At 39.7% G+C, this 133130-nt stretch overlaps 1 long non-coding RNA gene across 1 annotated transcript; it reads left to right on the plus strand.

Moving 5' to 3' along the window:
* The first annotated feature begins 10983 nt into the window (after window positions 1-10983).
* LOC139363802 (uncharacterized) lies at window positions 10984-110708 on the plus strand. Its single transcript, XR_011624796.1, has 3 exons — window positions 10984-11147; window positions 36184-36302; window positions 104580-110708. It is a non-coding gene; the product is annotated as an uncharacterized lncRNA (long non-coding RNA).
* Window positions 110709-133130: the final 22422 nt, after the last annotated feature.

Here is a 133130-nt window from a genome sequence, read left to right on the forward strand (position 1 = left end):
ACTAAAATTGAGTTCCATCAGTTTTGTGTGCGAGTACATTATTTATCCACCGAAAAACTCCAAACTGGGGCCACAAGCAGAGTTTCTCAGAAGTTCCTTGTAGAGAAGTGTAAGGGCTAAGCCATTGCTACACCTTTGCCAGGTGATGTTCAAGGATAAACCAGGGATGTTCAAGGATAAATGCTATTAGGGTTGGGGGGTTATGCTAGTGGCAACAATAGAGACACCCTTAAACTGCAGGGGCTCAATAACTGCAAAATTTTGTTTCTTGCTCATGTGAAGTCATGTGGGTCAGCAGAGCTCTCTACTATCCAGTGACTCAGGGGTCAAGGCTCTCTCCATCTTGTCTGCCAGCACCTCAACATGTGACTTCAAGTTCTTCTGATCAGGAGGAAGAAGGATAAGGGAGACACAACAACAGTTAGGAACCTAGGACCAGAAGTGCCATATCACTTCTGCTCTCATTCCTATCTGCCAGAACTCTGTCACATGGTCCCAACCCAGCTGAAAGGACCTGGAAAATGCAGGAAAGCACATGTCTATTCAGTGGGCATGAGTTGTCTCTGGATGAACTGATGCAATCAGGGACATAAAGCCACCAAGTGAGAGCAATTCTCTACCTTGTGTGTTTGGAATAAATGACCAAAAGCCTTGGTTTTTAATCTGTGGCTTCTTTAAACTCTTTTCATTCTAAAAAACATTTAGTTTTGAAAAACTGAGGGAACTTTGCTAGGAAATGGGTCTTCTAAACTCTTCTTCATCACATCTGGAGAGGGGGTTGCCTTTAAATGGCTGCATCACACTGTTGATTCATCATAAACTTTAAGCCAACAAAAATCCTGATTTAATTGTTGGGAGAAATTCCTGCCAAGCCAGGCCTTCAGATCCTGTAACTGCACCATTCATTTTGTTTTAAACCTAAATGCAAGACTTTATATTTATTCTAAGTGTCATACTGTTATTTTCAGACAATTGCTTCAGCCTTCTGAATTTTTAATTCTGTCATCTATTGTAATATTTGTTTCTTCAATATTTGCATCATACACCAATTTGATGAGCATATCTTCTGTGTCTACATCCAAGTTCTTGAAAAAATAGGCCAAGGGCAGAGCCCTCCAGTAGAACCCAGAGACCTCCCTTGAGAGGCATCACAATCCATTAATAAACACAGTGGGTTTATTTGTTCCACCATCTTCAAATCCTCCTTACCTTATTATCAACCAGTTCACATTTCTCCAATTTCTCAAGGACTTTTAAGGTTTCATAGCACATCTAGACGAAAACCGAACTCGTTATCTCCCTTCCTAAGCCCCCTCCTTCTCCTGAATTATCTACCCGTTAATGGCACCACCATTCAGTCTACTGTGCCAGCAATCTGGGAGCAATCCCACAATCTCTCTCCTTTCTCTCCCTGAGAAGTGAACTTGAGTCAGTCCTGACACTTCTCAAGTGGGGCTGCCATCCCCTCAAGTCTGTACCACTGCTTCCAAGCTTTTCTATGGGTCTCTGGGCATTCCTCCTCCAGTCTATCCTCTTAATCTTCACTCAGTGATCTTTCAAAACACAAGTCACATCATATTACACCCCCTGATGAAAACCCATCGAAACTCTACAGTGTAAGGAAAACGTTAAAAATATTAACAGTTTGGCATAGGCAATGACCAAACAGAAGGCCAGCAGGGCTACTCCAGATGGAAAGCAGGGCACCTTCTATTCTCAGATCCTAAATGTTTCTAGGTGGCACCCTTCCATCTCCTCAGCTTCCACGCAGAGGTTTCAGCAGACCCCACATTTGCATCTCAACACTTTAGCTCTGCTTTCTCAACTTTCTCAAAGCTCCTCCCTCAATGCAGAAAGGCTCTTTCTCCTCTGAGGCAGGAAAGCATTTTATACGTTCAACCTCATGCCCTGGTTTTTGGTAGAAACTGGTCAGTCTTTCGGGGTTTATTCTGTTGAGGCAGAGCCAAGGTTTTAGAATTTGAAAATAAATGAAATAAATAAAATAAATGAAATGAAGTAAAATAAATAAAACAAAAGATAAGCTCCACTCCCTCTCCCCCAAAGGCCAGGCGCTTAGAAAGTAAAGCTTTCCAGGCTTTCTTTTTATAGTCTCAGCCAGTAATTTGACTCTGTTCTGGCTGGATTCTTTCGTGTCTTTTCTTCTCTGAGGCAATCAGCCTAAGTTTCTCTGCCTGGTTAAATGGTGAAAAGACCACAAAGTAAAAAGATTTTTCGAGAAAGAAGGGGACTTCTCATAGTATTTCAAAATATCATCTCAATTCTTTGTTATTCCATGCACCTACACTACAAAATTCAGCTCATGTAGGCAGGGACCACTATTTAATCTCTGTGTTTCCAGTGCCTGGGACATATTAGATGCTCATGAAATAATTCTGACCGAATGACTAAACCAATGAACAAGGATAGACTGTATCGACAGCAGGTTGCCAATCTACCAGTATGCTAATATCATAAAAAAGGGAATGGAGTGATTGGGCTTAGTTCATCTGTTGATGGTTGGCTCACATTGCAGGAATAGAAAAATATATTGCTTCTTTTGAACGCTGCGGAGATTTTAAGACCACATCTGTGACAGTTTTTGTAAGAAAAAAAGGGTGGATGCACAAAAAGAAAATTTAGTAACGTATTTGCAGATAATGGATAATCCCTGTGTACTAAGGATACTTAATTCTTCAAATAGAAAAGATTCACTTTGCTGCCTTCTAACCTTATACATGTTTTCTCTCATTATAATGGTAATTAATACAATTTTATAAAACTGAATCAGTGGTTTTGTCTGGATTCGTCTTTTCAAAGCCTGTTCAACTTATTGGACTTCCCAGGGCATAACTGGCTTTAATAATGAGTATATTAACATAACAAATATAAACTCATATTTTCCAGGTGCTAAGTATTAGCCCTTCTTAATTATTTCTAAAAGGACCTTTTTTTTTTTTCCTCCTTCACATGATTCCTTCTTCCTTTATGTGACACTTCAAAATAAATTATCATTGACCTTGCATGGTCCTTAACAGATTTCAGTGGCTTTGTGACATTGATCTCTTCCCACAGCTGGTGCCCCCTCTGTGGAATGCAGGTGAAAGCCAATATTGCTGTGCTCTTAGAAGCAGCATTATAAAGAGGAAGTAAGTGTGTGGGTTCTGAACCCAGAGAACCTGGTTTGAATTACTCTACTAGTCACTCTGGGAAATTGCTTATTGCTCAGAATATGTACAATGAGCCTAACATGCGTGATTATAATAGTTAAATAAGACACATTACATAAGGGGACTGGTATAATTTATAACAACAATTAATATTACACCAAATCTATGGATTAAGCAAGTGACTTGCTACCTGGATCCCGCTGATCTCACTGGAAATGAGAGAGTCAGGTCAGAAAGTGGGTGTGAAAATGGCCTACCACACTAGCTGTCCAGATTGCCAAGGCTGACTCAGCTAACCTGGCCAGCTGGGACAGTGTCCTTCTCCCTTCTCTGCTCTGAGTGCTTTGCTCAATAAGTAACAGCGTGGCCGGGCGCGGGGGCTCATGCCTGTAATCCCAGCACTTTGGGAGGCCGAGGCCGGCGGGTCACAAGATCAGGAGATCGAGACCATCCTGGCTAACACAGTGAAACCTTGTCTCTACTAAAAATACAAAAAAATTAGCCGGGCGTGGTGACATGCGCCTGTAGTTCCAGCTACTCGGGCGGCTGAGGCAGGAGAATGGCATGAACCCGGAAGGCGGAGCTTGCAGTGAGCCGAGATGCGGCCACTGCACTCCAGCCTGGGAGACAGAGCGCGAGACCCAGAATCAAAAAAAAAAAAAAAAAAAAAAGTCACAGCGTTTGCAGACAGAAGAGGCCACACTGCCTACCCCAACCCCCAGCAGTTTTGCTTTCCAGTAAAATGGGTCCACAGGCTCTTAAGTTCTTATAGCGGGTCGGGAAGCCTCTTGCTCCCCCCACCTCCAAGCACTGGGTCATCACACGACCAGACAACTTATTAAAAGTACAGGAGGACAAGATTTTCTTAATGTATTGCATGGCTACTGTATCAGCGTGCACAGTCTCCCTCTCTCTCTCTCTCTCTCTCTCTGTGTGTGTGTGTGTGTGTGTGAACAACTAAATATAGTGAGTTTTCTTTATCTCTTGGTTTCATTTTTATATCCAGTTCTTGAAAAGGCACTTTACTCATTTTTAGTTCAAAAAAATTAGGCCCACTTTTCCAAGCTGTTTTCAATTATGTTACTCCACCCACTCTCCATGTTTTTTCCTGGGCCCTCATTTACCCCCTGAAGGATTTACAGGGCAGCCCTCTGCTCTTTCTAAGCCACTGTGGTCATGCTGCCACCACACACCTGATCTCATCTCCAGGGAGCCTGCTGGTTCAGATTCAGAGACTGTGCCAATTAGAATAGGAAAGTTCCTCTTCCTTCCCAGCCCTTATTCCCAAATATTTGTTGATATATGAATATCAGCCAACAGATGCTATTTTTCAAGAATCACTATGTTTCTTCATAGATTTAAATCAATTGAAATCTGCCCTGGCTCCTCCTCCATCAAGACTGGTGGAAAATATAATTTCAGTCCTCACTGGGACTCCACACCTCCAAGAACTGTGCAAAAAACTTATGTATTGTCAGAACATCAGGTTGGTTCCTCTGGTCATGCGTTATGGTCCTACTGATATGCCTCTTGCTATCGTCCAGTCGGGGCCATCAGCCCCAGCAGCCAACCTGAGGGCACTGGATTCTAGGACCAGCCTTAGGTGCCCTCTGCAACCATCCTTAGGGTCTCTTCCCTTTGTCAGGGTTGGCCACGGAGCAGTATGTGGATCCCTAATATTAGAGAAACGCTCTCACGTTCATCTCCTTACACGGTCTCTGGAAATCTCTGCCTTCTTTTTCTGCTGGACTTGAAAGTCATTATCTTTTCTCCCTTTCCACTCTGGGGTACCTGACACAATTTCTTTAAAGGGTTTACACCTTGGCAAAAGATAAAAAAGGTCATTGATATCGAGTTTTCCGTCAGGTATTAGGATGTTTGAAATAGGAAGGAAAAAGACAAAGAGTAATTATTTGCTCAAATATTTTCCTGTTTGCTCTTTCTAGAATGAGTAAACTCTACTTAGGAGAAGCACCCCAGGGGATCCCTGGCAGCAGGGAGAAATGTAGTGTGGCACAAAGACATCTGTGGAGCAGCTGGGGGTGGCGGGGGCTGCAACGGACCTGAGGATGGTGAGAGTCTTTGCTATAGCATGTGTGTGATTTCCCAGGTCTCCCAGGGTGGTGCGCCAGTGAGGCATTTGGATTCTAATTTTACATTGCTACACTAGTATTTCTTCATTTGTACCTTTCTTGTTTCGTGCCTCTTTTTCACTTATTGTACTTTTCTTCTTTGTCTTTTCCCAACATAATTTCAGGTTGTGCTCGTGGAAAGTATAGCTACTGTAAAGTTAGATATTGTTTGTCAAGGTACCAGATGCTATGAAGGCCTGATTACTGGGTGATTAGTCACTGGGCTAACTTAATAAGGAGAGTAGCCCACAGCTCAGTCATTGTAATATTCAGATGACTATATCAGATCAAATGTGATTTGAAGTTTGAGCAATCGCTCTGCAAGTCTCTGAGCTGGTGTAATGCATGTCTCTTTAATTATGGAGTCAGAAGGAACATTAGCTCTTTGCTACAACTTCAGTTTCTCATGCTTTTTGCATGATTTCCACCTTCCTGTCTTCTTTCAACTTGTAGCAAATATGAATTTATGGGCTACTCTTTTCCATTTCACTTATTTTATATATTTATGCCCATGTTTATAAACATGTAAGCTTATGAATGCTGTTTATTGTATTTCTATTATCCACTTTCGTTGTAGAGCATCTGCTTTCTTTCACATGCTCAATATAAAAAAAGTTTTGGGGCTAAACAAATACGTTATAAGCTTATACAATTTTACAGTACATGACTTGCTGTGTCCTTTTTCCATTACAAATTGCATCTCACTTATTTTCTCCACTTTTTAAAATTCCATACAACAAAGGTCAGCACATCACCGCCCATGGGTCAACTCTCAGCCTCGGCCTAGTTTTGTAAATAATGTTTTGATGCAATACAGCCATGCCCATTCTTTCAAGTACTGTCTGTGGCTGCTTTCACACTACAATATCAGAATTGAGTAGTAATGCCAGAGACTGTAGATCTTTACAGAAAAAGTTTGCTGACTCCTACTATGGAACAATCATAAAAAATTATTTTCATCACAGAATCCTAGAGCTTTAGAGCTTAAAAAAAAAAATTAAAAAAAAAAAAAAAAAAAAAAAGGATAGTAGTCCAAGAACTTCATTTTAGAGAAAACAGGCCCATACAAGCATCAGACTTTACCAGGTGTTCACTATGTGCCAAGCACTGTACCTTAGCAAATATTATCCCATTTACTACCCACAACCAATATTTTTTTTCTATCATACAGATAAATAAATCAGGATACATGAGCTTGAATAACACTCCCTGGTCATGTAGTTACTATAATCAATGGAGATGGTGGGATTGGACCCACAGCATGGGGCTTCACAGTTCAAAAACAAAACCCTTGCACCATTCAGCCTCTAGGTGAAAGAATTTCCTCTACGTTCCACAGAAGGTATCAGAACAAGGACTAGTGCCCGGTTTCCTCTTCTCCCATGCCATTTATTTAAAGTAAAGATTTTTATACACTTCTGTGTTCTGTGACCAAGAAAAGAGGAGGACCTTTTTTTGTGTGATTTCCCTGAGTCTTGACCAAAAGTATACTGACTGTACGCTCTGGGGTAGGACATCTGTCCCAGCATGCCTGGAACTAGTGCTTTCCCAAGTGAGTCACATAGCTATGGCTGTTTCCTAGACATTCACTTGAGGGCTGACTTAATCCCTTAAGGTCTGTCTAAAGGGGCAGTGAACCATCTATTAGAGGCCCTTCAGTTCCCTGGAGGAAATGGGACTCTTCCTCCTCAAGTCAACCTGTTATGCTTAGCCTTCCCTGTGCTCAAAAAGTAGAAATCACTATTTGGATCATAAAATTTAAGACTAATATTTACACTTGGAACAAGCTTAGGGTTACATGCTGCAAAAATTATGGACTCGGCATAAAATTAAACAGCCTTTTTATGCTGTACAGCTTTTGTCAGTTACATTAATGACTGCAGCTTCATGACTGTTGCATTTCCACATGGTCAGCACTCCAGGGGCCTTGACACCTATGCCCCACTGCCTTAGAATTGTCTACATGACTCTTTAATCAGCCTATCGCTAGGGTTTGGATGTCTGTGTCCCTTCAAAATTCATGTTGAAACTTAATCCCCGTTGTGGTGGTATTAAGAGGTGGGCTTTTAAGGAAATGATTAAGTCGTGAGGGCCACTCATGAATGGAACGAATGCCCTCATAAAAGAGGCTTCGGGGCCAGGTGCAGTGGCTCATGCCTATAATCCCAGCACTTTGGGAGGCCGAGGCAGGTGAATCATGAGGTCAGGAGACGAGATCAACCTAACCAACATGGTGAAATCCCTTCTCTACTAAAAATACAAAAAATTAGCTGGGCGTGGTGGCAGGTGCCTGTAATCCCAGCTACTCATGAGGCTGAGGCAGGTGAATCGATGGAATCCAGGAGGTAGAGGTTGCAACGAGCACTCCAGCCCAGGCAACAGTGAGACTAGTTCTCAAAAAAAAAAAAAAAAAAGGCTTCAGAAGGTGAACTGGCCCTTTGACCCTTTTGCCATGTGAGGATGCAGTAAGAAGGTGTCATCTTGGAAGCACAGAGCAAGGCCTTACCAGACACTGAATCTGCTGGCACCTTGATCTTAGACTTCCCAGGCTTCAGAACAGTGAGAAATAAAATTTCTACTATTTATAAGTTACTCAATTTAAGGTAGTTTGTTATAACAGCAGGAATAAACTAAGACATTTACCTTCATGTCTTAACTCCTTAGTCTTTTGGAATTTGGTTCTCTCCTCAGGCTTCTGATATTGTCCTTCCTGAAATGAAGAGCTCCTCTACCTTAACCCAGGCTGCTAAGACTGCTACAGCAAGACTGACAGCTGGTCAGATTGCTGTCCTCATAAAAGCATGGTCATCACCTTCAGCTGGGCTCTCAAATGGAACAGCCTGGCAATCTTTGTTTCCCTGGTCAGTTTGTCTTCCCATTTCCATGTCAACGTTCCTGTCAGACAACTTCCGATTCTCTCACCTATCTCAGCAAATGGGAACTCTCCACATCTCTACACCTACCTGTTCTCATGCTCCTGTCCTGCTTCGCTCCTCACATTTGACGAGGAGCTCCTCCTCCTATGAAAGGCCACTTGTCCCACAGCTTTCCTCCATCCCATCGTGTCTCAGCATCTCAGGGATCTTGCACTGATCATTTTCCCATCTTCAGAGCTGGTCCAAGAGGCAGATCACCTGAGCAGCAGCCTGGCATGCCGATTTGTAAGAAGTGAAGAGCATCCTTGAAATAAATTATTAGAGAAAAACATTAACAGTTAATTTAGGTTTTCTTATGTAAGCAAAGCATAATTTGGCCTGTTTCTTACTGAATAGAGATGTAAACCAAACAAAATGAAACAAAGAAGCATATTCCTCTGACTCTGGTCCATCACAAATGAGTTTTTGTGATCTTTCCCATTGCACGATGCAAGGATATATAAGTAGAATCACAGTGTTGCCACCAACAATGAAGTTGGCCAGCTGACAACTGTTTGGAGGTAAATGAAATCCTCAAGCCTAACACAGTGGAGAAACATCAAACGTGTATTTGATTATATAAAATCAATTATATATGAACCACTAAAGAGAGAGTAAGAATAAAAGTGAGAGCTGAGCAAAATAACAATTTAAATATTATGAGCAATTCTGCCTGCGGGTCCCCTCACTGCTCATATGACCCAAAATAGTGCTGTCAGGGAGGAGAAAAACTAATCCCTGGAGTGTGTACAAGGCCCATCTTCATTATCTCATTCCTCATCATACAGACACTGGAGTAATCATTACTGTCAGCATCAGTCACTGTGGTGAATCACCATTATTATCCTCAGAGTCACACAAAGATATTCAGAATGTATAGGGTTTATTTAGCATTATTGTTTTTCTTTTTAAAAAATGATTTCATTCTCTTTATCTTGTTACTCCATAATTAAAAATACTCTAGAATTATATTTTGCATATATAGGCTATTATATCCTTGACATTACTGTCTAGTTTACACATGTATACATGCATATTATGATAGAGCAGTGTATATACCAAACCATGGACATTTCACTTTATATTTAATGTAAGGGATATCCAAGGATTAATTTGAGAAAACATTATTATCACTAAGAACTTTGACTTTACAACTATCCCCTACATAAGCTGCCATCCTTATAATGCAGAGTACATTGTAACATAAAGAATAATACTGTTTTCCAGGAGAGAGTGACTTATCTAATAAATGCGCCCAAAATATTACCTGATTTTGAAAATTATAATAGTAAGAATTACAGAAAAACTGGAAAACTTCTTGCCAACATGAATCTAGGAAAAAAGGACTTTAAAATATTTCGAATAAAACCTGTAGCTAACATGCTTAAGTTACTTCTATCCATAGAGATTTGGAATGAGTAAATATCCAGGTTTGAGTAAAAAATATCTCTGAAATATAAGACAATTCCAAATAAATTAAATGTTGTATAATGTTTAGTGCTTAAAGAGATCTCTTATTTGAATCAGAATTTTAAATAAGGTATGCCATTTCTTTTACATTAAAAGTCAGTTTCCCATTCCCATTATTAGCCAAATATTTTTTAAAAATCACCTTGTTGAGGATTCAAATTAATAGCCTGCATCAATTTTCGTTTGCTATATTATTTCATATATCTTCAGACATTTATTCTGAACTAGCTCTTTCCTGTGTTAAAACCGAACTAAAACTCCAACAAAAAAACTCCTTTGACCGAATGTCCTCTTCAGCCACTGTTATATTATCTCACCTTCCCAGCCAAACTTTGTTTGAGACAAGATGTCACTCTGTTGCTCAGGTTGGAGTGGCAGTGGTGCAAACACAGCTCACTGCAACTTCGACCTCCCAGCTCAAGTGACCCTCCCACCTCAGCCTCCCGGGTAGCTGGGACTACAGGCGTGGGCCACCATGCCTGCCTAATTTTTTGTATTTTTTGTAGAGAAAGGGTTTCACCATGTTACCCAGACTTGTCTTGAACTCCTGGGCGCAAGGATCCTCCCACCTCGGCCTCCCCAAGTCTTAGGATTACAAGCATGAGCCATCGCACCTGGCCCTAGTCAAACTTTTTAAATTAGCTAAGGTTGTTTGCAATTCTGAAACTTGACTTATTCAGTCTTTTAAGTGGTCTCCTCAATTTAATTTCTGTTTCAATTTGTTCTCCAAACCATAAGTTGAGTAACTTCTAAAACACAGATTTCATCATGACACTCTCAATCTTGAAATCATTCTATTGCTCTCTATTCCTATAAGGATACAGTATTAATTCCATTACATCATTTATGAGGTTCTCCACCACCTGGTGCCTACTACTTCACCAGCTCAGCTCTTGCTGCTCACATATACTTGGAGTTCTAGCCCATCAATCTTTCCCTGTTCAGTTTCTCAACTGTGTCATGCTCACTCTCACCTAGAAAGTTACCCAGACTGTTTCCTCTGTCTGGGACTTCTTTTGACAGATTTTCAGGGCTGACTCTTACCCTTCACCCCTCAGCTTAAATGTGTCTTCTCCATCATGGTCTTTGTTAGGGTTCCCTGCCACATGTTGTCCTTGTGAGACAGTCAGGTGGGAGGGGGTCCCTGGAGAAACTCCAACGAGCCTGCCCACTGAGTAGGAGCCTGGGAAGTTCACTGTGTTTGCAGCAGGGAGGAACCTGGCCCCTCCTCTTCCTGTGTGGAACCCTGGATTCTTCAAATTGCCAGGCTGGAAGTGCTCCAGCAGAGGGAGTTTCCCCCGTTTTTCCTTTCTCACTCAATGAAACCCTGCTTTACTCACCCTTTAAGCCATCAGCCAGCCTAAATTTTCATGGCCGTGGAAGGGACAAGAACCCCATCTTTAGCTGAAATAAGGAAAAGTCCTGCAACATTTTTGACATGCAACGAGGAGGCTTGAGAAGCGGTGAGTGAAATGGGGACTCAAAACTTCTCACTGTTGCTCCTAAGCATTTTCATCCTCCAACTTCTGAGGGTGGGGGAAACGTGCCCCCAAACCTGGTGGCTCCCGGGGGCAGGGGTTGGGAGAAAGGCCCTTTCCTTCCTTTTTTGGGAAGGACAGGTTAGCAGGGAGTCCTCTCTCCCCTTCCCCTTTCTGCAGGGGCTGGGACTCATGGCCCAAGGGTTCTGCACAGCTGGCTGGCTAGAAGGGGTTCAGCTTTGAACTTCAGTTTTGAGTAAGATAGGAAAAGCTGAAGAAGTGGCAGAAGAATTGTGGAAATTAATCTTGCAGAAGAGGTTCTCTGTGTGAACATACTAACTAAATTTAAAGGAGTTATAAAAGGTTCTTGCTCCTTTAAATTTCTAAGTCATCATTTTGGCAAAATCACTTATGATAATCTGGAACTCTCTTTCATAATACCAAGTGTTTTAAACCTCGAACATTTAACAGCCTTCCCAAAATCAAACTTCAGTTTCAAAATTGTCTTCCCTGGCACCTGGCTTTTCGAATACTTAAGAGGGCCCCTGAAGTGTCCAGAAAAGAGAGGTAAACAGGATTATTTGGCATATTTAGGTACATGGGATTGCCAAAATGATGCTCAGTCTTCTTTAGGTTATATCTTGGTGAATAATGCTAATACATGTTCCAAAATTGTATGGGGTTTCTAAAATTCTAATGTCTGAGTGTATGCTCTCAATCATAATTAAGGTTTTTGTGTCAAGTTATTGTAAACCACGGGGATAACCAAACTTCTTTGTCAATTGTATTTCTAATTTTAACTACCCTGGACATTTTGCTATTCACAGACAATTGTTGTCTTTGTTTTAATCCTTTTCAAAAGATGGTTTATAATAGGCTATTAAGACTCTGACAGGTGCTCTCAGATCCAATTTCTGATTGTATTTAAGACAATCAGGTTTCTGATAACTTTGGAGATTGTGACATTGGAATAAAGGAAAATGTCTAAGACTCATGAAGAGCTGAAATGTTCACGAATATCAAGCAAAACCAGAGTTAACTAAATGGACCGAACTCAAAGCTGAAGAAACCTTTTTACTTTTGCTTGGATTATTGGTGATCCTTGTTTAGTTTTTCAGAGCCAAGGAAACTTATTTTGAGCTATTTATGGCCTTTAATAATTAAGTAAGGTATACACTCCTGTGATCAAGATTTGGAGCATGTTTGTTTCTCTCTGCCTGGTTTCTCTAGAATTTGGAAACTATCTGTGAGTATTCTTATGGCAATATAGTTGTTTGCATCAGCGCAGTAAGAATCTATTTTTCTTTTGCAATAGGACACACTTGGAAAAACTGGTAATTTTACCAAGGCTTTGACTGGAAGGGTATGCTTCCCTTTCAGGAGTCAATCTAGACTTGCAGAGTCAATAAAAGCCCAGTGGGGAAACTAGCCTCATACTGTGGTCTACACAGTCCCTGTACAGAATGTCATTTTCTTACAAGTCTAGGAGCTCCAAGTTTATCTTGGGACCTTAAAAGGAGAGGATCACCCAACTCATAGGTATTTTAGGATACAAACCCATGGTTGGGCTTGGCTTTAAAAGGTCTTATCTGAGATTCCTTGTGGAACAGAATTCCATTGAAGCCAATCCAACAGGCCTATGTAGAAACAACTATTCTTGCTGCACTTTATGCAAATAATCAGGCCAAGTATAAAGCTAAAGTCTGTTTTGCAAACCACTCAGTCCTATGACGATTTGTTTTTTAATAAATATGAGGACCGGAGAGAGAGAAATCATGTTTCAAAACTTACACATTTGTCATTAAATTCTATACTCACTAGTTGTTTTTAAGTCTTTGCCTACATTTTAGGCTTGCTCCTGTGAATCAACTGGCAATCCCTGGCTGCAGCTCAGAAAGAACAAAAGGGATGGGTAATGTAGAAATTCGGATCAATATTCTAGTTCTGAGCAATTATCCTGCAAATACTGCCAGGTGATGCCCATCAGGCGAAGGTTTCCTTTTTGGGAAAGTAAGACCGAGGGAACTAACCAAAGCTAAGCACCATGTAGTCAAATACTAGCAAGTATATCTATAGCCACCAGTTATCTGGATGTGTCACAAGACATCCTTTCCTCCCCCTTGTTGGAGGACTCAGTTCCACAGTTTCACCTTAGCATTTGGCTTATGATAAGGAATCCATACAAACACCTCCCCCAACCCCCCAACTTCCCAGACACATTTTTGTCCCAGACTCAATTCCAAGCTTCAGGTCAAAGCCCCAGGAAAGAAAACTGGATCTAAGGGATCCAGAGGCAAATGGCAACAGAGGTTAAAAGGCACAGCGCAGGTGAGCATGGCTGATTCCTGCCCATTAAGCCAACCCCAAGCTTCATATTTCATGGATAAAGGCCATGTTAGTATCCATGGCATAAATGAGGCCTAGGGAATCCAAGGCCACTGACAGCAGGGGAAATAGGGCATATGTGGGTAACAGCAGATGATTCCCACCCCTAGGCCCCCCTGCTTCATGGGTGAAAGCTGCTTTGGCACTCATGGCGGGACCGCACAAGGTCACCGGGACTCGGGGATGCAAGGATGGAAGAGGGAAAGAGGATGCTCTTCCTTCTTTCCCTCATGTACCCTGGGTATCTGCTAGGAAGAGAAGGGAACCAAGGATGCCTGCTCCCCTCTTTCTAGATGGGTAGGCATTCATCTTCAGTCTGTACCCCTTTGGAATGCATCCTGAATCCCTGGGACTTCTTTGAAAAATACACCTTATTTTCATTCCTTTCTCCTGCTTTGTTCTCTCTTCACTACTAAGTAATCATGTCTCCATATTACAAGACACTCCCCTCAGATGCATCCTCCAAACTGGAAAGAGTTCCTTAAACTGGTTGACTTAGGACTGGGGCCCAGGGGAAGGGAACCCAGAAGACTGACATGTAGCAAAAGGGTAAAGGTTTTTTTTGCCAGTTGGGCTTTTGGCCTCCCTCTCCCTGAGCAAACTGTTAAAAGGCCTCAGAATTTTTTAGCTGTCTTTACCCCTCCCCTTGTTTTGTTTTGATACGTGCTTTCTAATAAGCTGGTTTGTCGGTTCTTGCCTTCAGGCCATCAAACTCCAAACAGTCATGCAACTGGAGCCTCTGACAATGGCCCCTTCTGCTGGGGTCCCTTAGATCAGCCTCTGAGAGAGCTCTGACTGCTGTTTCCCCAAAACAACACCCCCTGTCAGCAGGAAGCGTTTAAGATCGGTCTTTGTCCTTATCCTTAATCCAATGGCAGTTAGATGTACTTCTTTAGAGGGGAGAATGAGACAGCCAGGTGGGAGGGAGTCCCTGGAGAAACTCCAAACAGCCTGCCCACTGAGGTGGAGCCTCAGGAAGTTCACAAAGTTTGCAGCAGGAGAGGGGTTGGGAAGGAACCTGGTCCCTTCCCTTCCTGTGTGGAACCTGGGATTCAAACTGCCAGGAGGGAAGCACTCTAGAAGAGGGACTCTGGCCTTGCAAGAGTCCCTGTTTCCTCAAGTCCCTTTTAACCCAATAAAACCCTGCTTTACTCATCCTTTAAGCCATCTGCCAGCCCAAATTTTCCTGGCCATGGGACAGACAAGAACTCCGTCTTTAGCTGAACTAAAGAAAAGTCCTGCAACACTTGTCTACCCCCCCATATTATTCACCACACTTGCAATACTTGGTTTAATGCCCGTACAAAGATCCCATGAAGGTGTCTGTGTTCTTTAGCCTTTTACACTTCAGAACCTAGTATGGTCCTTGGCAGATAGAATGCCTCTAATAAATATTCGTGAAATATAATCTAATCTAAGCATTCCCTTCTGGAGTCTTATAGATAAACATTTTAATTTATCACTGCTTTGCTCCGGAATTACTTCAATTATCCTTATTTTTTTCTAGAAAAAAAAGTTTTATAATCTGAGAATATGGAATGCTTAACAAAATTGGATTGTACCTTGAGTAGATAATGTACTTCAAAAATGTACTCAATGGTCAGTCAACCAAAAGAAATCAATGTTACTTCTAATTTGAAAAATGGAGATACAGAAAAAGAAGATCTGAGAATCATTCTCTTATGTATTTTCCCCAATAATATTCAGTCAAAAAGTAATATTAAGTAAAAAATAAAGTACTAAGAATCTTAGAAAAACATTTAAGAGATTTTAGATATTACATAGGTCCTGGAGACACACTTATACTCTATTAAATCTAAAAGCCATAAAAGAAAAAAACAGACATATTTGATTATGTAAAAATTTTAAATTCTGTATGGGAAAAGATGTTGATATGATTTGGCTATGGCCCCACCCAAATCTCAACTTGATTTGTGGCTCACATAATCCCCACAAGTCATGGGAGGGACCCAGTGGGAGGTAATTGAATCATCAGGACAGGTTTTTGCATGCTGTTCTCATGATAGTGAATAAATCTCATGAGATCTGATGGTGTTATAAAGGGCAGTTCCCCTGCACATGCTCTCTTGTCTGCCACTATGTAAGATGTGCCTTTGCTTTTCCTTTGTCTTCCACCATGATTGTGAGGCCTCCCCAGCCACGTGGAACTATGAGTCCATTAAACCTCTTTTTCTTTATAAATTACCCAGTCTTGGGTATTTCTTGGTAGCAGTATGAAAATAGACTAATACAGTAAATTGGTACTGGTAGAGTGGGGTACAGTTATTAAGATACCCAAAAATGTGGAAGTGACTTTGGAACTGGGTAAAAAGCAGAGGTTGGAACAGTTTGCAGGGCTCAGAAGAAGACAGGAAAATGTGGGAAAGTTTGAAACTTCCCAGAGACTTGTTGAAGGGCTTTGACCAAAATGCTGATAGTGATATGGACAATAAAGTCCAGGCTAGGTGGTCTCAGATAGAAATGAGGAACTCATTGGAAACAGGAATGAAGATGACTCTTGTTATGTTTTAGCAAAGAGATTGGTGACATTTTTCTCCTGCCTCAGAGATCTGTGGAACTCTGAACTTGAGAGGAAGATTTAGGGTATCTGGCAGAAGACATTTCTAAGCATCAAAGCATTGAAGAGGAAGCAGAGCATAAAAATTTGGAAAATTTGGAAAATTTGGAAAATTTGTAGCCTGACAATGCAATGGAAAAGTAAAACCCATTTTCTGAGGAGAAATTCAAGTCAGCTACAGAAATTTCTGTAAGTAACGAGGAGCCTAATGTTAATCACCAAGACAATAGGGAAAATGTCTCCAGGACATGTCAGAAACCTTCACAGCAGCCCCTCCCATCACAGGCGCAGAGGCGTAGGAGGGAAAAATGGTTTTCTGGGCCAGGTCCAGGACCCCCTGCTGTATGCAGCCTAGGGACTTGGTGCCCTGCATCCCAGTACATCCAGCCATGGCTAAAAGGGGCCAAGGTGCTTCAGAGGGTTCAAGCCCAAAGCCTTGGCAGCTTCCATGTGGTGTAGGTCCTGCAGGTGCACAGAAGACAATAATTGAGATTTGGGAACCTCCACCTAGATTTCAGAGGATGTATGGAAATACCTGAATGTACAGGCAGAATTTTGCTGCCAAAGTGGAGCCCTCATGGAGAACCTCTGCTAGGGCAATGTGGAAGGGAAATGTGGGGTTGAAGCCTCCCTCACACAGAGTCCCCATTGGGACACTGCCTAGTGGAACTGTGAGAAGAGGGCCACTATCCTCCAGACCCCAGAATGGTAGAACCAACAACAGCTTGAACTGCATGCCTGGAAAGGCAGCAGACATTTGGTGCCAGCCTGTGGAAGCAGCTTAGAGGGGGACTGTACCCTGCAAAGCCACAGGGGTAGAGCTGCCCAGGGCCATGGGAACCCACCTCTTGCATCAGCATGAGCTGGATTTGAGACACAGAGTCAAAGGAGATCATTTTGGAACTTTAAGGTTTAATGACTGCCCTATTGAATTTCCAGCTTGCATGGGGCCTGTGGCCCCTTTGTTTTGGTCAATTTATTCCCTTTGGAGTGTATATATTTGTGCAATACCTGTACCCCCATTGTATCCAGGAAATAACTAACTTGCTTTTGATTTTACAGGCTCCTAGGCAGAAGGGACTTGCCCTGTCTCAGATGAGACTTTGGACTTGTACTTTTGAGTTAACATTGGACTAAGACTTTAGGGGACTGTTGGGAATGCACGATTGTGTTTTGAAATGTGAGGACATGAGATCTGCGAGGGCCAGGGGTGGAATGATATGGTTTGGCTGTGTCTGTACCCATATTTCACATTTTTTTTTTTTTTTGAGAAATAATGCTCTGTCACCCAGACTGAAGTACAGTGGTGTGATCTGAGCTCACTGCAGCCTTTGCCTCCTTGGTTCAAGTGATTCTCTTGTCTTAGCCTCCCCAGTAGCTGGGATCACAGATGCCCACTACCATGCTTGGCTAATCTTTTTGTATTTTTAGTGGAGAAGGGGTTTCACCATGTTTGCCAGGCTGGTTTTGAACTCCTGACCTCAAATAATCTGCCCACCTCGGCCTCCCAAAGTGTTAGGATTACATGAGGCACCATGCCCTGTCCAAATTTCATCTTGAATTGAAGTTCCCGTAGTCCCCACATGTCACGGGAGGGACTTGGTGGGAGGTAACTGAATCATGGGGCCAGGTTTTCTCATACTATTCTCATGATAGTGAATAAGTCTCATGAGATCTGATGGTTTCATAAAGGGCAGTTCCCCTGCACATGCTCCCTTGCCTGCCACCATCTAAGATATGCCTGTGCTTCTCCTTCACCTTCCACCATGATTGTGAGGCCTGGCCAGCTTGTGGAACTGAGTCCATTAAACCTCTTTTTCATCATAAATTACCTAGTCTCAGGTGTTTCTTCCTAGCAGTATGAAAATGGACTAATACAGGTGTCATAAACAAAGCTGAACAAATGAAAGATCAGGGAAAATATTTGCAATGTATTTTCCAGATAAAAATCTAACACATGTAATTTTATTGATTATCTAATGCTATAAAATAAATAACCCCAAAGTTAGCAGCTTAAAACCACATACATTTTTATCTCAAAGTTTCTGTGGGTCAAAAATCCAGGCCACATTATTGAATTTTCTGCTTCAGAGTCTTTCATAATGCAGCAATCAAGATGCCAACTAGGCTATAGTCTCATGTAATGGCTTGACTGAGGAAGAATCTGCTTCCAAGCTCATGTGGATGATCAAAGGATTCATTTCCTTGAGGATTGTTGGGATAAGGGCCTAAGTTTCTTACAGGCTATTGGCTAGGGGTCATCTCACTTCCTCACCAAGTGGCCCTCTCCGTCAGACAAGCATAAAAAAGAGCCACAGAGAGAAAACTGACAAATGGAAGTCATAGTCTTTTGTAACCTAATCACAGAAGTGATATCCCACCACTTTTGCCGTATACTAATCTTCAGAAGCAAACTACATCCAGCCCACACTCATAGGAGGGGGTTATAAAACAGCATGAATATCAGGATGTGGGGTCATAGAGAACCATTTTAGAAGACTGTCTACCACAGAAGTATACAAATTGCTTTGACTGGAAAAAGACAACCCTACCTGAATGTGAGGATAAGAATAGGCAATTTATACAAAAAGATAGGAACAAGTAATTCACACAAGAGCAAATCTAAATGATCATTTTACATATGAAGAGACTTTCCTCTTTTCCAGTAGTCATGGAAATGCAAATGAACAGGTCAATGAGAGGATCATATTAACTCTCAGATAAGACTCAGATTAATTTATAAAGATGAGATAGCATTCCCATACATGCATTGTTAATGGAAATATGAATACTACAGCCTTTTTGGAAAGCAGTTTAATATCAATTAAAAATAGAACTATACATTCCTTTTGACTTAAACATATAATCCAAAAAATTAAATCAAGAGCATACACATACACACACACACACACACACACACACACACACACTGTGAAAAACTATGAAACAATACTAGAGTTTTGGTATAAAAAACTAGAAACAAAATGGATAGCCATCAACAGGGAAATAATAAAGTGTGGTATGTGAATATGTAATATTATGTAGCCATTAAAAGGAATCTATTAGAGGAAGAGGATGCCATGCAGAGAGACAGAGACAGAGATAGAGATGTGGACAGAGACATAAGAAAAAAGAAAAAGATGGCAACAAATACAACTATGAGACAAGAATGCATTTTTATAAATTTTGCATTTATTTGTGGTGATATATACAAATAAATAGATTTTTAAAATTTTAATGAATTAACTCTATATTAAGTAAATTGGAGGAGTTTCCATATTTACGGGTCTCATATTTAGATTTTGAGTCTACTCTGAAAGTCAACCAGTAACATAGAGTACATCTGATTGTAAGTGCATAAAGAAGGGTATGAGAAAAGAAGCAGCAACTTTTTAATATTGCTTACTTGTGGCGAGTTTGTCAGAGGGAATGGTATTTGAACAGCATGAGAAAGGAGCTATGCAGTAAACAAAACCCCAAATTTTATTTTTATATAAAACTGAATGTGATTTAAAAAGATAGGTATGATTTTATACCACTTATGTAACAGGATAAATATATATCTTTATGTATTTATACATAAAGAAATACAAGAAAGGAGAGTCACAAAAATGTTCATGGTGATTATCTGAAGTTGGAATTCCAAGTAATTTTTATTTTCTTCTTTATAGTTTTATGTATTAATTTTTTAAAAGAGCCTGTATTATTTATATAATTGAATGAAATTACACATGCATATACATACACATACATGCATATTTGATATACATATGTACCTATATCATAAACTACTATATACTATGGATATGAAATGAACCTGGAAATGGTAGGCAAGATTTCTATAATCAAGAGGGTAAGAAGAGGGTATTTTGTGTAAAAGGCATAGCATAAAGGGAGACGCCATCTATCTGAGATGCTAACTCACAAAAGCCAGAAGTCACGTGGAAAGAAAACAAGAGGTGTGATTTGATTGGACCATAGGGAGTGGGAAAGAGAAGAGTAAGATTCTAAATGTAGGCTGCAGCCAGACTGTGAAGGGCTTCAAAGGCAGTTCAGACTTTATCCAGTAAGCAGTGAGGAGCAACACTGGAATGTGAAATGACATAAGAATCTGATCCTGCGGCTGGGTGTGGTGGCTCATGCCTATAATCTCAGCACTTTGAGAGGCCGGGGTGGGCTGATCACTTGAGGCCAGAAGTTCAAGACCAGCCTGGCCAACATGGTGAAAACCTGTCTCTATTAAAAATACAAAAAACTAGCCAGGTGTGGTGGTGCACACCTGTAACCCAGTTACTCAGGAGTCTGATGCAGGAGAATCGCTTGAACCCAGGAGATGGAGGTTGCCATGAGCTGAGATCGTGCCACTGTACTTTAGCCTGGGTGACAGAGCAAGACTCTGTCTCAAAAAAAAAAAAAAAAAAAAAAAAAAGAATCTGATCCTAGTGTTTGGGATAGAATGGTCAAGAGGGTCCTGGGGACAGAGAGTGCGTTAATGAGGTTAATTATACAGGCCAGACATGAGGCAGCCAGAGTCTGAAGTGGGTTGTGTTGGGGGATGAGAGGGACACAGTGATGGGGTACCTGGTCTGGAGATTTTGAGGAACAAAGCATCTACAGACAGCAGTCACACGGGCACACTGTCTCTCCCCCTATGCTTGTGTAATAGAAGATGTGCTGACATTTCTAAAACAACTAAGAACAGTAATTTGTGTATATATAAACATTTACCATTCAGAAGGAGTATGTAAGTTTATTGTCTAACTCTTATCTTTACAGCAGTTTAGTAAAAGGTGGAAAGAAGCAGTGACTGCTTTCTCAGATAAAGAAAGTAAAGATTAGAAAGGTTAAGCAACCTGCCTGCCCTTATATAGCTTAGTGTCAGCCTAAAGATTTGACCAAACTCTGTTATTTGAGTTGGACTTCATCCCTAGCCTTTGAAAGGCTGGATAGTCTTCAAGGCTTTTAGCATTTCTGGACATGTTTATGATCAATGGTAATATCAATCACCAGATAAAATAAAATCTAACCAGCACAATGAAAATAAAACAAACAGGACATACTATCTGAATTTATCACTAATCACTGAATATTCACTTTCATATGTAGGGTAGATTCCAGGCATAAAGTCAAAATCTACTTATGTGCTTTACATATTGAAATTCTAGCAGTTAGTAAAATTCTGCAATAACTTATGATTACTGTGAAAAATGTTAAATTTTATATAGAAAAATTTTAAGTTGGCTTCTAAAAATATTCAGAAAGCATTTTATTAAAGCAGTGAACAAAGCTTCCATTTGTAGCATTGTTTCAATAAAATTCATTTAGTAGGTGATAAGAGAAGATAAGGCTTTATCTTATTAAATTACCACTAGGAAGAAAGGAACACTTAATGTCTGGGTGCCAACACCATTATTAACAGTACCTAAGACTAGCAGAATTGCCCAAAAAATATGTTGTTCCTGAACTACCTTCATTGGAAAATGAGTGACTATTTGGTATTGCAGATTTACAGTGTAATCATAGGAGAAATCTACTACCTGACAGTACTCATAAATTCTTGTTCCTGCAACAGGTCAAAGTTTTTAAAATTGTCAATTAAAAAATTAATAAAATTGTCATAATTAAATTATTGTTGGACTAGAAATATATTTTATGATGAAATGATATTTAAATTGAACTTGGATTTATTGAAATTTGATATGAAGACTTGGCCATTGAACACTTTGTCTCCCACTAAACTGTCTGATGTAACTAGCTAGGGAATATGAAAGCCGAGGTTCAAACTTAGTCACTGGCTTCATTCTTTGTCCTCTTCCCTTCCTACCATACTTACTTCCACCAGCCAGGAAAAAAGATAGACAAACAGAAACTCTTAGCTTTTCAAGTTATTTAGATAGTATTGTTCTCTTATCAACCAGAGTTCCCTCAAAGCCTCAGTATTTGTAGTGAGGTCATGACCAATTTGAGTCACCCAGAAATATAGTTTGTGTTTCCTCCTAGAACCTTCAGTTGCCTCATTCCCAGAGCAAAAAGGTCCATGTGTTAAAGTCAGCATTAACTGCCTTGAGTCTGGAAGGGGAGTTGATGCTGACTTAGAGTCTTATGCAACAATAAACACAGTACTATCCAGAATAAACTCTGAATGACCCAAACTAATTTCTTGGAAAGTGTTCTAGGTATTTTCCAAAAGAGACTAGAGAAATATAGGAAGTTAGCCAGTTTGGCATTGTTTCTTTGAAAAACTTGCCAAAAGTCTGGCCCCATTTGCCAGTGTCAACACTCTAGAGTGCAAACATATTCTTGTGCAAGGGACATTATGTAAGCTAGAAATTTATCTTAATTAGTCACTCTTTGTTCAAGAGTGGATGCTACAGAAGAAAGCCCCAGTCAGAATACATGTACTTCAAAGTCTCTGGTGAAGCTATTCTTCACTGCCTTTTTATGCAACAAGAGAGGAAGGCCCTTGGATAGCTTGCTTGAAGCAGTGTTCAAGGCCAGTGGTGTTGGGGATTGTTGGTGGAACCTAGTGGGATCCCATTGCTTGCTTTATCTCTCTGTTCAAAGCATTAGAATGAAGAATGTGATGAAAGCCTTTTGCATCCATCCATGATGGGTTTTATTTCATTATCCTTGTTTCCATTTCAGCAGCAATAACCAGATTGGAAGCATATCTGAAAAGGTTAGTCCTAGCTGAGCCTTGCTAACAGGAAGAACTCTCAATCCCTAGGACCTTCAACTGAGAAGAGTTCTGAGGTTCACAACAGATAGCAATATGGATAGGAGGAGAATACAGTTACATGCTGCATAATGACAGTTTGGTCAACAACAGATGTCATATACAATGGTGGTCCCACAACATTATAATATGTAATTTTACTGTATTTAAATTTATAATAAATCTACTGTATTTACTTTTCTATGTTTAGATACATATATACTGATATGGTTTGGCTGTGTCCCCATTCAAATCTCAACTTGAATTGTCTCTCCCAGAATTCCCACATGTTGTGGGAGGCACCCAGGGGAAGGTGGTTGAACCATGGGGGCTGGTCTTTCCCATGCTATTCTCATGATAGTGAACAAGTCACATGAGATCTGATGGGTTTATCAGGGATTTCTGATTTTGCTTCCTTCTCATTCTTTCATGCCACCACCATGTAAGAAGTGCCTTTCTCCCTCCACCATGATTGTGAGACCTTCCCTAACCCCGTGGAACTGTAAGTCCAGTTAAACCTCTTTCTTTTGTAAATTGCCCAGTCTTTGGTATGTCTTTATCATCAGTGTGAAAAAGGACTAATGCAGTAAGTTGGTAGCAGTAGAGTGGGGCATTGCTGAAAAAATACCTGAAAATGTGGAAGCAACTTTGGAACTGGGTAACAGGTAGAGGTTGGACCAGTTTGGAGGGCTCAGAAGACAGGAAAAAGTGGGAAAGTTTGGAACCTCCTAGAGACTTGTTAAATGCTTTGCCCATAATGGTGATACTGATATGTACATTAAGGTCTGGGCTGAGGTGGTCTCAGATGGAGATGAGGAACTTGTTGAGAAAGGGAGCAAAGGTGACTCTTGTTATGTTTTAGTAAAGAGACTGGTGGCATTTTGCCCCTGCCATAGAGACTTGTGGAACTTTGAACTTGAGAGAGACGATTTAGGGAATCTGGTAGAAGAAATTTCTAAGCAGCAAAGCATTCAAGAGGTGATGTGGGTACTGTTAAAGGCATTCAGTTTTATAAAAGAAGCAGAGCATAAAAGTTCAGAAAATTTGCAGCCTGACAGTGTGATAAAAAAGAAAAACCCATTTTCTGGGGGAAGAATTCAAGCTGGCTGCAGAAATTTACATAAGTAGCAAGGAACCTAAGTTAATCCTCAAGACCATGGGGAAAATGTCTCCAGACCATGTAAGAGACCTTCACAACAGCCCCTCCCATCACAGGCCTGGAGGCCCAGGAGGAAAATGTGGTTTCATGGGCTAGGGACTTGGTGCCCTGTGTCTCAGCTGCTTCAGCTATGGTTGAAAGGGGCCAACATACAGCTTGGGTTATGGCTTCGAGGGCAGAAGCCCCAAGCCTTGACAGCTTCCATGTGGTATTGAGTCTGCGCATGCACAGAAGTCAAGAATTGAGGTTTGGGAACCTCCACCTAGATTTCAGAAGATGTATGGAAATGCCTGGATGCCTAGGGAGAAGTTTGCTGCAGGGATGGGGCTCTCATGCAGAACCTCTGCCAGGGCAGTGCCAAAGGGAAATGTGGGGTAGGAGCCCCCACATAGAGTCCCTACTGGGGCATTGCCTAGTGGAACTGTGAGAAGTGGGCCACAATCCTCCAGACCCCAAAATAATAGATCCACTGACAGATTGCACTGTGCACCTGGAAAAGCCACAGACACTCAATGCTAGCCCGTGAAAGCAGCTGGGGGGAGGCTGTACCCTGAGAAGCCACAGAGGCAGAGCTGCCCAAGACTATGAGAACCTACCTCTTGCATCACCATGACCTGGATGTGAGACATGGAGTCAAAGGAGATCATTTTGCAACTTTAAAATTTTGACTGCCCTGCTGGATTTCGGACTTCCATGAGCCCTGTAACCTCTTTGTTTTGGCCAATTTCTCCCATTTGGAATGGCTGTGTTTACTGAATATATGTACCCCCATTGTATCTAGGAGGAAACTAGCTTGCTTTTGATTTTACAGGCTCCTAGGGAGAAGAGACTTGCCTTGTCTAAGATGAGACTTTGAACTGCAGACTTTTGGGTTAATGCTGAAATGAGTTAAGAATTTGGGGGACTGTTGGGAAGGCATGACTGGTTTTGAAACGTGAGGACATGAGATTTGGAGGGGCTAGGGGTGGAATGATATGGTTTGGCTGTGTCCCCATTCAAATTTCAACTTGAATTATGTCTCCTAGAATTCCCATGTGTTGTGGGAGGGACCCAGATGGAGGTGGTTGAATCATGAGGGCTAGTCTTTCCTGTGCTATTCTCACAATAGTGAATAAGTCTCATGAGATCCTTTGGGTTTATCAGGGGCTTCTACTTTTGCTTCCTCCTCATTCTGTCATGGCACCACCATGTAAGAAGTGCCTTTCACCCTCTGCCATGATGGTGAGACTTCCCCCAGCCACGTGGAACTGTAAGTCCAATTAAACCTCTTTCTTTTGCAAATTGCCCAGTCTTGGGTATGTCTTTATCAGCAGCATGAAAACAGACTAATACACCTACTATTGTATTGCAGTTGCCTACAGTATTTGGCATAGCAACATGCTGTGTAGGTTTACAGCCTAGAAGCAATAGGCTGTACCATATAGCCTAGGTGTGTAGTAGGCTATACCATCTAGGTTTGTATAAGTACATTCTATGATGTTTGCACAATGACAAAATCACCCTACGATGCATTTCTCAGAACATATTCCCATTGTTAAGCAATGCATGATTGTTCTATACTATCATGTTAAGACTTATAATGATGTTAATCTTGACACATCAAGATGTTAATGTGGCATGTTTTAGGGCCAATAATTTCTCAGTAGTTTAGATCACTAATCAGTAAAACTGAATCTCCTGTAGAACTTTGGGCAAGTCACTCTGGGCTCAACCTACTTACCATCAAGTTGAGAGGTTTCTTGGTGTGGGGCTGGTCACAAACCCTAAAATTTTGTGTGAACCATTGGACAGGAGTTCAGCTTACTGTGATATTGTGAAATATATATTTGGTCTTCCTCCAATTTCCTGGCATATGACTCTTAAAGTCCTACTAGTCTTCAAAGCAATGTGTCTTTTTTTTTTTTTAAGATAGGGTCTTGCTCTGTCACCCAGGCTGGAGTGCAGTGGCATGATCTCAGCTCACTGCAGCCTCCCCCTCCCAGATTCAAGTGATTCTCCAAGCTGGTCTTGAACTTCTGGCCTCATGCAATCCGCCTGCCTTGCCCTCCCAAAGTGCTGGGGCAACAGGTGTGAGCTACCATGCCCAGCCCAAAGTGATGTGTCTTTTTGTATACTAATGTGTTGATTGACTGCTGGCTGCCCCAGGTAGCTTCACAATGGAAGATGGTCACTGGAAAGACCAAAGCATGATTAGAGGGTTGGGACTTTAAGCTTCACTCCCAGCCTTGGGAGAGAAAAAGGTAAAGTGTTGAGTTCATCATCAATGGCCTGTGATTTAATTAATCATGCTTACCTAATGAAGTTTTCATAAAAACCCAAAAAGACTGGGTTCAGAGAGTTTCTGCATAGCTGGGTGAATGAGTGGTTTCTAGAGGGTGGTGTGCCTGGGGAGGGCATGGAGGCTCTGCCCTCCTTCCCTCATGCCTTGCCCTATACATCTCTTCATCTGTATCCTCTGTAATATTCTTTACAATATATGGTAAATGTAAGTATGTGTTCCTCTGAGTTCTGCAAGCTGCTCTAGTAAAGTAATTGAACCCAAGGAAGGGATCATGGGAACCCCAATATATAGCCAGCCAGTCAGAAACACAGGTAAAACAACCTGGGGCTTGCAATGGGCATCTGAAGTGAGGGATTGAGGACAGTCTTGTGGGACTGAGCTCTCAACCGATAGGAGGTGATGCTATCTCCAGGTAGTGTCAGCATTGAATTGAATTGGAGGACACTCAGTTGATGTCTGCTGCAGACTTAGTTGATTGCCTAGGGTATGGGAGAATAACCCTACACATTTCACAAAAGTACTCTGTATTGATTACTGAATAAAACAATGGGAAAGATGCTTTGGTTGTTTTTTTCTTATAACCACATACCTTTTTGGAAAAGGGCCTTCCAGTACTAACCACTGTGGTATCTGCCACACCCTATCCACTGCCCTTCCTTCAGGGATTAGAGTGAAAGTAATCCATCTATTTCCGCAGTTCACACTCAAAACTTAAGAGACCAGAAAGGGAAATTAAAAATATATATATCTTCCTTAGGCCAATGTCTTATTTTCCTCTGGCTTGCCCCCTTGTTTTTCAGCTCCAAATAATGTGGGCAAATGTTTATACTTGTGATTGATTTAATGGCAAAAAAAATGGGAAGACGAGGGTCAGGTTCCTCTGTCAATCCAGAGATCAGTTTACAACTCTGCTTTTCTACATTCTCTAGCATGGTGGACTTGCCCACAAGAGATGAGAATAATGAAACTTGTATGGGAAATCATGTCCTTTGTCAAGCCAAGACCACCCAGTGGAAAAACAGAGGCCAAGCAAAGCCACAAGATAAATATTGAAAAGGATATCTACTTAGATCTAAGAAATAAAATTCTTAATGTCTTGTTTCTCCAAATTGTTTTTGATATAATCAGAAATTCTGTTTCTCCTCTGTTTGCTCTACTTCTGTAGCTACTTCTGAAACTGATCACTTTTTCCTTTTCAATTTTGTATCTTGTATGGATCCCTTTTCTAACACCAGAGATGTTAAACGCTGCAGATCCTGCCAGACAGTGACTCATAAATCTCCTTAGTATTAAAAATTTAAAACCTCATGGAATTTGGGCAAAACACAAAACTAGTATTGTCAGAATGTTTGAAATTTTATAAAAATGAATATAAAGACTTACTTTAAATAGTGTAGTGACTAAAGAAATTCCTCATAGTAGTAGTTCTTATTTATTGAGTATCTACTATATATTTTAAGATACTGTTGATCAAGTTTCACTAGAGCAGCCTCTGTTCAAAGGTATTTTTCAAAGCAAAAGCCTGGATCTTTCCAAAGAGGCTTCTGGAAAGTATTCAAAAGATTCAGAAGCATGTTTTCTTTTTGAACCCTGAGTCTGGCAGTGGAAATGGAATCATGGGGGTTTTGAGTCTTTCAAAACATAGTGGTGGCAACTGATTGACAGTGAGCTATGGTGATTGTTGCCAACAAGTGGTGAGGAGGGCCTGAGAGAGGGAAGAGCTGGCCCAGTTTTGCCACTATGACCTTGTGGGTTTTCAAGGCCCTTAATTACAGAGTGGGAGGCCAGATTTGAAGTGTCCAAAGTCAGCTAAGGCAGTGGACTGGGTGATTGGATAACAGATTTGGGCTCCAAGGAGGGCTGGCAAGCTGCCTTTTTAGGAGCTTTCAACCAAGCACAGTTGCCATTTTTCCTCCCTATCCACTTCTAGAATAATTTTAAATAGTCATATATAGTATATATTCAGTGCTTGCTTTGTTTCAGGCTGTGTTTTAAGTAATCTACATGTATTATCTCACTTTTCCAAATTACAATTTATGAGATAGTTAATATCATTCTCTATTTATAGATAAGAAACTTGGGCCAGGTACAGTGGCCCATGTCTGTAATTCCAACACTTTGGGAGGTTGAGGTGAGTGGATCACCTGAGGTTAGGAGTTCAAGATCAGCCTAGCCAACATGGCAAAACCCCATCTCTACTAAAAATAGAAAAATTAGTTGGATGTGCTGATACGCTTCTGTAATCCCAGCTACTCAGAAGGCTGAGGCAGGATAATCGCTTGAACCCAGGAGGCAGAGGTTGCAGTGAACTGAGATCGTGCCACTGCACTCCAGCCTGGGCAAAAAAACAACAAAAAACTTATGGGCCGGGTGCAGTGGCTCATGCCTGTAATCCCAGCACTTTGGGAGACTGAGGTGGACAGATCACAATGTCAAGAGAGTGAGACCAGCCTGGCCAACATGGTGAAACACTGTCTCTACAAAAAAATACAAAAATTAGCTGGGCATGGTGGCATGCACCTGTACTCCCAGCTACTCAGGAGGCTGAAGCAGGAGAATCGCTTGAACCTGGGATGCAGAGGTTGCAGTTAGTTGAGATCACACCAGTGCACTCCAGCCGGATGACAGAGCGAGACTCCATCTCAAAAATAAAAATAAAAATAAAAAAAGAGAAAGAAATAAAGAAAAAATAAACCAAACTTGTGTTCAGAGAGGGCTAATAGCTTGCCCAAGGTTGCACAGCTAAGCGGTAAATTCAGGATGTCTGACTCCTAGCCACTATACTACACCCTCCTGTAGAACAATTCCTCTCTTGCTTTATCACCTTCCATACTGCTCTTTTTCCCTGGATGTCTACACTATTTCTTGTGCAATTTCTCCCACGATTGTAAATTACCAAGTAATATTAAAATTTTGGAGGTTTGTCTCACTTGGGAAGGTTAGATAGATCACTTGAATATGTTGTACTCTAAGTGGAAATCCCCTCCCTTAAGGTGGAGGGCACATAAAGTGTAAACATCTTCCCATAATCAGGCCAATCCACAATACTTATAAGAAGCCAAATTCATCCAACAACTAACCAGAGATTCCAACTCTAACAGGTACAATGAAATATAATAGCTTATAGTGATGATAAGAGGCACTGCAAGATCTGAAACTACCTCTTAAATATTGATTTTGCTACTTATTAGGGCACTAATAATGTACATATTATTATAGTTCTGGTTCCAGCAACACAGGGACCTAATATGTGGTATCTTCTTAATGTAATTACGTAGAAATTACAATAAACTATACAGCTGGAACAAAGCGTAAGGTTTAAATCATAGCAGAGCTCTGAGAAAAAAGTTATCATATGCCAGAAATGAAGGATGAACTCAAAGTCAGAGCCCTAAGCAGCAGGTGTCTGATTGGTAGGCTACTTTTTGACAAGCCTTGATGCAGGGACCCAGGCTTTCCCTGTCTTATGGCTCCATCATCTTTATCATGTAATTTCTAAGGTCACCATGCTTATTTTCATTAAGCTGATGAAGGAAAAAGGAACACAAATAATGGCCTGTTGGGGAAGTTTTATGGGCCAGACCTCGAAATGGCCTACATCACTTCCATTCTTATTCCACTGGACACACAGGACAACAATGTGAAGTGTAGTCAGGCTGTGTTCCCAAGAAGAGGAGGAATTGAATTTGAAAATTAGCTAAAAGCCTGTGTCACAGTAAGCAAAATAGTCCTACCATCTTATCATTCTAGATGCATGAGAATTGGAAAAAGAAATATAAGTGCTTTACGTCTCAAGTGCTTACATTTTCAGGAATAGTAGATTGAGGAATTTTTAAGTAGACTAAGAGTTGAAAGTCTTTGTGGGTACATTCTTTTTTAACCTTACTTTTTACCCTTATTAGATGGATTTGATGTCTCCATACTTTGATCAAGGTGAAAGGGTGATATCCAATTTTGCAGCAAGAGAGTACTTTACTTTTTCATCAATAAGTTTCTGTGTTCCCAATAAAGTTATTCCTTGATCCAGGAGAACCTATTTTTCTTTCACTGCTCAAAAATAGCACGCATTTGATGCTTTCTGCAGAAAGCTGTGAATGGATATGAATCAGGAGGTCAACATATGTGCATACGGGTTTAGAAGTAAATGAGTTCAAGTGCCAAGGCCAAATCTACTGAATTATAGATGCATTAAATCAGATAAAAACATTATTACATTTCTGAACATTTGCTTGTTGATTATCTAAGAATTCTGTTTTAATTGAGTACATATGAACACAAAGAAGGGAACAGCAGACCCTGGGGCCTATTGAGGGTGAAGGGTAGGAGGAGAGTACCTATCTACCTATTGGGTATCATGCTTATTACCTGGGTGATAAAGTAACCTGTACACTAAACCCCCATGACAACTATATAACAAACCTGAACACATACCCTGAACCTAAAATAAAAGTTTAAAAAAGAAGATAAATAAGTAAATATTTTCTCTCGGAAAAACAAAAAGAATCTAATTTTACAGAAAGCTTAAAGATTTGTTTGATTTTCCTTAATTTGCCTTAAAATTTGAAGTTCATCAGCTAGAGATGTTAAATCAGAAGCTAAAGAGCAAAATCTAAGAAGGAGAGCTCCCTATCTGGAAGCTTTTCCCTATCTGGAAGCTTTTACAATTCTTTTTCTCCACGGGATGTGGAAATCCTTAACATGGTCTGCCAGCCTCAGTCCAATGTAGGAAGGCTCTCTGCTCACTGTGTTCTAGATTTACTGTTTTTCTTTCTCGTGGTAATACTCTGTCCTCTTCCTTGGGGCCTCACCAATGCTTTTTCCTCTGACAGGAGCACCATCTTTGCTAGTAAGCTCCTGCAGATATCAACGTAAATCTCAAACACAACCTCAGGGAAGCCTTTCCTGAACTACATGCTGGGTAAATGCCCTTGTAATAGACTCTGTAAAACTTAGCACTTCCTTGTAGCAGTTTAGCATCCCTGCAACTAAATAATTAACTTATGAGTTTGGTCGTCCAAAATTTGTTCTTCCATGAGAATGTAAGTGCCACTACAGGGGAGACCCTATTTGTCGTGTTCACCATTGTATCCCTAGTTACTGGTTTAATGTCTGATTAAGATGGGCATCATCAGATGTTAATTTAATAAATGAATATTGTGTTTTTCCATAAACAGTTTGAAGAGCCTTGCTTGTCTCCCTTTTATGCATCTCTATGACATTTTACCAAGTAGAAGGCTAGAAGAATACCCTCCACAGATCCTCACAGCTGAAAACATCCCCATTCCCTAGTTTCTCTTTGCAAGGACCACTGGTGGCTCCCAGAACCCCTAAGTGTTCCAAATACAGCCCTACAGCACCTTCAAGGGGAAGAAAGAGGATGGTCAAGTGTTGTTTTTGGCAAGCCACATGGAGGGTATTTAAGAAGTGTGATACATCAAGCCTCTCGAATTGTGCCTGCACTTGTTATCAGAATAGGACAAAGCCCAAGAAACCAGAAGATGTATCAAAGGTACTTCAGATCCTGAGGTAGAAGTAGGGGCTGTGCCTCCTAGTATATTGCTAATAATACTTCTGGTCTAATTCCCCAGTCATTCTCTTTATAATCCTAGGGGTAAAATGCTGTTGGGTTGGGCTACAGGAGGTCTCAGGTCTGAGGAAAAGCGCAGCTCACGCATTCTCCTTATCTGCTCTCCACTCGACTATCTGAGGGGACTTTGCAATCTCAGAGAAAAAGGAAATTTTTTTTAATACTTTCATGATTTCATTTCTGTCCTTGCCAGAGGGATAACTGAGAATTTTCTCAAGGCCACAGCTGCACGGGGTTGTCTCAGGTCAGTCAGAAAGACTGATCCACCCCTTAGAGTGAGACTAAATAAAACTGTAAAGTCAATAGGGTTGCGTGTTTCACAAAGATCCCCGAGAAGACTCAGGTCATCCAGGGCTACCTGACCACAGTGAGCTCCACGTGTGGACTTGACCTGGGATTCCCTTACAGCCAGGGCAAAGAACAAAATACCCTAAGAGAGGTGTTCTTTCTGTGATCTGCAATTGGGTGTTTGCATTTCTGCCCTTAGTTTCCATTTAAAATTTCAATATTTGACTTTTACGGAATGATAGATGTGATACTGATTCTTGCTTTAACTATTTCAGGAGTAATAGGTGATTAAATTGCACATTTTTTTTTTCTGCTAAGCCCTAAGAGGTGTTTGAAACTAACATTGTGAGAAAAGAACAAACTACCAATACCCTCTCAGCCAGCCAGAATCCTCCACATGGCTTCTTGACTGGGACCTTCATTCAAGTAGACCCTCAATACTCTCTCTTCCCAGGCTTTTCTTCACTGAGTCCTACCTTTGTGTATGTGTTTGTCCTGTGCCCTTTCAGCACTCATGGGCTCATTTTTATCATAGTATTCTACAAAATTGCATTTCCTAGATAGGTTATTCTAAATATATGCTTTCTCTTAAGTCATCTAGAACTTTTAATAGAATTTTTTATCAACTGAGCAGCAGTTCTGCAGTCATCTATTTGGTTATGACAAGATGTCTGCGTCTCCCGTATACCTCAAATTACCTTCTCTTTGTATACGTACTTGCCTTTTGTTTGTAGAGGTGTCAGGATGTGGTGATATGTGCATAATGCTCACACTATCATGGCAGGTAACTTCCTGAGGATCAGCAGATGGGTGGTCTGAGAAAAGTAGAAAAGCTAACTTCCTGACTTAATTCTCTTATGTCCTCCACTTTCTATAATCAGTTTTTACAACTGCTACATTATCAATATGTAAATGTAATAATATAACCTGCTAACTTGCATTTACTTATAGAAACAATAAACTTAGAGAAGATAAACATAGGTTTCTGAAAGACTAGGTGTTATTTCACAGGCTCCTTTCAATTTCTTTCTGCCCTTACAATCTACCGCAATATTCTGCACAGAGACTGCTAGCTAACTTCCATTATCCATACTTTGCTTCTTGGCCATAGGAGACCACATCTTTAGCTGTGTTTGTGACTACATAGCAAAAGGCACAATATTTCAGCCTTTCTTGCAGCCTTCTTAGCTGTCATTAAATTTCAGTCAATGAGATGTAAATATAATTGTTAAGTGGAGTTCCGGGGAGAAATCCCTTAAGGGAGAGCCTCCTTCATTTGTTCCCTGGTCTATAAATGTGATTTGGAGGATTTTGGGGGCTTTTAAGGACAGGAGCCACAGTTAGGGATGATAGAACAGAGACATGGAAGGATCTTAAGTTCCTGACAACTCAGTGGAGCCACCTTATCAGTTCTGGACTGCCTAGTTTAGTATTCCTTTTGTGTGAGAGAGAAATAAGAGACATCAATCTTGTTTAAGTCACTGTCAATCTGAATTTGTCTGTTATATGCAGTTGATACTAATCCTAACTTACACAATCTACCATCCACTTGATACCATTGATATAGAGATTCGTGGATGTGTATAAGTATTTTCAATCTATGGCTTTAGAGATAAAATGGTAAGTGTAATGACTGATTACAAGAGCTAAAGTAATTGCCAAAATTCAGGGGAGTAATAGAGCTTAGAACTGTCAACCTTATATTCTATCTTGCCCTTTCTGTCAAGTGTAGGATTATTAAAGTCATTATTTCAGAAAAAATGTCCACTGCTATCCAGAGTCTATAGCCTCATATCCCTCATTTCCAACCTTGCACCCTTCTTAGTATACACAAAATGAAATTGTTTGCAAACCGTACTCAGTGAAGATTGCACTTTTGCAAACAAAGTTTGGTTCTTGGACTTGAACTAAAGAAATGAACTATGGTTTATGTGAACAATTACTGGGATGCAGAAAGGATGTTTGTTCAAATAAGAAATGAATTTAGGAAAGAACAAGCCCAAGATGGTGTTTATTATCATCATGTAATGAGAACCCTTCATTGTTTTCCAATTAGATACAAAAAATGTTGAACTTTGTTTTTAGCCATAGTTGTTTGAATAATGGATACTAAACTTACCAGGATGTCAGAGAGGAAAAGAGAAGAAAACAGAGGCTGTTTTACCTATTTGAAAAGAGGTAAATAAATTAAGAGGCATATTGTTCTCTGAGTATGACCTGCTATTTAGAGAGTCATGTTGTTCTCTGAGTATGACCTGCTATCCAATCCACCTCTCCTTTTTTATTTACACAGAGTTGAAATTAGAAACATTACACAGATCAGTATATCTACTTAAAAAAAAAAGTATAGAAAGAAGATATTGTGTAAGGAATGTCTGACTCCCTCTTAGTAATATTGACAGCATGGAAACATGTTAATTCTCTTGAGTCCAGTTGTCCCCAAATGGTGTTTTTCTCATTTCAAGCATATGATAGTGCCATATGATTGGCAAATACTCTCTTGCTAAAACTGAAAATCTATAAAGAACTAAGTAAGCTTGGAAAGAGCTTGGAATATCCTATTTCTGGAGTGAAATGCATCTGTGAATTATAATAGCTGCTAGTTTCATGATCCTTCACTCCTAATCCAGTTCCCAATATTGTTGAAAGAATTATCACAACACATCACCTTTCCATATCAGACCACTGAATTTTTCGTATCATTATCAAGTTATACTCATTCAACTCTTCTTTCCCACTTTGGAGAGAAGGGGTATGAAGGTAATTCCCAATTAGAACGAAAACCAAAGTACAGCCAACTACTGGTTATATGAGAAGACTTAACCATTAGTAAGAAGTAGTAAGACTTTTCCACCGATGTTTTGGTCTTTTTAGTCCAGCCAATGTTAACAGTTATCATTACTTGGCCAGTGCCCAATCATGACTCCAAATTAGACACCTGCTCCTTACCTGGTCGTGGGCACACAAGTTATTCCACACCAACATATGTAACGGGAGCAATAATTACCCTAGGTAACACACAGTGCTACTCAGCACTCAATAGGCACTCTTCCAAGCTATATATGAGTATTAGCTCACTTAGTCTTTACAACAACTCTGAGATTCTATTATAATCCAGTTTTAGAGACATGCCAACTGAAGCAAGAGATTAAATAATTTGCTCAAGGTCACCCAGCTACTAAATGATACACCATGGGTAGACTGTCTTCAAGTTTCTAACCACTGCACACATTGCTTCTCTAGTACAGTAAATACAATAAGAAAAGTACGTTGGAAAACATTCAAGTAAAACTCAATCTCATCCTGCATGGAGCCTATCTCTTTTCAGTCTGCAGAGATATTAGTAATTGACTAACTGTTGTCCCAGGTAATGATTCTACAAGGAATACTAACAACCGCCCTGGCTATATATTCTACCTAGAAACTTTGCTTAGTGAAAGTAAACGTGAGTCATGCATTTAGAATTATGTCACTCTCAGACTAGTATCTTCCTAAGTCTCTGCTCCACCCCAAGTTCAGGCTTTTGAAGGCATGTAGTGTTTATCATTCTCTGGAAATACTCCCATCCTCTCCAAATACTGCTGTGTGGACATGCCAAATGGATTCATCTGCTCTTTATATGCATTCCCCAGACACTCTACACTAATAACTCAAGGAAATGGTCTGTCAACTTTCTCAAAGTGAAAAAAGTCATTGCCTCTGGTTCTTTCAATCCCTTGTCCTTTCTTATTTCACTATTTTTATAAATTATTAACATTTGACTTCTTTCTTAGGTAGGAGAAATAAATGAAATTAGGCTTGTTTGTTTTTATATGGGAATAGTAGTTATTTAAGCCTAATAAATCACCAGCCTGATGAATCAGGACCTGGGAACCAGACTAACTTGAGAGTTATGCATTAAACACAGTCTCTGGAGAACCTATCTATGAAGAAGCTGTATCTGAGTCTCTCTTTTGCTTCATAGATTATTAGACTCAGGGCTTTTTTTTTTTTTTTTTTTTTTTGACGGAGTCTTGCTCTGTCTCCAGGCTGGAGTGCAGTCGCGCAAATCTTGGCTCACTGCAACCTGCACCTCCCGGGTTCAAGTGATTCTCCTGCCACAGCCTCCTGAATAGCTGGGACTACAGGCACCCACCACCATGCCCAGGTAATTTTTGTATTTTTAGTAGAGACGAGGTTTCACCGTGTTGGCCAGGATTGTGGTCCTGATCTCCTGAGCTCGTGATCCACCCACCTTGGCCTCCCAAAGTGCAGGGATTAAAGGCGTGAGCCACTGCACCTGGCCAAATCTTCTATAACATAGAATCTGTGTTAATATTTTTATTTCCAAATGGGGATAGTAAAACCTAGGCAGTCTGAGTGACTTGTCTAAGGTCATATAATTTTTGGCAAAGCCAGGACTGGACCTATGTCCCTGAGCCTTCTTCTTGTAATCTTGCCATTTCAACACATTTTCTCTCTGGGTGGGTGTATTAGTTTGTTCTCATGCTGCTATAAGGATGTACCTGAGACTGGGTAATTTATAAAGGAAAGTGGTTTAATTGGCTCACAGTTCTGCATGGCTAGAGAATCCTCAGGAAACTTACAATCATAGTGGAAGGAGAAGCATGCATGTCCTTCTTCACATGGTGCAGGATGGAGAAGTGCCAAGCAAAGGGGGAAAAGCCCCTTGTAAAACCATCAGATCTCATGGGAACTTACTATCATGAGAGCAGCATGGGGGACCACTTGCATGATTAAATTACCTCCCACCAAGTCCCTCTCATAACACATGAGGATTTATGGGAACTACAATTCAGATGATATTTGGTTAGAGACACAGCCAAACACTATTACTGTACCCCGACCCCTCCCAAATCTCATGTCCTCACTTTTCAAAACACAATTATGCCTTTCTAACAATCCCCCCAAATCTTTGCTCATTCCAGCATTAACCCAAAAGTTCAAGTCCATAGTTTCATCTGAGACAAGGCAAGTCCCTTCTGCCTAGAAGCCTATAAAATCAAAAGCAAGTTAGTTACTTTCTAGATACAATAGAGGTATAAGCATTAGGTAAATACACCCATTCCAAATGGGAGAAATTGGCCAAAACAAAGGGACTACAGTCCCCATGCAAGTCTGAAATCCAATAGGGCAGTCATTAAACCTTAAAATGATCTCCTTTGACTTTATGTCTCACATCTAGATCACACTAATGCAAGAGGTGGGCTCCTAGGGCCTTGGGAAACTCCATCTCTGTGGCTTTGCAGGGTACAGCACCCTTCTGGCTGCTTTCAGGGGCTAGTGTTGAGTGTCTGTGGCTTTTCCAGGAGCATGGTACAAGCTGTCAGTGGATCTACCATTCCAGGGTCTAGAGGATGGTGGCCCTTTTCTCACTGCTCCACTAGGCAGTAGCCCAGTGGGGACTCTGTGTGAGGGCTCTGACCCCACATTTCCCTTCCACACTACCCTAGCAGAGAGGTTCTCCATAAGGGCTCCACCCCTGCGGCAAACTTCTGCCTGGATATCCAGGCATTTCCACACATCCTCTGAAATCTAGGCAGAGGTTCCCAAACCTGAATTCTTGACTTCTGTGCATCCACAGGTTCAACACCACATGGAAGCTGCCAAGGCTTGGGGCTTGTACCCTTGAAGTCACAGCCCAGGCTCTACCTTTGCCCCTTTTAGCCATGGCTGGAGCTGAAGCAGCTGGGATGCAGGGCACCATGTTCTGAGGCTGCACAGAGAAGGGGAGCCCTGGACTTGGCCCAGGAAACCATTTTTTTCCTCCTAGGCCTCTGAGCCTGTGATGGGGGTCCACCGTGAAGGTCTCTGACATACCTTGGAGACATTATCCCCATTGTTTTCGTGATTAACATTAGACTCCTGGTTACTTATGCAAATTTCTGCAGCCAGCTTGAATTTCTCCCCAGAAAATGTTTTTTCTTTTCTGTTGCATCATTGGGCTGCAATTTTTCCAAACTTTTATGCTCTGCTTCCCCTTGAATGCTTTGGTGCTTAGAAATTTCTTCCACCAGATACCCTAAATCATCTCTTTCGAGTTCAAAGTTCCACAGATCTCTAAAGCAGGGGCAAAATGCTGCCAGTCTCTTTTCATTCCAGGAGTAACCTTTACTCCAGTTCCCAAGAAGTTCATTATCTCCATCTGAGTCCACCTCAGCCTGAACTTTATTGTCCATATCACTATCAGCATTTTGTTCAAAGCCATTCAACAAGTCTCTAGGAAGTTCTAAACTTTTCCCACATCTTCCTGTCTTTTTCTGAGCCCTCCAAGCTGTTCCAACCTCTGCCTGACACTCAGTTCCAAAGTTGCTTCCACATTTTCAGGTATATTTTTAGCAGCAACCCACTCACTGTGGTATCAATTTACTGTATTATTTCGTTCTCACACTGCTATAGGGACATATCTGAGACTGAGTAATTTAGAAGGGAAAGAGGTTTAATTGACTCACAGTTCTGCATGGCTAGGGAGGCCTCAGGAAACTTACCATCATGGCAGAAGGGGAAGCAAACACATCCTTCTTCACATGGTAGCAGGAAGGAGAAGTGCTGAGCAAAGTGGGAAAAGCCCCTTATAAAAATGTCAGATCTCATGAAAACTAACTCACTATCAAGAGAACAGCATGGGGGACTGCCCCGATGATTCAATTACCTCGCACTGGGTCCCTCCCATGACACGTGGAGATTATGCAAAACTACAATTCAAGAAGAGATTTGGGTTGGGACACAGCGAAAACATATCAGTGAGTGAGGGACACAGAGAAGGCCTCTTTTGAAATGTGCAAGAGATGAAGGATAAGAACTTATCATGTTATATGGCTCAGGATCTCATGTTCAACCTTTAGGAGTTAAGACAGGCATTTACTATCATTCTCCCAGAAGCTGCTGTAGGTTCTAAACTTGTACCTTTTCTAGATTGCCCAGGAGGCAGGGTGAGTGAAGAGCAGTGGGGGAAATACATAGTATGTTACTGTATATCATGGCTTCACTATAGAGACACAGTCATAAAAGATGTTGTCTTTTCTCTGCAAGTCTCACTTGTCTTACCTTTTTGTTTGCAACATTAATTCTGGCTCAACTCTGGTTCTTTTTAAAGCACTCTAGCTTCTGACCCTTAGAATTTTCCCAAGTCTCTGTCTGTCCTACTTTATTGAATATTGTAACCCCTGGGGCCCACCTCCATCCCTTGCCTTGTAAGTCCTCTCATCCCAGATTCTGCTTTGAATTTTCACAGCAGAAGGTAATTAACATCTTACCTTCTAAACCAATAGCTAGCTCTTTGACCATGCCCTAAGAAGTTTCTCTACTTGTAGCCCCTAACATCCTCCAACTAATCTCTGTAATAACTTACAGAAAATTAGAAATTCATCAATTTCCCTAAAAGTATGGCTCAAATAACTTTAGTTTCCTTCTCCTCTATTTTTCTTTCTTTGGTATGGTAGGAAGAACACTGGGTTTGGAATAAAAATAACTCAATTATGGTTCCAATGCAGTAATCTAGCAGCCTGAGTTCTAGGGAAAATTCATTTACCCCTAAAAAGTATTCAGAGACTTCATTTCCTCATCTGCAAAATCATAATGTATGACAACAACTCTGCTTACATCATTAGTTAGATTATGGCTATCAAGTGAAAATGATAGATTTTTTTGTTAATCATAAATTCAGCAAATATTGGCACTTATTCAGTGTCAGGCTGTGGCTGTTTTTGGGTATAACCAATTATGACCAGACAGTCTCTCCCATCTTAGATGTGAAAACAGTTTGTAAGCTGTAAAGTGCTATGCCATTATTCTATACAAATTCTACCTCCTGGAGTTTCCCTGTCCCTTTAATCTTATTAATTAAAACCTAAAGTTCCAAGGCAAGCTTGATTGAAGCACTCATTGCACACCTCAGAGCCCAGGAATACCTTTGACTAGAATAATAAAGTTGCAGGCATTCTGGAGATGAGAACTCACACAGAGGTTACTAACCCCAAATATATTCTGAGAAGCTAGAGGAAAACTTCTCAAAAGTCCTTGAGAATGATAATGGGATGGGGTGGGCTGCCATGAAGACAGAAGCTGCCATCTGGCTTTATGCTCACCCAGCCTAGTCTTGGCTTCATACACTACTCTTGGATTCCACCTTGCTTCGTGTTTCAGCTAACGCAGATTCAGGGGTGGGGAGAGGCAGTACCAGCCATCCTAACTACCTCAGATATGGCCTTTTGCTTTTATTGGTTTATCTTCTAATACATCAGAAAGTCTTTCTCTCCCAATTTCCAATGCTCTCAGAAAGATTATTTAGCAGTGCAAGTGGAAGAGGAGGACTTTCATTTACCACATCCCAAATCAGCAAACAAGAGAGAGAAACATCCTAGCAGCTGTCTATCTATAACTTGCATTCTACCAGATTTTTAATCAATGCCAATTTTCTTGCTGTCATCACATTCTCTATAAATTTAGACACTATCTGTTAAAGATCACTTCAAAAATATAATGTTACAGGTTTTCACTGATTTTCCTGAGCCCCATTTACAGTGAACCAATCTGTGCCAGAACTTTTTGGGACTAACAGCAAAAATTCAGTCTTTGAGAAACGTCTTTTCATGGAACTAGCTATATGTAAGTCCAGAACATGTTAAATTGACAGAATATTCTTTCCTTATTCTCTCAGCTTTCTCCAGTGCCAGGACATTCTGAAATAAACACTTAGCTTGCAGCTGATTTTGAAGAGGAGGTGTCACTGCAATTCAGGATTTTGCCATGAGGGAATCTATGTCTTTCCTTTTCATAAATAAATCCAATACTTACATAATCATTCGAGGTCATTCTTGGAACCCATGCTGAGAATGGTGACAACTGCTGATGACAATTTTTTTTAAAGGTGAAAAGGTATGAGGTATATCAAAAGCATCTTCATATCATAGACTGGTAGTGAGGAATCTGGTGGCATAAGTGGTCAATAAATACAGGCATATTCTATCTACTCCTCAAGAAAACTAGGACCTGAGTCCTGTGAAAGAGAAAATAATCACTGCATACCCAAGCAGTGGCCTCACAGTGTCTACCACGTTTTCCAGCAGAATATACCACCTGTGTTAAGAAGTAACATCATCTTGATGCTGACAGATTGTCAGTAAACCTAAGGATGTGTGGTTGGGGACCATTGAGCATGGCACAGACTTGGAGATAAAACCTGAACTAATCTTTCTTAAATGCTGCTGGCCCTTAGCCATCATATCTCAAGTTATGAACTGTAGAACAAATAAGTATAAAATATTTAAACAACAAAGTCACATGTTGCATCATTCCCTCCTGCAACCTCATGGGGACTAGGTCAATACATGCTATGACATGTAGATGGGTCAATATAGTAATATCCATGCGGCAATGTGTTTATTCAGCAGGAAAGATTATCCAGATTCTTCATATCCAGAGTCAGTAAGATATTTCAGAGAAAGGCAATGAACTCGCACATTGTTTATTGACCTTACTTAAGCATTTCATACCAGTGTGTCTGGCAGCTTTGGGAACTATTGTGTAAGTGGGGTTACCCAGAAATGATTTCCAACATTCTGAAAATGTTTCATAATCAAGGATTTGGTGAATTCAGTGTGAATGGCATTGCCCCTAACCTATTCCTTTTTTATAAACCAGATTTTAGCACTGAAACAGACCTTACATAATTATTCCATTTGAAAATGCAGCCTTCCTTGGCAATCCAAGCAGTGCATGTCAATCCAAGGATCCATTTCTAATCCTCCAGTCAGCCCTCCCATTTCGACAGGCTGCTGTCTCTCACTGACACCCTTGAGAAGAGTAAATCTGAGCTGGTGACGGAATATTCTTCTCACACAAAGAAAAAGCTGCACAATCAACTACCTGTGTGGGCTCAGGAAGGCATCACAGGTTGAAAATTAGGCTGAAGAATAAGTATCAAGTATCAAACTCTTTTGGGAAAACCCCAGACCCAGCCAAGAACCCTTGGCAAGAGCACATGGCTGAGAGCCTGGGACGTGGCTGCTTGGCAGCTGACTGATATTTGATTCTTTAAAGAGACAAAGAATTAAAATCCAATCGGCAGACACGTCTTCACAGACATATATAGACACAGCGAGCAAGTCACATATTTAGAATGGCGCAATGGTCCGGAATGATTTGCCTAAAAGCTTGTAACCAAAATGGTCAGAGACAGAATTGCTAGCCATTAGTGTCTGGGTTTCAGACAGAGCACAGGACAGACTTTGGAATCTTGACTATCACTAACTAGTTAGGTGATCATGGGCAAGTTATTTAATCTCTGAACCACCTGTGAGATGGGGAAAATAATAGGAACACCCATGCAGGGTTCTTGTGAGGACTAAATGAAGATTGTCCACCTGTGATTCTTAAACATAGGAAAGGCCTCAGAGTAAATGCTCAAGAAAGTAAAGCTGAAATAATTAGAGGCTTCAATTCACAAACTTTTAAAGTGTTTCCTTAAATAAGGTTAAATAAATTCAGGGTCTAGAGACAGATATATACACAAATGAACATTTGATGTATGCAGAGCAGTGGCATAGACTTTTTAATAAATGAAAAAATGGTACTAAGACAACTGAGTGTGCAAATAAGAAAAAAGAATTCAATCTTTTTTTAATGGGTTGTACCACAAATCTAGGCACAATATAGATGCTAAATGAATGAACAAAAAGTAAATTTTGTTCAGGATTAATTAAAAGCTTAAGTGTAAAATGCAAAATTATAACGTTTTTACAGTAATCTAAGACAGCAGTCCCTAACCTTTTCAGCACCAGGAACTGGTTTCATGGAAGACAATGTTTCCATGGACCAGCGGGGTTGGGTGATGGTTTCAGGATGAAACTGTTCCACTTCAGATCATCAGGCATTAGGTTTTCATAAGTAGCACTCAATCTAGATTCCCCCAACATGCACAGTTCACAATAGGGTTTGTGCTCCTGTGAACATCTAATGCTGCTGCTGATCTGACAGGAAGCAGAGCTCAGGCTGTAATGCTCACTTGCCCACAGCTCACCTCCTGCTGTGCAGCCCAGTTCCTAATATGCCATGGACAGGTACCCATCCACAGCCTGAGGGTTGGGGAACCCTGATCTAAGATATCTTCCTGAGGGAAAGTGCTGGAGTTGAAGAAGGCATAGAGGGAACTTCTAGGTGCTGGCTGGATTTGATTTCTTGACCCAGGAGATAGCTGTATGGATATGCATTTTATATGATCCTTTAAGCTGCTCATGTGCTTCTTACAGTCCTCTGTATGTATGGTCTCTCTTTCCCTTCATGTCCTCTGATCTCCATCCCTCTGAGTGCCTTTGCAGCACATCCATGATCAGGCCATTTAGAGGGCTAATCCTATTTCTAATGGAAAAAAGAAATAAAATATAATCAAGATTTAAATAAATAGAAATATGCTGTTTATGTGATAGCATAGGTGGGCTAGTTATAAATACATAGTGACATTGTTTGACACAGTCCACAGTTTGACTTCAGTCAGACACAAACCAAATGCTACTTCTCTCTCTCTCTCTCTCTCTCTCTCTCATTCTCCTTAAAATTTCATCTGCTACTTGTGCTCACATTCTGCCCAGCTCATCTGTCAAGATGCAGACCCCAGGTCTTTCCTGTTTGCACTGACTATTTCCTGAAAATCCACTAATTCTCTCCTGCTTTTTGATCCTTTCTCAGCAAGTTGCATCTTCTGGTTGGTGGATACATTCCTACCCATTCCTTGCTGTCTGATACAGTCTCTCAAAATGCTTCCTTTTCTTTTTACAAATTTGCCCCTTCTTCCAGGTCCTCAGGCCCAAAATATTGACTTAGAGACTGCATTCTCATTTAGTGGACTTACCTTACCCTCATATGCCTATCAGTTTTAAAGCAGCAGATCTAAAATCCATATTTACCCAATTACCTTTTGAATCTACATTAAGAAAGATTAAAATATAATTTACAGAAATATTAATACAAGAATAGTTCTTTGTACTATCAATGTTAAACACAAAGTGTATGTTTAATAAACACTTAATAAAGAAATTCCACATTTGGTTAAGCATTTAAAGCAAATTAATGTTCAAATAAAGAAAGACATTACCAACTTGGGCCTATAAGCACTAAATTGGATCTTCCTAATATACTCATGGGTAATTAGTGGCGTGTATGCATGCTCTTATTTTAAATAGAGTTCATTTTTAAACAGAAATGCTTAAGTTATTAGCTACATGTTCTATTCTCTTTGTTACTCCTCCTCTACCTAGAAAAAAATCCTGGTTATTTACTCTGCCCCACCACACCCATACTGACCACTATTCAGTTGGTAGGCAAAATACCTGCAAAGGAATCATCCATCTCTCAGTGCTAAAAGGAAATGAAGAAACAGCAAGTAACCTCTGGGTCTCATAATTTCCCCTTCAAGTAATGTCCAAAGCACACCTTCCCTAACATTACTCCTCTCACACCAATATCTGAGCTTTTATTTAATTCTTGTGCTAACCTCTATGACCTGATCCTGGCTCCACTAGGGTCAGTTTTTCAATCTCCTCTAATCTTATACACTTCTTCAGAGGATGTAGGTAGTAGATCCATCCCCAAAAGGTAGAAAAGCTCTGCCTCCAACATATTCCAGCTTACCCTACACCCTGGGCCAGAGAGGAGACCTGAGAGATAAGCTGAGAAACAAAATCATCAGTGTTACTAGGGTTTCTGACACAGTACAAGACACCCTGGGAGAAGGAATAAGGTCAGGGAGAGGCTAGAATTTTGTCTCATGGAGACCAAGACTGCCATTCATAGTTAGGGCAATCTGATGACCCTTTGCTGGTTTTCCTAATCCCTACAGTTTCACTGCTCTGTGTCCTTTAGGAAAAAATAAAAGGACCAGGATATCACCTCCAGAGACAAGTGTAGATAACAGTTACTTTTTTCATTCACTTATCATTTGTTTAGCATCTATATTGTACCTAGATTAGAGAAAGAATATAAAAGAAGCATACATTATGGTCTATAAAAACAAAATGAAAGAAAACATCAATAACCACTGTAGGTATGTAGGAGAAGAAGAAATTCTCACCAGTCAGGATGGTCTAAAAATGTCTTAAAGAGAGGGGTATCCAAACTGGAACTTAAATCTAAGGATTATTAAGGAAGGGAGGGAGGAGAGCATTGCAGATAGAAAAGCACTTTAAAAATCTACGATACAGGGATGTGCCCAGAATATTTGGGTACAGTAAAGAAACCACAGAAATTAATGATTGTAGAATGAAGCAGCAGGAAAGAAGCAGGGTTTTATGATGGTCAGGTAGAGGTGCCAGGAACTTTTTTCTGTAGGTAATGTGGGACCGTGGAAGGTTTGATCTAATGGTACAGTGCAGTGAGGTTAAAGATGGGAGGCAGGGAGTCCAGCAAGGAGAGTGTCAAAGGTCCAGAGGAAAATGACTAAGTGAGGATGCAAAGGTAAGCAGGGGAGCCTTGGGATAACAAGAGCAACCATTCTCTAGTGAAACATTTTTAGGTAACGAAATCAATGTCTATAGAGGGGTGCGAGCAAGATGGCTGAATAGGAACAGCTCCATCCTCCAGCTCCCAGCACGAGCGACACAGAAAACGGGTTATTTCTGCATTTTCAACTGAGGTACCGGGTTCATCTCACTGGAGAGTGCCAGAAAATCGGTGCTGGTCAGCTGGTGCAGCCCAACCAGCCAGAGGTGAAGCAGGGCGAGGCATCGCCTCACCTGGGAAGCACAAGGGGGAAGGGAATCCGTTTAGAAACTGAGACACACAACACCTGGAAAATCCGGTAACTCTCACCCTAATATTGCACTTAACCAAGGGTCTTACCAAACGGCACACCAGGAGATTATATCCCACACCTGGCCAGGAGGGTCCCACGCCCATGGAGCCTCCCTCATTGCTAGCACAGCAGTCTGAGATCTAACTGCAAGGCAGCAGCGAGGCTGGGGGAGGGGCGACCGCCATTGCTGAGACTTAAGTAGGTAAACAAAGCCTCCTGGAAGCTCGAACTGGGTGGAGCCTACCTCAGCTCAAGGAGGCCTGCCTATCTCTGTTGACTCCACCTCTGGGGACAGGGCATAGAAAAAAAAAAAGCAGCAGAAACCTCTGCAGATGTTAATGACCCTGTCTGATAGCTTTGAAGAGAGCAGTGACTCTCCCAGCAGGGAGGCTGAGATCTGAGAACCCACAGTCTGCCTGCTCAAGTGGGTCCCTGACCCCTCAGTAGGCTAACTGGGGGACATCCCCCACTAGGTGCAGACCAACACCTCACACCTCACATCTCACATGGCAGGGTACACCCGTGAGACAAAGCTTCCAGAGCAAGAATCAGACAGCAGCACTTGCTGTACAAAAATATTCTATCTTCTGAAACCTCCACTGCTGATACCCAGGCAAACAGGGTCTGGAGTGGACCTCAAGCAATCTCCAACAAACCTACAGCTGAGGGTCCTGACTGTTAGAAGAAAAACTAACAAACAGAAAGGACCCACACCAAAACCCCATCAGTATGTCACCAGCATCAAAGACCAAAGGCAGATAAAATCACAAAGATGGGGAAAAAGCAGGGCAGAAAAGCTGGAAATTCAAAAAATTCAAAAAATCAGAGCGCATTTCCCCCTCCAAAGGAACGCAGCTTATCGCCAGGAATGGATCAAAGCTGGACAGAGAATGACTTTGATGAGTTGAGAGAAGAAGGCTTCAGTCGATCAAACTTCTCAGAGCTAAAGGAGGAACTATGTACCCAGCACAAAGAAACTAAAAATCTTGAAAAAAGAATGGAAGAATGGATAACTAGAATAATCAATGCAGAGAAGGCCATAAACGAACTGACAGAGATAAAAACCATGACATGAGAAATACGTGACAAATACACAAGCTTCAGTAACCGACTCGATCAACTGGAAGAAAGAGTATCAATGCTTGAAGATCAAATGAATGAAATGAAGTGAGAAGTCAAGTCTAGAGAAAAAAAAGGAAAAAGAAATGAACAAAGCCTCCAACAAATATGGGATTATGTGAAAAGACCAAATCTACGTCTGATTGTGTGCGTGAAAGTGATGGGGAAAATGGAACCAAGTTGGAAAACACTCTTCAGGATATCATCCAGGAGAACTTCCCCAACCTAGTAAGGCAGGCCAACATTCAAATTCAGGAAATACAAAGAACGCCACAAAGATACTCCTCGAGAAGAGCAACTCCAAGACACATAATTGTCAGATTCACCAAAGTTGAAATGAAGGAAAAAATGTTAAGGGCAGCCAGAGAGAAAGGTCGGGTTACCCACGAAGGGAAGCCCATCCGACTAACAGCGGATCTCTCGGCAGAAACTCTCCAAACCAGAAGAGAGTGGGGGCCAATATTCAACATTCTTAAAGAAAAGAATTTTCAACCCAGAATTTCATATCCAGCCAAACTAAGTTTCATCAGTGAAGGAGAAATAAAATCCTTTACAGACAAGCAAATGCTTAGAGATTTTGTCACCACCAGGCCTGCCTTATGAGAGATCCTGAAGGAAGTGCTAAACATGGAAAGGAACAACTGGTACCAGCCATTGCAAAAACATGCCAAAATGTGAAGACTATCGATGCTAGGAAGAAACTGCATCAACTAACAAGCAAAATAACCAGCTAATATCACAATGACAGGATCAAGTTCAAACATAGCAATATTAACCTTAAATGTAAATGGACTAAATGGACCAATTAAAAGACACAGACTGGCAAATTGGATAAAGAGTCAAGACCCATCAGTTTGCTATATTCAGGAGACCCATCTCACAAACAGAGATACACATAGGCTCAAAATAAAGGGATGGAGGAAGATCTACCAAGCAAATGGAGAACAAAAAAAAGCAGGGGTTGCAATCCTAGTCTCTGATAAAACAGACTTTAAACCATCAAAGATCAAGAGACAAAGAAGGCCATTACATAATGGTAAAGGGATCAATTCAACAGGAAGAGCTAACTATCCTAAATATATATGCACCCAATACAGGAGCACCCAGATTCATAAAACAAGTCCTTAGAGACTCACAAAGAGACTTAGACTCCCATACAATAATAATGGGAGACTTTAACACCCCACTGTCAACATTAGACAGATCAATGAGACAGAAAGTTAACACGGATATCCAGGAATTGAACTCAACTCTGCACCACACGGACCTAATAGACATCTACAGAACTCTCCACCCCAAATCAACAGAATATACATTCTTCTCAGCACCACATCACACTTACTCCAAAATTGATCACAGAGTTGAAAGTAAAGCACTCCTCAGCAAATGTAAAAGAACAGAAATTATAACAAACTGTCTCTCAGACCACAGTGCAATCAAACTAGAACTCAGGACTAAGAAAATCAATGAAAACCGCTCAACTACATGGAAACTGAACAACCTGCTCCTGAATGACTACTGGGTACATAATGAAATGAAGGCAGAAATAAAGATGTTCTTTGAAACCAATGAGAACAAAGATACAACATACCAGAATCTCTGGGACACATTTAAAGCAGTGTGTAGAGGGAAATTTATAGCACTAAATGCCCACAGGAGAAAGCAGGAAAGATCTAAAATTGACACCCTAACATCACAATTAAAAGAACTAGAGAAGCAAGAGCAAACACATTCAAAAGCTAGCAGAAGGCAAGAAATAACTAAGATCAGAGCAGAACTGAAGGAGATAGAGCACGAAAAACCCTCCAAAAAATCAATGAGTCCAGGAGCTGGTTTCTTGAAAAGATCAACAAAATTGATAGACCACTAGCAAGACTAATAAAGAAGAAAAGAGAGAATAATCAAATAGACACAATAAAAAATGATAAAGGGGATATCACCACCGACCCCACAGAAATACAAACTACCATCAGAGAATACTATAAACACCTCTACGCAAATAAACTAGAAAACCTAGAAGAAATGGATAATTTCCTGGACACTTACATTCTCCCAAGACTAAACTAGGAAGAATTTGAATCCCTGAATAGACCACTAGCAGGCTCTGAAATTGAGACAATAATTAATAGCCTGCCAACCAAAAAAAGTCCAGGACCAGATGGATTCACAGCTTAATTCTACCGGAGGTATAAGGAGGAGCTGGTATCATTCCTTCTGAAACTATTCCAATTGGTAGAAAAAGAGGGAATCCTCCCTAACTCATGTTATGAGGCCAACATCATCCTGATACCAAAGCCTGGCAGAGACACAACAAAAAAAGAGGATTTTAGACCAATATCCCTCATGAACATCGATGCAAAAATCCTCAGTAAAATACTGGCAAACCGAATCCAGCAGCACATCAAAAAGCTTATCCACCATGATCAAGTGGGCTTTATCCCTGGGATGCAAGGCTGGTTCAACATATGCAAATCAATAAACGTAATCCAGCATATAAACAAAACCAAAGATAAAAACCACATGATTATCTCAATAGATGCAGAAAAGGCCTTTGACAAAATTCAACAGCCCTTCATACTAAAAACTCTCAATAAATTCGGTATTGATGGAACATATGTCAAAATAGTAAGAGCTATTTATGACAAACCCGCAGCCAATATCATACTGAATGGGCAAAAACTGGAAGCATTCCCTTTGAAAACAGACACAAGACAGGGATGCCCTCTCTCACCACTCCTATTTAACATAGTGTTGTAAGTTCTGGCTAGGGCAATCAGGCAAGAGAGAGAAATAAAGGGTATTCAGTTAGGAAAAGAAGAAGTCAAATTGTCCCTGTTTGCAGATGACATGATTGTATACTTAGAAAACCCCATCATCTCAGCCCAAAATCTCCTTAAGCTGATAAGCAACTTCAGCAAAGTCTCAGGATACAAAACCAATGTGCAAAAATCACAAGCATTCTTATACACCAGTAACAAACAAACAGAGAACCAAATCATGAATGAACTTCCATTCACAATTGCTTCAAAGAGAATCAAATACCTAGGAATCCAACTTACAAGGGATGTAAAGGACCTCTTCAAGGAGAACTACAAACCACTGCTCAGTGAAATAAAAGAGGACACAAACAAATGTAAGAACATACCATGCTCATGGATAGGAAGAATCAATATTGTGACAATGGCCATACTGCCCAAGGTTATTTATAGATTCAATGCCATCCCCATCAAGCTACCAATGAGTTTCTTCACAGATTTGGAAAAAACTGCTTTAAAGTTCATATGGAACCAAAAAAGAGCCCGCATTGCCAAGACAATCCTAAGTCAAAAGAACAAAGCTGGAGGCATCACGCTACCTGACTTCAAACTGTACTACAAGGCTACAGTAACCAAAACAGCATGGTACTGGTACCAAAACAGAGATATAGACCAATGGAACAGAACAGAGCCCTCAGAAATAATACCACACATCTCCAACCATCTGATCTTTGACAAACCTGACAAAAACAAAAATGGGGAAAGGATTCCCTATTTAATAAATGGTGCTGGGAAAATTGGCTAGCCATAAGTAGAAAGCTGAAACTGGATCCTTTCCTTACTCCTTATACGAAAATTAATTCAAGATGGATTAGAGACTTAAATGTTAGACCTAAAACCATAAAAATCCTAGAAGAAAACCTAGGGAATACCATTCAGGACATAGGCATGGGCAAGGACTTCATGTCTAAAACACCAAAAGCAATGGCAACAAAAGCCAAAATTGACAAATGGGATCTAATTAAACTAAAGAGCTTCTGCACAGCAAAAGAAACTACCATCAGAGTGAACAGGCAACCTACACAATGGGAGAAAATTTTTGCAGTCTACTCATCTGACAAAGGGCTAATATCCAGAACCTACAAAGAACTCAAACAAATTTACGAGAAAAAAAACAAACAACCTCATCAAAAAGTGGGCAAAGGATATGAATAGACATTTCTCAAAGGAAGACATCCATACAGCCAAAAGGCACATTAAAAAATGCTCGTCATCACTGGCCATCAGAGAAATGCAAATCAAAACCACAATGAGATACCATCTCACACCAGTTAGAATAGCAATCATTAAAAAGTCAGGAAACAGGTGCTGGAGAGGATGTGGAGAAATAGGAACACTTTTACACTGTTGGTGGGATTGTAAACTGGTTCAACCATTGTGGAAAACAGTATGGTGATTCCTTCAGGATCTATAACTAGAAATACCATATGACCCAACCATCCCATTACTGGGTATATACCCAAAGGATTATAAATCATGCTGCTATAAAGACACATGCACATGTATGTTTATTGCAGCACTACTCACAATAGCAAAGACCTGGAATCAACCCAGATGTCCATCAGTGACAGACTGGATTAAGAAAATGTGGCACATATACACCATGGAATACTATGCCGCCATATAAAAGGATGAGTTCGTGTCCTTTGTAGGGACATGGATGCAGCTGGAAACCATCATTCTCAGCAAACTATCACAAGAACAGAAAACCAAACACCGCATGTTCTCACTCATAGGTGGGAATTGAACAATGAGATCACTTGGACTCTGGAAGGGGAACATCACATACCGGGGCCTATTATGGGGAGGGGGTAGGGGGGTGGGATGGCATTGGGAGTTATACCTGATGTAAATGATGAGTTGATGGGTGCAGCACACCAACATGCCACAAGTATACATATGTAACAAACCTGCATGTTGTGCACATGTACCCTAGAACTTAAAGTGTAAAAAAAAAAAAAAAAAAAGAAATCAATGTCTAAATGGATGACCTGAAGCAGGTATAATAAAAGGGGAGGACCAGGCCCTGCCATATGGGGTGATGGCTTGTCTGAGACTTTTACAGACAATAGACTTAGATCATGCTTAGTGTCAGTAGGCAGCCTCTGTATATCATAGTGTGTACATGTATATTGTGTTTTGAGATATTGACAAATGATATTGTAAAGCTACAATATTAGTTAGAAATATAGTAATTATTTTACTTTTGTCCCATATTTTAACACAAATTTTGTAATGTTTAATTAACTACAAAATATATTAGAACATTGGTGTGTGTGTAAAATTTATAAATAAATAAGTATAAATGTATTGGAAATGTTTGCTCATATTTTTTTTAACTGATAAGGGTGTGTGATCAGAAAGTTTCAAGATAAGGAACGTGAAATAACCCTTGAGTCCAGGTTCACATCAGCCTGTGTCGTAAGCACTATCAAAAATACAGAGAATATTGCCAGGCATGGTGGTATGTGTCTGTAGTCTCAGTTACTTGGAAAACTAAGCAGGAGGATTGCTTTAGGCCAGGAGTGTGAGACTGCAGTGTGCTGTCATTGCACTTGCCAATAGCCACTGTGCTCCAGTCTAGGCAACAAAGTGAGACCCTATCTCTGAAAACAAAACACCAAAACAAAAACATAAAATAAAAGAAAGTAAACTATACAGAATATGGTAATGTGACTCGTGTCACTAGAAAGAACAGAGCCAGGAGGAATTCCTCCACAGAGCTCTAGACACGGGCTTGATAAGTAGCCTCCAGGACAAATGGAGCCCTCACTACCAGCAATACCATGTGCAAAGAAAATATAAGGTCATCTTTGAACATAAAGATACCAGCCTAGTACTCAGTTTCAAATCATGGAGATCAGTACAACTCATTTTTAAAAACATCTTTTTCATTTTTGTCATGAAGTTTTCATGGAACATTTTTTATTATAAAATTTTTCACCTATGTATTTATCTACTGTATATATCATAGATGGATAATTATATCAATTATCCATGTATAATATATTCCTCATAGCAGATAATTTAATTATCTCTACTCTCTCTCTCCCTCTCTCTCTATACACACACACACACACACACCCCTATCTTATAGTAGAGAATTTACTCTAATGAATCTCTATTTACCCATTACTCAGATTCAACAAATATCACCATTTTGCTACACTGGCCCCAACTAGCCTTCCTTTTTAAATTTATTCTTAAATTGCATTTAAAAGCAAATTCCTAAAATCATGCTATCTTGCCTAAATATTTTTCATACAAAAATAAAAATAAAGATTATGTTCTTACACGGCTTTATCGTCTAGAACAAAATTAATGATAATTCTTTGATATCATCTAACAGTCAGTTCATTTTCACATTTCTTTGTCTCAAATATGTTGTTTTACAATCAGATTTTGTTGTTCTTGTTATTGTTGTTTTGTTATTTTGTATTGGGATCTAAACAGGGTCTGCACATTTGATGATAATGCCTTTTTCTCTCCATCCCCCTTTTAAAATTGTATTATAATTTACATATCATGAAAAGCATGAATCTAAGTATATCATTTAATTTTTGACAAGTGGATACACTTGTGTGACCCATACCCTTATCATGATGAAGAACTTTTCATCGCCGAAGACTTTTCTCACATGCCTATCCAGTCAGTTCCCCACCTCAGAGGCACTCACTTTTCATAGATTGGCTTTGAACTTGCTCTAGAATTTTATATAAGTATTATGAAGTACACATCTTTTTTGTGTCTGGCTTTTTGACTTGGCATAAAGTCTTTGGGATTTATCCATATTTTGGTTGCACTAGTAATTCATTCCTTTTTAATGCTAAATGTTATTTTATTTTACGGATATATTATGATTTGTTGAGTTATTTACTGTAGATTAAGTTGTTTCTTGTTTGAGGCTATTATGAAGATAGGCGCTGTAAAGCTGTAAGCATTCTCTTTTAAGTCTTTTTGTGGATGTAAGCTTTTGTTTTTCTGGGGTAAATATCCGGGATTGAAATTAGTGGTTCATATGGTAAAAATGTATGTAAATATAACATACATTATATGAAATTATTAAAAAATTTTTGGAAGTGTTTTTATCACTTTACATATTCACCAGAAATGTATGAGAGTTTTTGGTTGAGTCATATCCTGTCAACATGCTGCATTTTTAACGTTTTTATTTTACCCATTCTAATAAGTATACAGAGGTTGTTTTTGTTTGTTTTTAAAAAACTAAGTCAGGAGAAATAAAAAATGTTCCATGTCCTGGATTTGGCTGATTTTTTTCGTCCTGGTGTAGTTTAACTTGGTCCCCTATCCCATTTATTTTCAGTAAACATTTCTTGAGCTTTTTACTCCTTTTTGTAGAGCTATGTTTTTATCTAGTATAATTTTACTTTTGCATAAAAGGCTTATTTTTAACATCCCTTATAGTGCAAATCTGTTGGTAATAAATTATTTCAGCCTTTGCATGTATTTAGTCTTTATTTTGACTTTGCCTTTGAAAGATTTTTTAGTGAGATAAAGAATTCTAGGTTGACTGTTTTTCTTACAGTTCTTTAAAGATGTTGCCTCGTTGTCTTCTAGCTTGTGTGGTTTCTTACAAGATATCTGTCATCCTTACCATTATTCCTCAGTATGCATGTAAGGTACTTATTTTCTGACTGCATATCTCTTTTTCACCAGTTTTAAGAAATTTTATTGTACTATTTCATGGTGCATTTTTCTTGGTTTTCTTGTATTTGGGTTTTGTTGAACTTCTTGGATCAGTAGGTTGTAGTTTTTATTGAATTTGGAAACACTCAGCTACTATTACTTCAAATATTTTTCTGACCTCTTTCCCATTTCTTCCTCCAGAGATTCCAATTTCACAATCTTTGGCTCCGACATGTTGTCCCTTGGTTCACTGATGCTCTACTCATTTTTTTCAACCCTTATTCTGTTTCATTCTAGATAATTTCTATTCAAGTTTCTTATCATTTTTCTTCAATCTCTAATCTAATCAACCCATCTAGTATATTTTTCACCTCAGGCAGTTTTTATCACTAAAATTTTTATTTTTGTATCTATTATGTCTCTCTTGGTATAATCAATATTTACTCTAGTTTGTTGAGTATATGCAATAGTGTTATTGTAATGCTTTCCATACCCTTGACTACTAATGCCATCATTGGTGGCATATCTGTGTTAGTTTCAATGACTTATTTTTTCCCTCATTATGGGTTGTATTTCCCTGCCTCTCAAGACCTGGTAACATTGTATTGGATGCCAGACATTGTGAATGTACCTTAGGTGGGGAATATTTTTGTATTCCTAAAAATATTCATGAACTTTGGTCTGGGGCATAGTTACATTACTTGGAAAGAGTTTGGTTATTTAGCTGGTGCTTTTAAGCTTTGCAGGTAGGACCTTCAGCACAGCATTTAGTCTAGGGCTAACTATGCCCCACTACTGAAGCAAGACCCTTAGTAGTTATCTATCTGTTGTCCCATGACTTACGAAGTTTTGGTTCTGGCTGGTGGGAATCAGGACTAGTCCCAGCCCTTTGTAAGCTTCAGACATTTTTTCCCTCCAATTCTTTTAGTGATCTTTTTCCTGGCTCAAGGTAATTTTCTCACATGAATGCTCTGATCAGTAATCAACTGAATATTGAAGGGGACTCTCTATGAACTTTCTAATTTATCTCTCTGAGCATCTCTGTTCTGTAGTACTTGTATTAGTCTGTTCTCATGCTACTAGTAAAGACATATATAAGACTGGGTAATTTATAAAGGAAAAAAGGTTTAATTGACTCACAGTTCCACATGTCTGGGGAGGCCTCACAATCATGGTGGAAGGTGAATGAGGAACAGAGTCACAACTTAGATGACAGCAGGGAAGAGTGTGTGTGCAGGGGAACTCCCCTTTATAAAACAATCAGATCTCATGAGAACTCACTCACTATCATAAGAACAGCATGGGAAAGCCCCCTGCCCCCATGGTTCAGTTACCTCCTACCAGGTCCCTCCCATGACATGTGGAAATTATGAGAGCTAAAATTCAAGATGAAATTTGGGTGGTGACACAGCCAAACCATATTATTTATTCTACCTCAGCCCTTCCCAAATCTCATGTTCTCACATTCCAAAACTAATTGTACCTTCCCAACAGTCCCCCAAAGTCTTAACTCATTCAGCATTAACTCAAAAGTCCACAATCCACCATCTCATCTGAGACAAGGCAAGTCCCTTCTTTCTATGAACATGCAGGATCAAAAGCAAGTTAGTTGCTTCCCAGATACAATAGGGGTACAGGAATTGGGTAAACATATCCAGGGCAAATGGGAACAATTGGCCAAAATGAAGGGGTTACAGGCCCCATGCAAGTCTGAAATCCAACAGGGCAGTCATTAAACCTTAAAGTTCCAAAATGATCTCCTTTGACTCCATGTCTCACATCCAGGGCACAATGATGCAAGAGGTGGGCTCCCAGGGCCTTGAGCAGCTCTGCCCCTGTGGCTTTGTAGGGTGTAGCCCCACTCTTGGCTGGTTTCACAGGCTGATCTTGAGTGTCTGTGACTTTTCCAGGCTCATGGTGCAAGCTGTCAGTGGATCTACCATTCTAGGGTCTGGAAGATGGTGGTCCTCTTCTCACAGCTCCATGAGGCAGGGTCCCAGTGGGGACACTGTGTTGGGGCTTCACCCCCACATTTTTTTCCTTCTGCACTGCCTTAGCAGAGGTTCTCTATGAGGGCCCTGCCCCAGAAGCAAACTTCTGCCTGGACATCCAGGAGTTTCCATACATCCTCTGAAATCTAGGTGGAGGTTCCCAAAGCTCAATTCTTGACTTCTGTGCATCCACAGGGTCAACACCACATGGAAGCTGCCAAGACTTGGCGCTTGCACCCTCTGAAGCCATGGCCTGAACTGTACGTTGGCTCCTTTTAGCCATGGCTGGAGGTGCTGGAATGAATAGCACCAAGTCCAGAGGCTGCACACAGCAGGGGGGCTCTGGACCTGGCCCAGGATACCATGTTTCCCTCCTAAGCCTCCATTTCTGTGATGGGAGGGGCTGCTTTCTGATATGCCCTAGAGACATTTTCCCCATTGTCTTGGTGATTAACACTAGGCTCCTTGCTACTTATGCAAATTTCTGCAGCCAGCTTGAATAGAAAAGAAAAACGTTTATTTTCTATCACATTGTCAAGCTGCAAATTTTCCAAACTTTTATGCTCTGCTTCCTCTTGAAGCATATTCTGCCAGATACCCTAAATCATCTCTCACAAGTTCAAAGTTCCACAGATCTCTAGGGCAGGAGCGAAATCCACCAGTCTCTTTGCTAAAGCATAACAAGAGTGACCTTTGCTCCAGTTCGCAACAAGTTCCTCATCTCCATTTGAAACAATCTCAGTTTTGACTTTATTGTCCATATCACTATCAACATTTTGGTCAAAGCCATTCAACAAATCTCCAGGAAATTCCAAACTTTCCCACATTTTCCTGTCTTCTTTGGAGCCCTCTAAACTGTTCCAACCTCTGCCTGTTTCCCAGTTCTAAAGTTGCTTCCACATTTTTGGGTATCTTTACGGTAGTACCTCACTCTACTGGTACTAATTTACTATATTAGTCTGTTCTCACGCTGCTAATAAAGACATACCTGAGACTGGGTAATTTATACAGGAAAGTGGTTTAATTAACTCCCAGTTCTGCATGGCTGGGGAGGCCTTACAATCATGGTGGAGGGTGAATGAGGAGCAAAGTCATGTCTTATATGGCAGCAGGCAAGAGAGCAGGTGCAGGGAAACTCCCCTTTATAAAATCATCAGATCTCATAAGACTTATACAGTATCATGAAAACAGCATGGGAAAGACCTGCACCCATGATTCAAGTACCTCCCACCAGGTCCCTCTGATGACACATGGGAATTATGGGAGCTACAATGTAAGGTGAGATTTGGGTGAGGACACAGCCAAGCTATATCAGCACTCTACCTTATAAACTCCCACTTCATTGGCTTCTTCAAACACCCAGCTTCATCTCTTTAACTCAGGGAGACCTCTGAGTTTTGCCTCGGTCTCCCTCCATGCACCACAGCCTGGAAATGTTCCCCAGTAAGCTGGTCAATTATAGTGGTCACTTAATTTGTTTTTGTTTCTCAGGGATCATTGTCTTTATTGCTTGATGTCAGTGTCTTGAGAGCCATTTTTTCCCACATATTTTGTCTACTGTTTTAGTTGTTCCAGTCAGAAGGATAAGTATATACCCTGTTACCCCCATCTTGGTCAGAAAGCACGTGCTTCTGTACAAATCTGTCTTGTCATCTGTGAGAGTAGCTGCTGAGGCACAGAGCAACCAAATGACAGATGACAAACCACAAGGGCCAATTGAAGAGGATAACTAAAAGGCAAGACTCCCAACCAGAAACTTAGCCTAGTATACTTTCTCTTAGACAATATGATGTTGACAAGAGCTTCACACAATTCACTCAGGTCTACCAGGAGAATCTAGTGAGGCCTTGGATACAAGAGTGCAATGGTTAGGCTAAATACTAGGAGAAAGAAAAGAACAAGATTAAAGCAGGGACAGAGGCCTCAGCCTATTTTAAACCGTCTACTCTATCCTGCCTACTTCCATAGACTCTGGCAGCTTACCTCTGCTTCTTTACCTTCTAGGAAACACAGTGCCTCCTTGGACCTTGGACCATCTCTGTGTGATCTTAAAATAAACTTAGTGCTCATCCCAGAGCATAGAGCACACACAAAGAGGCCTGAAAAGGTGTGGTTTTCAGAGTAGGATGTTAAATGATTCACAGGATGCACTAAGAGGCACACAGCAGTTGCTTTCTTAACATTTCATGCACTTCAGCCTATCCACTTTTATCACTGACTACAAAAATCTCTATTTCTAAGTCTTTGGAAGCTGATATGGGCAGTAGTGTCATGACTTGATAGCACACTGAACACCAAAAATGTTGATGTCTATCTCCTGCCTTCTCAAGGCAGAGCTCAGTGTAGTACCACCAAGCTCTGGAGATTCAATCAGGATGGTTTCTTGTATGAAGAGAAGATGAAGACAAAGACATAGGATGAGAGAACCCTAGTGGGAAGACTGTTAACAGGCACAGTCTCATTTCCCTATTGTAGGTATTTATAGGATTTGTTACTATTATTATCATTAAGTCCACCACAGCCAAATATTATCCCCTAGGGCATGTGTTAGAATGTGAAGGTTATCCTGATTGACCAAACTAGGAGGACTGGGCTTTGGCTAGGCAGATGGGGCATATAATGTGAGATTATCTTTCCAGAATATCAGTTATCTTCCAGGAAAATGTAGAATGTCTATCCTAACTTTGAGAAATCCTCGTGGAATATTTGTGATGACAACATTTTGTGCTCTAATTGAACTAGGTCTACCTTCAAAGTATCCTTCAACTTCTTGAGGAATAATTGGTTACACTTCAATACTTGTAGTGGTAGCTTAGAAACCTGAAAGGAAAATAGTCCTGGTGAAAAACAGTTAGAGAGAAGGCCTCCATAGGAGCTTAGCCACAATGCTGATTATGAGAAGACCAAATAAAGCTACCCAGCTATGGGCTTCCCTGGGGAATTTTCATCCTTTTGTCCAGATTTTCAGCTAGGTCATATCTGAAAATTAAGAACAAATAGTTCATCGCAAAGGATTACAATTTTACAATGCCACTGTTTAGACCAAAGGAAAAAAAAAAAAGAAAGAAAAGAAAAGATGAAGACATGCCAATGGATTTTATTTTATTTTTTAAGAATTGCCAAACAAATCTTCCTAAAACAAATTTCAAATCAAGTCACTAAGAGTTCTCTGCCCTACCTCTGCTTACTTTTTTCTATTCCCCAAGAGAAGGAATATAGCTGATTTTACCTCAAACCTACTATGTATAAAGCATTATTTGACATTTACATATATATATATATTTTTTTTTTTTTTTGAGACGGAGTCTCGATCTGTTGCCCAGACTGGAGTGCAGTGGCATACATAGATATTTTTATGTGATTACCCTCATTTTAAGGATCGATAAATTCATATAACGGTTCAGAGAGCTTGAGTGACTTACCTAAAGTCCTACAGCCAGAAGGAAACAACCAGGCTTACAGAAGCCAAGTTTGCTTGATTCTGAAGTTCAGGCTCCTTCAATTTTATCTCACAGCCTATGCACCATATTTTTTTCTTTTAACATATAAGTAATGCATGAATGCAGCTTATTATAAAATATTCAAGAAATATATTAGTATGTAGGGAAACATGAAAGTTCCCACTCTCCCACATCCAACTCTCAGATGCCTCCCAGATGCAATAACTGCTAACAGTTTGTACATCTTTCTGTTCTTGCTTTAACGTTGACAAACATGTGTGTACAAATACACATAGAAATTTTTTAATAGCTAAAAAAGTTCTCAAACTTACTTCTTTTACCTACTATCATGTCATACTGGTATTTCCCTTAAGCACCCATAAATCCATCTACATATTTTAAACTACTACACAGAACATTTGACAGTTTGGATATATTTCCGTTTATTTATCACTTGCTTACAGAATGGCATCAAGGATTTCCAAATAAGCATTTTGTAAACCTGTGTGAATGTTGTTTAGATAGATAATCAGAGGCAAAATGCTGGCTAAAGGTAAATACAAGTTTTGCTATTGCCAGCAGCATATACCAGTGCTAGTTTATCTATAGTCTGGTTTCAAATCACTACTTATTGGTGAAGTTGATGATTTTCCTTACTTTACTCATCATTTGCATTTTTTGTTCTGTGAATTGTTTGCTGATAATTTTGGTTCATTTGGGAGGGGCCCCAGTTCCTTGTCATTTTCTTATTTATATATAAATCCTCCCTTCATACTATGGATATTATTTTTTGTTATGTGAACTCCAAATATATTCTCTCAAACTGTCTTCTATCTCTTAACATTATTTAAGATGTCTTTAGTCAAGTAAAACAGTTAAATTTGTAATTATAAATTTGTAATGAATTTAATTTAAATTTAGACAAATTTAAATTTTCATGTGGTCCAGTTTACTAATCTTTTTTTCCTTATAGCATTTGGGTTTTGTATCTTAGAAAAAAAAATCCTCCTCCTTTCATTTTAACCACCACCTTTGGTCAGGATAATAATTTTAAAAGTCTTCATTTTTTGCTAACCCTGCATTTCATTTAGAATTTACGTTGATGTTAAATTGGGCACTGATTTAGTTTTTCCCAAAATGAAAGTTCCAGAGCCTATATTTCTAGGAATGGTGGACAACATCATTTGAACTACCCTTTCTGCTGAAAATAATTGAAAAGCTAGAGGAAAAGATAAAAATTCATTATTAAAAACACCAAATGACTAACAAACTAAAGAATATAAAAGAATGAAAAGAGGCTGTAACTTCCAAATTAATAAAGGAGAAGAAACAGATTGATAAAATGATATGAGTCATTCATTTTACACATTTTTGAGTTTATTAACAATTATTTAAGAGTTTTGCAGCTTCATTCATAAGTTATATTTTCTACACTTTCCCTTTTCCATGACATTTTTTTTTTATTTGGGTAGGTGTAAAGGTTATGCTAACCTCACAATTCAAGTTACCAAAACTTTCTTTATTCTATCTTTTTAATAGTTTACAAAACAAAAATTATCTGTTCTTGAAAAGTTTGGCAGTGATCCCCTATAAAAGATCAGGATCTGCTACCTTCTATGGTGTAGATCATTTGGGTACTTTTCTATGTTTCTATTGACACTGATTTCTTTTTTTCTACTCTTTAGCAAGTTTAGGTGCTGCTTTGCTGTAAAATGTTCATTTCATATGGATTTTTTTTCATATGGTAGTTTCCTGTAATACTAAAATTTTATTCATAATTATATCTTTTTTCTCATATCTGCTTTAGTATTTTGTAGGATCTAATGTGTCAATGGAATATCTGATACCAAATTCGTTCTCATTTTGTTGACGTAACTCTAGCTCTGAAACCCAAAGAGAGCTTTACGGTTTTTCCTCTGAGTTTTAAGGTTTCATATTGTTGGTGTCATACAAAATATATAGAAAGGGAAGGGTTTGGCTGGGTGCAGTAGCTTATGCCTGTAATGCCAGCACTTTGGGAGGCTGAGACTGGTGGATCACGAGGTCAGGAGATCAAGACCATCCTGGCTAATATGGTGAAACCCCGTCTCTACTAAAATACAAAAAACATTAGCTGGGCGAGGTGGCGGGCGCCTGTACTCCCAGCTACTCGGGAGGCTGAGGCAGGAGAATGGCGTGAACTCGGGAGGCGGGACTTGCAGTGAGCTGAGATCCGGCCACTGCACTCCAGCCTGGGCAACAGAGCCAGACTCTGTCACAAAAAAAAAAAAAAAAAAAAAAAAAGGTTGTTTTCCACTTTATGCTCAGACTGCTCAGCATTCAGCATTCAGGGGCCATTTAATATAAATATTCTTTTTTTCTTTCCTCCAGATTACCCCTGGCCCTTACCCTCTCCTTGTCTTTTATATTTTCTCATCCAGGAGAGATGTGGGATCTTCTCATCTATCCTTCATACCACTCATACTTTTAAAATCTCCATTATTTTAAGATGTTTTCTAGAAGAATTTTCACTCACTATTTTTTTTAAAACTTTTTAGCTAAATGCATTCATCTCTTGTTTTTATGATCACATTTTTAAAATTTTCCACACTTGCAAATTGCTTCTTTAGCATAATCAACTTGTCTTGTTTTCTGGATGTAATATCTTCTCTCAAACTTCTATAGAAGTTACTTATACTTATTTTAAGGTATTCTCTGTTCTGATAACTTTTTCTTTGTGGGTTATTTTATCTTCTATGTATCTGTATATTTTGCTAAATAAGCAAACTAAAGTAAGTTCGCTTCAAATGTTTTGTGATTATTAGTAACATTCTTATCTTTCCATTGAAGACTTTGCTCACTCCTCTGTGGAAGCTGCTTCTGTTTATTGTAGCCTGTATCTGAGGATAGAGAGAATGTGCTGATTGGTAGGGTATGCCGTGGTTTCATTTTTGATTCTAGAATCCATCCTTTTTCCTCCTCAGGAGTAAAAAAGTATCTAGACCAGGCTTTGGCAAACTTTTTCTGGAAAAGGCCACATAATAAATATTTCAGCTTTATGGGCACATGGACTCTATTGTAACTATTCAACTCTGCTGTTGTAACATAAAAGCCACCACACCACTATGTGAACTAATGTATATGTGTTCCAATAAAACTTTATTTTCAAAAATAGACAATTAGCCCATGAGTTTGCCATAGGCTGACTTACAACATTAATCCAGAGATGGCACTAATGGGGCTTCTGTTATCCAGTCCCGAATGTGGTGGGTGCTGAACAGCGGTGGCGGGAAATTTTAGCTAGAGAGGCATGGTTAAGCATCGTTTTGGGCTGTATAGCTCTACAATTTGATGCTATTCTTCCTTCTCCATTCTGAGAGGTTGTTATATCTTTTAATGAATTCATTTTCTGCTTAAAACAGAATGAATTCTGTTATTTTCAACTTAGTAGTCTGATTTATACACCTTCCTAGTAACTCCTCTAAATTCCTACTCGATAATGGTGCTTGTTTTCTTGTACTAGTATAAATTAATTCTACTTCTAAAATTGTTTTCTGTCATCTTTTGCAATGTACTCACTCTATCACCTTCACTACCAATCAGTTGGTTTGGGAAGAATTTTGGACAGTGAGTGTTTATTCTTTGCAGCCGTTGCCTGAGGATCTTGCAGCTTTGGCTCTTGTGGAACATATTCCTCAGCCTCCTCCTTATGTGCAACGTTTACTTCATTTATATATGTATGACATTGCCAGCATTATTCCTTCACCTTGCAAGTTATACCTGTATGCAAATCTGAGCTTCAGTATCACCCCCTCCATGAGGCCAACTCTAACTTCTCCAGACTTTATTGACATATATATGGGCTCTGAACTCCGAATGTGGTTAATATTATTATCAGTTGGTCCCAAGTTAGTCTAGCTTTTTAAGGCAGTTACTATATTGATATCTAACATTTACAGAGCCTTTATCATGGCTTAGACACTTCAAAAACATTCAAAAGTGCAACTGTTTCTTGGTATCCATGGAGGACTGGATCTAAGACCCTCATAGATACCAAAATCTGCAGATGCTCAAGTACCTGTAAAATGATATAGTATTTGCATATAATTTAAATAATCTCTAGATTATTTATACCTATTACAATGTAAATGCTATATAAATAGTATATTTATTGTTTTTATTTTTATGCTGATGCTGTTATTTTTATTAGTTTTTGGAACATTTTTCATCCACAGTTGGTTGAATCTGCAGATATGGAGGAATGATTATATTAATTCATTTGAACATTATAACTTCATTGGGCAGACTCTATTATTATTATTCTAGTTTTACAGGTGGGGTAACCAAAGCATGCTATAGACTAAGAAAAGTTTCCATGGTCTTATAGTTAGTGGGTAGCACAATCAGGATTCAAATATATAGTCTGGCTCTAGAGCCTTATCCATTCTACTGCCTCCTGGGTGTTCGTTCTGTTTCTTCTATTAAATTGTAAATAGTTCTGCATTTCTCTTGGATCCTAGTAAGGGTGATGGATTGGAATGAATGTAATTTGGTTCTTGAAGATTAATTATATCACCATGTGATTCATGTGTAGTTACCATGATATAATATCAGTGAAAGTTACACTGATCCACTCCTATAATTATAAGCATGAAAAATAGTTACTATCCTCCTGGGAACTTTCTAAGACATCTGAAGTCTTATATTCCTACATGGCCATGACTGTTTGGAAAAATTTGTTGGGATCTGCAGCCATCCAACAGTTATCAGAGGGACCTAAGTCCCAAGTGAAAGATGCAGTTTACCACAACTTCATGTTGAAACCAGTTAGCAGTCTTTGACAGAGACCATGCACATAAGGTCACCATACTCACTAGATTACACTGCTTCTGATCATTTTCAAAAAGACAAGACTATGATTGACTTGAAGCCAGAAAATGTAGTACTCATTTTTAACTCTCCAGAGGGAAAAAAAAAAATGATGGAATTGAAAATAATCTCACTTTACCTCAATGACCACAGAAAGGTAGATATCTTCAAGATCTAGCTAAAGGTATTATGTGGCAAGATGACAGCTGAGAACCAGAGTTTTGATTCTCAGGATTGATGGTTGTAACAAGCATCTCTAAGCAAACAAATGCAGACAGAAGGAATTCTGTCAGGAAACACGATTGCTTCCATTTGCAGCGTGTAGGGTTGTTTGACGCCTTGTGAATCATAAATTCTGAGACAAAGGAACAGATCTTCCTTCGTTTCACTTGGGAAATGATTAAATCCCTTACTGCCACTTTTGCCAGACTACATTTGTTGGCAACTTAGAGTGTATGTGTGTGCGTGTGTTTGCGGGGTGGGGGGGGGGGAGGTAGAATGACAAGGAAGTGTTGAAGGATATACATTTCCTAAAGATTTTGTTGTGTTTCTTTGTAAACTTTTTTTAAAACCTCGAAATTCGCCGCTAATTTGTAAATATTTCACTTTTGAGTCACTATAATGCTTCCTCCTCTTAAATTTCTTTCTTAGAAGGACATTTTCTTGGTACAGATTTACTCCTGTTTCTAGTCTTTTCTGTCCCCACTAATTCCTCATTGCTTCCCCTGAGGTTGCAGAAGGGAAAAGATGTGCTGACAGAGGCAGGGGCCCAACAGCGTGGAGTCAACATTGACAGTTTCTGGCCTCAGGGATGGAGGAAGACTTATGGTACTCAGCATTAGAGCAAAGTGTAGACATCACAAAGGGTGATTTCCCAGACTGCAAAACTAGAAGCCTTGGAAGGGTGACTCTGAGCATGGGCTTTTAATTAAAAAAAAAAAAAAAAAAAAAAAAGGAATTTGGAATTATCTCCCTCACCTGTGAAGAAAATCCACCCCCTTGCCCAGTCTACAGGGAAGCCTTAAGAAAAAGCCCAAGCTACCTCATACAGGCCCGGGTGTTCCCATGACATTCATGAACCCAGTCTCCCTGTAATCCATAAGGGTAGAACATTTACATTGTTTTCGAGATGGAAAATTGCTGTTAATCTTAACTCTGAAGGAAAAGAGAAACAGGAAGCCATTGGGAATGTAAAATGACATGCTGAACTTTGAAATTAAAACAAGAAAATTCACTGCCTAACTTGCTCTCTGAAAGCAGCTTTTATATTCCCTCGAAGAAAACAAAAGGGATCTGTTTCTGAAAGATTCACTAAGTCATATATATTTGCTCACACTATTTACTGCAACTTGGAAGTCTGACTTTGTAGAAGCTTACTGAAGTAAAGGGGTCTGGTTCACCAAAGAAGTTTCAAATACTACTTTTTGATTTTTCTTCTCTTCCATGTTCCTTGTGTTCTTTCATTTTAAGATCTACAGCAACATCAGCTAACATCTCATAAATATTCCTATAACTAAGAAGCACTACACGAATTCACGTTGTGTCTGTCAGCTAGAGGGATTTCTCAAACCTTTTCCATTAGCGCAGTGTGGTGGAAAGAATGCTGAAAGTCTAACACCTTAGATCCAGTTTGGCTCTACCAGGGACAGCTTAGGAACAAGTCAAGTAATCTCTCTGTCTTATAGCTTTATTTTTTAAATGTGGGGAGAAAGTAGACTTTGCCAGAAAATATAAAGTAACTTTCAAATGATTTTTATCTCATAGCTCAAGCTTGTTTATGCTTAAATTGTGTAGCATTCACTAAACAAACCATGAGGGTAGGGTCTTGGTCTGTTTTGTTCACTATAGTGTTCTTGGAACCTAGAACAGTACCTGGCTGGTACTCAGTAACTATTTGTTGAGAAAAGAATGAAGAAAATCAATAGAAAGCATTGGTTCATAAAGAGATGTGATCCAAGCTGAGTGATCATGTTGAACATGAGAAGGAGAATTCAGCTTCTGCCATTTCAAAGGGAAGAGCCTAGAGGTAGCTGAGAATGTAAAACAGGGCTCACTTAAGACGAAGGTCCCTTTTCTCAGCCTCTGAAAAATGTGTGCTGGTGTTATGGAGCCCAAATAGAGAAATAAATAAGATTCTCATCTGCAGGTAAAGGTGGGCAAGAAAGAAAGCGTCAATTTCAGGAGCCAAGTGAACACTAGATTCAAGCATTGGCATTTAGGGTGATACACATAAGTATAGAAAACCTCACAGAGAGGAGAGAGAAGATTAACCCAACTCATGGAAGTATGGTGGGAAAAAGCCTGTGGGTCGTCAAAATGACTCTAAATATAATTAAGAAAGCAATATGTGCTGTTACTAGGAAAGCAATCTTTTGTAATGGATGGCATTGGTCAGATCCTTTTTAGGGTGATGGGTCTTGTTTGATTTCTTTATTTTAAGTGAAGGAGTCTATAAGTAAGTAGGTTTTCTTTCCCTAAGATGGTGGATTGGAGGCTTTTAGTGTGACTCAGCCACTTGAAAATAGCAAAATAGTGCATTAAGACCCACTCTGTGAGCTTTAATTTAAGAAAGAAAATGGAAATCCATTGGAATAGAAAGGAGACCCCAGGGGAGGAGCAGGTGGTCAAACAGCCCCTGTGACAGTGTCTGGCTTATAAAAATGGGCAAAGCCCTATTACTTGAGAGGGGCAAAGAGGCTCCCTATGTGACCTGCGCTTCCACTGGGCATCCATGCAACCCAGGCCAAAGAAGAGCACTTTGAGCTAACTGGTGGAGAGACTTGGAGATGCTAAGAGGGAAAAACACTAGAAAAAGTTGCAGGCATTTTTCGAGACCCAGGACTAAGAGCAGGAAGCCATTTTTAATACAGGCTCAATATCAGTCATTCTTTGGCAACTCAGCAGCGTGGTCACACAGACATTTTAATCTAAGGCCAGAGATTGAAGCACTTGGAATGGATTGGGGTAGGGGCCGTCACAGCCAGAATTGAGTGGCGAGTATGGAAAGCATCCCAGAAGGAGGCAGTGGAATTGTGCTTCCCCCTGTTGCAGGTCTGGGGTAGGAGGAGAGCTGCTGCAGCTGCAGTTTCTCATAGGCAGAGACTTGCATCCAGAGCCAGCTTGGAGACCTGGAACTGGTCTTCATGTACCATTGCTGGGTGCCCCAGCCTGCTTCCTTGAGATTGTGATGCATCAGGGCCCTCTCTGTTCCATGCCCAGGCAGATCACCAGGAATTCATAACACCCACTTAAATGGATTGGCAGCCTGAGCCTGAGTTGCCCCACTCTTCCTGTGTATAGATTGTGGTGCAGCGGGGCTCTTTCTGCCTCACATCCAAGCAGATCTCCAAGCACCTGGAGCTCCCACTCACCTGGATCAGCAGCCTGAGTGATCCCAACCTTCCTGTGCATAAAACGTGGGGTAACAGAGCCCTCTCTACTCCATACTCAGGCAGATCTCCAGGCATCTGGAGCACCTACTCTCCTGGATTAGGAACTTAGATTGATCCCCAACTTCTTATTCATAGAATTTGGGGCCAAGGAGGTTTTCCAACTCCATACCCAGGCACACCTCTGGGCATTCAGTGGTCACCCGCTAGATCTTTCTTTGGCATCGGTGCTTGTGCCTGCCATTCGGGGACCTGTAGGCAGGCCTGTCCAGTCCAGACCCACATTTCTTTGTCCCTTTCTCCACAGGGATAGGCAGGAAATTCAGACCACTGTGCACTTCACAGATCAGCGTATTGCCTGAGGTAACAGAGAGCTCTTCCCAGTAAGCAAAGATGAAGTATATACCCACCTGCATTGGCTGCAGGTGGTTCTTACCCATAAGCATCATCTACTGGTTTGTAGGTGGAACTGCACAGACCAATATAAAACCTGCTGACAGAAATGCATAAGGCTATAGAAGCAAAGCCAAAAGAGCCTACCCAACATTCTCAACAGTCACACCCCCTAGGGAGGAGGGGAAAGTGAAAGAAAAAATATTTAATTATACACAAAGAAAGAAAAATCCTATCCACATGAAAATAATTACAAAAATTGGAAGTGCCAACATCTCCAATGAGAAGGAACCAGTGAAAGAATTCTGGTACCATAGAAAATTTGGATCATGCTAGCTCTCCAGCAACGGTCCCTAATCAAAGTGGAAACTCAGAAATGACACATAAAGAATTCAAAGCATAGGTTGCAAGGAAGCTCAATGAGATCTGTTGCAGGAAGTCAGGGACCCCAAACGAAGGGACAGCTGGAACCATGGCAGAAGAACATAAATTGTGAAGATTTCATGGATATTTATTAGTTCTCAAAATTAATACTTTTATAATTTCTTAACATCTGTCTTACTTTAATCTCTTAATCCCGTAATCTTCGTAAGCTGAGGATGTATGTCACCTCAGGACCCTGTTATGATTGTGTTAACCATACAAATTGTAAAACATGTGTGTTTGAACAATATGAAATCTGTGCACCCTGAAAAAGAGCGGAATAACAGTGATTTTCAGGAAACAAGGAAAGATAACCATAAGGTCTGACTGCCTACACGGTCAGGCAGAATGGAGCCATTTTTTTTCTCTTGCAGAAATCCTATAGACAGATGTGCAACTAGGAGAGAGATCACTGAATTATTTTCCCAGCAAGGAATATTAATAATTGAGACCCTGGGGAACGAATGCATTCCAGGGGGTAGGTCTATGAATGACTGCTCCGAGAGTGTCTGTCTTATGTGGTTGAGATAAGGACTGAGACACGCCCTGGTCTCCTGCAGTACCCTCAGGCTTACTAGAATTGGGAAATTCCAGACTGGTGAATTCTAGTCAGACTGGTTGTCAGCTCTTGAACCCTGTTTCCTGTTCAGATGTTTATCAAGACAATGTGTGCACAGCAGGACACAGAACCTCATCAGTAATTCTAATTTTGCCTTCACCTTGTGATCTTTATGGCCCTTTGAAGCATGTGATCCTTGTGACTTACTCCCTGTTCGTACACCCTTCCCCTTTTAAAATCCCTAATAAAAACTTGCTGGTTTTGCAGCTCAGGTGGACATCACGGAACCTGCCAACATGTGATGTCACCCCCATAGGCCCAGCTGTAAAATTTCTCTCTTTGTACTTTCTCTTTATTTCGCAGACCAGCCGACACTTAGGGAAAATAGAAAAGAACCTATGTTGAAATATTGGGGGCTGGTTCCCCCGATAGAGATCCAAGACAAAACAACACACAGAGACTTCTAAAGCAATCCAGGAAATGAAGGAAGAGATAGACATCTTAAAAAGAAATCAATCAGAGTTTCTGGAATTGAAAAACTCACTTAAGGAATTTCAAAATGCAAGAAAAATCTTTATTAATAGACTGGTCCAAGCAGAAGAAAGAATTCCAGAGCTTAAAGACCAGTCTTTTGAACTAACCCAGTCTGACAAAAATAAAGAAAAAATAATTTTCAAAAATAAACGAAGTCTTTGAAAAATATGGGATTACGTGAAGTGACCAAACATATGAATTATTGGATTTCTGAGAGAAAAGGAGAAAAAGTAAACAACTGGGAAACTTATTTGAAGGAATAATCCAAGAAAATTTCCCTAATCTTGCTAGAGAAGTAGACATACAGATATGAAAATCCAGAGAACATCTGCAAGATACTATACAAAATGAACATCATCAGGGCATACAGTGACCAGACTGTCAAAGTCAACACTAGAGAAAAAAAACCATAAAGGTAACTAGAGAAAAAGGTCAGGTCATGTACAAAGGGAATCCTATCAGGCTAATGGTGGATGTCTCAGCAGAAACCTAACAAGGCAGAAGAGATTGAGGGCGTATTGTCAGCATTCTTAAAGAAAATAAATTCCAACCAAAAATTTCATATCCTGCCAAACTAAGCTTCATAAGTGAAGGAGAAATAAAATGTTTTCCAAACAAGCAATCACTAAAGGAATTCATTACCACTAATCTTGCCTTACAAGAGACCCTTAAGGGAATTCTACACATGGAAACAAAAGAACAATACCTGCTACCACAAAAACACACTTAAGTATATAGTCCACAGACCCTATAAAGTAGCTACACAATAGAAACTACAAAGCAACTAGCTAGCAACTTTTTGATGGAATCAAAATCTAGCATTTCAATATTAATAGTGAATGTAAACAGTCTAAACAATCCACTTAAAAGGCACAGAGTGGCAAGTTAGATAAATAAATAACTGGGCAAAAGTTGTGAAGCAGCAATTCTGTCATATGGGCAGTGTTCTGCTTTTTAATCCTATTTAGCTCATTTCAGAAATTCTCACTTTTGTTGACCGCCAACATACAAAGTAAGGGAAACTCAATATTAAGCTGTTAAGATAGCTGTATCAATTCTTAAAATCTGCAGAGTCTGGTTCAAAATCAGTCACTCTGTTCAGAAGCAGACATGGCATCTTTTCCTTGATTGCTTGTTGGTTGTGCCTACCTTTCACTAGACCTGAATTTTAGAATTGCCCAGTGAGTGCTGCCAGAGTGAGTGACTGTAATTCTGCTTTCAGGTAAAGGTAGGCTATATTAACACTGCTGAGTGATTCATAAATGTATCAACAAATAGCATTAACCCATTTTATTTCCTGGTCTTAGTGTCTGAAGATGCTCACCAGTTTTCTATGTACAGTAAGCCAGCATGCTAAAATGCTTCTTTTCATTTCTGTATATTCAAAAATAGCAGTGTGTTCTCTGATGGTTACCTGCAGTGGCACCCTGTACAAAAAATAAAGACTTATTGCCATAAAAAAAATAAAATAAATAAGACCTATCTGTCTGCTGTCTTTAAGAGACCCATCTCACATGTGAGGACATGCAGACTCAAAGTAAAAGGCTGGAGAAAGATTTATCATGGAACTGAAAAACCAACAAAAAAAGCAAGGGTCACTATTCTTACATTAGATAAAACAGACTTTAAACCAGCAACAGTAAAAAAGGACAAAAAAGGGCATTACATAATGATAGAGAGTTCAGTTTGATAGGAAAACTTAACTATTACAAATATGTATGCACCCAACATTTGAGCACCCAGATTCATAAAACAAATACTTTTAGACCTATGAAAAGACTTAAGCAGCCACACAATAATAGTGGGGGGCTTCAACATGCCACTGACCGCATTAGACAAATTATAAAGGCAGAAAAACAAGGAAATTCTGTACTTAAATTCAACACTCAATCAACTGGACTTAATAGACATCTACAGAATACTCAACCCACCAACCACAGAATGCACATCCTTCTCATCTGTACATAGAACATAATCTAAGATTGAACACATGATAGGCCATAAAACAAGTCTCAATAAATTCAAAAACTTTGAAATGTTACTAACCATACTCTTGGACCACAGTGGAATAAAAATGAAAATCAACATAAATATCTCCCAAAACCACACAATTACATGGAAATTAAACAACTTGTTTCTGAATGACTTTTAGATAAATAATGAAATTAAGGAAGAAATTTTTAAAAATTTGAAATTGATGAAAACACATGCCAAAATCTCTGAGATGCAGCAAAAACAGTGTTAAGAAGAAACCCTACCTCAAGAAATCAGAAAGAGCTCAAGTTGATGATCTAACGTCACAAACACAGAGGAACTAGAAAAACAAGAATAAACTAAGCCCAAAACTAGCAGAAGAGAAATAACTAAAATCAGAGCAGAAGTGAATGAAACTGAGACCCAAAAATCCATACAAAGGATTAATGAAACCAAAAGTTTGTTATTTGAAAGGATAAACAGATCAATAGATGACTAGCTAGATTAACAAAGAAAAAGAGAGAGAAGATCCAGATAAGCACAATTAGAAATAACAATGGTAACATTACATCTGATCCAAAAGAAACAAAAAAGATCCTCGGAAACTATTATAAACACCTCTATGCATGCACAGATCTAGAAGAAATTAATAAATTCCTGGAAACACAACCTCCTAAGATTGAATCAGGAAGAAACTGAAACCCAGAATAGACCAATATCAAGTTCCAAGTTTCTTATTGAATCTGAAATAAGAAACCTACCAACCAAAATAAGCCCCTGGACCAGATGGATTCACAGCCGAATTCTACCATGCGTACAAAGAGGAACTGGTACCAATTCTACTGAAATTATTCCAAAAAATCAAGGAGAAGGGACTCTTCCCTAACTCATTCTATGAAACTCACATCATCCCGATACCAAAATCAGGCAAAAACACAAAGAAAAAAGAAAACTACGGGCCAAAGTCCCTGATGAACATGGACACAATGATTCTCAACAAAACACTAGCAAACCAAATCCAGCAACTCATCAAGAGGTTAATTCACCACAATCACATAGGTTTTACTCCTGGGATGCAAGTTTGGTTCAACATATGCAAATTAATAAATATTATTTACTACATAAACAGAATTATGAAAGCCATATGATCATCTCAGTAAATGCAGAAAAAGCTTTCAATCAAATCCAACATTGCTTCATGATAAAAACTTTCAAGAAACTAGGCATTAAATAAGCATGCCTAAAAATAATAAGAGGTATCTATGACAAGCCCACAGCCAATATCAGACTGAACAGCCAAAAGCTGGAAGCATTCCCCTCAAGAACTGGTACAAGACAAGGATGCCCACTCTCACCACTCCCATTCAACATAATACTGGAAGTGCTAGCCAGAGTAATCAGGCAAAAGAAAGAAATAAAAGGAATCCAAATAGGAATAGAAGAGAAATTATTCCTCTTCACTGATGAAATGATTCTATACCTAGAAAATGCTAAAGACTTCACCTAAAGGCTCTTAGAACTGATAAATGTCTTCAGTAAAGTTTCAGGATATAAAATCAATATACAAAAATCAGTAGACCAGGCACGGTGGTTCACACCTGTAATCCCAGCACTTTGGGAGGCCAAGGCAGGTAGATCACCTGAGGTCAGGAGTTTGAGACCAGCCTGGCTAACATGGTGAAACCCTGTCTCTACTGAAAATACAAAAAATTAGCCAGGCGTGGTGGAGTGTGCCTATAATCCTAGCTACTTAGGAGGCTGGGGCAGGAGAATAGCTTGACCCTGGGGGGCAGAGGTTGCAGTGAGCTGAGATCCCACCATTGCACTCCAGCCTGGGTGGCAGAGCAAGAGCCTATCTCAAAAATAAATAAATAAATAAACAAAACTTCAGTAGTTTTTTTTTTTTTTTTTTTTTTTTTTTTTTTTTTTTTTTTTGAGACGGAGTCTTGCTCTGTCGCCCAGGCTGGAGTGTAGTGGCGTGATCTTGGTTCACTGCAAGCTCCGCCTCCCAGGTTCACACCATTCTCCTGCCTCAGCCTCCCAAGTAGCTGGGACTACAGGCACCCCACCACGCCCGGCTAATTTTTTGTATTTTTTTAGTAGAGACGGGGTTTCACTGTGTTAGTCAGGATGGCCTCGATCTCCTGACCTTGTGATCCACCCGCCTTGGCCCTCAGAGTGCTGGGATTACAAGTGTGAGCCACCATGCCCGGTCAAATCAGTAGCATTTCTATACAGAAATAATGTTCAAGCTGAGGGCCAAATCCAAAATGCAATCCCGTTTACAATAGCCACAATAGAAATAAAATACCCAGGAAGACACCTCACAGAGGTGATAGGTCTCTATAAAAAGAACTACAAAACATGGCTGAAAAAAAATCATAAATGACACAAACAAATGGGAAACATTCCATGCTCATGGATTACAAGAATCAATGTCATTAAAACGGCCATACTGCCCAACACAATCTACGGATTCAACACTATTCCTGAAAAACTACTAATGTTATTTTTCTCATAATTAGAAAAAAAAATTGTTCTAAAATTTATATGGAACCAATAAAGAGCCTGAATAGCCAAAGGAATCTCTAAGCAAAAAGAACAAAGCTGGGAGCATAACATTATCTGACTTCCAACTATAAGGCTACAATAACCAAAACAGCTTGGTACTGGTACAAAAGCCGACATGTAGAGCAATGGAACAGAAGAAAGAACCCAGAAATAAAGACACATATCTACAACCATTTAATCTTTGACAAAGCTGACAAAAATAAGGAATGGGAAAGGACTCCAAATTTATTAAATAGTGTGGTATAACTGGCTAGCTATATGCAGAATGAAACTGGACCCCTACCTTTCACCATATACAAAAATGAACTTAAGATGGATTAAAGACTTAAATGCAACACCTCAAACAATAAATCCTAGAAGAAAACCTTGTAAATAAATACCATTCTGGACATCATCCTTGGTAAATAATTTATGACTAATTCCTCAAAAGCAATTGCATCAAAACCAACAATTGACAAGTGGGATCTAATTAAATTAAAGAGCTTCTGCACAGCAAGCCAAAGTGACAACAAATAGACAGCTTGTAGAATGAGGGAAACTATTCACAAACCATGCATCCAACAATGGTCTAATATCCAGAATCTATAAGGAACTTGAACAATTCAGCAAGCAGAAATACAAAGAGCATGAACAGACACTTCTCAAAGGAAGACATACAAGCAGTCAACAAATGTGAAAAAATGCCCAACACACTAATCATCATAGAAAGGCAAATCAAAACTACAATGAGATACCATTTCACACCAGTCAGAATGGCTATTATTAAAAAGTCAAAAAAATAACAGATGCTGGCAAGGCTGCAGAGAAAGGGAGCACTTTATACACTTCTAGTAGGAATGTAAATTTGTTCAGCCACTGTGGAAAGCAGTTTGAAGATTTCTCAAAGAACTAAAAACATAACTAGCATTTGATCCAGCAATCTCATTACTGAATATATACCCAAAGGAAAAGAAACTGTTCTGTCAAAAAGACACATACACACATATGTTTATTGCAGCACTATTCACAATAGCAATGACATGGAATCAACATAGGTGCCTGTCAATGGGAGATTGGATAAAGAACATGTGGTACATATACACCATGGAATACTATGAAGCCACAAAAAAAGAATGAAAGCATATCCCTTGCAGCAACATGAATGCAGCTGGAGGCTATTATCCTGAGTAAATTAACAGAGGAACAGAAAACCAAATACCACATGTTCTCATTTATAACTTTTATTTTATTTTATTTTTTATTGAGATGGAGTCTCACTCTGTCACCCAGGCTGGAGTGCAGTGGTATGATCTCAGCTCACTGCAACCTCTGCCTCCCAGGTTCAAGCGATTCTCTTGCCTCAGTCACCCAAGTAGCTGGGATTACAGGCACATGTCACCATGCCTGGCTAGTTTTTGCATTTTCAGTAGACACGGGGTTTCAACATGTTGACCAGGCTGGTCTCGAACTCTTGACCTCAAGTGATCCACCCGCCTTGGCCTCCCAAAGTGTTAGGATTACAGGCATGAGCCACTGCACCTGGCCCTCATTTATAATTGGGAACTAAACACTGAGTACATATGGACATAAAGATGGGAACAATAGACACTGGGGACTACTGGGTTGGGGAAGAGAGGGAGGAGGGTAAGGGCTGGAAAACTACCTATTGGAGGCCGGGCACAGTGGCTCAAGCCTGAAATCTCAGCAATTTGGGAGACCGAGGCGGGTGGGTCACCAGACATCAGGAGTTCGAGACCAGCCTGGACAACATGGTGAAACCCTGTCTCTACTGAAAATACAAAAATTAGCCAGGTGTGGTGGTGGGTACCCGTAATCCCAGCTACTCGGGAGGCTGAGGCAGGAGAATCACTTGAACCGGGGAGGTGGAGGTTGCAGTGAGCCAAGATCATGCCTCTGCACTCCAGCCTGAGTGACAGAATGAGACTCTGTCTTTAAAAAAAAAAAAAAGTCAGAAAAACTACCTATTGGGTACTATACTCACTACATGGATCATTTGTATCCCAAACCTCAACATCACATAATATACCCATATAACAAACCTGTACATATACCTCTTAATCTAAAATAAAAGCAGAAATTATTTTTAAATAAGTAGGAAAAATAAGAAATAATTTAAAGGGAAGAAAAGTAAGCTAATGCATTCATTTTTGCTTTTTCTTTGGAGGAAACTAAGGGATTATGATTTTAACATTACTTTTATATATGGAAAAATAAGGTTTTGATTCATTGTGAATAAAAACTTCCTGACCACGAAGTTAAGAAATTTGCAACAAGTGTACAGGTTGCAGTCTCTTAGACTGGGTAGAAAGTACTTTCAAAAGTTGTCTGGAAAGTAGTCTGGCAGTTTATTAAATGATTAAACACAGAATTATTACACAACCTAGCCATTTCATTCCTAGGTATACACCTAAGAGAAATGAGAACATATATCCACAAAAATGTGTACATGCATGTTTATATTAGCATTATTCGTAATAGCCAAAAAGTAGAAATACCCAAATGTCCATCAACTGATGAATGGATAAAGAAAATGCAATGTATCTTTATAACAGAATATTACTTCTCAATAAGAATTAATACAAAACTGATATATGCAATGACATGGATCAACCTGGAAAACATTATGCAAAATGAAAGAATCCAGTCACACAAAGCCACATATTTTATAATTATATTTATATAAAATTTATAGAATGAACAAATTCAGAAAAAAGAGGAAGTAGGTGAATATTTGCCTATATCTGGGGATATGAAAAATGGGGAGTAAACTGCTAATGGGTATAAAAGTTTCTTTAGGGTTGATAAAAATACTCTAGCTTGCGGTGACAGTTGCACCCATTTGTGAAAAAAACCATTGAATTCAACACTTTAAATAGGTGAATTTTGTGGCATATAAACCATATCTAAATAAAGTTATTAAAAAAAAATTTTAAGTAGACACATATGGACTGAAAGGTTCTGAGTATAGCCAGGCTGAGACAAAGAATGTACCATATGGTCTCTCACCAGCTCTAGAATCCTGTTCTGTGACTTTGACCCATAAAGGTACCAGACTTACATGTGACAGAGATTAAATAGCTTGGATGTTTAAAAAGGATCACAAAGACCTTTTCATATAGATCATAAGGGAAGTTGCTTTACTCAAAATGCATGCACGCAGATGCTGTGGAAAAACAGTTAAGACTCAACTTTTACTGTCCGGAAGTAGAACGTTCTATTTGTAGAATCTAAGCCACAGAGTCTCTTTCTTAAATGACTGTCTTTGACTCCAACCCAATCTTCCTACTTCAACTCTTGCAATCCTGTACGTAAAGAAGACAACATGATCTTGCAAAAGGTAAATCAGAACATGCTACTTTTCTTATAGTACTTAATGTGAAATCCAAACTACTCATCCTCATCTACAAATCTCACGTGAGCTGACCCCTACTTACCTCCCTATTCTCACCTTTACCCATCAGGCTCCAGCCACATTGGTCTTTTTCTGGTTTTCTGAAGTGCAGAGCTTATTTCCACCTTAAAGGTTTTGTTGTTCCCCCTACTAGGAATGCTCTTCTTCCTGACTCTATGTGGCTGACTGCTTCCTTCTTTTTATTCAAACTTCTTATTAGTTGGTCAACCCCATAGGAGCATACTGCCTCTTCCTTGGTGTCTATCATATAATGGAAATGCAAAAGTATTTGTGGAAAGAATAAATAACTGAATTAACAATTTCTTGCTCTTTTTGAGAAACTATGGTGTTTACTTCCTATAACAGCCCTACAAGATACCCATTTTATAAATAGAGAATTAGAAACATGGCTTGTATAAGGTTACGTAACATCTACAGTTGTATCTTTTTTCTGGGCAGGGTAATTTATTGGGAAAGTAATTTAGTGATTCCTGGTATTTTTTCTCTCACTTGACCAACCAGGTTATCAGGCTTTACATTTTGTTGTCTCAGGAATTGCTCCTGGCTTGTTTGAGAGTGGTGGCCCTTCCTGTATTTGTATATCTGTCCTGTATTTATTCTAGTTGAAGAGTTGATGCTAGTGTACTGGAGAGGTAGGAGAGGAAAGAAATGCCTTTGAAAAAAAGCAGTCTGAAGAGGAAAATTCTGGTAGACTGAGGATGAGATGTGAAGTCATGAGGAAGAATGCCTAGTTCACTGCAATATCCCAGTAGAAAGTAATGAAGAAGAAGCATGATCCCAAATATGATGTAGAAGGTCACAGCTTTTCTGCTTCAGTATAGCTTCACCACCCCAGGAAGGTCACAGGGATAGAAACTTGGGATTCCTTGGGCTTAGACCATAACGATGCTAGAGTGACCATGATGTACGGAGATAAGAAAGCCATATCATGTATCACTATACTGTGTTATCTTCCATTTGAGGTTGCAAAAATCTAGCAAAAGTGAAAGTCGTCCATTTCTTTGAAAGAGGAGTATGACAATTGGGTAAATATTTAACCAAAGTAACATGTCCACTAAGAATCTATTCATACCACCCAAGGTAAATCAACCACTTGCTCCACAAAGACAAGTAGAGGAATGAGGCACCCTGAGGGAAAATCAGAGCCAGTGTCTATTGCATGGTACATTGAGGGAGGACAGACAGGTGTGTATTTTTAAATAAGAGAGAAATTTGTTCTTCATAGCTGTTGCTTCAGAGGTTCCAAGCTAGAGATAAACCATTACCAATTTCAAAAGTATATCTGAAGGGAATTGGCAAGAATCACTCAATGATTTGCTGAGGGTTCAGTCATCCTGGGAATAGCATCTTTTTATCAAGGTTCACTAGGTCATTGATGGGGTTCTGCCTAAACGACTTGTCCCCCACTGGCATCTGAGGATCTGCTCCAATCTAGAGTCAGCTCCATCCTCTCAGTGACTATAGCCTCCATAGCAAGGGCCATGTTGTCCTCACTCATGAATGTATGAAAGGTTTTCTACTCACATCATCATCCCTCTGGAAAAGGCAACTCATGTTTTTTACTGCGTGGTAGAAACACAGGACTCTGCCAATATTTAACTGATGAAACCACTTAAGTGAAATCTCAACTGGGTTAACAAGAGAGCAATGGGTGGTCAAGCAAGATTTATGAGGTAGCACATTCCTGAGCAGTCAGGGTTACCAACATAGTACAGTTGTCAGTGAACTTAAAGTTACAGATCGCCCCACTCAACTCATGAAACAAGAATTTCCATAACACTTCCTATAAAATTTCTTCAGAAATCCTAATTCCATACTTTTACAACAACATAAAAAAAAAATAGAGGTAAACATATGCTCTTGCTCTTCTTTTGCTGGGTTAATTGTCTCTATCCTCCTTCTCAGCACTTTCCTGGAACTTCCCATGGCTGATCTTCTCTCTCAGTATGCCATGCTCTAAACACACTGCCTCTCAAGCAAGGCACACCATCTGATTACTTCCTAAGCTGAGTTGGATACAAGCCCTAGCCCAGGCCGAGACAATGGTACAAGTGAGCACAAAGACTCCTGCTCATGCAACAAGCTTATCTCTTCAGGCTTCTGCAAGGAGCCCTGCAAAAAGGTAGATACATTCCTAGTCTTTGACCTTTCTCCTGAGAGAAGCCATCCAACTGGATATTTTGTAGACATGCCAGATGCAATCTAGCCAAAATACTTAGCACCTGTTTGTTACAGGGGTTCACAGTACTAATACCATCTTTCTCTTAGTGGCACTCACATTGCTGTTTTCCTATCTAAAATCTGTCAAGTCATTTAACTCTTCTTTCACCTTCATTTCCAGTGTTTGAGATGGTTCCTATGTGTGGACTTCTTTCACGCGGTCTCTGCTTTCCCATACTCCTCCATCCAAGCACCTGGACTTTTGTCTTCATCTCCTAGGAGATTCCATAGCCTGACGTCTGTATCCACCTCATTCTTCTCTGCTCCACTATCAGATAACTCTTTCTAATCTATTTTTCATTGTTCATTCATTCACGCAACAGATACTTTTTGAGTTCCTACGACGTGCTGGGTAGTGTTCTAGACACTGAGAATACTTTACCAAAAAATAGGCCTAGTCACTGCTATTGTGGAGCTTACATTTCTAGTAGAGAGGGCACAAAATAAACAAGTATGAAGTAAATCAGATGCACTTGAATTGGTGAATGCTATGGAGAGGAAGAATGCCTAAGAAGGAGAATAGAGAATGTTGGGGAGGGCATACTATTTTATATTGGGTGGTGAAGGAAGGCCCTTCTGGTAAGGTGATATTTCAGCAGAGACTTTAAGGAAATGAATGAGTGAGGATGTGAGAGAGAGTCATGGGAAAATCTACAAAAAGAGCAGCCTATATAGAGAGAACTGTGAAGAACTGTGCCAAAGTCCTGAGGCAGATGCACACATGGTGTGTTCAAGGAGCAGCAAGGAGGCCAGTGTGCCTGCAGCAGAGTGCATGTGAGAAAGGAGAGCATGATAGGCAATGAGGATGAGTGGGAGGGAAGAGGACAGGGGCCAGATGGTGTGGGGACTATAGGCCATTGTAAGGACTTTCGCTTTTATACTGTGTGGGATTCAGAGCCACTGCAGGTTTTTAATAAAACTATAATTAGATTTTTAAAAGGATTCCTCTGACTGCTTTATTGAGACTGAAGGCACAGTGGTGAAATGAAGGAGACCAGTTAGGAATCCATTGTAATAACCCTGGATGAGTGATGATGGTGAGTTGACTAGGACTTAGTACCAGAGGTATTGAGTAGTACTCGTTTAATTCTGGAATTATTTTAAAGGTAGAGCAGACAGGATTTTCTGATAAGTTCAATGTAGGGTGTGAAAGAAAGCAGACACCATAGTTTTTCTCCTATGCAGTTGGAAGACATGAGTATTTATTCATTGAGATGTAGAACACCAGGAAAAGAGAAAGTTGGGGAAAGGTGTGAGAGTCAGAAGTTTTGTTTCGAACATGTGAAGTTCATTTTGAAGCACTGGAAATTCTTTTTTTAGATATCTGCATGGAAATGTCAAGCAGGCACTTGCGTATGTGAGCATGGTGTCCTGAGGAAAAGCTGGGTCTGGATATAGCACACATTTGAGAGTTATCAATGTATGGATGGTATTGATAGGACTGGATGAGATCTCCAAAGGAGTGAGCTTGATGTAGGGTATGTAATATCTCTGGGGATTTTCTACTGTCTATAGAGAACAATAAGCTGTTTGCTCCACAGGCTGCTTCCCGAGGCTGGCTGTAACCCAGCCTGACTCTGCCTGTTCAAAAACCTATCCTCTTCTCTGTGAGCCCTAGACACCAGCTATTACTTTTTTTTTTTTTTTTTTTTGAGGTGGAGTCTCACTCTGTCGCCCAGGGTGGAGTGCAGTGGCCAATCTCCGCTCACTGCAAGCTCCGCCTCCGCCTCCCGGGTTTACGCCATTCTCCTGCCTCAACCTCCCGAGTAGCTGGGACTATAGGCGCCCGCCACCTCCGCCGCTAGTTTTTTGTATTTTTTTATTAGAGATGGGGTTTCACTGTGTTAGCCAGGATGGTCTCGATCTACTGACCTCGTGATCCGCCCGTCTCGGCCTCCCAAAGTGCTGGGATTACAGGCTTGAGCCACCGCGCCCGGCCCCAGCTGTTACTTTCATCTCCTCTTCTTTGAGCCCTAGGCATAACTTGCTCATTTTTTATTCAAAACCTTAAATGCTACCCATCTTTCAAGGTCCAGCTCAAATTCCACCTTTATTTATCTATTCACTTTCCAAACATTTTTTTTTTTTTTTTTTTGCAAATCTATGATGTAAGTGCCAAACAGACAGCAATAACAAAGTCAATCACTTTCCAGAAAGCCTTTCCTAATCTCCTGCCTAGTCGTCTTTTCCCTGATCTTCTGTAGCAAAGAAACCCAGAAATTAATAATTTTCACTGACTAAGGAACAAGCTTCATGGTAGACACTGGAACAAAATTGAGAAAAGGAGATAGTCACGGGCTGTTACAGAAGCAGGCAACTGAAAAAAATAAAAACTAAAAAAATAAAAAATAAAAACATGTTTTTTGCTAGGAAAGGAGAATGCTCTTGCAGTAGGCACAATAATGTCATGTCCCCCAAAGATGTCCACAAGTTAATGCCCAGAACCTGTGACTAGGTTAGTTTACATGACAAAAAGGACATTCAGGTTGCACGTGACATTAAGGTCGCTCTTCAGCTGGCCTTAAAATAGGGAGAGTGTCCTAGATTTTTCAGGTAGGTCCAATGTAATCACAAAGGTACTTAAGAGTGGAAAAGGGAGGCAAAAGAGGAGAGTCAAAGAAAGATATGTGATTATGGAAGGTATGTGGTTGGCTTTGAAGATGGAAGAAAGGAGCCACAAAGCAAAAAATGTAGGTGACCTGTAGAATCTGGAAAAGATAAGGAACTGGACTCTTCCCTAAGGCCTCCAGAAAAGAATGCAGCCCTGCTGGCACCTTGATTTAGCAACATTAGACCCGTCAAACTTCTGAACTATTGAAGTGCACATAATAAGTTTGTATTGTGATCTCCCTTGTAGCAACATGGATGGAGCTAGAGGCCATTAAACTAAGCAAACTAACCTATGAACAGAAAAACAAATACCGCATGTTCTCACTTATAAGTGGGAGCTAAACGAGAACACATGGACACAAAGAGGGGGAGAATAGACACTGGTGAGTGCTTGAGGGTGGAAGGTGGGAGAAGGGAGAGAACAAAAACAAACTACCCGTTGGGTACTATGCTTATTACCTGGGTGATAAAATGATCTGTACCCAAACCCCCAAAGACATGTAGTTTATCTATATAACAAACCTGCATATGTATCCCTGAAAAATAGAACTTAAAAAAAGACAAAAAAATTGTATTGTGTTAAACCATTAAGATTTACAGCAGCAATAAAAACTATTACTATTGCCAATACTAAAAACTAATACTAATGTTATATAATACATATAGCACTCTGTGGTTATTTAACTTTTCAGAGACGTGTGTTACGTCCCCAGTATTGGCAAATTTTCAAAGATTGCCAATTTTCAAAGATTCAGGACAATGAAAACACCTTAAAAAATTCCCTCTGTCAGTGCTCATATTGGGGTTCTTTTGGTTGTAAGTAACATAAAAGTTATCAAAATTTTTCTTAAGCTGAAAAGCTGGTTCAGTAATTGAAAAGTTCTGGGGTAGGTCTAGCTTCAGGCACAGCAGAAAAGACAGGCTTTAATGGTTTTGATGTTGTCAGAAATCCATCTCTCCTCTGCATTTCCCTGTCTGCTCACTTCATTCTCAGGCTGCACTTACTTGGTGGCAAAGGCGTCCAGTGGCAGCTCCAGGCTTACATTCCTCTAGCTTGGCAACCCCAAAGGAAAGAAGGTGGGGGATGCTACTTGCACTTGACACCCACTTAACTCATTTCCTCTGGCTGACACTGACCCGGTCATGGTGGCCAAGAGAGTACTATAGTCTCATTGCCAGATCCAGGTCATGTGCCCACCCCTAAAGGCCAGGAGATGCATCACTACCTTCTACCCACAATGTGGGGAGTGAGGGAGAATCCTTGTCCCGATAATGCTGGAGCAGAGAGTAGTTGCCAGCAGCTACTATCAGGGAAGTGAATGTAGACAGCCTCCTATCTCCACTGTGGCTCATGTTCCCCCAGGCTCCAGAAAGCCTTTAGTCACCTCTACCTTCTCCCACCTTGAGTCTACGAGCTCCTGAGAGGAGTTATTGGGCTGCTTAGAATTTTCCATGCTTCTCTTCCTGAAAAGGAAGGCTCTTCAGTTAATTTTTTAGAAGCAATGACACCTTGCATCCCTACAAGAGGTATCCCGGCTAGGACCTTTATCTGTAGTGGAGGGAGATTGCAAGAGATTAGGTGCCCAAAGAGCTGATTTCTCTTTCTCTGCAACCTAAATATCCCACTGTCCTGGAAAGATGGGATGATACTACTTGCATTTCAAGGTAGAGCAAGCAAAGCCCAGAGTGATTACAGAAGTTGCTAAATGTTCAGCAAACAATAGCAAAGCTAAGAGTGGATGTTTAGAACTGAATGAAGCCAAACTTGGTGATTTTCACTTTTCAAATTAAGGAAAAAACAAAAGCCTGCCGGGTACTGTGAGGAAAGACATTCTGCTCACTATCTCACATCTTACCTCAAGCTATCATTTATCACCCATATCAGGTAGTAAAACTTGATTGGCAGAGCCCTGCACAAACTTCCAACCAACACTAGCTATTTCTATGAGGACTCAATACAGAGAGACAAGGAAAAGGTAAAAAGAGTTTCCCTGAGGCCTTTAAGACCCTCCAGTAGCTCCTTACTTTCTCCATTTCTTCAAGTCTGGCCTTATTTTATATACTGGCCTAGGCACCTCAACTTCAGGCCTCAACCATTCCCTTTAGGTATGTATTGTAATGTTTTCTGAGCCTTGATGGAGACCGTGTTCCTCATTGCCCACATGCAGCCAGAAGATAGAAAAACTTCTAAAAGTTCCGTTCCACTAGAAACCAAGTGGAAAATCACACTGCAATTCTGTTTCCAAGCTGATAAAGATGAACAATCCAATAGTGGGGACAGTAGGAGAAGTGGAGAAGAGATTGGGAGGGAATGAATAAAGGGAAAGAGAAAATAAAACCTTAAAGCTATCTTCAAATGTCAGATGACAAAATGAAATGAATTTTCTTGATGCATAGAATGAAAATGTTATTTAGTCATTCTCCCACATTTTCAAACATAAATATTAGGCTCCATATTAACCTACACAAACCAGTCAAAAATCCCATTAGGAAGTCTTAAAAAGAAAGAAAGAAAGAAAATCTCTGCAAACATCATTAACTCACCCCAAAGCTGCTTCCAAAAGAAAATGCCAAGTTACTTGCCAACTAATAAAATGATACTAATAGATGCAGGTCACAAATAAGGGAAGCTGCAAAAGTAAATAGCATCCTTGTCACCTGCAGAGCTTTAAGGGGAAACTATGAAAATGGCTGGTTTTGATTTTCCGGAGAAAAATTCTCAGATGGCTTACTGCACAAGTCTTCATTTTCTACACTTTTTTTCCTGAGGCAGCAGGAGAATTTGTGATGTCTTATTTTACATACTTAGCTTTACAGAAGGAAAGCAATACGGCATATGAGTAGGGGAAAAGTCATCGTGGTCTAAACATTTAAAACTAAATTCAAGTCACAGTACTGCCATGTTAATCTTTCGTGAGATACTGAATTAGTTTATGTTCAGACTGGATGGTGGTTTGACAGAGAGGGTCCCAGACTCTCTGCTTTCTGAGCCTGAGAAGATTTTATGGCAGCTCTTAACACTACTGACCATACCTCCTTTGGGGAGCATTCTTTTCTCCGGACTTTGCAAATACCAAACTCTCCTAAATTTTTTCCTAAACTTCTCTGAACATGCCTTCTTAATCTCCTATGGGGTGATACTTCTTTTCTTGCTGTTCCCCTGGAGTTGGATCATGCCTCTTCTTATTACTGTGCTCATTTCTCCTAGGGTGTTCTGATCTGTTCCTACAACTTCAGTTGCCATCCATGTGCCCAGAGATGTCTTCCTTTCTGAGCTTCAGAGCTACATAATAACCACCTCATTGGAAATCTTTACCTGCTCCTCAGTGCAACTGTCCTACAAGTTCTCTTACTTCTCTTCCAAAACTGCTGTGTTCTTGGTACTTCTGCCTCAGTGAATGGCCTGTGTCTCAGCATCCTTAGGGTGTCACTTTTCCAGCCTGAAACCTCTGTGGGCAGTGGCGCCTTTGCCGCAGTTTTGCTTGGACCCCCTGGGCTCATTCTGCTGAGTCAATCTGCTGGGCTGTGCTCAGCTCACGCTACTTGCTCAGATCCCATGCCTGCCATTGGTGAGCCAGGCATGGAGCAGTGAGGGGTGCATGAGCAAGCTAGCGCAGGGTCTGGCCACTGCACACAGCTGGGCATGCCAGCTGCTGTGGTGGGGCAGGCAGCTCCAGTTGCAGGCACAGGTGCCAGCTCCATGCAAGCCTGCTGTTGGATCTGATGCACAAGTAGCTTCTGCTGTGGGCACCTGTGTTTGAACAAGGGGAACATGATGCTGCCTGGAAGCTTGGAGATGCAAGGAACCACAGAGCCCCAAAGAGGGTGTCACAGCCCTGGCTCAGGGAGCCCCTAGATATAGGCTCTCCGTAGGACTGCAGCTTTTCTCTCCATCTTGTTGCCTGTAATGTGGCAAGTAGGGCGTGTGGCGGGAGATGGGAGTATGTAGCAACCCTGTTTGTGTTACAGCTCTTTCAGTCCTACCATTTGGCAGGTCCCAAGTTTTTGTCTTCCATCCTGGAAGAATGAAGCACATAGATAACTGGAGGGTGACCAAGGCAGAGAGGTGCTTTATTGAGCGACAGAATAGCTCTTGGGAGACCTGAAGTGGTAATCTCCTTACTGCAGGCAGGTCATCCTGATGAGTGCAGCCCTCAGCAGAGAGGAGACCCAGAGTGGGTAGTTCCTTTCCACAAGCAGGTTGTCCCGATGAGTGTCCAGCTTTCAGTGGAGAAGAGACACTCTCCATGGAGTGGACTGAGTAGACAGCTCCTTTATGCAGGCAGGTCATCCTAATGAGCTAAGGAGACCTGAATTGGGTGGCTCCTTCCCATAGCTGATAGTTCTGATGCCTGTGTGAGCCTGGCTGGGTCCAGGGTTTTTATGGGCTCAGAAGGGAGGAAGTGCATGCTGATTGGTCCACAGGTAGCCATGGGTGGGCCTGGAAAACGTACAATAAGTTCTCACTTGGGGCCACTAGGAACTGACAGCCTGGTCCCCAGGCTTCAGGCCATCCCCAGCTTGAAGGTGGAGCTTCACCGGGGACCTGCCCCTTTCTGCCCAGGAGCCTATCTGCCTCCTGCCACCATCAATCATGTTATCAATGGTGCCCAGGCTGTTCCTGCCAAAGGGTGCCTGCAGGCCCACGCAGAGCCACCCTAAGTACTCCCTCAGATTCCCTCCTGTGCCCGTGTGTGCCCGAAGTCCAGATGGGGATGAGGTGGCAGGGGGCTGGCATGTCAGTGCCGCCTTAGCACATGCACACCCAGCTAGGGTTGTGATAGCACCTGGGCTCAGCTGCAACTTTGCTTCACCCCAGAGCAAGCACTGAGAGTGGGAGCAGGCACTCACTCCCTATGTTCATGTGCCATGCACCCCTCACCACTCTGCACCTGGCTTGCCCTTGGCAGGTGTGAGATTCAGACCAGTAGTGTGAGCTGAGCCTGCTGGGCCAAGTGGGAGGAGCGAGCCCAGCAGATGTGAGCAAAACTCAGGCAGAAGGTGCAACCAGCCACAGGGGTTTCTGGCTGGCAAAGCGAGACCCCAAGGATCCTATGACATTTGTACCTGAAATTAGGTAACATCCTTAACATCTTTTTCTTGCCCATTCTTCATATCCACTCAATCCTCACATCTTATTTTACCTTCTACATATTTCTTGAATCAATCTACTCAAGCCTATCCATTTTGCCACCACCCTTATCCAAACCACAGTATCATGAGACAGTGTAGAGTAGTATGGTATCATGAGACAGTGTAGAGCCACCACCCTCATCCAAACTATGGTATCATGAGACAGTGAGAGAACTATCCCTGGAACCAGGGTTCATACTCCCACTCTACCTCATAATAACTGTAAGCAAGTCATTTAATCTGTTTATGCTTGTTTTTTCACCTGTAAACCGAGATGATAATAAAACAAACCTCATAGCATTGTGAAAATTAATGATCATACATGTGAAGGGCTTAGAAGAAGGACCAGCACATAGCTCAAGAAAGTATTAGTTGCAGTGACAATTATTATATTATCATTGCTGTTATCATTATAACCCATTTTGATAACCGAATCTCTCACCTAACTTTATTGTTTTATATCCACTGACACTTCTTTCCAATTCTTTCTATTCATTATTGTAAGAGTGATGGTTCCTAACGGCAAATCCTATTATAATACCACCTTGCTTATTCAGTTTACCTCAGGATAAAGCTCAAATCCCTTAACATAACTTAGGAGGCTCTTTAGTATCTGGTTCTTCCCTACATTTCTCTTGCAACTAGTTCCTTCTGATATCTCTGTTCCTTTTCACATGACTGAGACACTCTTCCACTTCACACAGGTAACTTCTGCCCTCCTATCAGTTCTTCATTGGTTATCCCTTGTCTGTATTGGGAAAATATAATTGAAAACAAAATCTCCCATCCCAGAAAACCTCTCCACAAAGGTAGTGTAGACAGAAAAGGGTTTTATTCTTAAATGAACGTTGAACCAAAATATAATGCATATCACAGGCAATCCCCTAAGAGATAAGAAAGACAGAAAGAAGTTACACCCTTTTTATAGCCAAGCAGATACAATAAACTACTTATGTGTTTTTATAGTATGTAAGGACTTTACAGTATACATAGTTCATGGGATATACAGGATATACATAGTTCATGGGATCCTGGTAATTGGGGTAAACATCTGTGTTACCTAATTAGCTTTATCTAAAAAAGAAACACATGCACACACACAACCACCTTCTCATAGCTTTATGGTAGAAGGTAGTTTTGCAACTTGCAGCAAGATGCCCACCAAAGTTAGATTTCTTTTTTTTTCCTTTTTTTTAAAATTATACTTTAAGTTCTGGGATACATGTGCAGAACATGCAGGTTTGTTACATAGGTATACACAAGCCATGGTGGTGTGCTGCACCCATCAACCCGTCATCTACATTAGGTATTTCTCCTAATGCTATCCCTCCCCTAGCCCCACACCCCCTGACAGGCCCCAGTGTGTGATGTTCCCTTCCCTGTGTCCTTGTGTTCTCATTGTTCAACTGCCATTTATGAGTGAGAACATGCAGTGTTTAGTTTTCTGTTCCTGTGTTAGTTTGCTGAGAATGATGGTTTCTAGCTTCATCTTTGTCCCTACAAAGGACATGAACTCATCCTTTTTTATGGATGGCTACATAGTATTCCATGGTGGATATGTGCCACATTTTTCTTTATCCCATCTATCACCGGTGGGCATTTGGGTTGGTTCCAAGTCTTTGCTATTGTGAACAGTGCTGCAATAAACATACGTGTGCATGTGTCTTTATAGTAGAATGATTTATAATCCTTTGAGTATATACCCAGTAATGGGATTGCTGGGTTACATGGTATTATTGGTTTTAGATCCTTAAGGAATCACCACACTGTCTTCCACAATGGTTGAACTAATTTACACTCCCACCAACAGTGTAAAAGTGTTCCTATTTGTCCACCTTCTCTCCAGCATCTCTTGTTTCCTGACTTTTTAATGATCACCATTCTAACTGGTGTGAGATGGTATCACATTGTGGTTTTGATTTGCATTTCTCTAATGACCAGTGATGATGAGCTTTTATTATATCTTTGTTGGCCACATAAATGTCTTCTTTTGAGTAGTGTCTATTCATATCCTTTGCCTACTTTTTGATGGGGTTACTTTTTTCTTGCAAATTTGTTTAAGTTCTTTGCAGATTCTGATATTAGCCTTTTGTCAGATGGATAGATTGTAAAAATTTTATTCCATTCTGTAGGTTGCCTGTTCACTCTGATGATAGTTTCTTTTTGCTGTGCAGAAGCTCTTTAGTTTAATTAGATCCCATTTGCCAATTTCGGCTTTTGTTGCCATTGTGTTTGGTGTTTTAGTCATGAAGTCTTTCCCCATGCCTATGTCCTAAATGATATTGCCTAGGTTTTTATGGTTTTAGGTCTTACATTTAAGTCTTTAATCCATCTTGAGTTAATTTTTATATAAGGTATAAGGAAGGGGCCCAGTTTCAGTTTTCTGCATATGGCTAGCCTGTTTTCCCAACACCATTTATTAAATAGGGACTCTTTTTCCCATTGCTTGTTTTTGTCAGGTTTGTCAAAGATCAGATGGTTATAGATGTGTAGTGTTATTTCTGAGGACTCTGTTCTGTTCCATTGGTCTATATGTCTGTTTTGGTACCAGTACCATGCTGTTTTCATTACTGTAGCCTTGAAGTATAGTTTAAGGTCAGGTAGTGGGATGCCTCCAGCTTTGTTGTTTGCTTAGGATTATCTTGGCTATATGGGCTCTTTTTTGGTTCCATATGAAATTTAAAGTAGTTTTTTTCTAATTCTGTGAAGAAAATCAGTGGTAACTTGATAAGGATAGCACTGAATCTATAAACTACTTTGGGCAGTATGGCCATTTTCATGGTGTTGATTCTTCCTATCCATGAGCATGGAATGTTTTTCCAGTTGTTTGTGTCCTTTCTTATTTCCTTGAGCAGTGGTTTGTAGTTCTCCTTGAAAAGTTCCTTCATATCCCTTGTAAATTGTATTTCTAGGTATTTTATTCTCTTTATAGCAATTGTGAATGGGCGTTCATTCATGATTTGGCTCTCTGTTGGTCTATTATTTGTATATAGGAATGCTTGTGATTTTTGCATATTGATTTTGTATCCTGAGACTTTGCCAAAGTTGCTTATCAGCTTGAGATTTTGGGCTGAGACGATGGGGTTTTCTAAATATACAGTCATGTCATCTACAAAGAGAGACAATTTGACTTCCTCTCTTCCTATTTGAATACCCTTTATTTCTTTCTCTTGCCTGATTGCCTTAGCCTGAAGTTAGATTTTTACCCAGCCACAGAAACGGGGAGATAGAATTGCCATCTCTCTTGATCCTTGCACTTCTTTTTATTTAATTTTTTTAAAATTTTAGATTCAGGGAGTACATGTACAGATTTGTTATATGGGTAAATTGCATGCCACTGAGGCTTGGTGTATGAAAGCTCCTGTCACCAGAGTAGTCAGCATAGTACCAGATAGGTAGCCGTCCAACTCATGCCCCGCTCCCCTGTCATGCAGTCCCCAGTGCCTGTTGTTCTCTTCTTTGTGTTCTTGTGTATTCCGTGTTTAGCTCCCACTTGTAAGTGAGAACATGCAATATTTGTTTTCTGTTCCTGCATTAGTTGTCTTAGGATAATGGCCTCCAGCTGCATCTGTGTTGCTGCAAAGGACATGATTTCATTCTTTTCTATGGCTACATGATATTCCATGATGTATATGTACCACATTTTCTTTATCCAGTTTACCACTGATGAGCACATAGGTTGATTCCATGTCTTTGTAATTGTGAGTAGTGCTACAATGAACACACAAGTGCATGTGTCTTTTTGCTAGAACAATTTGTTTTCCTTTGTGTATATACTCAATGGTGGGATTGCTTGGTTGAATGGTAATTGTAAGTTCTTTGAGAAATCTCCAAACTGCTTTCCACTGCTGAACTAATTTATATTTCCACCAGCACTGTATAAGTGTTCCTTTTTCTCTGCAGCCTTTACAGTATTTGTTGTTTTTTGTCTTTTTATTAATAGCTATTCTGACTGTCTCATTGTAATTTTGATTTGCATTTCTGTAATGATTAGTGATATCAGCATTCTTTCATATATTTGTTGGCTGCATATATGTCTTCTTTTGAGAAGTATCTATAGACAACCTACAGAATGGGAGAGAACAGATGCATACTATGCATCCAACAAAGGTCTCATATCTAGAATCTATACAGAATTTAAACAAATCAACAAGCAAAAACCAAACAATTCCTTTTTTAAAAAAAGATGCTTACATTTCAAAAAGATTGCTCTCGGGTCCTTGAGAAAGACATTCCTTGGTAATAAAGCTGACAAAATACTTTTTATATATGTCAAAGAGAAGAGAAAGTAGTTATAATTAGAAATTTTACTTTTTTGTCTTTTTAATTTTAATTTTATTTCTTTTTAAGTTCTGGTCTAGGATACATGCGCATGATGTGCAGGTTTGTTACATAGGTAAATGTTTGCCATAGTAACTTGCTGCACCTATCAACCCCTCACCTAGGTATTAAGAAAAAAGGAGAGACAGAAAATCTCTTCCCTTATTTTTAACAGGGAGAATTTAGCCGCTTATTTTAAATTTGTATTTGTCTTTATACCTGCACCAGACTAGGCTATGAGCCTGCCATGTCTGATCATGGTACCCTTTTCTTCCCCTGTATTACACTTGATGTAGCCATTCAGTATTTCATTTATTCACTGTGTAATGAGTGCCCACCAAGTGCTGGATACTGGCTATACTGTGGTTCAGAAACTGACATGGTCTTGTCTTAACAAGTCTTACAGTCTGTTTAGAGAACTTGACAAATAATTAAACAAATAAATAACTGTATATTTTAAAATGTGATAAATATAAAACCATTGTTTTCAAGCAGCAACATTTTGTTCAAGAATGAATTGATGATTGAATAATTACATTTCCACAGCTCTATAATTTAGGTAAGAGAAATTTCTTGAACAAATAAAAAGCAAACATTAGGACAAGAATCTGTCTCTATCCCCCATAGAGCGTCCGCTGTCTCCCACTCCCATGTGGTCAGTCAGAATGCATTGAGAGTGTGAAAATTTGTACATGTTGCTATCATCTGTACCCCCTACCTTTAGATGATAAGAGGATGATGTGGACAAAATTATGAAGCTAAGATATTACCAATGCTGACACAAGTTCAAGCAGTCAAGTTGTATGGATTTAAAACCAATGCTCTATTTAACAGGACACTAATTAGGAAAAATATCCAATTCCCTGGATGTTGGCTGACTGGTAACCTCCCCCTGACCCAGACTATATATTTCATTTTAGGACTTGTGAGAAAGAGTTAGCTGTCAGAGATTTACATGCAAGAAAGAGGCAACATCATCACCAATTCCAGCAAGCCTTCTTCCAAAGGTCCTGCCATGTGAGCAACATCCGTGCCTGATTCTCACTCCCATCCTAAGTCCTAGCCAGAGAAATTCCTCACTGCTCTCCAAGATAAATTTCATCATTTCATTCTATGCCTTGACCTAATTTTATTTTAAATGTTAACTCTGGTTCAGCCAAAGAGGCTCTCTACTTAGATGTAAGGATGGCATAAACAACTTTTTAGAAGCTGATTTTGGTTGACTGAGAGATCATTTTTAAAGATAAACAGGCTGAGAAACAATGCTCTAAAACTGTAGCACTGCCCTCTAATTCCTTTTTGTTGGGCTTGGGAAGGAAGAATTCAAGGAGAGTCAATGAATTTGTGTGTTTCAGAATCTTCTATAGGGATAGGAGTTTCTAATTCAATAGGCCTGGGTTGGAGCCCAGAATTTAGTTTCTGAAAATTTTGCAGGTGATGCTGATGCTGCTGGTCTGGGGACCATACTTTGAGAATCACTGTTTTATGTCAATGGTTCTTAATCTTGACTGCATATTAGAATCACTGGAAATGTTTTTTTTAAAAAATACTGATGATAGAATACTATGCCAGACCAGCAATACCAGAATCTCTTGGAACAGAGCCCAGCCATCTGTATTTTTTAAAGTAGTAGAGAGTGTCAGGGTTGAGAACAACTACTTTTAATAAAACCCTTAATAAAGGAAGCAGAGGAATGAAGGAAATTAGAAAGGATAGTGAGTGAACATTAGTGAACACTCTCTCTTAACATGGCAGTACAGAATGTATAGTATAGAAAGTATAGAACGGAATCAGAGCATAGTAGATTAAGATTATGTGGTTCGTAATCTTAATCTACTATGAAATATTGGACCAGATTTCTCCTATGAAAGATGGACCAGAAAAGGGGAGTGACTTGACCAAGATTTCACAGCAGATTAATAGCTGATCTGACCTGACCCCAAATCCTCACGATTTCTATCTAGTTCAGTGATTTTTCCCCCAACTAAACTTGGATTCCAGTCTGATAGTCCTTAAAACACTTATAAGAAATTCATAAAACAATAATAAGCAGACATGAAAATACAATGTGATAAATACCATACGATGGGAACAGCAACACCAAGGTGAGTCATTTAGCTCTGTCTAGTAGAGAAGGGTAAAGGGAGGAGGCAGCTTTAACTAGTGGAGTACAAAGGACAGTTCAGAGGGAGAGAAAAGCACAAGCCAAGGCACAGAGGCTAGAATGACATACTTTGTGAGGCATTGGAAAACCTTTCAGAAGAGCTTTAGCTAAAGAGAGAGACTGGTAGAACTCAGATCTTAAAGGACCCAGAATCTTATAGATAATGGGGCAGGCACTGATGCGTTTCAAATAGTGGAGTGTAGAATAATAACAGGGTGATATTTGCATTTTAGATGCAAATTTCATTTTGTCAGTGGCAAAGAAGTTTGATTTGAGAAGAGCTAGTCTGAAGCTAAAGGAAAAATTACAATGCTGTTGGAAGAGTTTAGGAGAGATATATTCATGGTATAAATTAGGGCAGACATATAGTGATGGAGAAGGAGCGATGGATCTGAGAGGGCTTTGGGAATGGATAACCTAAGACTTAGTGAAGGATAGGAGGTGGAGTATGGGGAAAGTGGATCAAGGATGATGCCAAGCTTACTGGACTGAGCAACAAGGAAAAACTGTCATGAGGTCGGTAGAGCAAAAGCATGTGTGGAGATAGTGAGTGCCATTTGGAGAACATTCAGTTTTCAGTAGGTTATCCAAGTGGCAATGTCTACTATAGGATGGATGTGAGAATCACGTGGGAGAGATAGTCTAGAGGAAAAATTATTAATGATTCCCATTCAAAGAGGAAGTTAGGATCACAAAAGTAGCTGAGAAAAACCTGCAAGGGAAATTCAATCGTGGAACTTGGCAGATGCCAACATTTCAGGGGAAAGTGGAGTCAGAGGGAGCAAATAAAGAGAATGAGAATGTGGTAAAGCCAAAGTAGTTACATGTGGGGTCATCACCCCTCTATACTTTTCTTCTACCCCTCACCCATGCTTTACAATGAAACCTATATTTGGACCCTCATTTCCTGCCTCTTCCCCTTGGCAAAATAGTAAGGAAAGTGAAAGGAAGACAAACCAACTAAGTCTACATAATCAAGGGTGGATGGAAGAAGTGAGTGAGAGAATAAAGAAACAGAGTCTTATATCTGGAACTGAGAGAGAGAAATTTAGAGATTGTGGTATAAGAGGCTCCAGACCAGCTATGAGGTTTAGGAAAACATGTGAGTGATGTAGGAGTCTGATAAGTGTGGGTGAGTTAGATTCCCTTTGATATTGTTTGAGGACCAGAGACTAAATTGCTTTGAGTTGTTGCTCTGGACATTTTTGAAAATGTCTCTAATAGAGCCTGAGCAATATGACAGTCAGATTTTGTAGGATTATAAGAAGAAATCATCAAGAACGTAGGAGATGACCCAGAAGAAAGTAATCCAAGAGAAACCAATGAAAAAAAGAAGAGGTCCATGACATCAAATGCAGCTAAGAGGTCAAATAGCCAATATCAACTATTGTCAATGCAGTTTTGGATTAGTTAGGAGTCAGAAGTCAATAGGCAAAAGATCAATGGGAGATAGACATTAGAACAATGAGTTTGCTCTCCTCTAAGGAGAAACTTAACTGATAAAGGAATGAGAGAATTAAGAGTAGCTAACGGGAAATAAGAGTATTTTTGAAGTGAGATACCAATTTATGCATGTGCAAAGTGATTGATCCATCAGTTCAAACACTTTGATTCTCCCTTGTTCACTGGTCCCTGGGTACTTTATCTCTGAGCCACTCTCCCCATTATTGTTGTTCAACTGTACATTGTTCTCATGACATGATGCTAAAGAAAGAATCACTAATAAGAAGGAATTTGGCTCTTATTCAAGAATATTTGAGAGACTACTTCCCATGCTTTCTTGCATGCTTCCTATAGATGTTTCGTTGTTTAATTTTTTTCAATTGATAGTTTTCTTATGTATTAGTCAGGGTTTTCCAAAGAATCAGAACCAATAGAATAGATATAGATGATACCGATATAAATACAGATATGATATGGTTTGGCTTTGCGTTCCCACCCAAATCTCATGTCAAATTGTAAACCCCACGTGTTGAAGCAGGAGCCTTGTGGGAGGTGACTGGACAATGGGGGTATTTTCTAATTACTGTCCCCTTAGTGCTGTCTTGTGAGTGAGTTCCCATGAGATCTGTTTGTTTAAGCATGTGGCACTTTTCCCCGACCCCCACCCTCTCTTTCCCTCTCTCTCTCTCTTGCTCCATCACGGTAGGACGTGCTTGCTTCCCCTTCACCTTTGGTCATGATTGTGTTTCCTGAGGCCTCCCAGTCATGCTTCTTACCCAGCCTGCAGAACTACGTCAATTAAGCCTCTTTTTTTTTTATAAATTGCCCTGTCTCAGGTAGTTCTTTATAGCAATGTGAAAACAGACTAATACAAGATAAGAGGAGATTTATTATAGAAATTGGCTTATGCAGTTTTGGAAACCAGAAAGTCCCATAATCTGCCACAGAGAACCTGAAAATGGAGAACCAGAAAAGCTGGCGGTGTAATCACATCTGAATCCAAAGGCCTGAGAGTCTGGGAGAGGATGGTTGTAGTATAACTTCTGGTCTGAGTCCAAGAAGCTAGAACTCCAAAGTCTGAGGGCAGGAGAAGCCGGATGTTTCAACCCAATTAGAGACAGTGAATTTGCCCTTCCTCTGCCATTTTGTTCTATTTAGAACCTCAGTAGATTAGATGATGCCCACCTACATGGGGGAGGGCCATCTGCTTTACCCACTTCATCATGAGGATCTCTTCCAGAACACCCTTACGGACACCTAAAAATAATCTTTTGCTAACTATTTGGGCATACCTTAGTGCAGTAAAGTTGAAGCACAAAAGTAACCATCACACCTTGTAAAAAATTAGTATAGAAAATTGTTAACAAAAACCTGACATCAATTCTCTTTTAATTAAAAATGTTTAAATTATATATATTTCAATAGTAAACATGGTTCTCTATATAGACTAACTATGCACACTGGAAATAAAATGTCTCCTGCTTACTCTAAACAAGGCAACAGCTTCTTTAGAGAGGAAGATTTATTTAAGAATCTTCTGGAAAAGTTTTAAAGCCCATGACCATTCTTAAATTCTTACTAGCAAATTCAAAACTCACTTTTCTGGTGATTTCTAGATAAGATCAGCTTGCCTTGAAAGCAGGCTTAGCAATAGTGGGCTAAGAAAGCAGCACAATCTCTCTTAAACTAGTCTAACAGAGTGGATATTCCACTGTTAGATATCCATTCCTTAGGGTTTGGTGTTGCCCTGTCTCAAAATGTCAGACCAGTGCTACCCAAAAATGTGACCTATAGAAGAGCAGCAGAGGCAAAAATGGTAGAAATGCTGACTCTCTACTCCTACTTTAGATCTACTGAGTCAGAACTGCTGGGATGTAGGGCTAAAGATTATGTTTTCCCAAGACCTTCATGGCACTCCTGTGTCTGCTGAAGAGTGGAATGTGAAGGCACTGACCTAGGCTCCTGAGAAGGAACTGTCTTATTTATCTGTGTTACATACCTTTTTTTTTTTTTTTTTTTTTTTTTGCCTCTGCAGACCTATTTCCCTGCATTCTCACACTGCTATGTCCTAAAAAAAAGTTGATCTGCATTGACAATATCAGCAATATTCTGTGAGTTTGATTAATAGAAGGTGCCAGGGGAGATGGAATAATGTGAAAAGAATGAGGTCAAGATGTTTATTTCTGCCCAAAGCCCATCTTGCAAGGCCATCGAGAACTGACAGCTTCTTTGAACTGAAGGTCACAGCTTCTTGTCAGTTAGCCCTCTCCACACAGCTCTCTCTGACTCAGTCTTCCTCCTCTCACCTCTTCTTTAGTGGTGGCAATGACTTCACCACCCCTGCTGATAATAGCCCCAGGAAGTAACGCTGTTCTTTCTTCATGATTTAACTCCAACCTACTCACAATTTGTAAATAGTCACTTTATGATATCTTCCTGAAATCACACAGCTTAAGTGTGCCAGCTTCTCCTTTCAGGACCCTGAGTGGCAAAATCCATTTCCAATGCCTAGCATAATGATAAATAAATATTTATAGAATGAATAAATGAAGGAAAAAATACTCAGAAAGGAATAACCCTCCTCATGGGTATCAGTCATTCATAGCTTAGTGACTCTATAAGATTTTTTAAAAATGTCAACTAACAGGCTAATTTGAAAGTGGGATATGAAAATATGGGATATGAATTTTAATAGGCATGAAGTCCATAGCACTGTCTTTGAGAAGACTGGCCTGAAGGCAACCTCATTGCATTAAATGGGAGGTGATTGCTCCTGGCAATGAAGCTCATCTAGTCTACCTATCTTAGTTGCAAAAATAAAACAGGTCTGCACAGTCACAAAGGAGAAAAAGATGTGGTAGACGATTTAAAAATAATGAATAAAAGTTCACAATTTAGCAAGGACGGTTGGTGAGAGAAGAGTATTTTGCAGCAATAAATTAAATCCTGGCTCTTATGGGCAGTACAGAATATCCAACTGGCTCATGCTTAAGATGTGGCAATATTAGGAACAAAGATCTAGTGCTTGGAATGGAGCCAGGTCTGTATTATCACTCAACAGATATTTTGAAGGATGACTATTTTCTTTTATCAAAGAAGAGATTTATAAATATTAATGTCCTCTGTCTTAATGGCATCTGTTCATCCTTCTTGTTAACAGATCTGTGGTACATGGCCTGGCCTTTTCCAGCATTAGAAACCAGTGACTATGAGTCATGAAGACCTGGAAGATTGGCAGTTTGGGACCCAGTGCACAACCCACCCACCCCAACCCCATCACCTTATTTTGTTTCCTCCGGTTCAGGCTTCCAGAGCCATCTGTAAGCACTCATAATGTGAACAAAGGCACATAGATGAACAATGAACACTGTTTGTTTAGAGTGATGATATACTGGCTGTATATCCTCTGTATTTTAAAAATTCTTTGCTAAGGACAACTAAATTTACCAATCAGCTTATCCAAGCAGGCAATCCTGGAAAGATTTTTTTTTAAAAAGTTTCCATCTGCCACCTAATGTTGTATATTCAGACCTGCTTCTTTTATCACTTCTTACACCCAAAGTTCTCTCAACACATCTTGATTCAACTCTTCAGATTTCTATTCTGGCTCACCACATGTCAAATCTTGCTAAGCAAATGGAGAAACAACACTCAACATATCTCCGCCTGTCAACAGCAACATCTGTGTTCAAGTCATTAAAGACTAGAACCTGAATTTCATCCCTCTGCTTTTTCTCAAATCACACTCCGCAAGGAATGTATACAGGAACTTTCTCTTATTATTATCGGTTGAGGTATGCAAGGGCTCAGAATCAGTGCTCTAAGGTTTAGCATTTTGTGCCTTGACTTGTAATGAAAGTAACTAATCTCCAAAAAATTTCTCAATTACATGATGCATATCTTGCCTGAGAAAATGCAAATTTAGCAACTCTGCCAGACACAGCATACCTTCTACTGAAGATGAGGAAGTCTTTCAAGCATAGTCACCAGTATGAAATGCCATCTGGTTAAATTGTTTTAACCTCCAAATAGTAGTGTCTATAACTGTGCTTAAATTTTTTGTACTTCAGTCCCTGCAAGGATTATCTCTACTTGAGAGCACTGAATGCCAGTAGATTATATGTTCTCAAAGCAGAAAACAGCTACTAAAGCCAAAACATTCATCATGCACAAGAAATGACACCTAGTCCAGGCAAAAATGAGTATGTTTGAATAGCTAGCAAATTGCAATATTTAAAAATCCATCTGAATAAAATTTGAATGAAGGAGTCATTCTCCTCATCCGAAAAGGTTGGTGGAACAGTAGTTTTATATACTATTAAAAGTAAGGCATCAGGTTTTAAAATTTGAGTAGGAAAGAAACATTGGTCATAGTTGGTTGTGTGTGAGGGTTTCAGATCTTACTGCCCACATTGTACCAAGTGTCTAAATATCAGATAATTCATCACATGTCATCAGTCCCTGTTGAAAGTCCCACGATCACGTCTAACAGCAAGTCAAAGACAGATCTGATCACTCTTCCACTTACTTTGTTCTCCTTTTCTTTGTTATCTCACTGAATGGTAACCTGTTTACCCAGATGCCCAAGGTGAAATTCTACCATCTCTAATCAGTTACCAAGTCTTCCTTCTATTTATATTTCAAACCTATCTTTTCTTCTCAACTGCTAATGTCTTCATTTTGTTCCTCAAAATTTCATACCTGAGTAAGCAAAACATTCCTCTAATTAGTCTCCCTGACTCCTGTTTATCTTTCAATTAATTCTTCATGTGTAGGTCAAATTGGTTTTTTGAAAATCAAAGATGATCCTTGGTTTAAACATCTTCTGATAGCTCTCAAATCTTTAATCGATTTCTTAAACTCCAAACTCCTATTATGGCATACAACTGCTTTGAAAGCTGGCCCCAGCTTGCAGCTTCAGCCTTACGTCTTGCCACTGTCCATCTCGCATCTTCCATTCAGAGTATAATGAACTACTTGAGGTTTCATGAGCAAGGCCTGATCTCTCCGGACTTCACACACTGGCTTAGATCTCACTTGGAACAATTGTGCCCCATATAGCACATCTGGCAATATCTGAAGACATTTTTGATTGTCAGGACTGAGAAGGGTTCTACTGACAGCACAGGGCAGCCCCCAGCAACAAAGAACTGTGCAACCCAAAATGTCAGTCGTGATGGGGTTGAGAAACTCTGCCCTGGTACCTTTTCTTCCCTTTGCAGCAGAGACAGTATTCATTCATCATCTTGCTTTTAACAATCAAAGCTCCCAAGTTTTAGTTGGACACACAGTCCCTTCATTAGACTGCAGTCTTCACCCTCCATTGGAGCTGAGTGTAGGCATGTGTGCCATGAAGAGTTCACATAGCAGGCTGAGTCTGCTCTCCTTAATAAGTCCTGCTTGGAAGGGTGACCTCTGGCTTGCATCTAGGAACCTGGATTTCAGGACAGTTCTCACCAGTCCCCAATATAAGTGGCTCAGTGTACCTAAACTGTACAAAAAATACAGCTAATGCTGAATATCTTCTTTCCTGTGAAAGTCTGGAATCTGGGGATAAGCTCAGGCAGAGAAGGCCTACATGACCAATTCCAATTAAAACCCTCGTACTGCATCTCTAATGAACTCTCCTGGTAGACAGCATTTTATATTTGTCACAATTTGTTGCAGAAGGAATAAAGCACATCCTGGGTGACTCCATTGGGAAAGCACTCTCAGGAGTTTGCAGCTGGTTTCCCCTGGACTTTGCTCCAGGTGCCTTTTCCTTTTGCTTATTTTCCTTTGTATCCTTTGTAGCAATAAATGTTGGCCATGAGTACAACTCTATGGTAAGTCCTGTGAGTTCCTCTAATGAATCATTGAAACTGGGAAAACTCTGGGGACTCCTGACAAAACATGTGACTAAGTTCTGGTCAGTAAGAAGTGAAACAGAAGTCAACTTCTGGGTCAGATGCTTTAAATAGGAAATTGTTTGCCTCTCCTTCCTCTTTCCTTCTTCCTGTACACTGGATTATGGATATGGTACCCATCAGCCAGCTTTAATCAGATGGAAGAGGGCCATACCCTAGAGCAGAGGTTGGCTAATTTTTTCTGTAAAGAGGCCATACAATCTCTGTTGCAACTACTCATTTATGCCACTAAAGCAGCCATAGAGAGTACATAAATGAATGTGCGTGGCTGTGTTCCAATAAAATTTTACTTACAGACACAGGACACAGGCCAGATTTTTCTTGCAAGCCATAGTTTGGCAATCCTTGCCCTAGAGGACAGAGATAGAAGGCATTGAAAGACAATTCTCTGTGGGTCTTACTTTTCTGCCCAGCTTATGAGCAGGGGTTCTGAATTATTCTGTTTTCTTCTTTTCTTTTCAAGGCCTGTGGTATAGCAAACGGCCTTGGAAGATAGACATAGTGTCCTCTTCCAGAGCACTGGGAGAATGTGTTAACTACTCAGAATAGTGAAAACAGTGTCTTCCTCTGGGGCAAAAGTCAGGAAGACTTACACTGATTATGAAAGATTTCATTTTCTAAGTTTAGGGTTCCTCTCTTATAAAGTAAACCACTGCCAGTACAGGTGTCTCCTGCTCCTCTTGGTGTGCCCTGTGAAATTTGAGCCTCAGGTAACTGGAACAAATGCTGATATACTGGCTCCCACTATTGCCTTGACTAATACAGTCTGTTGTTGCTCTGACCCAGGAATCTCATATCTGCTTCCATTCATGAAACTATGATATGTTAAATCATTATCTCACAAGTAGGATAAAATCTCAGACCCTTCATGGTCTTAACAGTAGGAACTAGGGTTCCTAAATGATTTAATGATGTAGAGCTTCCTACATCCTTGCACAACCTTCCCATTTGGAATTTTTACGTAATAAAGAGATAAATTTGTAACTTGTTGAGGCACTGCAGAGCAGCTTAGCCTGTACCTTAATACTTCTCTGCTAATTCTTAATCATCCTTCAGTCTCCAGGTTAGAGGTCATTACCTGCAAGAAGTTTCCTATGATGTAGTCCAGCCGCCCCCCACAACACACACACACTATCCATCCATATTCTGGGATAGCCCCCACTGCAACATTTCCATTGCATTCTATGTATATCCCTATCAAAACAAGTACATTTTCTGAATTGTTGTCTGTCCTCTTTGTTCATCTGTAAGCTCTTGAGAGTGAGAGCATGCCTAAACTGAGAGCATTTAGGTAAAGCAGAGATTTTGTTATAAGGGCAGACTGTCCTAGTCTGTAAGTTTAGGCATGCTCTACAGTCTGTCAACTTTCTTGTGACCAACTGGGCCATCCCTTGTAGTTCAGATTAAGCATATCACTACTCATATGGAGCATTTCTGGTTCTGAATGTTCCCATGGTTCCCATCATGGCTATCTTTCTTGGTATCTGTCTTCGATAGTGAGGTGGCATGAACCCCTTAGTAGGTCCCATAAAGGGTCAACAAGACCAGCCTATTTCTGGCCTCAGGATCTCCTGAGGCTGCTGGTACATTTCCTTTGGATGTCAGTTATTGGCTGTTTATTGGATTTTCATTTGAAGCAGAACAATTAAGAGAGGGATACAAAAACCTTCTGAAACCCAAGATGAATATATATTGAATATATGAATACTTTTTAGTTGGACCTTATCTGCCTTGACCATTCATAACGCAGAAAGAATAAATATTATAAGAAAGTAGTATATCAGGGTCTGGGCAAATCCAGGGGTAGAAATGGATCTGATCACAAATAGACAATATCAAGCATAATAATATACAATTGTTGACTGAAAGAAAGTGTTGTGACGTTGAAGAAGCATATAGTGTTTTGGCTGGAGTTTATGAAAACCAGGAATATCATCCTTGGACCCAAAAGGTAGAGATTAATAGGGACTAACAGATTATCTGAATCTGTAGCAAACAGAAATCAAACTTTCTTAACATATAGCATATAAAAAAAATAGTATAAGATGGTGAGGCAAGGTGGTTTGAAATTAAATGATCCCCTAAACAAGACAAATATGCTACACAAACTTACAACCTGTTTAAACTTGTTGGAAGTGTTATCTGTGCTGCTAAAGTTGACATACCCATTCTTGGTGGCACAGAATTCTTGTTCTTGTGGGCTAATTGACATTTACAAGCTTTATGCTTTGGCCAAGTCAGTTGGCTCCCACAGCCTTTACTTTGCTTTTTCTTGGAAAATGGCTGAAATCCAAAAATTTTCTGTGATTTAAAGACTACTGAGTTCACTGGACACTAGTCAATAAGAAATAAGGTGTGGAATTTGCTGGGGTCCCTGGACTAATCTGGCTCTTCTGTCCAAGCTTTCTTAGATATTTACCACATTTTATTTCTTTCTTCAACTGGAATGGACAATAAACTGTCACTGAATAATGTGGTAACACAATATTAGAACCTTCTCATTTCCAAGAAATGTATATGTTTTGTTATGACATGGGTGGGTTCAGTGGAAACATAAGATAGTCTGAAGTCTTTCTATCTTGTTCTGTGTCAAGAGGATTTTTACACAATTGCACTGGAATAATTTTTATAAAATTACACTTGAATAATTTGCTATAATGCTACTTTTTTGTCTGAAAATGTATCCTTTCCTGCTAACTTTTTTGGCTTCATTTCTACTTTTGCAGGAGCAGGTTTAGCTGACAAACTCACTGATCTCCTCTTGGGCCCTTCCTTCACCACCGCTTCTACTGAGCTGACCTTCCTTTTGGGCATGGGAGCAAAGGGTTAATGGGCCAAAGTGGTTAGCCAAGAAACTAAAGAAGATTTACCTGCACAAAATGGAGAAACTAAAACTGAAGAAAGTCCAGCCTCTGATGAAGCCAGAGAGAAAGAAGCTAATTCTGATTAATATCATATACCCCACCTTATCAGTGGTCCCTTTCTCCCTTATACAATCCAGAGTACTATTTTTATCAACTATTTTATAAATGCAAATTTCTTTAGTAGCTCAGGAACTTTTTCTAAGAAAGAGGAAGTCCCACCTCATCTCATTTTTTTTAAGTGTAAATGCTTTTTTAAGAGGTGAAAACATTAGCTGGTTGTTTATTTTTTGGTACAACCAGAAAATAGTGTGGGATATTGAATTATGGGAGGCTTTGACTGTCTTGGGTGTTAGCTTAACATTCCATAGATAGGGAGTTAGTTCTTTTTTTTTTTTTAATATATATATTTTTTTAATTATTATTATTATACTTTAAGTTCTAGGGTACATGTGCATAACGTGCAGGTTTGTTACATATGTATACTTGTGCCATGTTGCTGTGCTGCACCCTTCAACTCGTCAGCACCCAACAACTCGTCATTTACATCAGGTATAACTCCCACTGCAATCCCTCCCCTCTCCCCACTCCCCATGATAGGCCCCGGTGTGTTATGTCCCCCTTCCCAAGTCCAAGTGATCTCATTGTTCAGTTCCCACCTATGAGTGAGAACATGCGGTGTTTGGTTTTCTGTTCTTGTGATAGTTTGCTAAGAATGATGGTTTCCAGCTCCATCCATGTCCCTACAAAGGACACAAACTCATCCTTTTTAATGGCTGCATAGTATTCCATGGTGTATATGTGCCACATTTTCTTAATCCAGTCTGTCACTGATGGACATTTGGGTTGATTCCAAGTCTTTGCTATTGTGAGTAGTGCCGCAATGAACATACGTGTGCATGTGTCTTTATAGCAGGATGATTTATAATCCTTTGGATATATCCCCAGTAATGGGATGGCTGGGTCATATGGTACATCTAGTTCTAGATCCTTGAGGAATCGCCATACTGTTTTCCATAATGGTAGAACTAGTTTACAATCCCACCAACAGTGTAAAAGTGTTCCTATTTCTCCACATCCTCTCCAGCACCTGTTGTTTCCTGACTTTTTAATGATTGCCATTCTAACTGGTGTGAGATGGTATCTCATTGTGGTTTTGATTTGCATTTCTCTGATGGCCAGTGATGATGAGCATTTTTTCATGTGTCTGTTGGCTGTATGAATGTCTTCTTTTGAGAAATGTCTGTTCATATCCTTTGCCCACTTTTTGATGGGGTTGTTTGTTTTTTTCTTGTAAATTTGTTTGAGTTCTTTGTAGGAGTTAGTTCTTATATCCTCTAATACTAAACATGCTGAATGGCAATATGGAGTCATGGTCCTGCATTTAATGTCTTGAGCATTTTAAATTAATTCTGTTTTCTCATTGTTTTTTAGATTTGTTTCCTAAAGAAAACCACTCCCTGATCATGGCTCTCCCTGTCAGAATTGTGTGCACTCTGTTATATCTTCGGTCGTGGTAGTCCCATTTTCCTAATAACTTTGTTAATGTACTGTTTAAGATTGAAAATTTGAGTATTGTAGTATATATGCTATTAAATTGTTAATTGGTGGGATGTATGAAACAGCTTATCAACATTTGAAGATACTGGTACTTGATAGCCTCTTAAGGAAAATTTACCTCCAAATTTTAAGCTAGAAAACCACTGGAATGACTGTAAAAAAATACATTTCATGGCTTTTTAGATTTTTGGTATGTATGCTAAGAATTGTGTACAAATGGAAATGTCTGTGTACTGATCATCAACACAACCAATAACATCTCAATTAAAAAGAAAAAAACAAAACACCCAAATATCAGAGCTTCAAGGGAGAAGAGAATGTTGTAATTGACTGTTATCTCAATCATCATAGTTATAGAAGGAAAAGTCATCTCATTCTCACGAAGCCTGGGACCAGGTTATGTTCATAGATCTCGATCATGGACAAATATATTTTTATACTCCTCTTCTAACATTGTGAGAAAATGGCAAGATTATTTATATAATTTTGACTTTTGAAACAATTTAAGAAAAGAAATATCAGCCTTTAAGTAATAGAATCCATTGATAACAAAGTATCTACTAATTCACTTAACATTTTTGAATTTTCAAAAAGAAAATAAAGGAGTTTTTTTGTTTGTACTTTTTATTAACTATCTTATAAAACAATTATTTAGGGCTTGGCAAAAATGCAGTCTCCCTTGATCAGAAACCCAAATTCCCTTTAAAACTATATACACTCACGGCATAAACATTTCTTAAACACCTACTGTATTTATTCTGGGAATTGTTTTAGATATTTGGTTTGGGTGTGGGGTGGGTGTGAAATACAAAGAAAACGAAGACAAAGTTCTTTCAAAAATTATAGAAATATGCTATGATAAGGGTTAAAGTAGAGATATTTTAAAGTGCTATGGAAAAAGGTAACAGAGTATTCATCTGCTGTTGTGGGGGGAGTTGGGGGATTTAGAAAATGTTCCCTAATGAGGTAACTTCTGAACTCATTCTCAAATAATGAGAAATAGTCAATGAGGGGTAACAAGCATGGGAGGATGGGAGCATACCTCTCTGGATATAAAAACCTATGGTACCTTTTGAGAAAAGCAGGTAGTGTGCTGTGGCTGGAATCAAGAGTAAGTAGTAGGAAATGGTAGACAGGATCAGAATGAAGACCCAGGGTAAGACCTTTGGGCCTCAAAGGCCAAGGATTGCAACTTCAAATGTTATAGGGCAAAGTTTAGCAAACTATATCCTGTGAGCCAAATGAGCCCTCAACCTGTTTTTGTAAATAAAGTTTTACTGGAACACAGCCAAGCTCATTTGTTTATGTATTATTAAGGATGCTGTCTTAATCACTTTCTGTTGCTATAGCTGAGTATTACAGACTGGGTAATTTATGAAGAATAGAGGTTTATTGGGACATAGTACTGGAGGCTGGTAAATCCACAGTCAAGGGGCCACTTCTGATGAGAGCCTTCTTGCTATGTCATAACATGGTGAGAGGGCAAGAGCATGCCAGCCCAAGTCTCTCTTCCTCTTCTTATAGAGCCACCAGTCCCAACATGCAGGTTCCACCCTGTGACTTTATTTAATCATAACTACCCCACAAAGGCCCTACCTCCTAATACTGTCAGCATGAATTTGGGGATTGTTTCCAACACATGAAATTTGGGGGATACACTCACATTGTAGCAGATGCTTTAGCACTATAGCAGCTGTGTGGAGGATCTGTGACAGAGACTGTATGGCACAAAAAAAACTAAAGGGTTTATTCACCAGTTGTTCACAGGAAAACAACAACAACAACAAAAAAACGTTTACCAACTGCTGTTTTAGGACACATCACTTGGATGAACGAAGCAAGCTGAGTGGAAAGTGGATGTCCTTTGTATGGTCTATATGGCCAGAGAAATTTAGATCCATCCAGAGAAATTTGATCTAGAGTCTTTCAGAACACTATCCTATTGTCTCTCTCTCTTTAATTCCTTTCTCTCCATTGCATGCATGCAGTCCTGAGGCTTTTCTGCTCTGATGTCTCACATGTCTGTCTTTTCCTCTCTGTCCCTGCCTCTACTATCTCCTGGACTCACTTGCCTTTGCCCGTATTGTTGAGACTATGGTTCCTGGCTGGTCTCTCACTCCCTGCAATTAGGTCCTTCCTGGGCACAGATGCCAGTTTTACCTTCCTATGCTGCTCTATGCAGCAGAAATATTATTTGATGCTTTTTTTGTGTTTCTTATGAAATCCATTCTAGATAATCTTGTAGGGTTTTCAAGGCTTCTCAAATCTGTAAAGCCTTGATCTCCCCAATTTTATTCCTAACTATACTGTGGGAAATAAAACCATATAAAACTGAATCTGGACTGGTGTCTTATACATCACTAAGTACGTTATTTCTACATATCTGAATGAATTCAGATAATTTATTTTGTCTATAAAACCCTCATTATCCACCCACAATTCAATTTCTACCTATCTTACAAAGCCTAGCACAAATCAATTTCTATTCGGAAGCATTAAAATTCTTATAGACACCATTGCTCTCTTTTTAGGTTCTACTTCCACAAAACTTGTTGTCTGCCATCCACAGTTTAGGCCTTCATGACACACCACCTTGCCTTAGTAGATGTTCCTTTGTATGAATTATTTTATCATCTTTTGTCAGGTCTAAATTTCTGGAGATCAGAGGTCTGCTTCTGCCTTTGTAAAGCAGTTGGCTTAACACAATTATATTGCGCGTACTCAATACATACTTGTTGACTGGTGGGTTTACACACTGTAGAAGTAAAAAAAAAATAGTGAGAACCATGATGTAATGGGAAGAATGATATAAAAATGAATAAGTGTGGTGGCTGAAGTCTCCTGAAGGATTTTAATGCTTCTACCACAAGAAGTTCGCAGAATGGCAGACCTGTAGTAGGAGTTCCAAAGGCAAGAGCTCCATGGCCATTCCCTTCACTGAATTCTGAAATCCAGTATAAAGTCATATTCAAAGACTTTAAATTCCCTGTCCAGAAAGAAAATTCAAGTTCATATTACTTGAGAAGTCACCTCAAAGGACAGGCCCCAGGCTTTAACAGATGTCTTCAGTGACCCAAGCACAGGATAGGACATTCGCAGGAGTTCTTGGATCCCAGCATAAGGCCATGTGAGGTGAGTCACATGGGGCCTGAGAAAAACCAGATGCTTGGGAAAGAAGTAACAGGACACACTGAAAACACTGTACGGTCTAGACTGAATGCTTCAGTGGTCTCAAGATAAACAAAGTAGGCCAAGGGTGAAATGTGTGCGCTCAGTCAGCTTTCCCCAGGAGAGTTCCAGCTCCTATCTTCAGGAAACAGCTAAGACGCATTTATGCTACCACAGACAAACTTGGCATGCACTCTACTCACTTTCTTGCAGCCTGATTGGTATACTTAATTTTATAGGATGACACATTCACATCATAAGGATTTTCTCAGATTCCAGGGTTTGATCTTAGGACATATGGAAAGGAACTCTCCACATACATTTCCTTCCTGCAGAAAGTGCTAACTGAGGTGCCTTCCACTGCTGAGGAAGGGTGGGTGTTATGGAGCTCTGCCCTAGCTATTTGCTTTCCTCAGATGTTACCTGGGGTGGCTCAGTGTTGATTTTCAGCATGTTTACCAGGAATAGATTTGCAAAGGCTGAGGAAGAACTAGCTGGCTCCAGGAGAAGCATGAGCTCAGAGCTTCGGGTGCTACATGCAGATGGTGTCAGAGAATGTAATCATTCATGCAGACGTGACAAATCATCAGTACAAATATCTCATTTGACAGACTCTGAAAACAATGCTCCAAAACTAATGCTTGCAAAATCATCTGTCAATACTGCTCCCTTCCCATCAAATTGTATGAATCCACCAAGACTTGGGTACTGTCAGAACAAGGGCTTTGTTCAGCTGGGCTCATCAATATTGTTCCCTTCCTATCAAATCATATGGATTCACCCAGGCTCCAGTACTGTTTAGAAAAGGTTCTGTACCTGTTCTGCTGGGTTCATCAACCTATACATCAGATGTTGCCAGAACATTGTCTTAGACTTCCCAGGGAGCTTCCTGACTTGGCTTTGTTTCCAATCATCCTGTTTGTGACACTCACTTTGATGCTTTGGATCCTGTTCCACTCAGTCCCACTAGCTAATCAACTTATTATTATTTTTTAGAGCCTACTTAAATGGACTTTTAATTAACATTCTTCCTCCTGACTGTCCCATGCAAGCCTCTGTTGGCATCTTTCCAGGATGCCTACCTCCAACCACATACACACCACACATACATCTGCAGACTCTTCTCCAGGGCAGTTCTGATTGGAGATGAACTAATTTCACAGTCTCATCCTTATTATGACTTTGCCTGGGAAAGCTTTAGTAAGCAGTTCTTCAGAAACAGGTGTGTAATCAAGTTATATCAGACAGGCAGAGTCATTATTTAAAAGGTCCAAACTCTCCATCAATAATTAGACTATTGCAATGTTTAATCATTATTATTATTACTATTATTATTGTTGTTGTTGTTGTTCTTGTTGTTTGTTTTTTGAGACGGAGTCTTGCTCTGTCGCCCAGGCTGGAGTGCAGTGGCACGATCTCAGCTCGCTGCAAGCTCCGCCTCCCGGGTTCACGCCATCCTCCCGCCTCAGCCTCCCGAGCAGCTGGGACTACAGGCGCCTGTCACCATGCCCGGCTAATTTTTTTGTATTTTTAGTAGAGACAGGGTTTCACCATGTTCGCCAGGATGGTCTCGATCTCCTGACCTTGTAATCCTCCCACCTCGGCCTCCCAAAGTACTGGGATTACAGGCATGAGCCACTGCACCTGGCCTGTTTAATCTAATTATTGACTGGTAAATCAATATTGAAATCACCAAAACCTTGAGGATTACAGGAAGCAGAGGTGTCAGAGAAGGCACCTACAATTGACTTCAGTAGGCAAATAAACTTTTGACTCTTTGAGAGAAATCCATCTTTGAGATCCAAAGCTTACAAGTGAAATTCAAAATTCAGCTTGTCATCTATTAACAGTGATGGCATATAGAAGTAATAAACATAAATGAAGAAATATAATTAGGCTTATGTGTACAAAGTTTTTTGAGGGAAATTAGGAGAAAGTGTGGCCACATGAAGACAATGTAGGTAAATGTTGTGAGTGCTAAAGCATGCCTTTTAGACTGTCAGGTTTTCAGGCAGCTTTCTTCAGATACCTGAGTTTGTACTCCCAAAATAAGTTCAACTTTTCATGCCTCTGAGCCTAATATGGGAAGTTAAGGACTGTAAATAAGCAGTAATGTTTTTTCTTTGTTTTGCTTTGTGTTAATATTTGTTTGTTTTGCCCAATATTGCCTCTGTGATGGTTCAATCTGTTCAATAGTAAAGAAAGCATCTTATAGTTTCCTCATGGTTCTACTGTGCCTTCTGCTCAGAAAAAACTTCCCCTCTAACCTGTTTTGTTTTGTTTTTGTTTTTTCAAGTCTAATGACCCTGTGAAGTACAGATCAAGTCCTACCTCTTCTTGAAGCCATCTATGACCATACCAGCCAACCACGTTTTGTTTTGTCTTTGAATTCTTATATTGCTCATTGTCCATCCCACTCTTCTAGCATTCCTTGATTATATAAAGCAAATGCCTAGGCTCATGAAAATTTACCTGAGGACAGAGATTAGCAGAAATCTTCATCTAGTATTGTTCTCTATCAGAATGTAATTCCTTAGTTATTTACACTTAATATTCTAATAATATAATAGTTCTAGAATTAAAAATTATTTCATTTTAAGAGGATACTGGGATGATGGAGAGGGGGAAGCACAAGGATTCTATCTTCCCTTGTAGACAACAATTAAACTGGCAGAATCTGTCTGATGTAACTATTTTGGAACTCTGGAGTCTATTGAAGGCTTGAAATTTCCAGGGGAGGGCTTGGATGAAAAAATTGCAGTCAATTTCAGCTTTTAGCACATTGGCAGCTGTCCATCCCCCACCTCTTAGTCTCATGGCAAGAAGCTGTTTTATGTTCCTGGAGCAGCATGTAAAGAGTTAGCAGGAGCCAGGGTGGGCATAAAAGGACCCTGTCCTTCAAATATCAGGATATTTCATCACGTATTGCTGCTTCTGATCACAGAGTGGTGAACAAAGAGATGGAATTTAAAAGGCTGATGCCCTTCCCCCTCTTTATTTTTCTCTTTTTTTCCTTTTGGGAGCCAGACATTAAAGAATAGGACATCCAAAAATAACTGCATATATGGGAAAAATTAGAAAGTGACTTCACATGCCCAGGGAAAAGCTCAGAAAAGACATGAGAAGGCCTTAAAATTACATTTCAGGCTGATCCTCAGCCCAGAGACAGCCCATAATTTTTAAAAAGCAGTAACAATAACACAAACCTGGGAAAGAGAAAAACTGATTCTCAGAATTACCAGCATATTAGATTCAAATGTCCAGCTTTTAACAACAATAACAAAAATACAAAACATACAAAGAAACAGGAAACTATTGACCATTCGAAGAGAAAAAATAATAAGCAACAGAAGGTGTTCCTGAAAGAGATCTACTAGATAAAGACCTCAAAACAATTGTCTTGAAGATGAGCAAGGCACCAAAGGGAGATGTGGAGAAAGTCAAGAAATGAAATATAAACAAAAGGGAAATAATTGATAAACATATACAAAACCTAGAAAGAAGCCAAAAAGAAATTTTGAAGCTGAAAAGTATACTAAAATGCAAAATTTGCTAGAGGGATTCAAAGGCAGATTTGATCAGACAGAAAAAAGAAGCAATAAATTTGAAGAGGACAATGGAAATTATCAAGCCTGAGGAACAGAAAGAAAAAAGATTGAAGAAAAGTGAAGAATCCTCAGGGATCTGTGGGACACCATCAAACAGACTAACACACACATTGTGTGAATTCCAGAGGGAGAAAAGAGAGAGAGAAGGGGGCAGAAATAATATTTGAGAAAGCAATGGCTAATAACTTCCTGAATTTGTTGACATTAATATAAACATCCTAGAAGCTCAATGATGAACTCAAAGAAACTCACACCAAGACACATTATAAACAAACTTGCAAAGGACAATGAGAGAATTTTGAAAATGACAGAGAAAGGTGGCTAATCACATACAGGGGATCATCAATAAGATTTTCAGAAAATTTCTCATCAGAAACTCTGGAAGCCAGAAGATAGTGGGTCATATAGTCAAAGTGCTAAAAGAAAAAAACTAACCTGTCTACCAAGAATCCTATTCCCAGCAAAATTGTTGTCCAAAAGTGAGGGAAAAATTAAGACATTCCTAGATAAACTAAAGCTGAGAGAATTTTTTACCACTAGACCTTCTCTGTAAAAAAATAAAAAGATCAAGGGAGTCCTGCAGGAAAAAATAAAAGGACAATGGATGGTAACGCAAAGTCATGTCAAGAAATAAATATCTCAGTAAAAGTAAATATGTGAGCAATTAGAAAAACTAGTATTGTAACAACAGTTTGTAGCTCCACTTTTTTGTTTACACCATGATTTAAGAGACTAATCCATTAAAATCAGTTTAAAAATAAGGATTATGGTAACTTCAGTTTGTAATTCCACATTTTATTTTCTACACAATTTCAGAGACTAATACATTTTAAAAAATTATTAGTTTATGTTTTTGGGCACACAGTGTATAAAGATGTAATTTTGTGATGTCAGCAATTTAAAGAGGTGAGGACAGAGTTGTAAACAAGCAGAGTTTTTGTATGTAACTGAAGTTAAAATGGTATAAATTCAAATTAAAGCGTATTCACTTTAAGATGTTAAATGTAATCTCCATGGTATGGGAATGTAGACATGAGAAAAATTTAAACATTTCGCCATAATATAATAATAAATAGTGAAATATAGAATAATAAAAATAATGAAATATAAAATTAAAAATAGTGAAATAATAGAAGTCTTTATCCCAGCACTTTGGGAGGCCGAGACGGGCGGATCACGAGTTCAGGAGATCGAGACCATCCTGGCTAACATGGTGAAACCCCATCTCTACTAAAAAAAAATAGAAAAAACTAGCCGGGCGAGGTGGCGGGTGCCTGTAGTCCCAGCTACTCAGGAGGCTGAGGCAGGAGAATGGCGTAAACCTGGGAGGCGGAGCTTGCAGTGAGCTAAGATCCGGCCACTGCACTCCAGTCTGGGCGACAGAGCGAGACTCTGTCTCAAAAAAAAAAAAAAAAAGAAAAAGTAAGTCTTTTCTTATCAGTAATCACTCTAAATGTAAATGTGTTAAACTTTCTAATAAAAAGACAAAAGTATGGATGAAAACATGTGATCCAACTATGTGCTGTCTATAAGAGACTTGCTTTAGATCCAAAGATACAAATAGATTGAACATGAAAGGATAGAAAATTATATTCTATGCAAATAGTAACCAAAAGAGAGCAGAAGTGGCTATACTAATATCAGACAAAATACACTTTCAACCAAAAAAGATTACAAAACACAAAGAAGGAAATTATATATTCATAAAAATATTAATGCAGCAAGAAAATATAACAATAAATATTTATGCACCTAATAACTATCAAAGTATAGGAAGCAAAAATTGACATAATTGAAGGCAGAAACAGACTGTTCTACAATAACTGAAGACTTTATTACCCCACTCTAAATAATGACTAGAACAACCAGATAGAAGACGAGTAAGCAAATAGCAGACTTAACACAACAACAGATATATACAGAATATTCTACCCAACAAAAACAGCACACATGTTTCTCCAATACACATGGGACATTTTAGAGGATAGACTGTATGTTTTACCACAAATTAAGTTTCATTAGGCTTAAAAAGGCAAGTATCATACAAAGCGTCTTCTCCAACCACAATAGGTTAAAGTCAGAAATTAATAACACCAGTAAAATTTTTTTTTAAAGTTACAAGTTTGTGGAAATTAAATGATAGTGTTGAACAGCTAATGGATCAAAGAAGAAAACAAATGGGAAATTGTAAAATTCTTAGAGAAACTAAAAATAAAAACACAACATACCAAAACTTACAGAACACAGTGCACAGTGAAGGTCACGCTAAAGGGGAAACTTATAGCTATAAATGTTTACATTAAAAAACAAGAAAGAGGCCAGGCACGGTGGCTCAAGCCTGTAATCCCAGCACTTTGGGAGGCCGAGACGGGCGGATCACGAGGTCAGGAGATCGAGACCATCCTGGCTAACACAGTGAAACCCCGTTTCTACTAAAAATACAAAAAATGAGCCGGGCGAGGTGGCGGACGCCTGTAGTCCCAGCTACTCGGGAGACTGAGGCAGGAGAATGGCGTGAACCCGGGAAGGCGGAGCTTGCAGTAAGCTGAGATCCGGCCACTGCACTCCAGCCTGGGTGACAGAGCGAGACTCCATCTCAAAAAAAAAAAAAAAAACAAGAAAGATCTTAAATCAATAACCTAACCTTACAACAAGTAATAAACTAAAGAAGAATAAACTAAACCCAAAACTAGCAGAAGGAAGAAAATAACTAAAAATTAAATCAGAGATAAACAAAATAGAGAATAGAAAAACAACAGAAAAAAATCAATGAAACCAAAAGTTGATTATTTGAAGAGATCAATGAAATTGAAAAACTTTAAGTTAGATTGACTAAGAGAGAAAGAGATGACTCAGTTTACTAAAAGCAGAAATAACATTGGGAACATTATTCCTGATTCTACAAAAGTAAAAAAGCTTAAAAGAAAGTACTATAAACAACTTTACACAAACAAATTAGATAACCTAGATGAAAGGAACAAATTTCTAGAAACATAAAACCTACTCAGACCAAGTCATGAAGAAATAGAAAATCTAAATAGACCTATAGCAAGTAAGGAGATTGAGTCAGTAACCAAAAATCTCCTGACAAACAAAATCACCGGATATGACGGCTTCATGGGTGAATTCTACCAAACATTTAAATAACTGATACCACTACTACTCTAATTTTTCCAAAAATTGAAGAAGAGAGAACACTTCCTAATTTGTTCTATGAATTCAGCATTACCCTGATAATGAAGACAAAGACACTGAGAGAAAAGAAAACTAAAGATCAATATTTCTTATGAACAAAAGGGATAAAATTCTCCAATGCAAAAATTCTGAACATAATACTAGCAAACCACAATTAGCAGTATATTTAAAGAATTATACACCATGACCAAGTGGGGTTTATTTCTAAAATGCAGGGATGGTTCAACATAGAAAAAAACTGATCAATATAATACATCATATTAACAGAATAAAATAAAAAAAATGCACGATCCTCTCAACTGGTGCAGAAAAAAGCGGTTGAGGAAATTCAACATATTTTCATGGTATAAATATGCAACAAACTGAAAATAGAATAAAACTACCTCAACATAATAAAATTCAGTTAAGAAAAACCCACAGCAAACATCAAACTCAATGGTGAAAGACTGAAAGCTTTTCCTCTAAGATCAGAAACAAAATAAGGATGTTCAGTTTCACCATTTCTGTTTGATATAGTACTGGAAAACCTAGTCAAAGCAATTAGGCCAGAGAAAAACAATTATCCAAATTGGAAGGGAAGAAGTAAAATTTATCTCTGTTCACAGCTGATATCATGTTACTATATGTAGATAATGCTAAGGATTCCACAAACAATTGTTAGAGATAATATATGAGTTCAGCAAAGGAGCAGGATACAAATCAACACACAAAAACTAATTGCATTTTTATACACTAACAATGAACAAAGTGAAAAACTATGAAAACAGTCCCATTTACAACAAGACTACAAGGAGTAAAATACTTACAAATTAACCAAAGAGCTGAAAGAGTTAAACAATAAATTTACAAAATACTGCTAAAAGAAATTAAAGAAGAGGTAAATAAATGGAAACATACTCCATGTCCACTGATTGGAAGACTTAATATTGTTGAGATTTTTATATCACACAAAGTGGTCTTCAATGCAATCCCTATTAAATCCCAATAACACTTTTTACAGAAATAGAATAATCCATCTTAAAATTCATATGGAGTATCAAGGGACCTTGAATAGCTATAACAATCTCTAAAAAGAACAAAGCTGGATGACTCACCCTTCCTAATTTTAAAACTTACTGCAAAGATAGAGTAATGAAAACAGTGTGGGACTGGCATAAAGTAAAACATATAGACCAATAACGTAGAAGAGAAGGCCCAGAAAAACACCCTCACATATATGGTCAAATGATTTTTGACAGGGTGCCAAGGTCATTCGATGCAGAAAGGACAGTCTTTCAACAAATGGTGCTGGGAAAACGATATCCACATGCAAGAGAAAAGCTGGACCCTTACCTGACACTAGCTACAAATTTAACTCAAAGTAGAAAGGTGGTTACCAGAGGCTGAGAAGGAGGGGAGAAAATAGAAAAAGGGGAGATATTTATCAAAGGGCACAAAGTTTCAGTTAGACTGGAGGAATAAGTTTTAACGATTCATAATTGTACTGCGTAATGTTAATAATGTGTTATATATTCCAAAGTTGCCACAATAATAGACTGTTAATGTCCTCACCACAATGATAAGTTGATAAGGTGATAAATATGTCAGTTAGCTCCACTGAATCCTTCTACAATGTATACATAAATCAAAACATTACATTGTACCTAATTAATATACACAATTATTTGTCACTTAAAAATAAATTAATTTTTAAAAGAAAGTTAAAAAGAATCCTCAAAATAGATCAAAGACCTAAATGTAAGACCTAAATAACACACTTAGAAGAAAACGTAGGGGGACAATGTCATGGCATTGGATTTGGCAATGATTTCTTAGATATTTTAGGTTGGTGCAAAAGTAATTGTGGTTTTTGGCCATTAAAAGTATGACAAAAACCTCAATTACTTTTTCACCAACCTAATAATATCAGAGGCACAAACACAAAAGACAAAATTAGACTTCATAAAAATTCTTTAAAAATGTGCATCAAAAGTTATCAGTAGAGTAAAAAGGTAACACACAGAATGGAGACAAAAATCTGCAAATCATACATCCGATATGGGGTTAGCAAATATATTGAGAACTCCTACAGCTCCAACAACAAAAACAACCCCATTCAAAAATGAGCAAAGACTAGAGTAGACATTTCTCCAAAGAGGATATACAAACAACTAATGGGCACATGAAAAGATGCTTGACATCACTAATCATTAAGGAAATGCAATTCAAAACTACCATGAGATACCACCACATACCCTTTAGGGTGGCTACTACCAAAAACAAAAACAAACTTCAGAAAATAAGAAGAGTTGGCAAAGATGTATGGAAATTGGAAGCTTTGTGCCCTGTTGATGGGAATGTAAAACATTACAGCCATGATAGAAAACAGTATAGTGGTTCTTCGAAAATTAAAAATAGAATTACCATCTGACCCAGCAAATCTACTTCTGGGTATATGCTCAAAAGAACTGAAAGCAGCTGCAGCAATTAAAAAGAATAAGTTCATGTCCTTTGCAGGGACATGGATGAAGCTGGAAACCATCATTTTCAGCAAACTAACACAGGAACAGAAAACCAAACACTGCATGTTCTCACTCATAAGTGGGAGTCGAACAATGAGAACACATGGACACAGGGAGGGGAACATCACACACTGGGGCCTGGGGAGAGAGAGCATTAGGACAAATACCTAACACGTGCAGGGCTTACAACCTAGACGATGGGTTGATAGGTACAGCAAGCCACCATGGCATATGTAAAACTATGTAACAAACCTACACATTCTGCATATGTATCCCAGAACTTAAAGGAAAATTAAAAAAAAAAAAAAAGAAATAAAGGAATAACTGAAAGCAGTATCTTGAAGAGATATTTGTTGTACCTAGCAATCTTATTCACAATAGTTAAAATGTGGAAGCAATCCAAGTGCCCATCAATGGTATGAATGGATAAGCAAATAGTGGTATATACATACAGCCTTAAAAAGCAAAGAAATTCTGACAAATGCTATAACATAGATGAAACTTGAAGACACTATGCTAAGTGAAATAAGCCCATCGCAAAAAGACAAATACTGTATGATTCCACTTACATGAGCAACTTAGAATAGTCAAAATCATTGAGACAAAGTAGAAAAGTGGTTGTTAGGGAATGGGAATGTATCAATCCATTCTAACATTGCTATAAATAACTACTTGAGACTGGTTAATTTATAAAGAAAAGAGATTTAATTAACTTACAGTTCTGCAGGCTGTACAGAAGGCATGGCTCGAGAGGCCTCAGAAAACTTACAGTCATGGCAGAAGGTGAAGGGCAAGCAAGGCATGTCTTCACATGACCAGCAGGAGAGAGAGCGAAGGGGGAAGTGCTACACACTTGTAAATAACCAGATCTCGTAAGAACTCACTCACTATCACAAGAAGAGCAAGAGGGAAATCTACCTTCATGATCCAATCACCTTCCACCAGGTCCCTCCCCCAACACTGGGGATTACAATTCAACATGAGATTTGAGTGGGTACACAGAGCCAAACCATATTAGGGAGAGAGGAGTATGGAGAGTTATTGCTAAATAAACACAGAGTTTCAGTTTTACATGATCAAAGACTTATGGAGATAGATGATGGTGATGGTTGCTCAACACAATGAATGCATTTAATACCATTGAACTGTACAGCGAGATTTCAAACTTTTCTTCAGCTATGAGAAGATCTGGCAGCACTGGGCCCTCCTGATACCAAATGAAAGAACACTCCCTTTAGATGGGGTCAGCACTCTCTGGAATGATATAATGCTTATGTCATTTGTGTTTCCACAGCAGTGGAAAATCAGTGCCCATTGTCTTCCATCCTTTTTTATTCAGCTCACTTCATTCATTTTCCTTCTCTGTCTTATCCCATAACCACTTGAATTTGCAAGGTTCCTCTGCACTAAATTGTTTTTAACCACTGTTTAATCTTGTTTTGCTTTATTCAAATTTAATCGCATCTTAAAACTTCTCCTCTTGTCTTCATTTTATTTATTTTTTATTTTTCTCTTGTCTTCACTTTAGGTGTCGAAATTCATCTACTTGCTGAGTGTCTTCAGGACTTTAAAGGGCAACTTCATTTCAAAAGCTCTTAACTGTTTACCTTAAAATAATCTATCATGTTAACTCTTAATTATTCAAATACTTTTAATTCACTGTTCTCTAACCTTTTTTTTTTGAGGAGAATCTGACTTCTGATTAATATTGCCTCCTTTATTCAGTTTAGCTTAAGTTAGAAAACGCAAGATGGTAACAGCACCCCTGCCCAGGTTCCTAAACATTGGAGAGCTGCTTATCTTTCAATTAAAACTAAGAGAAGTCTTCAGCAAGTTTGAGGGTCATGTTGGTGTTCCACATTATAGTAAGTCAGCTCTAGGAAGCAAGAACTGATACCTCCATGTACCAGAAAATTGTCATGAACTTCTCTTTAAATGGGACCCAAGGAACTAGCCTGGCACTCATGGAAAGCTAAACCTGGGAGACTAACTGTGCAGCTCAGCAAATTCTCTCCCTGATCCACACTGTAAATATTCAATCAAACCTCTTGACACTGTAAGCTAATGGAGTTCAACTAGCAGAAGGTCTTTGGAGGGTAATCAGGTGCTATTAAAAATATGCTAATGGCAGCTTGTGATCTAGCAGCAGGATCCCAGGATTTGGGGTTTGCATGGTAACTGCCAGCAGATAGTTCACACAGAACAGGAACAACAGAATGAATTAGAATGAGCTGTTTAAATGCAACTGTAATGAAGAATGTGGAGCACAATCAGAAAGAATGTTTGGTGCCCTCAGTGGCACAAACAAACAAACAAAAACACACACATACAAAAACACAAGACCTAAAAGTGAAGTGAATGCTTTCCATTTTGCTATGGCAATCAAAGGTCATAGGAGCCAGCCATTGTGAAGAATTTACAATTTAACCTGATGGTTTTATAGAGCACCTGTGACTTTGTTGAAATATGAGTGTTTCATATGTGAATGACAGAAGTGTCATATGTGGATGTGTCTCCTCACCAAGGCTGAAAGAAAAGGTCTGACAGGGAACAGCTTTTAGCAATCTACTCTATCAAAGGCAGTACAGATGGTTGTTTTTGCTTTTAGCTTAACTGAATGTCAAATGGAAAAAAAAGGGGGGGGGGGGGCTTCTTCTCATACATATATCCAACACATAGAAAGAGGTTGAATTGGGGCTTGCACCCAAGTGCACATGCATTATTGGGCAAACATAATGCATGTTTAAGTGTGTGTGCACCCATGTGCAGTCCTGTATTTTAGTTATGCCCTACACTTTTTCCCTTCTCTGCCTGAAGCTGGAAATTTCATAGCAACTCAGCCTCTGCCAGTATGAGCTTGAGACCACAAAGAATGAGATTCTTTCCTGTTTTCCCATTGCAAAGCCTAAATGCCATTGTAAATGATTTTTCCTGGCGGGATGTATTAATACAAAAAGACAGGCTAAATTCACTCTACCCATTAGCCTTGCTAACCCTCGTGGCTGAGGGCAATGATACAGAGTAAAATAATGTGGAGGGAGCTGCCGGAAACAGGCAGCAGTGGGATGACTCCAGGAAAACAAAGGTAATATATCTGCATCCAGCACAGAGGCCCTCACGTGCCAGAGATGGAAATGAAGCTGTGAAAACAAAAAGTAGGCAGGCACATCTCTGGGGGCTAAGGAAAAAAGGAGACAAAGAGGCAGACAGACCATGAATTAAGTGAGCTTGGGAATGCAGAGAAGACAACGGGAAAGCTCAAAGAACAATTTGTATGCAGAGGAGTAGGAGCACGGCAAAGAAGAAATTCAACTCCTTAAGGATTTGTGTTTTGATCCACACTGTCCTTAGCCTAGCCTGAAACCCCTGCTTGGGAAAAAGTTTTGTCATTTGAAAAATACCCTTTTAAAATGACTTAGGCATAATTTCCTTTTCTTAGTCACTTCCTTCCTTCGCTTTGATACAATAGTTGCTTAAAGAAAAACCAGGGGAGAAAAGGTGGTGGAAATGCGTACATTTGGAAACAATTGCTATTGTCCTAGACATGTTCAATCTAGCAGAGACTGACAGGTGCTCTGCTGCTGAGAGGATGCAGTTAGATATGCTGTCATAGAAATAACACCTGGGGAACTAAGGTTTTGTGGGAACAGCATGAAATGTATATAATTTGGGACCCTATTTAAGAAAAACAATACAGAATTACAATACAAAATTGTGAAAACATTCTTAGAGAGTTGGAAGGAGCCTGGGGACATAAGGGTACCATCAGTTAATATCTATTATTTACCATGTGTTACCATGACAACACCTGCAGGGAGCAGCTTTCCAATGAGGGGCCTTTAGTCAAAGAAAAGTACAGGTCCATTTGTTTTTTCAAGACACAGCCTGCGCTTAAAACACCCACATTGTTGTCTGCTCATTAGACTAAATTTTGCATCCTGTACTGCTAATAGCACTTCCTGAGGAAATGGGTGGGAATTCCAAGATAGTATCACTAAGAAACTAAGTGACTTTAAGGTACCAGGCATATTTCTACGGGATGCCTAAATGACTTCAGTATTTCACCTAAAATAATATACAATCTCTTGGTCTTGCAGCAGATCTGGTGTTGATGTATATGGTGTGACATGAAAGAAGGCAAAGGGTTCACCTTGAATCTTTCTAGGGGCCAAAGACAGCAGCTCATTGCTTAACTTGTTAAGTACAAACTTGATGAATCCTGATGGTGGGAGGCTCCCACAGAATATGACTTAGGAGAAAATAGAGCACTGCTGTTGTAAGAGGAGTCTTTTGTTTGTGAAATCACAAGAACACCTGTGATTCAGCTCCCCAGGAACTTCAGTGGGCCAGTGTCCATTACTTTCATCATCAGGGATGTTTTCATGTTGGGGCCTCTCTCTGAAGGCCCTGGTTTACCCCGAGGGAGCTGGTGAGTCAGGCGCACAGGATGTGAATGGATGAGCCAGGACTTTCTTCTACCAGGGCGCCCTCTTGTGGGGATCTTATTAATTATCTTACACAGAAAGGGACCTTACACCGGGTTGCCTTCACAAGGCACAATTGTGAACATTCACTTGTCCTATAAAGCGTCAGTCATCAGGCTTCAAATAGATATGCTCTCTCCTCTCTTCTCACTGTGGTTGAACTGGTCTACTTCTCTGTTTTTTTAGTTCCTTCTGTAGCTGTGTGCTTCTAAGCACAGGTAACCTAAAGTTCTCTGTCAGGCAAAATGACAGAGCATACTGTGTCCTGAGCATACTGCTTGCACCCTACTTGGACATTCTTCCAAATCTTCCTAAATGTGCAAGACCCAGGCTACCATGCAGTAGCACGATCATAGCTCACTGTAACCTTGAACTCCTGGGCTCAAGCAATCCTCCTGCCTTAGCCTCCTGAGTAGCCAGGACTGCAGGCACACACCACCATATCCAGCTAATTTTTTTGCAGAGACGAAGTCTTACTATGCAGCACAGGCTGGTCTCAAACTCCTGGCTTCAAGCTATCCTCCTGCCTCAGCCTCCCAATGTGCTGAGATTACAAGTGTGAGCCACCATACCTGGCTTATGCTTCTTAATTTTCTCCAAACCTCAATCACCCATTAAGTCTCAGCCAGAAAATCCGGGTAGGGTTGCTCTCATCCTCTAAGCAGGAAGTTGATAGATCTCTTTGATGTTTTCTTAGTCTTTTTTTTTTTTTTTTGAGATGAAGTCTCACTCTTGTCCCCCAGGATGGAGTGCAATGGTGTGAACTCGACTCACTGCAACCTCTGCCTCCTGGGTTCAAGTGATTCTCCTGCCTCAGCCCCTGGAGTAGCTGGGATTACAGGCACCTGCCACCATGCCCAGCTAGTTTTATATTTTTAGTAGAGACAGGGTTTCACCATGTTAGCCAGGCTGGTCTTGAATTCCTGACCTCAGGTGATCCACCCACCTTGGCCTACCAAAGTGCTGGGATTACAGGCATGAGCCACCATGCCCAGCCTCTCAATCTTCTTTTTACTTATCAAAATCTCCCAACAGACCAGGCTTACCAAGAAGAGACATTATGTCTGTTTCTGACTGTTGCTCTGGGTTATGATCCCAGTGCTGGCCTGTTATCTGTCACATAACAGGTGCTAAATAGGCATTGGATGACAAATGACCAGACTCCATTCACTCACATTGCACACACTCTTCTAAACCGCTAATGCATACACGTTTGTTGCAATTCCTTGGCAGTGCTGCACTACGAACAACTTATTTACAGAGTAAACAACTACCCACACCTCCTGTGTGTCAAACACAGAACTCCCTGGAGTGGAAAAGGAATGGACAAAGAAGATAAAGAGAAGTAGGGTAATAACCAGGAAAGAATGGTGTCTACAATGCCAAAGGAGGAGAGGAATGATCAGATAAAGTTTCACCTGCTGAGACGGCAAAATTCTTAAGGGATTTACCACTCATGTGGCCATTGTTAGAAACATTATCGTGAGCAATTTCAGTGAAGTGCTGAAAATGACTGGCTCTGTGGTCAGAGACATAAACAGGACTGTTTTTAATCACTCTTCAAGGTTTCCATGAAGAGTAGGGAAGGAGTATTAGAGGCTGATATTTTGTGTCCACTTCAAGAACGGTCTCTAAGCAGGTGTTAGATTTTATTAAATTGCAAACTCCATGTAGCCCCAGTGACAGGCTCTGATTTGGATGGCCTTCCAGTTGGGACCACAGTGGAGCTTCACATCCCCCCAAATCACTGGGCCTCCTTTGAACACGTCTCATTTAGCTTCTTTGGCTTCTTATCAGGCTCAAGAAGCAATCTAAGATTGCAAGAGAGTGCACTCTGGAGAAGGATAATTGCTGTGAATGACTAAAGAAGGCCTCTCAGCATTAGTGTTATCATGAGCTTGAAAACCTGCAAATCATATGATAATTATTCCTGAAGTTCCTTGGCAGCCCTTAAGTATAATTATCATGTAATCTGCAAGGCACAGAATGTTTTCAAAACAAGTATGCATGGAAAAGAAATGGAATGAGCCCTCCTTTTTTATTAGCATATCCCTGCTCCCAGGTCAAAGGTGACCAAGGTATGGGCAGCAACATGTCGCATGAAGAGTGCCCTCCTTCTGGTAGAGAGGCACATCACCAGTGACTTGCCTTTGCCATCTGATCATGACAGCCTTGTTTGCCTGCTGGCATTGAACAGTGATCTGTTCCACAGTGATCTATGCCTTTCTGCTTTGTTTCCTTTCTGACACTACAGGTGGGTATTGTATTTCCTAGGTGAGACATTCAACTGAGTCCTAAGGATTTTAAGATTCACTCAGAGCAAATGAACTTTGTCAGGTGTGGTAGATGGGAGGCTTTCTGGTTACCTCAGATTGCCAAGTAGAAAGGAGGAAACTGGATGAGTCCATAAAGCCTGTTGATTCTGCTCCTTATCCAAGGTGAGGATGACCCCCATCCTCCTGGAGAACACTGGTGATCACCTGCCTCCTCTGGAGCCAGCACTGCACTGGTGTGAAATGCAACTCGATTTAATAAAAAAGCAGGCCGGGTAGGGTGGCTCATGCCTGTAATCCCAGCACTTTGGGAGGCTGAGGCGGGTAGATCACTGAGGTCAGGAGTTCGAGACCAGCCTGATGAATATGGTGAAACCCCATCTCCACTAAAAATGCAAAAATTAACCAGGCATGGTGGTATGCACTTGTAGTCCCAGCTACTTGGGAGGCTGAGACAGGAGAATCGCTTTAACCCGGGAGGTGGAGGTTGCAGTGAGCCGAGATCACATAGCCTGGACAACAGAGTGAGACTCCATCTCAAAAAAAAAAAAAAAAAGAGAGAAAGAAAGCACAACAATTTTACAGCTTAGGGTAGATGATCAAGAAAATAAAATCATGTAGCTATTTGGGAGACATTAAATAAAAGGTGATTTTCAAATCTCAGCCCATCTCTAGCAGAGAAGCGCTTATTTAGCTGCAGTAGTGATGAGTAGCCTTTCCTATGTTGGATGATGGATGGAATCATTGGATTGTGAAGACCTACAGGATAAAAGCTGTACATGAGTCCTCTTGGTATCACAGGACACTGGTTCTACACGTGACTAAATAAATATGATCCCTTCTCTATACAAAAGTCTAGCATTTTTCGAGAATTCCTAATTTGTAGCAATTTGAGGTAGTAGACAAGAAAGTGAAATGGGAATGGAGTCTGTATGGAGGTTACAACCACTGTCCCCATGAATTATCAAATGTGCTCCTGCTGCCACCCTTATCCCTCACCACTCCTGCAACTCTACAGCAACTCTACCCCACTTAGGAAAGGAAGACCTTTTCTTCAAATATCTATTCCTCTGGCCAACTGACCAACCTGTCAGGACAGAGCAGGAAGACTCAGTATAAAACAGTGCTTAATCTCACACCAGACACAATATAGCGAGTGAATTTTTAAAAAAACAAAACTGTGTGTTTTGGTTTATTTCATAAATATATTTAAAGAAAATTAAGGAAATATAGAAAAGTAGAAAACATTGAAAAAGCTATCCAGCATCATCACTCTAGCCTACCTTTGTTAACATATTTATTGTATTTCCTTCTCATCTCTTTTCTAAGCAGTATTTGTTTTTGTTTTTGTTTTCCTGTTATTAGGGGCATATAGTACATGTAATCGCATCTTACTTTAACTTAAGTCATGATTGCTTCCCTGTAACATTATTGTACACTCTTATTAAATATTTTCCATAGCCAAAGGATGATAGAGTCGTAATTTATGTACCCATTGCTCTATGGTGGCAACTCAGGATTATTTCAGTTTTCACCATTCTCTAATAGTATAGCAAGAAATGTCCTTATGCATACAGCATTTTCTTTCTTTAAAATTATTTTCTTAGAGAAAAATATTATAACATAAGTTTAGGTGAAGAGTTCTTAGGAATGACACCAAGATAGGATCTGTAAAGACAAAAAATTGACAAATTGGACCTCATTACATTAAAAATCTTTGCCCTGCTTAAGATGCTGCCAAGTGAACAAAGAAATAAGCTACAGACTTGAAGAATATATTTGCAAATCATCTATCTGACAAAGGCTATGTGTCCAAAATATATGAAGAACTATCAAGACTCATTGATAAGAAAACATACAACTCAACTTTAAAAAGGGGCAAAGGACTTGAACAGGCATTTTACCAAAGAGATTTTAAGGATGGCAAATAAATACATGAATAGATGTTCAACATCATTGGCCACTAGATAAATTTGAATACAATTAAACATTACTACACACCTTTTGAAATTGCTAAATTAAAAAAAATGACAATACGAAATGCCGGTAAGGAATTAGAACTCTCACACATTGCTGGTAGAAAGGAAAATGGTAAAGCCACTGGAAAACAGTTTCATAGTTTTCTATATCGCTAAACACACCCTTGCCACTGACCTAGCAACCCCACTCCTGGGTATTTATCCTACAATGGGGAAAACTAATACTACACACACACATGTAAGCCTGTACACATATTCACAGTAGCATTATCTGTGGCCGCCAAAAACCTAAAATTACTCAGTGTCCTTCAATGAGCAAATGGATAAACGAACTATGGTTTGTTCACACAATGGAATACTACTAAGTAGTAAAAAGGAACACACTATACTGAACAACTTAGATAACTTTTAAAAGCATTCTGCTGGGTCAGAAAAGTCAGTCTGAAAGGGTTACATATGTTTCATTTATTTGGCATACTCAACGAGATCCGTGGTTTCTATTGTTGTAGTTTTGTCTTCTGAGTATGGCATACTTTTGTCTTTTGAGTATACTATAGGTAGGGGGTATTACTATGAAGGGATAGCTTGAGGGAGTTTTTTGGAAGATGGAAAAGTTCGGTATCCCAATGGTGGTGGTGGTTACATGAATCTATATGTATGTTAAATGTCACAGAATTCTTTTTTAAAAGAAAAAAAGTGACTTAACTGTATGATCATTAAAACAAATTAAGTTCCATTTTAAAAATAAAGATTTTTTTTAAAGTTGAATAAATGAAGCAAACAGCAGTGATAGGATGAGAGTCCTATGGAGCTTCATTAGCTACTTAGCTCAACCTATGTGGAAACCAAGATGTGACGGGACTTGCCCAAGGTCATGGGCAAGCCTGAGATGAATGAGTAGGAAGAGTTACACCTTCCTACTTCAGTGTTGTTTCCAGAAAACGTTTGAGTCTCTTCAGCTGAAAGATGTAGTGTGGAAAGTTACAGAATTATTTTCTTCTCATGAATCCAGTCTAGAGACGATATGGTGGGGACAGGGAAGCAGAGAGGAATTACATTATGGCACTTGGAAAATTAGCCCCATTCTGCAGAAAATCTTGTTTTAATCCGCCTGAGACTATGTATTCTCTTGACTAATGAGCAAACACAGTTAAGTCTGCAGGGTTTCTGATCCTAGTGCTGTGTCAAAAGAAAAAGAAAAAGAAGTTCATAAAGCTGCTCCTTGGTTGGCTCGTGAAAGACTAACAAATTATAACAAAGGTGTAAGATCTGAAAACCCCATAGAATTGTATAATCATTCCCCAAAATGAGGACAAAAGAAGCAATTCAATCTTTTACATCATTGAATTATTTATTAGTTATATGAAATATATGCCTTTAAATATAGATATTCTTAAGGCAATTTTTTTTTATGCATTGGTAGATAATGCTATTTCATGGTTGTTAAATGTTCTATTAAAGGCTGAAGAGAAGGTTTGATATATTTTTCTATCTGTTTTGTTTAGGATGACAACCAATCATAAAAGATATGCTGGAATGTTTTAATTCAACTATCATGTATTTCATAAATGTTGGTTGCATTATTCCATCTTTTTCTCTTCTCTAGTTTTTTTTTTTTTTTTGAGACAGAGTCTCACTCTGTCGCCCAGGCTGGAGTGCAGTGGTGAGATCTCGGCTCACTGCAAGCTCCGCCTCCCGCAAGCTCCACCTCCCGGGTTCACGCCATTCTCCTGTCTCAGCCTCCGGCGTAGCTGGGACTACAGGTGCCCGCCGCCACGCCCAGCTAGTTTTTTGTATTTTTAGTAGAGACGGGGTTTCACCGTGTTAGCCAGGATGGTCTCAATCTCTTGACCTCGTGACCCACCCGCCTCGGCCTCCCAGAGTGCTGAGATTACAGGTGTGAGCCACCGCGCCCGGCCTTTTTTCTCTAGTTTTTTTTATAGTCTCATAGTCATTGAAAATCTCAGGGTAATAAAGCAGCATAGATATGTTAATAAATAAAACAACTGCAATTCTAAATAAATCAACCCAGAAATAAATTTGTAAATACCGACTTCTTGGATATTGCAATAATGGATCACATATACTGTAAAAATTGAAATTTTCATAAGAAAAATATATATCTACTTTGGATTTGTGTCAAGAAATGGATTCTAAGACACTAACATTCTAAACATTTCTTAATAAGCTTAATATACCTTGAAATATTGAAAATACATTATATGTTTTTCAAATTTAGGGAGGGAGGGAGGGAGGAAGGAAGGGAGGAACGGAAGGAGGGAAGGAACTCATTGGACATAACAGTCCCACAGCTAGTTTCAAGAATTTGGGTTGAGGTTTCAAGATGTCAAATTAGGGGAAAGGGAGAATAAAATAAAGCAGAAGGAAAGAATTCTCACTATTTACACTATGTGGCTGTTGAGGAAAGGGGTGGGAAAGCTGTTTTAAATTCTGAACTAAAATTCTAGGAGTATTTCCTTAGAACTAATGTTAGTTATGGTGAGCTTAGGTCAGTTCAGGTTTGTCTAACTTCAGGTTCATTGTTGGCTTAAGAAGCCTGGAGGGGATGGCCTACAAACCCCAATACCATGTGAATGGTCTATAGTGAAATGTCTCTTGTGCCCAACTTCTTAGTTACAAACAACCCAACTGTTCTTAAGCTGATGACTTGTCTGCATTCAAAGGGCAGAACTTCTTTTTTTTGTTGTTTTGGGACGGAGTCTCACTCTGTCGCCCAGGCTGGAGTGCAGTGGTCGGGTCTCAGCTCACTGCAAGCTCCGCCTTCCGGGTTTACGCCATTCTCCTGCCTCAGCCTCCGGAGTAGCTGGGACTACAGGCGCCCGCCCCCTCGCCCGGCTAGTTTTTTGTATTTTTTAGTAGAGACGGGGTTTCACTGTGTTAGCCAGGATGATCTCAATCTCCTGACCTCGTGATCCGCCCGTCTCGGCCTCCCAAAGTGCTGGGATTACAGGCTTGAGCCACCGCGCCCGGCCAAGGGCAGAACTTCTTTGTTTGGAATACGTAGAAACACAGTGAATAACTTCATTTAATGGCCCTATCTAGGTATGTCCTCTGTGTTCCTGCTTGTCAGGCTATCTCTTCAGGATCTTTTTCTGTTTCTAAAAGTCAGAGTTTAGTTGGGGTGGGGAAAAGTGGTGGCTTATGAGTTTATGTTGAAAACCAAGAGAGGAACCATCCAAGTGAGTAGTTCTTCAGAAGGAAGATGTTCCATTTTATAGCCCCTTCCTGGCCATTTTGTGACACCAGAACAATCCTGGAATTTTCATCATGTCCTTTTGGAGTAAAGAGGTCTGTTTGGTAAAGTTTTCCACGGTCAAAAACAAAGGAGTTCATATGGCATACCTCTCAAGGATATTTGCATTTTAAGAGAAAGCAATCCAAAATCTAAAAGAAAAAAAATCACTGAATGAGAAATTCAGGTGTGACTTGTATAGATGTGATGTGTATATCATTCTATAGGACATGTATACATATGTATTTTTACATTTATATGAGAGACATTTCCGAGTGGAATGGCTTTCCCGGAGTCCATTAAATGGTACCACTGAGATCTTTCATAGGGCTGTCTTAAGCCTCAACAATGGCCAGAATTTCCTCTTGGGTTTTGGGTCCTGCTCCATTAATGTATTTCCTGGAGGGTTTGGGATGTCTCCTGGCTATCAAGCTCCTCTCATTCAATAACACCAATAATGTTAACGTCTTTCATGGGTGAGACCATGTTTTATTAATCTGTTTTGGCATCTGATACATGACATGGTACTGAGGAGATGCATCACACAAGATGCAGAGTGAATAAATGAATGAAAACTCAGCAAGACTGCACGGTAAGACCCATAGCAATGAGAATCTATATGTTCTGGAAGGCAGAAGTCTTACATTGACCACTACTCCTCTTCAATAAGTGTTTAAGATTACTTACAGTGGGTAAAAACCACATGCATATGTCCAGTCCCTAAAGAAAAAGGAAAAAATGGGAGAAGTCATTCAAGGAAAGCTTAATAAGGATGGTACTGCATTCACTCATTCAATCAATCATGCTTTGATACATATGCTTTGCAAAATTATCAATGCATAACAGACAGCTCTTCTTATACTCTGCCATGGAGAACATTGAGATAGGATCCAAAGCAGAGTAGATGGGCATTTTTCTGGAGTTCGCAAATCTAGTTGACATATGTAATGGCTGTCAAGTCAACAGCCTGAGATGACGTAATCAACAGGTACTGTATGTAGCAACATAAAAGAGCATAACAGAGTTCTGTGTCTGTCAACAACTTCGAAGTTTGTTCTTAGGACTTCAAGGAATATTTTCCCTCTGCCCTTCAAATGTGATTTGGCTTTTTATTTCCTTTAAGTTTTAGAAAGGTCTGAAAATAATTTTGATTCCAGAGCAATGACATGATACTAAGAACCTTAAAAAGGAAAACGAGAAAAAGACACACAGGCAGAGGAGACTTTTTTTGGCTGATACACAATATGCTGTTGCAGAACTGTGCCAAACCCGTTACTCATTGCCCTCACTAATCTCTTAAAAGAGAAGTAGAATCGTAACAGTTTTGTCCATTTTGCTCTTTATCATGTATAAATGGAGCCAGAGAAAATCTCTAAGAGGAGGGATAGGAATTATTTTGTTTGCTTGCTACCTTGTGGTTATGCCTATATTACCTCAATATTTGATTTGCAGAAGTAACAGGAAAATGTGATAATGTCTCAATTGCAAAATCAACTCAGAGAAGTATTTCAGGAGAAGTAGTCATCTTTGTTGTAGGAAAAGATGTTTACCTACAAAGTTGGGGTTTGGTGTTGGAGGAGAACAATTTCAATTGAGTTGTACATATCTCAAACCACTGCAGTCTGACTTGTGTGGGGGGGGTCTACTTGTGTGAATGTCAAGTGGTAACTAGCAATAACTGTTCAATGAACAATTGCATGGTGCTTTTGACCCATAAAAATATTGACCATGCCTACAAATACTTAAGCATTTAATTAAGTATAAAGTTGATACTTCAGCTCAATAAAAAGAAAAATTTTGTCAAATTAATTTCATTCAAAAATGGAAGAGGAAAATTACTTTTTAAAGGAATGAATGATCTTATAGAATATTTACTCTCCAATTCTGTGTGCAAGCAGAGCCAGAAAAATTATTGATAAGGAATCTAGTAGAGGGCATGAATATACAACATCTAAGATTACTTACAACTCATTCAACTTACAGCATAATTCAGTTGTTCTATGGTAAATATGTTGCTTCGTATTAAAGATTTTTCAAAGCATTAATCTCTTTTTTTTCTTTTTCAAAAAAATCTTTTATTTTAGGTTGGGGCTACATGTGCAGGTTTCCTATATAGGTCAACTTGTGTAATAGGGTTTTTTTGTACAGATTATTTCATCACCCAAGTACCAAGTCTGGTACCCAATAGTTATTTTTTTCTGCTCCTCTCTCTCCTCCTCCCCTATACCCTCAGGTAGGTCCCAGCATCTGCTCTTCTCCTCTTTCTGCCCATGTGTTCTCATCATTTAGCTTCTACTTATAAGTGAGAACATGTGGTATTTGATTTTCTGTTTCTGTGTTCATTTGCTAAGGATAACGACCTCTAGCTCCATCCATGTCCCTGCAAACGACATGA

Source organism: Macaca nemestrina, chromosome 6 (assembly GCF_043159975.1).
Source record: "Macaca nemestrina isolate mMacNem1 chromosome 6, mMacNem.hap1, whole genome shotgun sequence".
Lineage (NCBI taxonomy): Eukaryota > Metazoa > Chordata > Mammalia > Primates > Cercopithecidae > Macaca > Macaca nemestrina.